General features: G+C 38.3%; 1 protein-coding gene across 1 annotated transcript; it reads right to left on the bottom strand.

The window, feature by feature from the left end:
• Positions 1-54,152: 54,152 nt before the first annotated feature.
• On the bottom strand, positions 54,153-123,595 carry LOC129025942 (deleted in azoospermia protein 1-like). Its single transcript, XM_054473486.2, has 29 exons — positions 123,364-123,595; positions 116,918-117,064; positions 116,552-116,643; positions 115,942-115,993; positions 115,443-115,506; positions 115,214-115,353; positions 99,136-99,282; positions 98,771-98,862; positions 98,160-98,211; positions 97,666-97,729; positions 97,437-97,576; positions 95,073-95,123; positions 88,546-88,692; positions 88,180-88,271; positions 87,568-87,619; positions 87,069-87,132; positions 86,840-86,979; positions 85,358-85,447; positions 82,942-83,013; positions 80,493-80,582; positions 78,075-78,146; positions 75,628-75,717; positions 73,209-73,280; positions 70,741-70,830; positions 68,343-68,414; positions 65,916-65,987; positions 65,126-65,160; positions 60,312-60,410; positions 54,153-56,108 (listed from the first exon to the last, which is right to left on the bottom strand). Exons 1-28 carry the CDS (start codon positions 123,364-123,366, stop codon positions 60,347-60,349), a joined length of 2,358 nt encoding a protein of 785 aa, XP_054329461.1. The 5' UTR covers positions 123,367-123,595; the 3' UTR covers positions 54,153-56,108; positions 60,312-60,346.
• Between the last annotated feature and the right edge of the window lie 20,584 nt (positions 123,596-144,179).

The raw sequence follows: 144,179 nt of genomic DNA, 5'->3' as shown, positions 1-144,179 counted from the left end.
TGAGCTAGATAGAGCGCTGACTGGTACCTTCACAATCCCTTAGCTAGACATAAAGATTCTCCAATTCCCCACCAGATTAGCTAGACACAGAGCTCTGATTGGTGAATTTACAAATCTTGAGCTAGACACAGAGTGTCGATTGGTGCATTCACAATCCCTTAGCTAGATAAAAAATTCTCCAAATCCCCACCAGATTAGCTAGATACAGAGTGCCAACTGGTGCATCCACAAACAAACCCTGAGCTAGACACAGGGTGCTGATTGGTGAGTTTACAAACCTTGAGCTAGGTACAGATTGCTGATTTGTGTATTCACGATCCCTTAGCTAGACATAAACATTATCCAAATCCCCACCAGATTAGCTAGATACACAGTGCCAGTTGGTGCATCCACAAACCCTGAGCTAGACACAGGGTGCTGATTGGTGTGTTCGCAAGCCTTGAGCTAGACACAGAGTGCTGATTGGTGCACTTACAATCCCTTAGCTAGACACAAAGGTTCTGTAAGTCCCAACTAGACTTAGAAGCCCAGCTGGCCTCACCCAGTGGATCTTACACTGGGGCCAGAGGTGGAGCTGCCCACCAGTCGCTCACTATGCACCCACACTACTCAGCCCTTGGGTGGTTGATGGGACCTGGCTCCATGGAGTAGGGGCGGTGCTCGTTGGGGGGGCTCAGGCCATGCAGGAGCCCATGGCGGTGGGGGGAGACTCAGGCATGGTGGGCTGCAGTCCCAAGCCCTGCCCCATGGGGAGACAGCTAAGGCCCAGTGAGAAATCGAGCACAGCGCCGGTGGGTCAGCACTGTTGGGGGACCTGGCACATCCTCCATAGCTGCTGGCCTGGGTACTAAGTCCCTCATTGCCCAGGGCCGGCAGGGCTGGCCAACTACTCCAAATGCGGGGAACACCAAGCCCACACCCACACAGAACTCTAGCTAGCCCACAAGCACTGCACGCAGCCCTGGCTCCTGCCAATGCCTCTCCCTCCACACCTCCACGCAAGCCAAGTGAGCCGGCTCCAGCCTTGGCCAGCCCAGAGAAGGGCACCCATGGTGCAGTGGCAGGCTGAAGAGCTCCTCAAGCATGGCCAGAATGGGCACCAAGGCCGAGGAGGCACCAAGAGTGAGTGAGGGCTGCGAGGGCTGCCAGCATGCTGTCACCTCTCAATCCACCCTCTAAACAGAACACCCCAACTGCTGTTGGGAATTTGGCTGATGACCGCTCTAGGTACTTCCTGCTGCATAAGGGCAATGAAGGGGCCCTGCAGTTGTAATGTCCTCTAGGGAGGAGCTCTCTAGGTCAGCAAAAGTGCCAGCGGGTCCGTCCAGGGGTCCTCAGTAGAAGTTGTTAGTTGAACTCATTTGAGGTTCCATTTCCTCTAGCTCAATTCTAGAGGAAACAAATTTGACAAGGTTAAAAATACAGGTCCCAAAGTTGAGTAACAGCAAAATGGCTGCCACGGGACCTAGAAAGGGGAGAAGCCATGTTGCCCAACTCCAGAGATTGGTATAAGAGTTTCAAAGGCATTGTCTGATTTCAGAAGCCTTTTCCTGTAAATGCCAGGCAGCATCTCATACTATCCCTGACTGGTTCGTGTAAAAACAACACTCTTCCCCTGATAAGGTGCAGAGTCTTCCTTTCTCAGCAGTGAGGAGGTCTAGGCCTCAGCAGTTTTGGAGAGTTGCTGTTGCCAAAGGGTGTATTTGGGATTGTAAAGTAAGAATAGATTTCATATAAGGTGTAAGGAAGGTATCCGGTTTCAGCTTTCTACATATGGCTAGCCAGTTTTCCCAGCACCATTTATTAAATAGGGAATCCTTTCCCCATTGCTTGCTTTTCTCAGGTTTGTCAAAGATCAGATAGCTGCAGATATGTGGCATTATTTCTGAGGGCTCTGTTCTGTTCCATTGATCTATATCTGTGATTTGGTACCAGTACCATGCTGTTTTGGTTACTGTAGCCTTGTAGTATACTATGAAGTCAGGTAGCGTGATGCCTCCAGCTTCATTCTTTTGGCTTAGGATTGATTTGGCGATGTGGGCTCTTTTAAGGTTCCATATGAACTTTAAAGTAGTTTTTTCCAATTCTGTGAAGAAAGTCATTGGTAGCTTGATGGGGATGGCATTGAATCTGTAAATTACCTTGGGCAATATGGCCATTTTCATCATATTGGTTTTTTCTACCCATGAGCATGGAATGTTCTTCCATTTGTTTCTATCCTCTTATTTCATTGAGCAGTGGTTTATAGTTCTCCTTGAAGAGGTCCTTCACATCCCTTGTAAGTTGGATTCCTAAATATTTTATTCTCTTTGAAGCAATTGAGAATGGGAGTTCATTCATGATGTGGCTCTCTGTTTGTCTGTTGTTGGTGTATAAGAATGCTTGTGATTTTTGTACATTGATTTTGTATCCCGAGACTTTGCTGAGCTTAAGGAGATTTTGGGCTGAGACAGTGGGGATTTCTAGATATACAATCATGTCATCTGCAAACAGGGATAATTTGATTTCCTCTTTTCCTAATTGAATACCCTTTATTTCCTTCTCCTGCCTAATTGCCCTGGCCAGAACTCCCAACATTATGTTGAATAGGAGTGGTGAGAGAGGGCATCCCTGTCTTGTGCCAGTTTTCAAAGGGAATGATTCCAGTTTTTCCCCAGTCAGTATGACACTGGCTTTGGGTTTGTCATAGATAGCTCTTATTATTTTGAGATACATCCCATCAATACCTAATTTATTGAGAGTTTTTAACATGAAGGGTTTTTCAATTTTGTCAAATGTCCTTTTTACATATATTGAGATAATCATGCGCTTTTTGTCTTTGGTTCTGTTTATATGCTGGATTAAAAATTAATTCAAGATGGATTAAAGACTTAAATGTTAAACCTAAAACCATAGAAACCTTAGAAGAAAACCTAGGCATTACCATTCAGGACATAGGCATGGGCAAGGACTTCATGTCTAAAACACCAAAAGCAATGGCAACAAAGGCCAAAATTGACAAATGGGATCTAATTAAACTCAAGAGCTTCTGCACAGCAAAAGAAACTACCATCAGAGTGAACAGGCAACCTACAAAATGGGAGAAAATTTTCACAGCCTACTTATCTGACAAAGGGCTAACATCCAGAACCTACAATGAACTCGAACAAATTTACAAGAAAAAAGCAAACAACCCCATCAAAAAGGGGGCAAAGGACATGAACAGACACTTCTCAAAAGAAGACATTTATGCAGCCAAAAGACACATTAAAAAATGTTCATCATCCCTGGCCATCAGAGAACTGCAAATCAAAACTACAATGAGATACCATCTCACACCAGTTAGAATGGCAATCACTAAAAAGTCAGGAAACAACAGGTGCTGGAGAGGATGTGGAGAAATAGGAACACTTTGACACTGTTGGTGGGACTGTAGACTAGTTCAACCATTGTGGAAGTCAGTGTGGCGATTCCTCAGGGATCTAGAACTAGAAATACCATTTGACCCAGCCATCCCATTACTGGGTATATACCCAAAGGACTATAAATCATGCTGCTATAAAGACACATGCACACGTATGTTTATTGTGGCACTATTCACAACAGCAAAGACTTGGAACCAACCCAAATGTCCAACAATGATAGACTGCATTAAGAAAATGTGGCACATATACACCATGGAATACTGTCCAGCCATAAAAAATGATGAGTTTGTGTCCTTTGTAGGGACATGGATGAAATTGGACATCATCATTCTCAGTAAACTATCACAAGGACAAAAAACCAAACACCACATATTCTCACTCATAGATGGGAAGTGAACAATGAGAACACACGGACACAGGAAGGGCAACATCACACTCTGGGGACTGTTGTGGGGTCAGGGGATGGGGGAGGGGAGAGGGATTGTATTAGGAGATATACCTAATGCTAAATGATGAGTTAATGGGTGCAGCACACCAGCATGGCACATGTATACATATGTAACTAACCTGCACATTGTGCACGTGTACCCTAATACTTACAGTATAATAATAATAAAAAAATTTTAAAGAAATTGAAAAAGAAAATACGGGAAATAATATGTTTTTCTGCTTCAAAAAAAACAAGAATAGATTTCATTATTTCTTGCAAACTGTCTGAGAAATCCTTTGAGAGTGTGTGGTAGTAGGATAATGAGGTAGATAAACTGGATATTCCAGTTCCTGTAGCAGTAGCCATTCTTAACCCTATAAGTAGGGGTATCAGTGGTATGGCTCTGCACTGACAGACCTGAGCTTTGAGGGGTACTGATAAGGTCTGATTTCCTGGGGCAATGTTAATGTTGGGACTTAGAAAGACTAAGGTGCAGGTGCCTGTCAAGTTAGTGGGGAGGCAGATATAGGTCATTGTTCCACATAAGAAGAATATGCCTTGTCTGGGTAGACAGAACTTTGCTCTGGCTTTTAAAGGAATAGGGTACACTGCTTTTTCTTTACTATTTCTTTCTCTCTCTTTCTCTCTTTGACTCCTTCTTTGTCTCTTCCCCTCTTTTTAAGTCCCTCTTTGACTTTCTGTGTCTGTCCTTCTTTCTCTCTAACTCCTTCTCTTTGTCTCTCTGCTTCTTCCTCTCTCTCTTTCTCTGACTTTCTTTTTCTCTCCTTCTTGCTGGTCTTTCCCTACCTCTGCCAGTTGCTTATGCTGCTGTTCTCCCCTCTTCTTCCCATTTTGATGACTGTGGCCGTGTAAGAGTGCCACCTCCTTGTGTTTTTGCATTGTATGTAATAACTCCACGATTTCCTTGTGGTATTTAATGGGGGTTCCCCCAGAGGTTAGGAACTCCCTCTCTTTCCATATTGCAGCATGGGCATGCAGGATTAGATAAGCATATTTGCTATCTGTATACACATTTATTCTTTTTCCCTTTCCCAGTTCTAAGTCTTGGTTAAGTGCCACTAGTTCTGCTAACTGGGCACTGGTCCCCAGGGAAAGAGGCTTACTTTCAAGTATGGATACATCACTAACTATGGCATAACCAGCCCTTCGTATCCCATTCTCCACAAATGAACTTCCATTGGTACATAGGTTAAGGTCAGGATTAGTTAAGGGGACTTCTAAGAGATCATCTCAGGTGGCATAAGTCTGGACTACAATTTGTTGGCAGTCATGCTCGGTTGGTTCCCCATCCTCTGGGAGAAAAGTTTCAGGGTTGAGCGCCATGCACATGTGTATTTGAAGCACCAGTCCCTCAAGGAGTAGTGCCTGGTATCTAAGTAGGTTGTTGTCTGATAGCCACAGACTTCCTTTGGCACTTAGTATACCATTTACATCATGAGTAGTCCAGACACTGAGATCCTTTCCTTGTATTATTTTGATAGCCTCTGACACTAAGATAGCCACTGCTGCAACTACCCTTAAGCAGTGAGGGCAGCCTTTTGCTACTACATCAATTTCCTTACTTAGGTATTCCACTGGTTGTGGGGTGGTCCCACGAGTCTGAGTAAGGACTCCAAGAGCTATCCCAGCTCTCTCTGTGAAGTATAAAGAGAAGTTTTGTCCTGAATGCTTAAAGCTGGAGCTTGTACAAGGGCCTGCTTTAAGGTTTTGAAGGCTGTTTCTGCCTCTGGTTCCCATTCTACTAGATGAGCATTTGCCTTCTGGGTTTCCTTGATTAGAGTATAGAGGGGCCTGGCTATCTTATTGCATCTGGGGATCCATAGTCAACAAAAGCTGGTAATTCCAAGGAACCCTGGCAAATGTTTTAACGTTTTAGGGTGAGGATAAGCCAGTATAGGCTGTATCCATTCCTTGCTGAGGGCCCTGGTCCCTCTGGCTAAGATTAGGTCTGGATATTTGACCTGCTGTAGGCAAAGCTGGGCCTTCAACTTAGACACCTTGTACCCTTGATTAGCTAGAAAGTTCAAGAGATCTAGCGTAGCCTGCTGGCATGAGGCTTCCAAACCCATAGCCAAAATAAGTCATCCACATACCAAAGGACCAGAGTGCCTGGACTTGAGAAGTGGCCTAGATCTTGGGCCAGTGCCTGATCAAACAGGTGAGGGCTATCCCTAAACCCTTCAGGTAAGACCATCCATGTTAAGTTGGGACATGTGGTCTGTGGGATCCTCAAAGGCAAAGAGGAACTGGGAGTCAGAGCGCAGGAGAATACAGAAGAAGGCATCCTTGAGGTCCAGAACCATGAAACATTCTGCTCCCCCTGGTATTTGAGAGCTGGGTATAGGAGCTGGGTACAACTGGATATAGAGGAATTACTGCCTCATTGATGAGTCTAAGATCTTACACTAGTCTCCACTGACTGTTCGGTTTTTGTACTCCTAGAATTGGGGTGTTGCAGGGATGGCTGCATTTCCTTACTGAGCCTTGAGCTTTCAAATGTTTAACAATATTCTGTAATCCTTTATTAGCTTCAGGCCCTAAGGGATGTTGTCTTTGATAAGGAAAAGTGGTGGGATCTTTCAACCTGATTTGGACTGTGTGGGCATTTTTTGCCCTTCCAAATTGTCCTTCCACTGCCCAGACTTCAGGGTTGATTCCCTCCTCAAGTAGGGGACAACAAATGGGTAACTTGTTCCCCATATTCATGTAGATAATAGCTCCAGCCTTGGCTAATATATCCCTCCCTAATAAGGGTGTGGGACTTTCAGGCATAACAAAAAAGGCATGTGAAAAGAGCAAAGTCTCCCAATTCCAACTCAGGAGATGGGAGAAATACCTGTTAACAGGCTGTCCCAGGATTTCTTGGATGGTAATGGACCTTGAGGACAGTCGTCCAGGACAGGAGATTAACACTGAGAAGGTCTTGCCAGTGTCCAGGAGTAAGTCAATTTCCGGGACCTCAATAGTTAAACATACCCGGGGCTCAGTGAGGGTGATGACGAGCTGGCGCTTGCCCCAGGCACCCTCAGTCCTGTTGTTGGATCATCTGGTTGGGGGCTTCTGACCCGGGAAACTTTTGTCCTCTGGGGAAGTGCACCTTCCAGTGATTGCCTCAGCATAGGGGACATGGATGAGGGGGCAGCTTGTTTCTCACTGGACAATCTTTTTTAAAGTGTCCTAGCAAGCCACACTGATAACAAGCCCTACTGGTGACTGACCTGCTCCATTTTCTGTCCTCTCTGAACCACCAAGGTTTGTTTATCTCAGGGCCAGGACTAAGGCTGCAGCCCCTCTCTGATCTCGCTTTTCCTTTTGGGCCTGTTCCTCTTGGTCCCTATTATAGAACAACGAGGTTGCCAGGTTTCATAGTGCCTCTAGATTTTGTTCAGGGCCCAGGGCTTGCTTTTGGAGCTTTCTCCTGATATCTGTGGCTGATTGGGTAATACATTTATCTTTTAGAATCAATTGACCCTTGAGGGATTCAGGTGAGAGGGGAGTATATATTCTTAAGGCCTCCCGTAGCTGCTAGAGGAAGGCAGAAGTATTTTCTTCCCTTCCCTGAGTTATGGTGGACACCATTGAATAATTCATGGGTTTTTTTCTAATTCTCCTTAGTCCCTCTAGAACACAGGTCAGCAGATGTTTACGACTCCAGTCCCCATGATCTGAGTCAAGGTCCCAGTGGGGATCCATACTGGGGATGGCTTGCTGACCGGTAGGGAATTTGTTCCTTTCTTTGGCTGTCATTCTATCATTTACTGACTAAGATACCAGGTATCTCCAAACTCTCAGGCTGCAGCTAAAGCCACATTATTTTCATTAAAGGCCAGGGTTTGATCTAAGGGTAGCATGACATCTCTTCAAGCAAGGTCAAAGGTTTGCCCTAGACCCTGTAGGACATCTATGTACCTATCAGGATCATCTGAAAACTTCCCCAGGTCTGCCCTGGTCTGCTTTAAATCAGAGAGGGAGAAGGGGACATGAACCCAGGTTTGGCCAAATTTCCCTCCCCCTACAGCTTGAAGGGGACATAACCGATAGCCTGGAGGGGTGTGTGGTCCTTTGGAGATTTCTTTGCTTTTTTCCTTCTGGTCAGGGGAGATTAGAGGAGGATTATCACTAATAGGAAGGGGAGCTATAGGGAGGCTAGGATATAGGGGTAAGCTGAGAGGTCCTCCTGTGGGATGTAAATTGTAAGCTTTGCATAGTTGTGTATTCTCCCTCAATGAAAAGAAAGCTTGGACATAAGGTACTTCACTCCATTTGCCTTCTGACTTACAGAAAAGGTCAAGCTGCAGGATAGTACTGTAATTTCTATTTCCCCCAGGTGGCCGTTTTTCCCCATCAGAGACAGAATATTGGGGCCAAGCCGTAGTGCAGAAAAACATGAGCCACCTCTTTTTCAGGGTTTATGGGTTAAATTGGTCCCAATGACTTAGGATGCATTTCAAGGGTGAGCCTGTTAATGCCTGAGTGTTTCCCACCTGAAAGACAAAACTGCCTGTGGTTTTGGCTTGTTTTGTTTCTCCCCCTGCCCTAGAACCCACAATGGTCCCTGGACCCTGCTGATCAGAATACTTGCATTCACCAATGCAGCAGCAGAAACCACCCCTGCCCAAGAACACACAATGCTCCCTGGACCCTGCTGGTCCGAATAGTTGTGCTCACTGATGCAGCAGCAGAAACACTAGTTTTCCTCCCAGACCACATGGAGGACCGAGGAAGGTCGGTCCTTACCGACTCCTTCTCGAAAACCTGCACCCTTGCCTGTCCTCCTAGACCACAAAGAGGTCTGACCAAGAAAAATTGGATTTAGTGGCCCCTACTGACACATTCTCAAAAACCTGTTAGAGTCCTAAGCATTCACCTGTTGGTATTGGGACTTTACCCCTGTCCTATAAAGATGTTATGCCCCAAAAATGAAGTGGAGGGCCATACCCTGAGGGAGGGAAGGGATCTCCAGGGTTGGAAGAGTGATACCTTTTGTCCTCACTTACATGAATAGGAAGGATACAACTTCTGAGGCTCCCCATATCCTAGCTTCAGGAATAGCTTTGGTTAGGCCTATTAGTCTGAGAAGGGATCCTAAAATTCCAGGTAGTCCCCACTATGATGGGGCTTTGGGCAAAAATTATGTCTTTCTGATTGGTGAGGCTGGGTGCCTAAAGAAATTAACAGAGTCCTGGAGTTTATACTAGAAGTCATTCTTATAGGAGAAACTAGAAAAGCACCAGAGACAGGTAACAATTTTTAGAAGCAGGACTAACCTCAGAGAAGAGAGGCAAGAGGAAGTTTGTGTGGCAAGCATTTGGACCCAGGGGGCAAGGGTCAGGATAGATAAGATAGATGGGTGAGTCTCGCTTGGGTAACATGCCTTTGAGAGTTCCGCTTATGGCTGCGGGTCAACCAACGTGTTGTCGGGACCCCAGAGCTGCATGGCTTTCCTCTCTGTTGACCCTCGGCTCAGCCCAGAAGTGCAGAAACAGCAGAAGCTTGTTCTAGGCAGACCAACACTCCCAACTCCAAAGAGTTGGGGGTTGCTGGAGAGCCCTTTTCCAGAAAGCCTGACACCCGTGTCTTTAGTCTGGTGGCCGCACTAGTCGCTTTTAGCTGGCTGACAGGTGCCTGGTATTTAGCCCTTGAATTCTAAGGAAAATAGGACAGAATAGCAAGCACAAGAGGTCTGATGGTAGTCACTGCTTGGTGACAGGCGATAGTCCCTTGGTGGTCGCCAAAATGTGTCTGGAATTGGTGGGTTCTTGGTCTCACTGACTTCAAGAATGAAGTCGTGGACACTGGTGGTGAGTGTTACAGCTCATAAAGGCAGCGTGTCCAGAGTTTGTTCCTTCTGATGTTCAGATGTATTCGGAGTTTCTTCCTTCTGGTGTGTTCTTGGTCTCACTGGCTGAGGAGTGAAGCTGCAGACTTTTGTGGTGAGTGTTATAGCTCTTAAGGCAGCATGTCTGGAGTTGTTCTTTCCTCCTGGTGGGTTCATTCTCTCACTGGCTTCAGGAGTGAAGCTGCAGACCTTTGCAGTGAGTGTTACAGCTCATAAAGGCAGTGTGGACCCAAAGAGAGAGCAGTAGCAAGATTTATTACAAAGAGCGAAAGAACAAAGCTTCCACAGTGTGGAAGGGGACCCGAGCAGGTTGCCACTGCAGGCTCAGGCAGCCTACTTTTATTCTCTTATCTGGCCCCACCCACATCCTGCTGATTGGTCCATTTTAGAGAAAGCTGATTGGTCTGTTTTACAGAGGGCTGATTGGTCTCTTTTGACAGGTAATTGGTGCATTTACAATCCCTGATTGGTGCGTTTACAATCCCTGAGCTAGACACAAACCTTCTCCACCTACCCACTAGGTTAGCTAGATACGGAGTGTCAATTGGTGTATTTGAAAACCCTGAGTTAGACACAGAGTGCTGATTGGTGTATTTACAAACCTTCAGCTAGATACAGAGTGCCTACCGGTGCATTCACAATCTCTTAGCTAGACATAAGCATTCTCCAAGTCCCCACCAGATTAGCTAGACACAGAGCTCTGATTGGTGCATTTACAAACCTTGAGCTAGACACGGAGTGCCCACTGGTGCATTCACAATCCCTTAGCTCCACATAAAGATTCTCCAAGTCCCCACCAGATTAGCTAGATACAGAGGGCCTGTTGGTGCATCCACAAACCCTGAGCTAGACACAGGGTGCTGATTGGTGTGTTCATAAACCTTGAGCTAGACACAGACTGCTGATTGGTGCACTCACAATCCCTTGGCTAGACACAAAGATTCTCCAAGTCCCCACTAGACTCAGGAGCCCAGCTGGCCTCACCCAGTGGATTTCACACCAGGAGGCAGGTGGAGTGCCCGAGAGTCCCTCAACATGTGCCCGCACTCCTCAGCCCTTGGGCTGTCAATGGGACCGGGTGCCATGGAACAGGGGGTGGGGCACATCTGGAAGATTCAGGCCCTGCAGTAACCCATGGTGGGGAGGTGGGGGATGCAGGGGCGGGAGCCATTGCAGGGGGATGGGTCTGTGGGGACAGCAGCTTGGAGGGCGGGCTGGGGGCAAACTGGGGTGGCGGATGGGGTAGGGACCCCCGGGCGGATGGGGGTAGGGGTTGGGAGACTCAGTCATGGCAGGCTGCAGGTCTGGAGCCCTGCCCCACAGGGAGGCAGATAAGGCTGGACAAGAAATCCAGGGCAGTGCCGGTGGGCCAGCACTGCTGGGGGACCCGACGCACCCTCACAGCTGCTGGCCTGGGTGCTAAGCCCCTCACTGCCTGGGGCCGGCAGGGCCGGCCAGAGGTTCCGAATGCAGGCCCGCCAAGCCCATGCCCACCTGGAACTCTAGCTGGTCAGCAAGCACCCTGCGCAGCCCCGGTTCCCCCCCGTCCCCCCTTCCCCCTCCCCTCCCCGTGCCTCCTTCTCCATACTTCCCCACAAGCGGAGGGAGCCAGCTCCAGCCTCGGCCAGCCCAGAGAAGGGCTTCCATGGTGCAGCGGCTGACTGAAGGGCTCCTCAAGCGTGGCCAGAATGAGCGCTGGGGCTGGGGAGGCACCGAGAGCGAGCGAGGGCTGCGAGGACTGCCAGCACGCTGTCACGTCTCACTAAGACAGAGATTCCCAAGATTTTCCAGATCACAGCTCCCCTAGTAGCTCTGTAATTTTTTCGTGGCACATACAGGTCAAAAGAAATACCCCAAAATTTGTTTATGAATTGGGTCCAAATAATTTACCAATTATTTATGTCCTGAAAACACCTTGGCCACTTCAGGAAAAAATAACACAGACGGACTAAAATAAAAATACATTTACTTTATTTTCAAATGATTACAATTTTTTTTTTTTTTTTTTTTTTTATTGAGATGGAGTCTGGCTCTGTTGCCCAGGATGCAGTACAGTTGTGTAATCTCGGCTCAGTGCAAGCTCCACCTCCCAGGTTCACACCATTCTCCTGCCTCAGCCTCCCGAGTAGCTGGGACCACAGGTACCCGCCACCATGCATGGCTTTTTTTTTTTTTTTTCTATATTTTTAGTGCAGACGGGGTTTCACCGTGTTGGCCAGGATGGTCTCGATCTCCTGACCTCATGATCCACCCACCTCGGCCTCCCAAAGTGCTGGGATTACAGGCATGAGCCACCACACCCGGCCACAATTTCTTAGTAATGTGAGGTGTGTGCCTGTTGGGCACTGAACAATTACTCAGACCTTGGACTCAGATTGGATACTGCCATTGTCATTTTCTATTTCACACTGATTTTTTTCACAGTGCATCTTTTTTATCATAGCAACTATCTGAAACTCAGATAGTGTGCAAAACCATCGAAACCAGTGCTTTTGCACAGTATCTGACAGATGTTAATGAGTTTCCTTCAAAAGGCTAAACTATCTTGCAGTGTTCCGATGTGTTCACTGAGGCACCTCAGAGAACCTTAGCACACAATTTGAGAACCATGGTGTACAAGTCACCATGCTATGCCTAGATATGGCTGTTGTGGAGGAGTAATGCCTTCTAACCTCCCTGGCAGCCACTTCCTCTGTCCTTCCCAGGCTCCTGTGTTATGCCAGGAGGACAAAGGGCTGATGATTTGACCAGCAATTTCCCGGCTACCATTCCCCACTCAGGAGGAACTGAGCTTCCCAACATGAAGCAAAACCCCACCCATTTAAAAAGTAAAGTTGATGATGGTAGGCTCCTGCATGTTTTCTGAAATTACCTATATTCCTCTCATCCTGTGCTCACAGGCATATGACATAGATAAGACTGAAAACTGGATTGAATTGTGAGGAAAGAACAAGTTTCCCCAGCTCCCAAGCATGTTCCATCAGAATACCAAAAACTATATGTAAATCTTAAACAGCAGGGTGTGGAGGAGAATCCATTCAAATTAGAGTCAAATGTTATGAAGACATCCCAGGATCCTCCTGGGAAGGAGATCTGAACCATCAGGCATCTGCAGAACTGCTTGGTGGCGAGGTAGTGTTGAGGCATTTCAGTGTGGTTAGTGCTACACATAGCCTCCATGCAGATGGGTGAGAAGCCTGATTGTCTTTGACTAAGACTGAATTTGGTTCCACTTCAAACTCTTATGCTACTGCATGGTAGAAATGAAATAGCAGGCAGTTCAGGCTTTCCCATGATGTTACACAAAACAATGTGAAATTGCTGCTATTTGATCATTTCTAAACTATAAAAATCACAACTACATATGGCCCAGCTGATAATTTATCTCCATCACTCCCAGGGTTTGTGACAGTCATAATCACAGGGGCCACCTGGTTTCCATCACCACCCACTCTGTTGTGCCTCTGAGATTCCCTTGCTCTCCTATGCTCTCCATCATTGGTCCACAAAGACCTCATCTGCCTTAGCCCCATCAGCCAGGGCTTCCTGAGGCTGGAGTGAATCATCTCAGCATTTCCCACATCTCCCTTGGGTGCTGCTATGAAAGGTCTGTGGCAGGAATGAGGCACAGTCCCCTTTCTCAGTGACATTTACCAACAGCCAAACTCTCGAGGCCCCTAGTCTCTCTTCTCTCCCGCTCTCTGGAGTGAGAAGAACCAGCTCCTCCAACTTTATTTACATCTTCCAAGTCAAATGCCTCTGGCATCAACTTAGTACCTGAACTGTAAGGGTCAGGGTTTTAAGCTCCTGCATCTCAAACCTTTGGTGTGGGAACAGGAAACATGAGTGTCCCTTTATATTCCCCAGCATCCCTCCTTTTAGACAGCACATATCTCCCAGTGTAGCTCCAATGGGAGAAAGCCCTTGGGGTGAAAATAGTGAGGAAATCAGGACCCGCACATCACCTTGGTGTGCAGTGGGTGTCTGGCTCCTCTCATGCCTGGGTCCTGTCCAGGTGTGTGGGATGCACCTGACAGGGAAAGTCCTGACCTCAAATTTCCAAGCTGTGTAACCCTGGGCAAGCCACTGACCTCTCTCCAAACATCAGTTTCCTCGGGCCCTCAGAGTTAGAAAGCATATTGCCAGCAGGCCCAAGGCTCATCCTGTATGGTCAAATACAGTCAAGCAGAGAGAGAAAAGTCTTCCAGATTCAACAAAAATGCAATAACTTCCTGTTGCATTAGGAGTAGCAAGACTGGATGGCTTTATAAAAGCTTAGAGATATTATTTTTGAAGCTATCTGTGTATACTTTATTCCCTTTCATATATCCCCTTCTGGCTGACCCAAATGAAAAAAGATATGAAACTCATTTCTGGCCCATCTCTTGCCTGATCAGGTGGAATGTGTGGTGATACACACATTTTTCCGCTCAGTTGTATTCCTGTTTATTCCTGTGAACACACGGTCTCTGTAATTGACAATAATTTTTTTCTTTGGGATATTTACCTTTGTTTTATGGGCCAGCCCAGACTCTTGGGTGGATCCCTTTCCCACTGAATTACCAGAAAAGGGCATAATGTGATTGGGAGAACTACGTGGAAGAAAGCTCAGTTCCCAGGCCCTCACACAAGGGTCTCTGTGCTCCCATCTATGTCAGAGCCTGGGGGCTGTGAGGAGATTGAAACAGAACATCCTGTCCCCTCCACCAACATTCTTTCCCCACCAAGCAGTGGCATTTTCTTTTCTGTTCTCACACAATTCAGACTAGGTGGAGTAGCCTGTACGGCATGACTGGAATGACCCTACTGAGCAGAAGTGTTCCCCTTCTCCCTTGCCAAAACTGTGGGCTGAGAGAGAGCCTGCCTGATAGCCCCCTGCTTTGGAGGTGTTTCTGTGGTGGTCCTTTTAAAAAGGTGTATTTGGGGCATGGGTTGAAACACCAAGGGGGCATGGGTTGAAACACCAAGCAAGTATAAATTACAGGCTTCACACACTTGGCTTTTGGGAGGCAGGTCAGCTCCAAGCTGCAGCAGCTGAGAAAGAATACATAGGGGTCCTTGAGGACAGAGAGCTTTGTCGATGACCAGCCTTAGGGCATAGGAGAAAGAGAAAGGCTGGAGCAGCCACAACCACTTCTCTGTGCCCAGCAGTGTAGCCACCCACCTAGCAATGCTCCAGCCATGCAGAATGGGCCTGCCTCCTCTCTGCCCTGTCCTGAGGATGGAGATAACTCTGACCTGGAGTTCCTACGACCTTGCTTCCTAAATGTGTGACCCTAGATAAGTTGCTTAACCTCTACCAGAACCTCAATTTCATCATCTGTAAAACAAAAATAATCAACCCACATACCTCATAGGGTTGTTTTGATATTTCAATGAGACAAAGCCCATGTCTAAGAGTTTTCTGATTCATAAAACATCACAGGCATATAAGGATTGTTCTCCTGACTTCTCCTAGGATCTTTTGAAATAGACCTTCAATAAGAGACCTTCAGTAAGTTCTCTAAGTTCAACCTGTGCTATGCAGAATCCTGGACAAAAGGCCATCTACCCTCTGCTTGAAACCTTTCTATTATGGGAAACTTACTACCTTTCTTTGAAGAAAATCTCACTACCACAAAGCCCTATGACTTGAGCCCTATGACACAGCCATCTCACATGAGCTCCAGAGTAAACGGGAAGGCAGAACTTGACTCATCCAGCAATAGCAGAAAGATCATCATGTAGATTGGGTTGTTCAGCTATTTACAGATATTTGTGAAAAACCTGAAGTCAAAGTCATTCCTCTTCTCTTTTGAAGGTTAAGCGTGTTTGTTTTTGTTTTCATGACTGGAAATACATTAAAATTGGATTAGGAGCAATGTTCAGAAAAATTCACAGATGCTCAGTGCAGTGTATTCATTGTATAAACATGGAGTGAAATATTTGTCCCAAGACTATTTCACTTTGTCCCCTTAGAAAGATTTCCTGTGACTTGCATAAATGTGGAAGAAAGCTTCTTCATTTCTTTTTAGCCAGGATAGTTTGATGACATTTTCAAATGTCAGGGAGACTTCTAACTTAAATCTGACCTACAAAGGGCAACTGAGAAGTGTGATGTGTGCCCCCAAAGCCAAAAACTTTGTATAGTTTTAATTTCAGTACAGAGGTAGATCGGCTTTTGCTTTTGGATTTAAGATTTGGCAAGCACGTGAAATTAAATATCACTTAGGGGGACATTTTACAGTGGGAAGCTAGGAAATTACGAGTGTTAGTGCTTACATTTTTAACCTGCAATTAGTATAAACATGCAAAGGTCACCCTAAAGAGATGCTTGCCCCTGTGATCTGTAGGGGTAGCTGTCAGAAGTAGAAAGAAATGGCGCACAGAGTTTTGCAAACAAATGTGTGGTGGGAATTCAGATTTTCTTGTACATGTTGCATCTGTGGCCTAGAAGATATCAGACACATGGCCTAGCAGAAATCAAGGATGAGAAATCACCAGCCCACAGAGAAGATATCACTAACCTTGAGGCTAACAGAAGTAAATGACAATTGTGGCAGCAGCTGTTGGTCACCAACTCGACAGTGATTACCTCCTTCCTCTTTGTTAACAGAAAATGATTTCTGTTCAGGAACTGAGCAGCAGGTACTTTTTAGAATCTGGACTCCATTGAAGTTTCAAGGTATAAACCTTGATTAGTCTGTGTCCAAAATTGTAGTTCTGTGCCCCTTGTTAGTGATTGGTTTAGGATGAGGCATGTGGCACAATTCTGGTCAATGAGAAGTCTGCTAGAGGTACTTCTAGAAGAGTTTTCCTTACTCTTAAAAAAGAAGAAACCAAAGAGACTTTCTGTTTCTGTCATTTGGATGTTGCTGGGAGATAATATGATGCTTGGAGCTGTTGTAGCCATTTTGCAACCATGAGGGGAGGACCCTGAGGCAAAGGCAACGTGCTTAGGGTAACAGAATAGGAACATTGACAAATCTAGACTCCTGTATTAGGTTGAGCTGCTAAACCAATCAATGCCAGTACTGCCTCTCTGTAGACTTATTACCTGGTCACTCAGAGATGAGACTACAGAGTCAGACTTTCTAGGTTCAAATTCCAACTTTACCACTTACCAGCTGTGTGACTTTGGACTTCTCTGTGCCTGATATTTATGATTTGTATACCTACCCTGTAGTATTCTTGTTATAATTAAATGAATTAATATGTGGAGAATGCTAGAACCATACCTGATCACTCAAACATTTAACATTTTTCATCATTTAAGTCATTTTGGGTTGCATCTTCTAGTTGTTGCTTTTGAAAGTATCCTATGAAACACAGCAACTTTCAGTTAATTTTTTTCCTGTCAAAAAGTTAGGAAACTAACAACAAAAAGACAAACCGTCCCTTAAACAATGGAAAAAGGACTTGAGTGGATATTTTTCCAAAGAAGATAGACCATGGCCCACAAACACACGAAAACATGCTCAGCATCATTCATCATTAGGGAAATGCAAATAAAAATGAGGCACCACTCCATACCCATTAGGATGGCAATAATTTTTTAAAAAGAAAACAGAAAACAGCAAGTATTGGGGAGGATGTGGAGAAAATGGAATTTGTCTATTGCTGGTGGGAATGTAATATGGTTCAGCTACTGCAGGAAACAGTTGGTGGTTCCTCAGATGACTCAACACAGAATTATCACAGGACCCTGCAATTCCACTCCCAGGCGTCTGTACCCAAAAGAATTGAAAACAGGGATGCAAGTACATGCATACACATGTTGATAGCAGCACACTAGCCAAAAGGTGGAAGCAAACCACATGTCCATTGATGGATGAGTGGATAAATAAATTATGATATATACATACAGTGGAATAACATTCAGCCATAATAAATTAGAAAAAAAGATGAGAAATGAGAAAAATATCCCATTTACAAAAGCAACCAAAATCATAGAATACTCAGAATCAAACACAGAAGAAATACAAAATGGCCTAAGGACACGGAAGAAGACATGAAATGAAGGGAAACCTCACACATGTGAATGAGAAGTCTCAGGCCTGACAAGATATCAATTATTTCCCAGTCACCCTGTGAATTTAGTCAATCTTTGATTTTTTAACTTAGAAACTGATTTTTAAATTCTACTCAAAGAATACATTTGTAAAAGTAACTAAATTAATTTTTTTAAAGGAGTCAGGTGTGGTGGTGTGAGCCTATAGTCCCAGCTACTCTGGAGCCTGAGCTGAGATAGAAGGGTTGCTTGAGCCCAGAAGTTTAAGACCAGCCTGGACAACAGAGTGAGACCCCATTTAAAACATTAAAGGCGATAGCTCTTACTAGATAGTAAGACATATTTTTAAATTACTCTAATTTAGGAATTTGATACCAACATAGGAATGAGAAAATTGATTACTGAACCATAAATCAGAATTTATCATATACTGATTGGTATTTGCAATCGGCAGGAAAAGGAAAGATTAATTAAATAGTCTGGGAACAACTGCCTTGAAACTAATATACTAAAAGAAACTCCATGTGGATTAAATACAAAAATAAAACCACAATAGAACTCAAAGAAAATATAAGAAAATATTTTCCCGTTTACCAGAACTCATCCACATGGTTCAATTCAACTGCAGGGGAGGTTTGAAAACGTGTGTGGTTTTTTGGGAGGCACTCACTGTTATTGTCATAGATACATAACCTATTTCTAGGGATGAGGGAAAGGACAAAACAAAGGATTGAAACTGAAGGGCTGTCTGCCTATCCTTATGTTTATCAAAAAATTCCAATACCCAAAATACACCATCCCACAGTTATAATTGGTTGCATAGGCAAAGCTTCTCTTTCTTGTTTGATGATCCTAATATATCTCTATAAGGACCACATCTTAGCTGATACTCCAGCTGCATATTGGAATTACATCTGTTCTCATTCTCATATTCATAATGAAGCTTGATTAATAAATTGCAAGGGCTAACTCTGGAGCTATTGGTTCAAAATTCCTTGCTAGTGAGGAAAACAAAAGAACAAATGTATTTTAAGAATAGATCCACCATAATAACATGCTGATGGTCAAAACTGATCAGGTGGTCTGGATGAAGCCTCACACCTTCCTACACTTTGCAAAAGAAGTAGCAGGTAAGGAAGGACTAGCCTGAGCTCCTGTTCAGCCCTGGGGAGGAAGCAGGTATGGTGGAGCTGGCAATGTGGTCATTCCTGCTGTGCTCAGCCATTTTGCTTGAACTTGAAACAGAAGTGCTAAACTCATGGTGTGCAAGTTCATCCATCCTCTGCTTTTGTCCTCCTTGGAGGCTTTCAGTGGCACACATTGGGGGAAAAGAAAGGCGCTTGTTCTCTTCTCAGTTGTACAGGGCAGCTGATCAGTGTCTGCAAGACTTCTTGAACAAAGAATATATTTCAGACCTTCTTATTGCTTGCTTACTTAATTTAACAGATGTCAGTTGTGACACACACATACGACTTTCCCCCTAGGCAATGGATTATGGCAAATTTCATTTTATGCCTGGCATGAAAGCCATGCAATATTGGGTATTGAAAGGGCTTTTTTTTGAGAGAGAGACAGAAAGAGGGGAAAAACCGTTCTGCCTTAAAATCCCTAATAACGCAAGAAAACCAATTTCCACAAAAGCATTGTCCTGGAAAGCTTTGTTGGTTTATGTTGCTACCTAATGGGAATGTGTCAGAGTACACAAGGGCTGTTGTGTCAGGTCACACACCCTGTCACAATGAACACACTGGTGGTGTGTGGGTGGGAATGCAATTTATGGGGATGCCTGTGCCGGATGAGATGTTATCTTCACATTCTGTGTCTACTTCTAGTTATTTAACCTTGGGCAAGTCTCTCAACACCTCTTAATTCAAGGATCCTCACCTAAAGGAGGGTTCTGGATGCCAGCTTTGTGAGATTGTTGACAGAACTAGGAAAAGGTGTAATTAACTGGGCTAGGTGGCTCATGCCTGCAATCCCAATGCTTTAGGAGGCTGAAGCAGGAGGATCACTTGGGGCCAGGAGTTAGAGACCAGCCTGGGCAAGATGGCAATATCTCATTTCTTCAAAATAAAAATTAAAAAATTAGCTGGGTGTGGTGGTGTGAGCATGTATTATATGCCATACCTGGATAACAGAGGGACTCTGTCAGGAAAGAAAAGAAAAGAAAAAAGAGAAGAGAGGAGGAGGAAGGAAGGAGAGAAAGGAAGGAAGGAAGGAAGGGAGGGAGGGAGGGAGGGAAGGGAAGGGAAGGGAAGAAGGAAGGAAAGAAGAAAGGAAGGAAGGAATATATTTTAAACTGAGGCATAGCCCAGGGCTTGTCAACTCAGGGTCCTGTGAGTCGATGTAATAAAATCATGAAGCTCTACATATTTTGTTGTTCTTCTTTTGGTATAAGCTTCGGTTTCAGAGGTATGTTTTTTGACACAAGTAAAACTTCCAGCATGGAAATAAACTGCAGTCAATGGCTCCCCGGAAAGTCGGAGAGGTGATAGGAAACTGCATTGAACTGGACTGCATTGAACTGGTTTGACTGGCTGCATTGATAGGCTGCATTGAACTGGACAACACTTATCTGATCTCAGGTGGATGACTGCTGTCAGCCCAGAATGGCCAGGATGTGTGGCAAGATTTTTCTGTTTATCAAAATCGACCAACCACCTGGGATATACTGCTTGTAAATGGTTTTTATCCTGCTTGTAAATTTTTTAAACAGTACAGGGGCTAAACAAATCATCCCTGGGGACCAAGTTCAGCTTGTGGATCTCAGCTTGCACTCTGCTGTTCATTGCTATAGTCTTGCAAGTAGGTGGGTGCTAGGTGTGGAGCCTACTCTATCTGGGGTACTCTATATGTGGGGAAGGGGGGCTCAATGATCCATGTCTGTGGGGAGGTTAGTGGGAATCTAGAGACAGAATCAGGATTGGGGACCTGAATTACTATGTTACTGGCCTGATGCCAGAGGCTCAGCCTGGTAGAGGTCTATGTAAGGCCTTCCCTGGTCATCAATCCTCCTTCCTCGCCACCATGTCTTTCTCTCCTCTTCCTTGGGACAGCTCTCCCTGAAGCCTCCAGGCGTCCCTTGTGAGATCCCCCCAAGAGCTAAACAGTTCCTGGAGACCACTGAGAAGACTGCCAGAATGAGAGTCAGACTTGTGGATACACACTTGCTGTTTGGCCTTAAGCAGGAACCTCCATCCCTCTGAGTCTTTGTTTCCTCATTTGTAAAGTGAGGAGGAAGAGAAAAGCCTTTCCCAGCTTTGTCAGGATGGCACCTGGGTAGAGATCATAGAGATGATGCATGAGGCATGCTTTGTGAACTTGAAAGTGCTGAGCAGTACTTGGTCATTTTAAAACAATGACGTCTTTGAATAATTCTTAAATCCTGGTACAGAATTAAGAAAGGATCATCTATTCAATTAGTCAACTATTTGTTCCAGAAATATGTACTGAGCCTTCATTATGTGCCAGGTACTTCTAAGCAATGACTAAGACAGACATGGATTGCCTGTCGTGAAATGTCAATTCTAGAGTAGGAGGCAGAGAATACGGAAGAAAGGAGGGAAGGAGGAAGAAAGGAAAGGGGGATGTGAGAAGGAAAGGAAGAAAAGGAGGGAAGGACAGAAGAAATGAGGGAGGGTGAAGGAAACGCAGGAAGGAGGGCAGAAGGGGAGGAGGGAGGGATGGAGTGAAGGAAAGAAGGCAGCATAAAATTGGCCATGATGAGTATTTATACTACTAACATTGAAAAACCCAGTTTCTTCAGGGCTGATGATAGGTTGTGTCATTCAACCCATTCTGCACTGACCACCATTTGACTTTGCTACTAATAAATAAGCAAAATATATTTCCCCACCCCTTGATGTGGGGTTTGGCCATATCAGTTGCTTTGGCTGAAAGACTGAGATGAATGGGAGTGACAGGGAACTCGTTATGAGATTTCTGTTTTAAAGGCTTTCCACATTTGCCATTGTCATCTGCCATTGTTTGCCACCAGAGGAGAATGAGAGACACACACTCCAGAGCCAGCCTAGCTAAGCCATGCCTAGGTCAGCCAAAAAGCAGCTGACCTGCAGACATGTGAGCAATTATAAATGATCATTGCTTTATCCTGCGGAGTCTTGAGGAGGTGTTTGCACAGCAACAGCTGAATGATGCAGGGCCTTACTGTGTGTCCCACAGTGTAGTTTGGCTTTTCCTCATTTGGTGTAAGTAGGGACTTCAATTACTTCTAAATGCTTTCCAAATGGTTGATTACTATTTATTTTTGTAGTACTGAAAGTGCCTTTGCAAAAATTGTATCCGTGAGAAAAATTATAACAGTAAGCTGAGCTAACTAGTTACACGTAGTTAGAAAGGCATGACTGGGGCAAGAGAGAGATCTTCCCCCTCCTACTAGGAATGTTAGGTGATGGTTTGAGAGCTATCACACTGTTTCTGAAAAAAAGATACTTTGGGGGTCTAGGCACGGTGGTTCACACCTATAATCCCAACACTTTGGGAGGTGGAGACCAACAGAGAGCTTGACCCCAGGAATTCAAGGCCAGCCTAAGCAACAAGGCAAATCCTGTCTCTACAAAAAATACAGAAATTAGCCAGGTGTGGCAGCACACACCTGTAGTCCTGGCTACTCAGGAGGCTAAGGTGGGAGGATCAATTGAGCCCTAGAGGTTGAGGTTGCAGTGAACCATGATTGCCCCACTGCACGACATCTGGGGTGACTGAGTAAGACCTTGACTCAAAAGAAAAAAAAAAAAAAAAGCTTTTGTTACCATAGGTAGTTAGGCAGACATGAGCAGGGAAGGAGATGGCCCTCTTCAGCAGGAATGTCAGGCGACCATAAGGTGATAGTGAGGTGATTGTTAAACTGTCTCTAAAATAATAATTAGTTGCAGCTGGCACCAGGGAAAGTCAGTCTCCCAATAGATAGAAAACACCTGAAACTGATGATCAGCAGCTTCCTGATTAGAGCTCAGGAGTTGGGTGAGTGAACTCAAGCACGCACACTAAGAGGCAAAATGGTGGAATGAACTGGTATATGACCTTCCTTAGGGAATACTCAACCGGTAAGGGAAAAATGTTTCAAGGCAGCCTGCATACAACTTTAGTGAACACACTGCACATGTGGCCCCTACTAAGTGCTGGCAGGCCACTCAAAGGGAAGTATCAGGGGAGAAGGGCACAATCACCCCAGAAGCATAAAAACCCAAGTCAAAGGTCAAACCTTGCACTTGATCTCTCAAGTCACCCGCTTTCCCCTCTTCCAAGTCTACTTCACTTCCTTTCATTCTTGCTCTAAAACTTCTTAATAAACTTTCACTCCTTCCCTTAAACTTGCCTCAGTTTCTCCCTATGCCTTATTCCCTTTGGTTGAATTATTTCTTCTGAAGGAGGTAAGAATTGAGGTTGCTGCAGTCTTGTATGGATTCACCACTGCTAACAGTTAAAATGGTAATTTTTATGTTGTGTATATTTTATCACAGTAAAAATTACCAAATAAGAGATAATTGGCTATTTAAACATAAATAATAACCATGTATTATTGTGGTTATGACTTATATAAATTGGAAAACAAACACAATAACATAAAGGCTGGTGGGGGAGAAATAGAAGTATACTCATCTAAGGATGTCATACCACATATGAAGAGGTATAATATCACTCAAAAGTATATTGTGATAAGAAAAGATGTATGCTACCACTAAAATAACAAAACAAAGAGTTATAGCTAATAACTCTATAAAGGAGATAAAATAGATCATAAAAATACTCAACTAATTCAAATCAATCTAGTTAATCTAAATTAATCCAATTAATCTAAAATAAGACAGAGAGGGAGGAAAAAAGGAACAAAGAACAGGTGGAACAAATAAGAAACAAATGCCAATGTGATCGAGTGAAAGTTAGCCATTACAGATGAAAAGTTTAAATAAAAATAGTCCAAATAGCCCCATTAAAAGGCAGACTGTCAGACTGGATAAAAATGCAAGACAACTTTGTGCTGCCTGCAAGAGATGCACTTTAAAATATAAAGACACAAATGGGTTAAAAGTGAAAAAAAACATTTTTTTTCTTGAGGCCAGTCTGTTCTCAAACTCCTGCACTCAGGATCCACCTGACTCAGCCTCCCAAAGTACTGGGATTACAGGCATGAGCCACGGGACCTGGCCAAATAGTCTTATGTTTTGACAAGGGTATGCTATTGCTGACACTGGTCAAGAGGAAGCTGGAGTGGCTGAGCAGTTTTCTGAGAGACAAAACCCAACGCTGTGTGTGAGTTTTCAGCCATTACAAAGGCCTTATCACAGGGTTTGTTCCATGGGTGCTCCCCACCCAGCCTCAGTGCACAGAGCACACAGTATCCTAAGGGAGTTGTATCCAAGACTCAGTTCCCCCCGCACTTATGTTCTTACACATACCTGCATTCCCAGCCCAGATACTTCCTTGCAGAGGTCCCTGGATCAGGGGGGTCCTGGCAGAGGTCTTTCTTGGCTGCCTCTACTGGAGACCAACTTTTTGAGGGTAACCTGAACAACATGCTTTTCTCTGTTCTTCTTGTTGTTGTTGTTCTTCTTGTTGTTGTTGTTCTTCTTCTTCTTCGTCTTCCTCTTCTCTTCTTCCCTCCCCCATGCCTCCCCCTCCCCCACCCCCCACTCCCCTCCCCTCCCCCTCCCATTCTTCCTCTTCCTCTTCTTCTTCTGGAGACTGAGTCTCATGCTGTCGCTTAGGATGGAGTGAAGTGGCGCGATCTCGGCTCACTGCAACAACCTCCACCTCCGTGGTTCTCAGTGTTAATTATCTTCCACTGCTAGCCGTCCCCAAACTCCCACCCTTCACCACAGGGTGCATAAATTCCCAGCAAGAACAAAATAGCAGGAGGCTCATGTTTGGCAGCCCCTCTCCCTAAGCCAGGAGATGATCACCCCCATACCCCAAACTCCCCTCCTCTGAGCTGCTCCATGGGGGAAAACATGGAACATTCTGGGAGCTGCCACTTATTCCTTTTTTGCTTCTTGCTTATACTACTGCACAAGTGAATAAAGTCTTGATGGTCTCTTTTTTTTTTTCTTTTTATTTTAAGTTTGGCCGTTTTCTTAACTGACCACGTTAAAACCTGGCAGCTCAGCTCTCTCTCCAGATTAGCCCTTGACAGAGGCTATATTAATATAGTAAAAGAAGTAAATCTTAGAGTGAAAAATGTTACTGTAGTCATTTCATCATGACAAATTGGTCAGTTAATGAAAATGTGACAATTCTAAGTGTTTATGTACTTCATAACAATGCTTCAAAATTCATGAGGCAAAAACTAATAGACTGCAAGGAGAAATAAACACATCCATAATTGTAGTTGGGAATTTCAATAATCCTTTCTCGATAATTAATAGAACAAGTAGACAGAAAATCAGCAAGGGTATAATAGATTTGAACAATACTATCAAACAAATCCTAATTGACATTTTTACAACACTCCATCCAATGGAGGCAGAATACATATTATTTTCAAGTACACATGGGCCATTTACAAAGACCAACTACATTCTGAGCCATAAAACCATTCTCAATATACGTAAAAAGATTCAAGTCATACAAATATGTTCTTTGACTACAGTGAAATTAAATTAGAAATCAATAGAAGAGGGATAACTGAAAAATACCCAAATATCTGGAAACTAAATAACATGCTTCTAAATAACTCATAGTTCAAAGAAGAAATCAAAAGGGAAATTACACAATATTCTGAAGTGAATGAAAATGACAATACAGTATATCAGAATTCATAGGATGCCACTAATATTTGGCACCTAATACTAATACTAATACTAATGGAACTGTATAACACCAAATACCTATTTTACCAAAAAAAAAAAAAAATGATTCCAGACAATGACCTCAGGATCCATATCAAGAAATAAATAATAAAAACAAGAGTTCACATTAAACTCAAAGGAAGCAGACAGTAGGAAATAATAAAGATCAAAAGAGAAATCAATAAAATAGAAGACAAAAATAGAGAAAATCAACAAAAACAAAGTTGGTTTCTTGACAAGAAAAATAAAATGGAGCTGGGCACAGTGGCTCATGCCTGAAATCCCAACGCTTTGGAAGGCCAGGGCAGGTGGATCACCTGAGGTCAGGAGATCTAGATGAGCCTTACCAATATGGTGAAACACCATCTCTACTGAAAAATGCAAAAATTAGCTGGGCTTGGTGGTGCACACCTGTAATCCCAGCTACTCAGGATGTTGACGCAGGAGAATCGCCTGAACCCAGGAGGCAGAGGTTGCCCCATTGAGCCGAGATCGACCCATTGTACTGCAGCCTGGGCAACAAGACTGAATCTCCATCTCAGAAAGGAAAAACAAAAACAAAGCAAAAGAAAATGGATAAGTCTCAAGACAGACTGATTAGGGAAAAGGAAGATCAAAATTTTTCATATTAGGAATGAGAGAATAGGTATCACTAATTTCTAAGATATTAAAAAGTATAAAAAGGGAATATCACTTTTAAAATTTTATGCCCATAAATTTTACAATGGAAATGAAATTAACAAATTTCCTAAAACACATAAAATATCAAAGCTCAGTCACAAAGAAACAGATAATAGCCTTACATTAAAAAAAAATCAATATAGGGTGTGCACAGTGGCTCATGCCTGTAATCCCAACACACTGGGAGGCTGAGACAGGCGGATCATCTGAGGTCAGAAGTTCGAGACCAGCCTGAGTAACATGGCAAAACCCTGTCTCTACTAAAAATTCAAAAACAATTAGCTGGGCATGGTGGCACACACCTATAATCCCAGCTGCAAGGGAGACTGAGGCAGGATAATTGCTTGAACCCAGGAGACAGAGGTTGCAGTGAGCTGAGATCGCACCACTGGGCTCCAGCCTAGGTGACAGAGAGAGATTACACCTCAGAAAATAAATAAATGTATAAATAAAAATAAATTTAAAAATTTTCAATTTGTAGTTAGAAATCTTCCCACAAAGGAAATTCGAGACCCAGATAGCTTTGCCAGCGAATTCTCCCAAATATTTAACGAAGAAATAATATCAATTCTATACAAACTATCTCAGAGAATTTATGAGATGGGGAATACTTGTAAGAGACCAGAATTACCATGACACAAAAACCTTACTAAGATGTAACAAAAAAGCAAACTATAGGCCAAGATCCTTCATGAATATAGAAGAAAAAAATGAAAATTTTAGCAACCTGAATTCAAAATATGTAAAAAGGATACAATATCATGATAAATTGGGATTTTACTTCCCAGGAATTCAGAATGATTTTACACTGAAAATAAATCAATACAATTCTCCATGTTAGCAAAGAGATAAATCACATGATCATCTCAAAAGACACAGAAAAAGCAGGTGACGAAAATCTAACATGTATTATTAAATAAAAACTTTCAGCCAACTAAGCATAGAAAAGCACTTCCTCAAACTGATAAAGGGCATCTGTGATGGTTAATACTGAGTGTTAACTTGACTAGCTTGAAGGATGCAAAGTATTGTTCCTGGGTGTGTCTGTGAGAGTGTTGCCAAAGGAGGTTAACATTGGAGTCAGTAGACTGGGAGAGGCAGACCCACCCTCATTCTGGGTGGGCACAATCTAATCAGCGGCCAGCACAGCTAGTATAAAGCAGGCAGAAGAACATGGAAGAACTAGACTTGCTGAGCCTTCCGGCTTTCATCTTTCTCCTGTGCTGGATGCTTCCTGCCCTCAAGCATCGGAGTGCATGTTTTTCAGCTTTGGGGGTCTCAGGCTTAATGCCAGTGGTTTGCTAAGGGCTCTGAGGCCTTCGGCCACAGACTGAAGGTGGCACTGTTGGCTTCCCTACTTTTGAGGTTTTGGGGCTTGAACTGGCTTTCTTGCTCGTCAGCTTGTAGACGGCCTATCATGGGACTTCACCTTGTGATCAGGTGAGTCAGTACTCCTTAATAAACTCCCTTTCATACACACATCTCTCCTATTAGTTCTGCCCCTCTGGAGACTCTTGAATAATACAGCATCTATGAAAAATCTATAGCTAAAAACATACTTCATGATAAAAGACTGAATGCATTTCGTCTGTGATCAGGACTAAGACATGGGTGTCTGCTCTCACCACTTGTATTCAACCTTGTGCTGGAGATACTGGAACATATAATCAGACATGAAAAAAATGCATCCAGAATGGAAGAAATAAAACTGTCTTTATATATAGCCAACATGACCATCTATGTAGAAAATCTAACAGAAACACAAAAAAAAGTTAGAAGTAACAATTGGTTTTAGCTAAGGTTTTAGGATAAAATATCAATAAAAAATCAATTGTATTTCTACAGACTAGCAAAGAACAATCACTTAAAAATACTTTGAATAACATAAAAATGTGAAATACATAGGGATAAATCTGACATAAAATGTGAAAGACCTGTACACTATAAATTATAATACATTGCCAAGAGAAATTAAAGACCTATATAAATGGATAGATAGACCATGTTTATGTATTAAAAGACTCATTATTATGAATATGCCAATTATCTCCAAATTATGGTTTCGATGGACTCACAATCAAAACCCTAGCAGACATTTTATAGAAATTGACAAGCTGACTCTATGATTTATGTGGAAACGAAAAGGACCTATACTAGACAAAAGAATAAACAATTTGGGAAAAGAAGAACTAAGCAGATTAACACTATCTCACTTCAAGACTTATTACTAAGCTATGGTAACCAAAATAGTGGGTATTGACATCACAATAGACAAGGGATATCATTAAAAAATATAGAGAGCCCAGAAAGAGACCTACATATATATGGAGTGTGTGTGTGTCTGTGTGTGCATGTGTGTGTGTGTGTTTACAAAGTGCAAATGTAATTAAGTGGAGAAAGGACAGTCTTTTCAACAAATGGTGCTAGAATAATTGGTTACCATATGCAAAGTCCATACTTCACACTATACCTAGAAATGAACTGAAAAATGGGTCACAGGCCTAAGTTAGAAACCAAAAACGATAACATTTCTAAAAGAAAATCTTTGTGACTTTGCATTGGGCAAAGATTTCTTAGCTATAACACCAAAAGCATGATCCATAAAAGAAGAAACTGATAAATTGGATTTCATCAAAATTTAAAACTTCTGTTCTTCAGATGATGCTATTAAGAGAACGAGAAAACAAGCCAAACTGGGAGAAAATATTTGCACAGACTATGTCTGATAACAGCCTTCATCCAGAATGTTTAAGTACTCTCAAAACTGAGTTAGAAAAACAGTAAAACAATGGGCAAAATACTTGAACAGACACTTCCACAAAGAAGATACAGGGATGCGAAATAAGCATATGAAAAGATGTTCAAAATCATTAGTAGTTAGGAAAATACAAATTAAAAGCACTATGTGCCTACTAGAATAGCTAAATTTAAAAAGATTGACAATACCAAATGTTGTCAAGGAGGTGGAGGAATTGGAACTGATATACTGTTGGAAACAAAAAATGGAAAACTGTTTGGCAGTTTCTTAAAAAGTCAGACGTATTCCTGCTACATGATCCAGCACTTGTACATCCAAGAGAACTAAAAGCGTATCATAAAATGACTCATATATAAATGTTTATAGCAGCTTTATTTGTAAAAGTCCCACACTGAAAACAACCCAAATGTCCATAACAGGTAACTAAGTAAAGAAACGTTGGTGTATTCATACAAACGTTGGTGTATTCATACAAAAAAAAGAAGGGTCTATGGATACATATAACAACATGAATGAATGTTAAAGTAATTATGCTGAATAAAAGAAGCCACACCAAAACAAACTACTTACTGTATTATTACATTTCCATATGCCTCTAGAAAATTAAAACCAATCTGTGTGACAGAAAGGAGATCAGTGGTTGCCTGAGAAGAGGGTACATAGAGAGAGACAGGAAGGAGAGATTACAAAGGAGCACAAAGATACCTTTTGGGGTGATGTTTATGTTCACTGTATTGATCGGCTTCATGGGTATATACATACGTCAAAATTTATCCAATTGTACACTAGATATATATGCTGCTTATTTTATGTCACTTATACTTCAAAATGCTGTTAAAACCGTCACCAAATTAGGTATGGAAGGAATGTTCCTCAACAGAAAAAACAGAATATTTGACAAGCCCACAGCCAACATCATACCCAATGGTAAAAAGCAGAAAGCTTTCCTTCTGTGATCAGGAACAAGGGTGCCCACACTCACCACTTCTATTGTGCATAGTACTACAAGTGCTACCTAGAGCAGTTAGGCAAGAAAAAGAAATAAAAAATGTCCAAATCAGAAAGGAAGAAGCAAAATTGTCTCTGTAGATGACATGACCTTGTATATAGAAACTCCACCAAAAAACTGTTAGACCTAAAAAAATAATTCAGTAAAGTTTCAGAATACCAAAATCAACATTAAAAATGAATTGCACTTCTTTTATTATTATTATTATTATTATTATTATTATTATACTTGAAGTTTTAGGGTACATGTGCACAACGTGCAGGTTTGTTACATATGTATGCATGTGCCATGTTGGTGTGCTGCACCCATTAACTCCAACAATGATAGACTGGATTAAGAAAATGTGGCACATATACACCATGGAATAGTATGCAGCCATAAAAAATGATGAGTTCATGTCCTTTGTAGAGACATGGATGAAGCTGGAAACCATCATTCTCAGCAAACTATCGCAAGGACAAAAACCAAAACACCACATCTGAAAAAGAAAGAAAGAAAACAATCCTACTTACAATAGCATCAAGCACAATAAAAATACTTAGGAATACATTTAATCAAGAAGTTTAAATATCAGTATATAAAACACTGAGAAAATAAAGTGAAGATGACACAAATAAAAAGAAAGATATCACATGTTCATGTATCAGAATTAATATTTTAAAATGTCCATACTACCCAAGGTGATCTATAGGTTCACTGCAAACACTATCAAAATTCCAATGGCAGCATTCTTTGCAGATAGAGAAAAAATAATTCTAAGATTCATACGGAACCACAAAAAAACCTGAACACAGCAATCTTGACAAAGAAGAGCAAAGCTGGAGGCATCACATTTCCTGATTTCAAACTACGTTACAAAGCTATATTAATCTAAAGATTATGGTACTGGCATAAAAACAAACACATAGACTATTAGAACATCATGTGTTTGAATGGTATAGGTCTACTTTATGTGAATTTTCTTCTGTTTCTGCCACATCTGAGACAGCAAGGCCAATCCTCCTCTTCCTTTTCTTCCTCAGTTCTGCCCAATAGGAAGACAAGGATCATGAAGACCTCTCTGCTTTGACTTAAGGAATAGTAAATATATTTTCTTTTCCTTATGATTTTCTTAATAAAACTGTCTTTTCTATAGTTTACTTTAGCATAAGAATACAGTATATAATACATATACAACATACATGTTAATCAACTGTTTATGTTATTGGTAAGGCTACCGGTCAATAGTAGACTATTAGTAGTTAAGTTTTTGGAGAATCAAGTTTTATGCAAGAACTGGTCAAAGTGGAACACGCCTGTAGTCCTAGCTACTCAGGAGCCTCAGGCAGAAGGATCCCTAAAACCCAGTAATTCAAGGCCAATCTGGGCAACATAGTGAGACCCCATGTCTTAAGAAAAAGTTACATGCTGATTTGTGACTATGCAGGGGTTAGTGCTCAAACTCCATGCTGTTCAAGGGTCAACAGTATATTATATGCAGAATATATGAGAGTTGAACTCATCAAAACATACAGTGCAATGGCAGTTGCCAGGGAATGGGGGTGGGGGAAATGGGTAGATTTTGACCAAAGGGCACAAACTTTCAGTTATAAGATGGGCAATTTCTGAGAATCTGATGTATAGCATGGGTGATAATGTATGTATTAATTAATTTGATTGTAGTAATTATACAATGTATTAGGTTGGTGCAACCTAATTGCATGTGCACAACTAATTGCACCAACCTAATTTAGGTATATCAAATAATTACACTGTACACCTTGAGTATATACAATCTTCATCCATTAAATAAATAAAAATAAAAATGGTCAGATGAGTTTAATAATTAAGGATCTGAAAGAGGAAAAAGTCAGTTAAAATTTTGCTTGTAGTTACAGAATAGAGCCAAATATGTGAAATTTCCTTGTTCAATTAAAAATCACTGAAAAACTAACACTAATATGAATGTATGCTAATTGTGCAATGGTTTTGTACAGTATGGTAATCTGCAAGTTCAAATGCTACACAAGTATTCAAAAAATTATTGTGAAAATGTTTATAGTCTAATGCTAAGTGAGTAAAGGAGACTGAAAAATTATGCCTGAACCTATGGGTGACAACTTTCCTTCTCACTATTAAAACTTGTTTCCAGCAATAATTTGTAATAAAATAGGAATGGAAACATTTTAAGGCTGTTAATTTTTAATCAATGACTTAAAGACAGTCACTTTTTTTTTCTAAATGATTCAAAACCTAAACAGGTGGTATGGAGGAAAGCCCTGCACTTTTTGAGGAGTTTGAATAATCAGGCAATTGACCACATCAAACAAATTAATCTCTAGGGAGAGGTTGAAAATCCCTTCTCCAAAATGCTTGAAACCAGAAGTGTTTTGGATTTGGCGGGTTTTTTTTGTTTGTTTGTTTTTGATTTTGATTTTGGTTTTGGAATATTTGCATATATATATAATGAGATATCTGGGAGTGAGACCCAAATCTAAACATGGAATTCATTTATGTTTCATATATACATTAGGCACACAGTCTGAAAGTAATTTTATACAGCACTTTAAATAATTTTGTGTATGAAACAATGTTTTTGTACACTGAACCATCTGAAAGCAAAGGTTTCACTATCTCATGTTAGCACTGAAAAACTTTCAGATTCAGGGGCATTTTTGGATTTGGGATTTTTGTATTAGGATGCACATCATGTACTGATTTTAAAAGAAGGATTTCCTGGGAATGATGCAGCCCAATAGAAAAGGCAACTGCCATTAAAATCAAAAAGCTAGATTGAAATATTATCAGAATAAGTTGCCACATCACTGATTATTCACTAAAACACTTCTATTCAAAAGGCCCAATTTTTGTAGATTCCTGAAGTAGGACTTGACACCAGGTATCACAAATTTACAAACTTACCACTTCAGCATTTTAAAACTTTCTTACCAGGATCCCTGGTCTTCCGGGTGCCATGGCAACTCCAACTAGAAAAAAAAAAAAAAAAAAAAAGAAATTCCCCTCAGCTGGAAACTCTGTTCATGTCATTCCTGAGCCCCCCTAGGTGTCTAATGTAGATTATATAAGCTACAGTTGACAAATGCACTTTGCATTTGTTCCACAAACCCTGCTGAACACCTGTTTTGTAGGAGGTTCCACATGCTGGGCAAAGAAGAATGAATATAACACAGTCTCTGCCCTGGAAGAATTTACAAAGAAATAGTGGTACTACAGGTGCTGTGGAACAGCAAAGAGTATGTAAGTGTTAGCTTAATGGTATCTTTCTAACATCAAACTTTTTTATGTCTTCTGTTTTCACACTCTCATTGCAAAAAACTCAAATAATTCAGAAAAGAATAAAGAAGAAAATTTAAGACTCTTTGAAATCCTACCATCAAGTAATAAACATTGCTAACATTTGATGAGTATCTTTCTTAAGCAGTCATGTATTAAAAAAATGAGAATTATACTCTAAATGCTATTTTTATAAACTCAGTGCTATTTTTCAACATTCCTTTTCCTAATCAGGAGCATGCAGTAGATCTCATGAGATGTTGCATCTTTTTTTTAACGTGATGTCAGCTATTATCATTTATATGCATTGGCCTGACATAAAATTCTGCAGAATCTAACTCAGGCCACCTATGTTCATTCACCTCTACCTTATCTTGTAGGTGCTGCCTCTTGTCCCAGTGTGGAAGGAACCGTGACCTTGCAATTGAAAGGCCTTTCTTCTGGTGCTGACCATGTTCTGACCCTCGGCCATCCCTTAAACCTCCCTAAGTTCCAATGTTCTCTTCCGTAAAATGAAGGTTGTAAATATTTGCCCTGCCTGCCTTCTTCCTACCGGCTATTCCCTCTACCAAAAACTGGGCTACTTGACCTCCAGGAATCTACAGGCCAGTGGGGGATACAGGTAAGAAAAAACAAAATTGCAAAACACTGTCAAGGGCTACCTCTACCCTAATACCCTAACAGTTTGTTCTCAACTCAGTATCTAGAGTGACTCCTTAAATACATAAATCAAATCTTGCCACTTGTATTAGTGTGTTCTCATGCTGCTAATAAAGACTGGATGATTTATAAAGAAACAGAGGTTTAATGGACTCACAGTTCCACCTGGCTGGGGAGGCCTCACAATCATGGTGGAAGGCAAAGGAGGAGCAAAGGCATTTCTTACATGGTGGCAGGCAAGACATTGTGTGCCGGGGAACTTCCCTTTATAAAACCATCATATCCCATGAGACTCATTCACTATCACGAGAACAGCATGGCAACCACCACCCAGCCCCGCCATGATTCAATTACCTCCCACCAGATCCCTCTCATGACATGTGGGGATTACAGAAGCTACATTTCAAGATGAGATTTAGGTGGAGACACAGCCAAACAATATCAATACTGCTCTATTCAAAAATATTTCAGTGGCTAAGAACTCATTCGGAGTTAAAAACAATGTCCTCACTATGTTCTCTGAGGGCCTTTGTGATCTGGCCACCCATTACCAATCTGTCCTCACTCCTGCCACTGTGTTCTTCCCTCACTCCACTTCAGCTACACCAAAAAATCAACAGACTTGCTGTTCCTTAAGATCACTAGGCATGCTTTTCCCTCAGACCCTATGCACTAGCTGTCCCCACTGTCTGCAATGCTCTTCCCCAAGATATCAGTATGATTTCCTACTTGACCTCTTTCAAGTATTTGCTCATTTGTAACTTTCTGAGTAAGGCCTGCTGCCACCATTCTATTTAAAATGGAAATCTCACTCTGCTGAAGCCATGTGGATCTCCCTTGCCACCTTGCTCTATTGCTACTTGTTAACCTTGCATATGTGTCACTGCTTATTCTCCTTATCATCTTTCTCCTTCACTAGAACATACGCGCTACAAGGGCAAACATTTTTATATGCTTTGTTTCCTGATATTTCTGTCTAGAACAATGTCTAGTGTAGTAGATGCCAAACAAACGCTTGTTGAATTAACTGGATAGAGCTGAACAGAGAATGGGAGGTGGGAAGACTGCCTCATCACACAACTCTGGGGGCATCCTTCACATTGTAGTCCATGTGATGGCATCTCCTTGAATTGTGCAACTACACGGGCTTCACAGCTGTGCGGCAACCCCAACAACAACCATGGAAGTACTTTGTCAAAGAGTATGAATTATTAAATAAAAATATTTTTTCTAGTAATGAAAAAATGTGAAAACAAAAAAAGGAAAAAAAATCATCTCAAATTCTTCAACCTAGTGATAATATCTTCATTAATATTTGCTGAACATCCTTTTGACACTTCTGTACTGATATATATACGTACCAATCTTCATTTTGGCATAAGTGACATCGTACCATAAATGCTATACTGATATCTGCTTTTGTTTTTACCCAATAGTATGTTACAATCAGCTCTCTTTGTCAGTAAATACAAATCCATATCATATCATCTCTATAAACCAGGGGTCTGCAAATTAAGGCTCACAAGCCAATTCCACCTGTTTGTTTTTTTTTTTCGTAAATAAACAAAGTTTTATCAGAACATGAATGTGCTGATTCCTTTATGTACTATCTATGGCCATTTCTGCTACAATAGCAGAATTGATTATTTCTGACAGAAACCACATGGCCCACAAATCTACAATACTTACTATCTATTCTTTTCCAGAAAAGTTTGCCAGCCCTGCTTCGTAGCTGAGTATTAAATGGTATGAAAATACTCTATTTGAATTATTCCTCTATTAGAACATATTTAGCTTCTTCCAATTTTTGTTAATGAATACGTCGTATACACATCTTTCAACTCATGTCTGGTATATCACCTTAAGATAACTTCCCAGAAGTGGATTGGCTGGGCCAGACATGAACTCTATAAAGGTTCTTGATACACATGATTAAAATGTCCATGGCATGGAACCCTCATCTATTTCTGTGCTTTTGTATTTTCTGTGCGTATTTCAGTTTTGTTTAGTTGGCTCAACTAAAATTAGTTCCTTTTGGAAACGTTCAGCTTGTATGAACTCAACTAAGGGTACCAGGAATTTCCATCCACAACCCAACCAGGAGTTTGCCAGAGGCCAGGAGAGCTCCTGTCCAGGCAGCTCCAAAGAGGCCCGGGGTCCAGTGAGGAATGGAGAAGAGCAAGACTGAAAACTTAGAAGACAGCAGCCAGGGACTGATGCCAGATCCTTTGACCCTGTCAAAAGATCTGAACTCTGGCCCACATTTGTCCTTTTGACCCCATCAAGTTAACCAAGAGTTTAGCCATCCATGCTCCACACAACTGTAGCTTTTCTTCTTCTTCTGAGCACCTATAACTCTGTCTCATTAGATTGCTCTGAATTTTGTTACTGATTATCTAGGAAATAAATACAAACAACTTTTTGCCTATTTCCCAATTGTTGCAGCTGGTAGAAATAATCAGCATAAAATAAAACTGACAACAGGTGATACCATACATGGCAACAGTGCTATTGATTAAAAATGGAAAGAAGGCTCGCATCCTTTTAATAAAATTCATTCAAATTTTATTTTTTGTTTTGTTTTTACTTTTTATTTTGATAGCTTTAGGGGTACACGTGGTTTTTTGTTACATGGATGAATTGTGTAGTGGCGAAATGTGAAATTTTAGTGCACCCATCACCTGAGTAGTGTATATCGTACCCAAAATGTAGTTTTTAGCCCTCATGCCTCACCACCTTCTCCCCCTTTTTGAGTCTCTGATGTCCATTGTAGAACTCTGAATGTCTTTGTGTCTTTATAGCTTAGCTCTCACTTGTAACTGAGAACACATGGTTTCTGGATCTCCATTCTTAAGTTACTTCATTTAGAATAATGGCCTCCAGTTACATCCAAGTTGCTGCAAAAGACATTTTCTTTACATTTAGACTTGCAACATTTGATGTCAGGGAGATTTGGATTTGGAAAACAAAAGCAAAAATTGCAGTGGTTGAAACTAAATAAGGAAAAATTAATGTGATACAGAAAACTGATCAATGAATCTAATTTGTGTAAAAACAATGGAAATAAGGAAAGAATTGCAGTGAAAAGAAAGTTCAACGAAATAAAAATAAACACAGCAAACATGGAAACTGGCTTTGCTGCACGGTACAGAATACAATCAAGGGATTAAATTGGCTTGAGATTGTGCTGGAAAATATTTTCTTGATGAAAAGCCACCTATGTTGGGGATGAAATTTCTTTAAACCAACAGCTAGACAAATAACTTTCTACTCATTATTGGACTTCTTTAGTCAATTTTTCACAAGAATGTTGGGGTCTCTGAAATCACTAAAGCCCCAGTAAAAAGGAAAATGGAATCTCCTATCAGTTGCTGTATGTAGAACCTCTTTTGTAAGCAAGTGGCAGCCAATGTTAACACTTCTCACACTGACCTTAACAGTTCTTAGAATATTAAAAAAATTCTGCACAGAAATTAAGTATTATGTACTTATTTCTAATAATTCCAAGGAGGTAAACATTATTGTACAATTTCAAAGTCTTAAAAGTGCACATTTAATAGCAAATAAGAGAATATTTTACAGTTTGATTACATAATTTTACATGTGAGTTTTGTAGGGTTTATAGGCCATATTATTTTTTACCCATCTACTATACTTATTTAATAGGCTTCTGGAGAGGATTTTATAATGTTACACTAATTTGTCTTATTTTTATTAGAATACGCTTTTTATTGAAGATTTCCTATATCAAAGAAACAAATGAGAAAAATAAAATACAAAAATTAGAAATCAGCCATAGCCTCTATGGAGTGCAGTCACCAATATGCCAATTCCAGAGGCAAAGTATTTTTGTTTTATTTATATTGTTATGGCTCATGTGGTGACTTCATTTAAAGACACTGTTCCCAAAGCTGAATTATGTATGAAAGCAAATACGGGAGACAGGAAGCAGGGAAGGAAAAGAGTAAAATCAAGAAAGCAACGTCTCAAATACCATGAATGATCCCGTTACTTTTTCACCCTCATCAGGACTGACTCAAGGCCAGGGCTGCAAAATACTGAGAAAGACCAATTAAAAACTAAACTGTCTGAAATGACTGTGGTCACACAGGTGAAATTTTGTTTTCTTAAGAGAAAAAAGAAATTTGTCAGCTTCTTGAGGGCAGAAATATTGTTGTAGATCTCTATGTTGCCGACACTTAGTAAAGAGCTAGTATAGTTCTTTTTGAATAAATGAATGGGTAAGAAAAAAATGATGCACAAATGAAAATATGTCATTATTTAAATACCTGGGACTTGTCTGTCTAGTCTTGCTCAGTGGTTCTCGGTGGTTCTCAACATTGACTGCACATTACAATCATTTAGAGAGTTATTTTTTCTTCACTTTGTACTATGTATTATATACAGAGAAGTACACATTTCTAGGGGAGCTTTTAGAAACCGCTAATGACCCCTATAATGGTTTAAATTTAAAATACTGACAATATTGGTGTTGTGGCAAAAATGTAGGACAACTGAACACTCACACATCACTGGTGGATGTGCGAAACAGTACAACTACTTTGAAAAATGGTTTGGAGGTTAGGCACAGTGGCTCGTGGCTGTAATCCCAGCACTGTGGTAGGCCGGAGAGGGTAGATTATGAGGTTAGGAGTTGGAGACCAGCCTGGCCAACATGGTGAAACCAACGCCTCTACTAAAAACACAAACATTACCCGGGCATGGTGGCATGTGCCTGTAATCCCAGCTATTCAGAAGACTGAGGCAGGAGAATTGCTTGAACCTGGGAGGCCGAGGTTGCAGTGAACCGAGATCACGCCATTGCACTCTAGTCTGGGAGACAGAGCAAGACTCTGTCTTGGAAAAAAAGAAAAATGATTTGTAAGTTTCTTATAAAGTTAAACAGACACTTACCATAAGACCCAGCAATTCTACTCCTACACATTTACCCAAGAGAAATGAAAACATATCTCCACACAAAGACTTATATGAACGTACACAGAAGCTCTATTCATGACAGTCAACACGTGGAAACAGCCCAGATATCCATCAACGGGTGAATGGATAAACAAAATGTGGTACCTCCATACAATGAAATACAAATCAGTAGTGAAAAAGAATAAACTATGGACATATGTAACTATGTGATGACTCTGAGCCAGACTGTTAGATTCTGTGTATACAAAATTCTCAAATAATCACCATTAATCTATAGTAACAAGCCAGATCAGGGGTTGCCTGAGGTGAAATGTGGGGTATTTGAAGATGATGGAAATATTGTATACTTGATTAGAGTGGTGTTTATACGGAGGATATATACTTGTCAAAACTCATTGAACTGTACACTTAAATGCATTTTGTTGTATGTAAATCACTACCTTTGAAAGACTGATTTAAAAAAAAAAAAAAAAAACTATTGACACCCAGACTCCACCTCAGACCAATTAAATTAGAATCTCTAATGGAATCCAGACATTAGACCTTATTTAAAAGAGCTTCCTGAGTAGTCTGATGTGTAGGAAGAGTTGAGAACTAGTGGCCTTAACTTTAAGAGAATACTGGAGAGAAAAAAAACAACAAAATAATTTTTTAAAGAGTGACATGAAGGATCATGGATGATTTTTATTTTCTTCTTTAAGCTACTCTTTATTTTTGGATTTGTTTCCATCATGAATTACGTGCATAATTTTCAAAGACAGTGTTATTTTATTTATTTACCTATTCTACTCCTTTCATCCTCTCCAATTTTGCCCTCTCATTCATTTTGGTTCAGATAAGCCATTATCTGACATTCGTTCATCCAAAGCTGATTAGCCATCCTTTTATGCAAAGGACTGTTTTAGGAATTGAAGGTGCAAAAAAGAACAAATAAATCTACTCCAGGCAATCAAACGCATGGGCAACAAAGATGTACACATTTATTTTTAAAAGAACCTCCAAATATTACAGTAGCACAAAGATGACAAGAGATAAGATTATGTTAATTTATTCTTGTGTGTTTCCAGAAAACAGTGTGGAAATTTCTTTAAAAACTTAAAATGCACCTAACATAGAACCTTGCTGTTCAATTCCTGGGTGTTTGCCCAGAAGAAATAAAAGCATACCTCTACACAAAGACTTACACACTAATGTTAGCAGCAATTTTATTTGCAATAGCCCCAAACTTGAAATAGCCCAAATGCCCATCAGCATAAGAATGGAAGCACAAGTTGTGTAAAATCCTTATTATGAAATACTACTCAGCAATAAAAATGAAGAAACTATTGATACATGCAACAACACAGACAAATCTAAAAATCATTACGAGAAATGAAAGAAGTCACAGATCAAAGGGTATATACTGTATGATTCCATTTATATAAACCTCTAGAAAGCTTGAAGTAATTCACAGTGACAGAAAACAGATTATTAGTTGAGGGTGGGTTGGAGAATGAATTACAATGAGATGATGGGAATGTTTCTTATCTTCACTGTTGTGATGGTTTCACAGTTGTATACATATGTCAAAACTCAGCAACGTGTACAATTTTAATATGTGCAGTTTATGTACTGCACATATTAAATAACAGCAATGAAGCTGTTAAAATTAAAAGGAGGAAGGAAGAAAAAGTGAAACCAACAAGGCTGTGAATGGGCCTGAATGAGACCCATGGCATCCAATTTGTATCCTTGCTAACAACAAAGAACCATTTTGTGGGTCTGGACTAGGGAGAAGAATCTGGTGACTTCCTAAACTTTAGAGTCTGTTACTAATAGGAGAAGCAGCCAGTGGAGAGGAGGACACTTGGGATGGGCCTTCTTTGAACCTTGAGAAGAACCTGCATGGATGACAGACATATCAAGAAAACATGCGGCAGAGTCCCAGCCCTTCCTTGTCTCATTGATTCTTTGGATTAAGCTAAAGTGATTTCAATCACTATTCAACAAACAAAAAGGTACCAAGACCTTTTAGTGGGGGAAAGAATTGTTTTTAATGATGCTGGGACCACTGAATATCCAAATGCAAAAGAAGAAAGACAAGACCCTACTTCATACTATATAAAACGTTAACTCAAGATGAATCAATAACCTAAATATAAAAGCTAAAACTATACCCCTTAGAAGAAACCATAGGTGTAAATCTTCTTGAAAGTGGATTTAGCAATAGATTATTACATATGACACCAAAAGCATGAAAAACAAAAAAAGATAAATTATATTTTGTCAAAATTTTAAAATTTTATGCATCAAAGCAAGGACATTACCAAGAAAGTAAAAATCCAGCCTACAAAATGGGTGAAAATAATTGCGAATCACATTTTTGATAAAGATCTGGTATTGAGAACATACATATAAACAACTTTTAACAACTCAACTACAAAAATACCTAACAATCCAATTTAAAAATGAGCAAAGGACTGAATAGGTATTTCTATAAAGAATATATACAAATGGCAAACAAACATGATTTACAAATGTTGAATATCGTTAGTCATTAGGGAAATGCAAATAAAAGCCACAACAAAGTATCATTTCACAGCCTCTAGGATAGCCATACGTTTTTTAAACAGAAAATTAACAAGTGCTGGTGAGAAATTAGAACTTGTACATTGCTGGTTATAATGCAATATGGTTCGGCTGCTGTGGAAAACAGTTTGGCAATCTCTCAAAGGATTAAACACAGAATTACCATGTGACCCCCAAGTTCATTTCTGTGTATACACCCAGGAGAATTAAAAATCGGAACTCAACAAAAAATAATAGATGCTAGTGAGGTTGCAGAGAAAAGGGAACCCTTATACACCATTGGTGGAGCGTAAATTCATTCAACCCTTATGAAAAGCGGTATGGCAATTCCTCAAACAGCTAAAAGCAGAACTACCATTCCACCCAACAATCCTATTACTGGGTATATACCCAGAGGAATACAAATCATTCTGCCTTAAAGACAAATGCACACAAATGTTCATTGCAGCACTATTCACAATAGCAAAAACAAAGAATCCACCTAAATGCCCATCAATGACAAATTGGATAAAGCAAATGTGGTACACATACACTATCAAATACTATGTAGCCATACAAAAAGAACAAGATCATGTCTTTTGCAGGAACGTGGATGGAGCTGGAAGCCATTATGCTCAGCAAACTAGTGCAGGAACAGAAAACCAAATACTGCATGTTCTCACTTATAAGTGGGAGCTAAATGATGAGGACTTATGAATACAGAGAAGGAAACAACAGGCACTGAGGGGCACTTGAGGCAGGAGGGTGGGAGGAGAGAGAGGAGCAGAAAAGGTAACTGTTGGCTACTGGGTTTAACTCCTGGATGACGAAATAATCTGTACAACAAACACTCCCATGACACGAGTTTATCTATGTAACACACCTTCACATGTGCCCCCAAGCCTAAAATAAAAGTATTAAAAAAGAAGAAAATAGGGACTCATAAATAAGTACATGTGCACACATGTCTATAGCAGCACTATTTACAATAATCAAAAAGTAGAAACAGCCCAAAAGTCCAGCAGGGGGAATGGATAAACATAATGTGGTATATTCATGGAACGGAATATTATTCAACCATGAAAAGGAATGAAGTATTTGATACCTGCTACAATGTATGCTAAGTGAACAAAACATACTAAGTGAAAGCAGATAAAAGGTCACATACTGCATGATTCAATTTATACAACATATCCAGAAAAGGTAAGAGTGCACATTGGTGGTTTCCAATGATTGCAGTTGTAGTGGGATGGGGAAAAATTGCTTAAAGGTATTTTTACTTTGGCATGATGAAAACATTTTAGAACTAAGATAGAGGTGCTGTTTGTATGACATTAAGAATCTACTTAGTGCTACTTTAAAATGGTTAATTTCATTATTTTAATTTCACCTCAACAAATTAATTTTTAAAAAGATTCTCCATATTCTAAACAAATCAGATCTGTTCTATGTAAACCACTGCCTTCTAAGAAAAGGGCATGGAGTGAGAAAGGATTGAAGTTTAAGTGACAGAGGAATTTAGGGTGGTAAACTGGGGGGCTCTGCAGTCAGACCCCTGACTCTGTAGCTAACTAACTCTGTGACATCAGCTAAGATATTTTATAGTATAAGTATTTGTGTTCTCACATACAAAAAATAAGAATAATATCTAACTTCACTAGGGTGTTGTAAGGATTAAATGAGGGGAGTTACTGAACGCAATTTTGTACAGAGCCTGCTGACACATGGTAAATTTTAGCTCAACCTATTCCAAGTAAATTTTTTTCTCCCTCAAATTTTAAGTTGTCCATTTCACATTATAGTCCTGGTTATAGCTTTTATAAAGCCCAGTCAAAAATATTTCTGTCTCTTGGATTAATTAAGAGCAAGGCTGACTAGAAGCCCCTAGAGCTTGTCTCCATCACAGATGCCAGAAAGACTAAAAAAAACGACATTTTAATGAGAGTAACTGAAGGAGAGTTCCAGAGAAACTCAGAGGAATAGCAGGAACCCTGATGAGCACAGAAACAGAACAGCTACAAAGAGAATGGAAGGAAATGCCAGGCCTTCACCACTCCATCCCCAAATTGAGGTAAGCTAGGAACAAAGAGGAACTTCTTCATACAGTGAGGAGGTAAGCAAGAGAACACCAGCAACCCCGATCAACATCTTGGACATCCACAGACCTCACCATGGCAGAGGTGCCCTACGGTCCTCACAGGCACTACCTAAGCCCACCTGAAGGAGCTGTCTAGAGTTCACAAAGCTGTGCTCCCTTCAGAGAAGTAGCTAAAACTATGTTCTCCTCTGTGGCCCACATGTCTACTGTGCTATATACCATCTTGCAGCTAGACCTACGGCTGGAGTGTGTTGTGCTCAGGGTTCAAGTAGGCACAGGGCCCCTTCACCCCTGAGGCTAAACTGCCACCACAACACCCCCAGCCTAGTGACTGAACATCCCCAAGGTGAGCTATAAGCAGCTGTTACACACTTCTCCTGGGGCCAAGTGGAGGTGGAGCTGATCCACCTACTCTTCCCCTGACTCCTCAGGCCAGATCTGAAACAGTACCCTGTCTCCAAGAAAACAATACCTTAGTCACTTTGAGCAGTCATGTCTCCCTGTGCCTAAGTTTTAGCAGTGCCCTGTGTCCCAGAAAATGGTGTCTGGGCCACCTGGGGAATCAGTGCCCTGGCCAAGCTGAACTAAACTGCTGCAGTACCTTGCATCCCAGAGAAGCAAAACCGTGGCTGAACTGAGACAGTCAGCCCTACAGGCCAGACAACTCTAGTATCCTAACTCCCTGGAGAGCTGGACTAGCCACCTAGAGCTGGAGCTGCTGAGACACCCCTCTCCCTGGAAAGTAAAATCATCACGGTGCTGTTTCCTGCCTAACACGGCCCAAAGGACAGCTGTTCTCCACTTGCTACTTGCCACTGCTACATCTGGCCTCAGGGTACTTGCTACTGCTACACCTGGCCTCAGAGAATCTGGAATACTGCTGACTCCACCATCACAATGTCTAGAGTCACTACTACTGCCACTACAACAACTACTACTACTACTACAACTACAACAACTACAACTACAACTACTACTACAACTACTTCTACGACAGCTACAACTACTACCACTACTACTACTACTACTACTACTACTACAATGGGACCCACATTGCCACTGATACCTATTGGCTTAGGTTCCCGAATTGCAGCACTACCCTGCCATCCCTAGGTCCAAACATCCAGAGCACCCCTTCTTCACCAGAGTTCGTCCAGTGCTGCTCCCTGGCCACTAGGGATAGAATCACAGCTGCAACCCAAATCCCTGTAAACAAGCTGCTAGGGGGTACCTCAGAGTCACACATCTTTGGGCAACCTGCATTCAACCTCACCACAGAGAATAAACAAGCACCCCAAGATCCAAGTGCCACAAACAGTTCATGAGACCTTGAGCCTAGGAACCTAGCACCATAGCCATTTGGAACACCTAAACCTGGAACCCAGCACTGCTATAGCTACTTATAGGCCATGTCAGACTTGAATCCAGAAAGGATACTCTAGTCTAAATCTACCCAGTGTGTGGAAAATGAGAATGAAGAAAACCCCCAAAGCCTTTGATACGGAGGATATTAACAACTTATGCCACCATGACTACCACAAATTTTTATGGTCTAGGCAACTGAGGTACCCACAGCTACTGCTGATATTGAATGAAGCCAAAGAAGCTGCATGAGGCCATACCATTTCACCTATCTTGAAAAAGAGTCACTACACCCTTCTCAACTGGCACACTAAAACTCAGATGCACATGAAAGTCTTTCTCTACAAAGGCAAGAGAAAAGCATCAAGTCACATTTAAGGGAATCTCCATTAGACTAGCAGTGGATTTCTCTGCAGAAATCTTACAGGCCAGGAGAAAATGAGATGATATAATTCAAAGTGCTAAAAAAAAAAAAAAATCAGTCAAGAATGCTATTCCCAGCAAAGCAATCCTTCATAAATGAGGGAGAAATAAAGTCTGCCTAAGGCAAGCAAAAACTGAGGGAGTCCATCACTGCTAGATTGGCCTTACAAGAAATGGTTAAGGAAGTCCTACATCTGGAAGTAAAAAGATGTGTCACTATTTTTTTTTCTGTTTTTTTTTTGTTTGTTTTGTTTATTATTATTATTATTATTATTATAGAGACATAGACAAGTGTAAAGATCATTGGTAAAGCAGATATACAAAAAAAGGAATAATAATCAAATCTTATCACTATGGAAATGACCAAACTGCAATGATAAACAATGAGACAGAAATAAATGAACAAAGGATATACAAAACAACCAGAAAATAATTAACAAAATGACAGGAGTAAGTCCTCACCTGTCAGTAATACCTTGAATGTAAGCAGATTAAATTCCTCACATAAAAGACTTAGGCTAGCAGAATGGACTGAGAAAAAAAAAAAATGACCCAACCGGATGCTGCCTACAAGTAACTGACTTCATCTGTAAAGACACTTGTGTGATTACATAGACTGAAAGTGAAGGAACAGAAAAAGATATTCCATGTGAACAAAAACCAAAAGTGAATTAGAGTAGCTATGCATATCAGATGAAACAGACTTAAAGTCAAAAACTGTAAAAAGAGACCAAAAAGGTCATTATGTAATGATAAAGGGTCCAATTGAACCAGAAGATATAACAATTGTGAATATATATTCACCCAACATCAGAGCACCCAGATATATAAAAACCAAATATTATTAAATCTAAAGGGTGAGACAGACTTCAATATAGTAATTGTTGGGGACTTCAACACTCACTCTCTGCATTAGACAGATATATATATATATATACAGAAACCAACAAAGAAACGTTGAACAGGAAATGAATCTCAGACCAGACAGACCTAACAGACATTTCTAGAACATTTCATCCTATAGTTGCAGAATACACATTCTTTTCATCAGTAAATTCTGAACATGGAATGTTCTTGAGGAAAGACCACATGTTCATCCACAAAATGAAGTTTCAACAAATTTAAATAAACTGAAAACATGGTAAGTATCTTCTCTTACCACAATGGAATAAAACTAGAAATCGATAACAAGAGTAACTTTTGAAATTATACAAATACATGGAAATTAAACAGCATGCTCCTGAATGAGAAGTAAGTCAATGAAAAAATTAAAAAGATAATTTAAAAATTTCTGGAAACAGATGAAAATAGCAACATCTGAAAACCTATGCAATACAACAAAGCCATTTTAGGAGGGAAACTTACAGCAATAAATACCTATATCTGAAAAGTGGAAATAAAATTAAAAACCTAACAATGTATATCAAGGAACTGGAAAAGTAAGAGCAAACCATGACCAAAATTAGTAGAAGAAAAAAATAATGAAGATCAGAGCAGAAATAAAATGGGAGCTACAAAAATACAAAAGATCAACAAAAGAAAAAGTTGGTTTTGTGAAAAGATAAAATCTGCAAATGGTTAGCTACACAAACCAAGAATAAAAGAGACAAAGACCCAAATAAATAAAATCAGAAATGAAATAGGAGACTACCAGAGAAATATAAAGGATCATTAGAGACTATTCTGAACAACTATACACCAAAAAATTAGAAAACCTAGCAGAAAGAAATAGACAAATTCCTGGACACATAAAACCTACCAAGATTGAACCAGTAAGAAATAGAAAACCTGGGCCGGGCGCGGTGGCTCATGGCTGTAATCCCAGCACTTTGAGAGGCCGAGGTGGGCGGATAATGAGGTCACGAAATCGAGACCATCCTGGCTAACATGGTGAAACCGCATCTCTACTAAAAATACATAAAATTAGCTGGGCATCGTGACAGGTGCCTGTAGTCCCAGCTGCTCAGGAGGCTGAGGCAGGAGAATGGCATGAACCTGGGAGGAGGAGTTTGCAGTGAGCCAAGATCGCACCACTGCACTCCAGCCTGGGTGACAGAGAGAGACTCCGTCTCAAAGAAAGAAATAGAAAACCTGAACAGACCAATTATGAGTAACAAGATTGAATCTGTAATAAACAGCCTCTCATCAAATAACTGAGGAGCTGAGGGCTTCAATGCTGAATTACACCACAAATTTAAATAAATAATAGCAATTCTTCTCAAACCCTTCCAGAAAGTTGAAGAGGAGAGAATTCTTCAAAGTTCATTATTTCAGGTCAGCATTACTCTAATACCAAATCCAGAGAAGGACACAACAAAAAAAAACAAAACTATAGACCAGTATCTCTGATTAACATAAACGCAAAAAACCTCAACCAAATACTAAGAAACTGAAACCAAATACTAAGCACATTAAAAAGATCATTCCCCATGACCTCAAGTGGGATTTATCCCAGAGATGCAAGGGATTCATCCCAATAGAGCAGACATACAAGGGAGAAAGGAAAAAGAATCAAACTTTGTCACCACAGGAAAATACTAAACTGCAATGATAAACAATAAGAAAGAAATCAACAAACGTTATACAAAACAACCAGAAAATAATTAACAAAATGACAGGATATTTCAACATATGCAAGCCACCTTAAATATGATACATCACATTGACAGAGTGAAGAACAAAAACCATTTGATCATCTCAATAGATGCAGAAAATGCATTTGATAAAATTCAACAGGACTTCATGATAAAAACTCTCCACAGGTCAGAGGTAAAAGGAATATATCTGAACACAATAAAGGCCATATATAACAAACCCACAACCAACATCACACTGAACAGGGAAAAATTCAAAGGTTTTCCTCTAACATATGGAACAGACAAAAATATCCACTTTCACAACTTTTATTCAGCATAGTACCAGAAGTTCTAGCCACAGCAATTAGGCAAGGGAAAAAAAAAAAAAAAGAGCATCCAAATTGGAAAGGAAGAAGTCAAATTGTCCCTGTTTGCAGATGACATTATCTTATACACACAAAACCCTTAAAACTCTACCAAAACACTTTCAGAGGTGATAAATGAATTCTGTAAATTTGCAGTACACAAAATTAATATACAAAACCAGTAGAATTTCTGTGTACCAACAACAAGCCAGCAGGAAAAAATAATCAAGGAAGCGATCCCATTTACAATAGGTACAAAAAATAAAATAAAGTATCTGGGAATAAATTTAACCAATGAGATAAAAACCTCTACAAGGAAAACTATTTAAAAAACTTATGAAATAAATTAAAGATTACACAAAAAAGTAGAAAGACACCCCAACCTCATGTTCACAGGTTGGAAGAATTAATATTGTTAAAATAACCAATTCTGCCAAAAGTGATCTACAGATTTCATGCAATCCCCGTGAAAATACCAAATACTTCTTCATAGAAATTAGAACAAAAAAAACTCATAAAATTCTATGGAACCACAAAAGACTCCAAGCAGTGAAAGCGATCCTGAGTCAAAAGAATAAAGCTGAAGGCATCACACTAGCAAATTTCAAAATGTACTGCAAAACTGTAGGAGTAACCAAAACAGCATGGCGTGTTGAAGGGATCTCTGCACTCTCATGTTCATTGCAGTACTATTCACAATATCCAAGATTTGGAACCAACCTAAGTATCCATCAACAGATGAATGGATAAAGAAAATGTGGTACATCTACACAATGGAGTACTACTGAGCCATTAAAAAGGATGAGATCCTGTCATTTGCAGCAACATGGATGGAACCGAGGACATTATTTTAAGAGAAATAAACCAGGCACAGAAAGACAAATGTCGTTATTCTCACACATATGTGGGAGCCAAAATAATTGATCTCATGGAGGTAAAGTGTAGAACAGTAGTTAACAGAGCCTATAGAGAGGGAGTGTTGGGGTTGGGGGAGGGGAATTAAGAGAGGTTGTTTACTGGATACAAAAATACAGTTAGAAGGAATAAGTTCTAGTGTTTGACAGCACAGGAGGGTGACTATAGTTAACAATAATTTATTGTGTAGTTCCAAATAGGTAGAAAATGCTCCCCACACAAAGAAATGATAAATGTTTGAGGTGATGGATATCCCAATTACCCTGTTTTGATCACCACACATTGTATGGAAGTATGAAATTGTCAGAGATATCCCATAAATGTGTATAATTATTATGTATTAGTGAAAATATTTCTGTATTTTGATTTGGAGAGTCTGCTATCTATGAGATAGTATAAAAAGCAATGGCCCAGATGTAAAGTCTCAGTTTCTTATTTATCTGAATCCCAGGGTGTGTAAATTTAAGAAAATCACACCTAAAACCTAGACATGTCAAGCACTTCAAAGGAGTTGACGAAGACTGAACAAAATCATATATACGAAGCAGCTCTGAAAACCCTAAAATCCTATACAAATATCAGGGAGTATGCATGTGATAAGAAGAATGGGATATGAAATCCTGCCTGCCACCTCCAGCATTCCATGAAGGAAAAACAGAAATTGTGCTTAGGGAATGCTGGCCTATGTACCATTATTTCACTCATTTGTTAGTGTTCTACTCATTCAAGGCCCTCTCAGAAAAAGGGAACTATTCTAGAAAATATCCTGAAGAGCCTAGCATAATGAGCTCCTTCCTACCACCAAAGAAGATACACAAAAGACTACATTTCAGGACACAGTCATTCACCAAACCATGGCTGCTCTGTACATAGACCACTTGTGAAGTTCTAGTTACTGAAATGTAAAGGCTACAGAAAACTTAGGTGGGTTTGAGTGGGAGGCAGGTGGGTAGATTTGTGGATGGCAAGCTAACCACATTGATGCGTTGCCCAATATAATCTCATCGTAACACTATGAAGTAGATATTAGTATCGTTGTTTTAAAAAGGAGGAAACCAAGACTCAGCGAGAAGCTCATCCAAGCTTACTCAGGAAGTATTTGGGGCTGGGATTTAAAGTTCACTCTTTATTGTGACATTCAAGTACCTAAGTGATCAGAGGCATTTAACAATGTTCGTAGGAGCATAGTTTGTAACAGCAATCAACGAATCAACACAATTTACATTTAAAATTTTAAAATGAAGAATAAAATTCAATTGTCCCCCAGCAAGGGAAATAATAAGCCATAAAATATTCAACTGATACAACTAAAAAGCAGTGAAAATAAATACAACCTCCAAGTCAACACGGATGAGTCTAACAATGTGCCAAAAAAAAAAAAAAATTCAGTATATGTTCTCTTAAATTTCAAAATCTTGTGAAAAGAAACATTTTATTCAGTTGATGATTAAACCAAAATTCAATTTAGTGGTTTCTTCTTCTTGGGGAGGAAGAGGGTGTGATCAGGGAGGGCACTTTTTTTAATTAATGAAATTTTCTATTTCTCAAGCCAACTTGGGTATTTATTATTCTTTAAATAAATATTTTTATACTTTTGAGTGAATTAAATGTGAAATTTTAAAACACAAAGACACATACAAAAAGAATATGGGTATCAAATGCCTAAGGCTGTCTCTGGAACTTGATCTCAACATATTTTTTGATATTGATTTGTTATTATCATTCTTGCTTAAAGATGTAAAAGGTAGTAGTTAATTCCACAGCAGGAAAAGGAGCAATGTCAGGCCATACTTTTCTAAGAACCATGGGTAATACTATTTGTAAAGTTTGTCAAGTGAGTCAAAGGCATAGTTCTTCACTCCAGGAGGCAAACACAGTGTTTCTGTCCTCACGATATCCACTCTGCCCCCTCCCACTGGAGCCTAGTCCCTCACCCTTGGCTTGCCTGCTCTTGGCCTTGGAACCCAGCTTTGCCTCTGTAGTCACTCCCTCCTGTCACTGATTTCTGGCCACAAGTCTTGATTTTCAAACTTTTTGTTCCATCTATTTCAGCCCACTCATGAATTACTCTTGCCTGTGGACAGACGGCATTCCCAGGCACGGGCTTGGCAGGGAAAGATGAATTCGGTGAATTAAGCCAACGGAATCCTTTCTGAAAGTCATAATTGACCTGACAGGGCCGTTTCTATCCTAAATCCAGGGGTAGCTTGAGATGATATGATGAGAGCTCCACAACTGAGGCCATATTTCTCAAAGTATGTTACACTGGTCAGAATCACCTGGGGCACATGTTAAAAATGCAGATTACTGGGCCCATCCAGAGCATTAGCACAGGAGCATCTGAGAATGGGGCCCAGGACTTGGCCTCTGAAAAACACCCCTTATGATAGCTCTGATGCTCTTTGACTTCCCTGTAAAATTGGTATCTTGAGGAAACCTGCCCTATCAAATATTGAACTGATCTAAACATGGACACAACTTTGGATGGTGAGCATATGGGTTTGTGAAAAACACATCACCAACCAAAATGATGAGCAACAACCAAGTCATGTTCAGGGAAAAAAAAATAAAAAGTGCAGGTCACACTTTTCTCAATATAGCCATTTTACTGCTTAAACACTGTTCAGATTTTACTCACAATGAAGCTGCTCCAACACTAGGTAGGGGATCAGCATAGGTAAAAACGAAGAGAAAATGTCTTCTGCCTTTTAAATTACCTCTCTCCATTCTTATTGGCCTAGTCAGATTTATGGAGGGTGTGAAGGAGGCGGGAAGAGTCATATCAAAATTTTTAAACAAATGTAGAAGGGCAGAGGGGACATGTCCACTTAAACAGCTGGCCTGGTTGTATCATTATCAACTGCCTTTCTTCTGAAGTTTCATCTAAGATTGAGCCAGAACGGAGTGTGTCTCTATCCATTTTATTTTGGGCAAAGATAATAGATGTGATTAGAACCTTAGTGTATTTTTGCTAGATTTTTCTATAAAAAGATCTGATTGAGGATTATGAAACCTCCAGTTTTCCAAAGTGCTTAAAATGTTATACTATTGCTTCAAATTTATAAGGAGTGTTCATGACCTGAATATCCCAGTCATGCAAGTATTTCTTCTATTGTTAAAGACCTAGTGAACTGGTTGGTATCTTGAAGTTTCATGTGGAAAAAGGCACATTCCTGGCATGCAGCATTAATGAAGGTGCACATAAGATACAAAGCCTTGTCTTGGGAAAACGAACTAGAGACTTTAACTAGAAAACTGTTTCAGATCAGTTAAAAATGTAAAATATAGCGACCATAGAGTTTAATTGTACAGTGGTAGTTTCAACTTCTGTACCAAGAGACAATTTTTTTTTTTGCATTTTCTTGGGATTGGCCCACAGCTACAGCCATATTGGACAGATGTTTTTAACTCTAAATGCAATGTTGAATTACCTATTATTTATTTGCTATGCAGACTGAATATTTTGCATGAGCATTCAAAAACATCTGTTCATAGTTTGAACTTATGTCTATTGTTTTCTACTACAAAATGTACTGTCTAAAGATGGAAAGTCCTGTCTTTGATGAGTGGTAAGGAATTGCTCACAACCACCAGTTACATACACAGACATACTACCCATGTTGGGAAGGGATAGATTACAGTTATCAAAATATGTACAGGAGCAATCCTTATCTAGGGACTCCAAATGATCATACTCAATAGCTGGCCCATTCGCAAGACGTGGTCAAGGGAAAATAATGCTACTTTTCTCTCCCTTATGTTTCCCCACTTTCTCTATTGGCATCTTTGTGAAAGCAAGGTGGCATGCTGCCTTATCGTTGCTGCTCCTTATTACCCTCAACTGACAGCAAGGGAAGTAGGCAAGGCGATTAAGCAATGTGGCAGCCCATTTTTATCAGTTTACCTTTTAAAAAAGCCAAGAAAAATTTCGTGAAGAAGGGCTAGAGGTGCTTTATAACGAGGGAAGTGCTGTGGAGTATTTATTTTTAAGAGTCAATGACTTCCCTGCAAGACAGGTACTATCAATTTTGAAGTTATTTTCCATTAAAGGTAATCTGATTTTACATGAAGAAAAAACCAACATGCAGAATACACTCTTGGAGGTGACCAACCTTTTTAGAGCTGATTTCGCCATAACTTGAACTTTTTACAAAAAAGTGCTCAACTGTTGTTTTTCAATTCCAAAGATTTTTGTGTTAATAATTTAATATGAAACTAGAAACAAGCTGGTGTAAAGCAACTATCTTAACGCATATGTAATCTAGTTTTGGGGTTTGAAAATACTGAAAACTTACTAGCTTCATCAGCTAGAACCAAATATTCTGGATAATCGGTAGTATGTATGTAACCACAGATACATGCAATCATAGATACATGCATATATAGACACATGTATACATATATACACATATGCACATAAAAGAATTACCAATTTTTAGCCTATTATTGGACACTAAACATCACAATTTAATCTTTGGTGACACACAAAGCACTGTTTGCTATCCTGCAGATCCTTGGAGTCAACTTTATGGTTATGAATCAGCAAGCTTACTAAGTAATGAAATACAAGAGTGTCTGAGGAGAGTTTCCTCTCCATTGGACTCAGCTTATAGAACTGAGTACCAACACTAGAGCTAGAAGAAGTGGTACTGATTTTTTTGATTGTATCCACATGAAGTACATGCAATATAAAAAATTTAAGCTCCATTAGGCAACTGCAATACCCCAAAATAAATGATCTAGAGACTAGGCCCAAAGTGTACAGTACACAAAATGCTTCATAGCATCCAAAATGTGAGGGACCTTAGCCGTGAGATAGCAGAGTTGGATGCGTTCATCAGCATTCCTATTCCGCACTGCTGTGGATGCACCTCTTAAATTTATCTTTGTACCTACATTTGATTTTATGGGCTAACTCAGACAGATTAGTAAATTGAACTTTATACTTCTGCATTTTGAGAATCTAAAGCTTGTTATACGAATTTACACCTTGTTACACAGTTCCCACACAACTCCCCACCATTTTAGATTATTACATCAGAAAGCCAGAAACACTTTTGAAGAAAAAAAGTTTATTTTTATTCATTTATGCAAAGACAGTATCAGCAACAGGTAGCAGAAACATTTTTCTAAGTTCAGAATTAATTTTCCATTTTGAAAGGTTTAGGACTTAATATCTCTTTTACCTTACGCTTTTAAATACTTCACTCCAACAAAGACAAAAATTTATTCCCTTACTTTTCCTTAAGGTCATATCGGAATAATCCAAATTAGCTCTTTAGAATATAGGTATCATTTATAGAAATCTGGAGATTTAATCACAGAATGATGTACATCAGAATGTTAAAGCACTAAAAAAACTATGGGTGATTTTTAATGGACAAATTCATGGTGCTTTTGATTTCTGAGGTGTAATAAAGCCCTCTTGAGAATTCTAAAGTTAAAATACTCTCTCCTTCAGATTCAGAATGAAAATGTTGAGAAATCATAGACCCCAGTGGGCATTACTAATATGGCCCATAGTAACTACATTAACTTAAGAGTCTCCATGTTTTAGGGAAGAAGCCATTGAAAGAAGGGCCAGAAAGCCACTTTAAACTCATGTCCATGGCAGATCAAATGATACTGATACAAATGTTTCCCTCAGAAAGGTATTATATCCCATTGCTACCATTCCACGGCTTGGCCCTTGAACTGCTCATACAGCTACTTCCATTCTTTACATCACCAGTCCTAAGAGCAAACCTCCTGAAAGACTAGTAAAAGAGGCTGGGAAAAAAAGACTGTGAGTATAGCAAAAGGGCTCCGGTGCTCTAGCTGTGTGGTCACAATATAAAATGAGGACACTACCTAATCTAGAAACAACGTTAACTTTAACTCTAGCAGATTCTTAAGATATACTTACTAAACAACTTTTGTGATTTAGAAATATCAAAACTACCTATTTTGTCTCCTCTGGACATATTTTATTTTACAAAATGAAATATAACAGGCTAAACAACAAAAATAAAAATCTATTTATAGCAAGTAACTAATACTTCAATGTTTTTATAAAAGCAATTCCTGATTAATCTTTGAGTGACATAAAAAAGTTGCAGCGTTCTTTAATACCAGTTATTTTGCAAATTTCACATACAGCCATTAAGTTTAGCATTTCAAGGAACAATTTTTTTTTAATAAAAACGAAGAATGGTAACTCATTGAGAAGGTTATATACCTAGTAAAGTTTAGTTTGCCTTGGATTCTTTAAAAAATTAGGCCCAGAATTTTAGTTACCTAATTACTATCCCAATCGAATTGGATATATATATATATATATATATATGTGTGGATTCTAGATAAAAGATAACATACTTTGAACAAACATTATGATTCACTGACTGGACTGTTTGCTTAGAATCTGTTTTACTGGGTTTGGATAAGAAGACTTCAATAAAGCTAATTATACATTGAGTTCCACTGATTAAAAATGCAGTTTTAAAAATTCTGCTTTTCAGGTAAATTTCTAGATAAATCATAAATGCAAAGCTCAATACTGAAATACTGTACTGTTCACAGGTACTTCTTGGAGAAGTGAAATGCTTGTGTTCGGACTATCAAAATTCTTAGCTTTCAAATCAGGTTTTAAAAACTTGTTTTTGAAAATCAGTATTTGCTTTTAAACACTTAAAATGCAAATTTCATTTTTTTAAAAATCCTTGCAGATAAATCTTAACATTCTTTCAGTCTCAATTATTTTTTACTTTAAACTATATATTAAACACAGAACCAGGTTCTAAATAAACATCTAAGGAAGAACAGTTTCAATGTAAGATAAAACTAGAGAGTCTAATAATACAACTTATACAGAAAGTTTCAGTGTGATTTACCAAAATTCAGAATTTCTGGAACAGTGGAAAACTTTTAGCTTAATATTCAAAACCACCAACTTCCCACAGAACTAGACAGCTGAGAGGATCAAACAGATTTAAATACTGTCAAACTTCTTCTGAAGCGATGCACTCTTTTATCCTGGAAAAGACAGAAATAGTCCTTTTATTTTACCGAAAATTTCTGATGACTACTATGGGTCTGAAAGTCGTCAAAACTTAAACCGTTTGTTTTGAGTTTAAACATTACAAATAATAAGAAAAAAAGATGATTCTTTTCAGGAAGCATATTTGAACACTGGGATGATAAATGTACCAAGATGGCTAGTTTTATTAAACAGTTAAAAAAGAAATCAATAATTAAAGAAAACAAATTCCAGTAAACTCAGAAATAACAGGACTTAAACTCAGTATCATTTTATGTACTTCTTAGTTAATAATTTTGCAGTGATGTCCCAAAGACAGCTGGTAGAAAATGTAATTGTAAAAAATCCTTTTTTTCACTAATTGAACTGCATTTAATAGCAACTACAGCTTGCGAACAGCTCTCCAATCTGAAAGTTCATGTTTTTAGATTAAAATATGTAAGTTTTGGCATTTAAAGACGTATCATTAACCTGTGAAGACATGCCATTCTTTAGAAAGGAAGATAAAACTTTAAAATACATGCAAAACTTTATTTTCACTCTATGTTGCCTACAGACATGCAAAGAGAAGTGAGAGGCCTTACAAGGAGGAATGGGAATGAGTAAATGAGTAATAACATTTCCTTTTCTACAAAGCTGTGCCCTTTTTTTAAGACTTCAGTTTCATTTTCAGCCTTCATTTTTAAGGCTTCAGTTTCATTTCAAGCCATAAAAGTGGCTTCTGGAAGTTACCTCATCTGTCAAAAGAGTGATAATCTATTTAGGTTAAAATCTAGAAAACTGGACACCAACATGTATCTTCAGAGGTCATGTAGGAAGCAAGATTGTGAAAGGGCTGGATAATTAAGACAATGAAGAGTGAAATCAGCTATGGAAATTGTAAATACATTCAAAAATATCTCAGGCATTCTAATTCAATATAACAACATGCAGTCAATCAAAATAGGTCTAGATGTTAGACAACTGCAGGATGCCAACTTCTGATTCCTCTCCCAAATAAGCAGAAAACTCTGCAAGTTTCAAAGGGAGTCTTTTGTCTAACACCAGACTTGAGTTCTCAAGTTTTAAACTTGAGAACTCAAGTTTAAAAAAATATTTTCTGGGCCGGACATGGTGGCACACGCCTGTAATCCCAGCACTTCGGGAGGCTGAGGCAGGAGGATCACTTGAGCCCAGGAGTTGGGCACGGTGGCTCACGCCTGTAATCCCAGCACTTTGGGAGGCCAAGGCAGGCATGTCACAAGGTCAGAAGATCGAGACCATCCTGGCTAACAGGATGGAACCCCATCTTTACTAAAAACACAAAAAATTAGTTGGGCGTGGTGGCAGGTCCTTGTAGTCCCAGCTACTCACGAGGCTGAGGCAGGAGAACGGCGTGAACCTGGGAGGGAGCAGAGCTTGCAGTGAGCGAAGATCGCACCACTGCACTCCAGCCTGGGTGACAGAGTGGGACTCTATCTCAAAAACAAAAACAAACAAACAAAAAAAACTTTTTAACTAGCTAAGTGTGGTGGTGCATGTCTGTAGTCCTAACTATTCGGGACGCTGAGGCAGAAGGATCCCTTGAGTGCAGGAGTTTGAGGTTGTAGTAAGCTGTGATTGCGACACTGCACTCCAGCCTGGATGACCAAATGAGGTCACCTCAAAAAAAAAAAAAAAAAAAAGAAAACAATCTTTTTAACCAGCTAAGTGTGGTGGTGCAAGTCTGCAGTCCTAACTATTTGGGACGCTGAGGCAGAAGGATCCCTTGAGTGCAGGAGTTTGAGGTTGTAGTAAGCTGTGATTGCGACACTGCACTCCAGCCTGGATGACCAAATGAGGTCAACTCAAAAAACAAAACAAAACAAAACAAAAAAACAAAAACAAAACAAAACAAAACAAAAACACACGAAAGACTGTCTTCTGCTTTGAACATCATTTAAGTACTACTGCAGACACCAATGTAATCAGAACTTTGGGCAAGGTAAGCTGATGTACAATTCCAGTTCTTTCTTTTCTAAATTATACTATCTATGTAGAATGAAGCAACAAGAGAACAAATGTCAAATTTAAATATGTTTACTCCCTGTTGCAAAGATGTTAAGAACTTAATTCTGCTATGTGCCTCTACTCTTCTACATTATACAGATGATCCATAATACAACCTTTTAAAAAGTCTTAAGCTTCATCCCATATCCATTCACAGATGAAAAAAAGCTGGTTGTGTTTTAAGACACAAAGCGATGGTTAAACATTTTCTTTCTAATGTAAAGTGTGTAGCCAGTTTTGACAAATCTGGCAGTTCCACTAAAGGTTGAATATGACTTAGCAATTCCATTCCCAAGTATATACGCAAGAGAAGCAAGCACGTATGTCCACACAATAACTTGTACGTGAATGTTCACAGCATTATTTATAACAGCTAAAAAATGGAAATAATCCAAATGTCTTTAACAGATGAACGCATAAACAGAATAAAGTAATATCTACAAATGAAAAGAAATGATGAAGTTCTGATAAGTGCTAGAATACTGACGAACCTTACAAACATTAAGCTGAGTGAAAACATCCAGTCACAAAATGCCACATCATTATGTGTGATTCCATATACAAGAAATGTCCGCCACAGGAAAATCCTTAGAGGAAGAAAGTAAATTAGTGGTTGCCTGGGGATACACAAGTTCTGGGAAAATAGCAGGTGACTGCTAAGGTAGTGGGGCGATTTTTGGGGTGATTTAAATATTCTAAAATTGATTGTGGACATGGTTGCACAACCTTGAATATACGAAAAAACAGTGAAGTGCACACTTTAAATACATAAATTGTATTACTGCTATTATTTCAATAAAATTGTTACTTAAAAAACACCTTCCCTTTATTAACCATAGTATTTTTCTCCCACTGGGCTGACCAGGTTAGTTCTTTTTCATATTTATAGACTTAAAACCACAAGAACCCAGAAACCTTTAGTCCTGTACCTTCTCATTCTAGACTTGTAAAAACTAGAACCTTAATAAAAGATTTATCTATCCAACATGGATAGAAAGTGGGAGCAGAAATCAGATCTTTCTGGAATTCAACTAGCCACATTCTCTTCCACTTCACCAACTCTGAATCAACCTTTCTTTCTTTCTACTGAACTTTTTACTGCTTCATTTTACCCCTTTTCTCCCTTCACACTGTTCAGGTGTATCATCTGAATAAACCATTTCTTTTCTTCTCTTTAGTCCAATACGCACGTGTTAAGTTCTACTTTTCTTTTCTTTTTTTTATTTTTTTTGAGAGAAAGGTCTCTCACTCTGTTGCCCAGGCTGGACTACAATGGCACGATCACGGCTCGGTGCAGCCTCAACTTTCCAGGCTCAAGCAATCCTCCTGCCTCAGACTCCTCTGGAGTAGTTGGGACTACAGGCATGTACTATCACAACTGGATGATTTTTGTATTTTTTTGTAGAGATGGTGTTTTGCCATGTTACCCAGGGTGGTCTCAAACTCCTGAGCTCAAGCAATCCACCCACCTCAGCCCCCAAGTGTTGGGATTACAGGCGTGAGCCACTGTACCCGGCCAAGATCTGCTTTCTGTATCTAAAATTTTCTTTTACTATTTGGTCATGGTAGTCAACTAACTCTCTTCTCTAGTAAACCCTTTCAATTACAGATTTCTGCCGCAGGGTTCTTCCCTAAATTCGACTACATATATATATCAAGGTTTGGCAGCAGAAAATATACTGCCAAGTAAAACCCACACTGGTTTACTGGGTTACAGTCAAATGCCAACAGTTCAATTAAATGCTCTAGGCCGAGCGCGGTGGCTCACGCCTGTAATCCCAGCACTTTGGGAGGCTGAGGCGGGCAGATCACGAGGTCAGGAGATAGAGAACATCCTGGCTAACACGGTGAAACCCCGTCTCTACTAAAAATAGAAAAAAATTAGCTGGGCGTGGTGGTGGGCGCCTGTAGCCCCAGCTACTTGGAAGGCTGAGGCAGGAGAATGGCATTAAGTAAACCCAGGAGGTTGAGCTTGCAGCTTGCAGTGAGCCTAGATGGTGCCACCGCACTCCAGCCTGGGTGACAGAACGAGACTCCGTCTCAAAAAAAAAAAAAAAAAAAAAAAAAAAAATTCCTCTAAGAAATCTCAAAATACATGTACCACAAGGAAAACAGCTAACTTGAGAGGGAACAAGTGGGCTTTTTAATTATGCATACCATTCCTTTCATACCTTGAAGTAGTCATCTTGAGTAACAACAGAATTTATCAGTCTGCTCTCTGGATTAAACAGACAAGATACCACCATCTGTATGCTTCGGTCCACAGATTTCTGAAACACACAAGTTTTCAGTAATGTAAAGACAACTCGTTCTTTCACTCGCTCTTAATAAGGGTGTGTGTTTCTTTTATTTTGATGGTTTACTGAACATATTAGTTTATTTCTAAAGAAACGCAAAAAATGCTAAAAGAGGCTGGCAACAGTGGCTCACACCTGTAATGCCAGCATTTTGGGAGGCCGAGGCAGACAGATCACCTGAGGTCAGGAGTTCAAGACCATCCTGGCCAACACGGCGAAACCCCTTCTCCACTAAAAAATACAAAAATTAGCTGGGTGGCGGGCGCCTGTAATTCCACCTATTCAGGAGGCTGAGGTAGGGAGAATTACTGGAACCTAGGAGACGGAAGTTGCAGTGAGCCGAGATCACACCACTGCACTCCCAGCCTGGGTGACACCGGAAGACCCTGTCTCAAAAAAAAAAAAAAAAAAAAAAAAAATTCATAAAAATGTGACTTGTAATTCCTACCACATATCCTCAGTATGTAAGTTTTCTGACAAATCAAAGAATTATTTTAGAACCTTAGCGATACAATACTGGTTTAAAAAGCTCAGTTTGTTAAATCCCTAAGTGAACTCCAATGTTTCAAGAAAAAAAAAAAAAAAAAACTCAGGACAAAACCTGCCAATTACACTGTAAGAGTATGTTTTAATATTTATTCACTATTTAAAATCCAATATCAAATCAAGGAATTTACACTCCAATGGGATTTCTTGGGTATTATACCTATTACCAGTACATCAACTACTTCCACACTCCCACCTATTTAACAGAACATATGTGATGCAAGAGTGACAGTATTGTTATTACAGAAATTTGCAGTAATGATAAAAAACAGAAACAACGCTGTCTACTTCAGTATTTGAATAATTACTCCTGACTTCACCACTGTTGGAAACTTCTGCCACATATAATGTTATGGATAGAATGCTTATTTAAATAATATTTTTCACTGCTTAAGATCAAAACTGTGGTAAAAGAAAAGGGACATGTAATTCATACGAATTCTTCTTTTGAGTAGAATTCTAGAGGAAACCCTCCCATAGCATTCTTCCAAATCATATTAATACAGTATTTATTAAAGAATGGCTTTTTAAAATTAGTGGAACTGAAATACAGGAAACGACTGCTGAATCAGAAACTTTATGTACATACTGAATATTTGGGGTATCTGAAATTTCAACAACCTTCACATTAACTTCTGAGTATCGGTCCATTATTTAAGCTCCGTGATTTATGGCTAACATCTTAAAATTTGGGCAAAACTGTTTGCTTCTCAAAAAAAGTTATTAAAACTAGAAAAAAACACAAAATACATATTTTAAAAAAATTCAAAGTTAGATGTTTGCCTTCCTTCTGTGGGCCATTTCCAGAGGGTGTGGTAGCTTCATGAATTGAGCATTCATTTGGCACAACATCACCTCCTGTTATCAACTTCTCCACAGTGATAGTTAAGAGCTGAATAAGGCCTATATTTAAAATAATGAAAGTGTAATTAAACAGATACACAGATACGTTTAAAAGCTACTTATTTATTCCTCAAAAAGGTGAGCTGGTATCAAAAGTTTCAACGTAGGTTGTGTTGAAATTCAATTGTGCTACTTCAGAAACCTTGTTTTAAACGAAAAGTCGAAATACATTAAGGCAGCCTTTGGTTTTAAAATCTCTTCCAGGCATCAACATAATCAGAGGTAGAAGGATTCTAAGAAACAAAGGTAGTACGGGAGTGTTTGAGAATTTTAACACTTATTATATCCTTCAAATATCCAGTCGTGATGTAAGACAGCAGCTCTGGTGTATTCGAGGTAATACTCTAATTCCTCTTTAAGAGGAATTAATAGCAAAACATTTTATTCCGATTCCTCTTTAAGAGAAATTAATAGCAAAACATTTCGGTTTCTCTTCAACAAATTTTTTATGGCTAGTAAAGCCAGAGGCATATTCTAGGCAGATACATGCTAATTCTAAAGCCAAGTTAATACTACCATTCCTGGATTATATGGTCTATCAACAAGTAACTGAACACTTATCATTATGTGGACCAGCTACTCTTTCAGCACACAAAAACCTGAGAGACAAAAAGGCACTGTTGCTCCCATGGGAGTTTACAATTGGGTTAAAGTAACAAAACATAAAACATTAATATAAAGAACCATTTAAAAATATCTATAGGCATATATGGCATAGAAAAAAAAGTCAAGAAAGATGAGGAAGTCTATGTTTCATTAATTTCACTTTACTCCATAACCCCTTTTGCTCCCCAACAGGCCACTATGGTGGCATCTTTAAAAAAAAAAAAAAAAAAAAAAAGGAAGGAAACCAAAACTATTAAAATATTCTTACACATTTTAAAACACTCATGAGATACACAATATTGAAGCACTTATCATGCTGGCTCCTTTGTTACTAAAATGAAAGAAACAGAGTAGAAAAAAGAAGTACTTATGTTTCTAACCCCTGACGTTCTTGTTACTTTTATATGTAAAACCTCGCCATTCTCCCAATTTTCTGGAGTTGGCATTGTGGAAATCTCAAGGATACGAGTTCTTTCAATTTATTACTTATCACCATAGATATGATTATGGGTCACAGATATAGTCACATCTATGAAAAGAGGCCCAGAGAACTACTATCATGAAGCAGCAAACTAAAATAGAAATATAATTGGAATTCTGTGCTCTAAGAATGGGATGATAATTTTATTTCACTCTATCTCCCTGAACAATTGATGAAAGTCAGTCTGGATGTTTCAGCTATTTGACAGTGAAGATGAAAAACTACATGCTGAAATACAGATGGGGACAATGAATCTCAGAAAACTGTTTTACAGAGAATCTCAGAAAACTGTTTTACAGAAAAGTTATCGCTAACTATATTCCTGTCACAATGTTAATCCATTACTTCTAAATAGTACAGAGGGCTTCATTCTAGACCAATTGCAAGTGTTTTCCTAAATTTTAGGTACACTTCACTAGTTTAAAATGACACACTATTCAGGAAATTTGTATAAACAACTTAAAGGGCTCAACAGTATCTGAAAATAAATCATTTTACTCCCTCTTCAGTTACCTGATAATTATATACAGGCAACTGATACCCAGTGGTGACCTGACCTGGTGAATCTGGGTAAGATATGTCTGAAAGTAAGTTTACAGAAAGAATGAATACGGTAAAACATCTTTTTAAATTAGAAAGAAATATTATTCCCAAAATTTAAAAAAAAAAATGAAAAACTTTAAAATATTTGTTACTTTTCTAAATACAACAATGCGGAATTCTAAATGAATGAATCACTTTAGGAAGAAAGAAATATTCTCTATCAAGTGCTAAGCCCCTTTGGGTGGGGCAGGGGAACACACAAATGACAAAAGTAGTGACTATTTCACCAAGCAAAGTTTACCTAACTTACACTGTCTACTTACGCCCACCCAGAAGTTATTTCTTACGCTGCTGATAAGGCTCCATTAAGACAGATGTCAATGTAAGTTAAGTTAATACATTTGCTATTTCTTTGTCAATATACTTCCAGATAGTTTTGTGTTTGACAATACTACACGGTAATATGTAGTTCTCCTACAGATGTTATGTTTTTTTCTGTACTTCATTTCGAAAAACTAAGGGCAGTATACAATCCAAAACTGGAGAAGGACAGTACAATGTCTTATATGTTTCAATAAATACTTATTGTTTGAAAACATATAGGAAGCAGCATACATGAATACACCCAGATTCAGTAACGGCTCACTGTAAATGTTAGAAACAAGTAGGGCTTTTTCTCTAGCCATTGTTCAGAGAAGAAAAAAGAAGAAGAGGTATAATCCTACACATTTCAAGTACATGCAGAATGTCAATAAATGAGAGACACTGAAGAACTATTTCACTACTATTTTGTTACTTTATTTTCCATCAAAGAAAATGTCTTTTCAACTAACACATAAAGAGAATGGACTAAGAAGAAAATAAACGTTATTTATCACCAATAAGTGATAGAGTATGTCAAATCCTACTTTAAATATCAAAGTAATCAGGATCAGAGAAATTACATGCCAGAAATTCACAGGATTTATAGGTATAGTAAATGACATCAGAAATCTATACATTCCAGAACCAGAATATACCCAGAAGTCAGCAGTTTATATGAGGTGGCATCTGGAAATCATTGCAAGTAAATAAGAGCTAGATTAATCGCTATCCTTAAAGAATAAACTAGGCAGAAACATCAGAACAGCTGCTTTCTAATATTTTCGGAACTAGGTATAAGGGGGGAAAGAAGCTCAGGTGTTTTAGAGGTAATACTCTTTTTTATTCCTACTCTTATTTAAGAGTAATTAACAGCAAAACATTTCTGTTTCTCTTCAACAAGTTTTTTGTGGCTGGTAAAGCCAGAGGCAGACCCTAGGCAGATACATGCTAATTCTAAAGTAACATTAATACTATCTTTCTTAGATTACACAGTCTATCAACAAGTAACTGAACACTTATTATGTGGACCAGCCACTGCTTAAGCACACAAAAACCTGAGACAGAAAAAGGCACTGTTGTGCCCATGGGAGACTGCAACTGGGTTAAAAAGAAAGTAACAAAATGTAACACATTAATATAAAGAACCATTTAAAAATACTTATAGGCATATATGATATGGAAAATAATCCAGAAAGAACAGGAAGTGCATGGTAGGCTAATTCACTTTACCCGAGGTACAACCTACCTCCTTTGCTCCGCAACAGGCCACTGCAGTGGCATCTTAAAAAAAAAAAAAAAAAAAAAAAAACAGGAAATCAAAATTACTCAAATATTCCTAAACATTTTCAAAAACACATGATATATATAATATTGAAGTACTTATACTGGCTCCTTTGTTATTATAATAAAAGAAACGGAATGGAAAAAAATAAGTGCTTTATGGTTCTAATCCCTGATATTCTTGTTACTTCCACATATAAATATAAAACCTCACCTTTCCCCCAATTTTTTGGATTTGGCATTGTGGAAATCTCAAAGATGTTACTACTTTCAATTTATTATGACAGATATGATTATTGGACATAGATAGAGTCCTATCTACTATGAAAAGAGAACCAGACAACAACTGTGGTGAAGCAGCCTGCTAAAATGAAACTATAATTTGAATTACGTGCTCTAAGAATTGGGTAATAATTTTATTCACTCTATATCCCTAAAAAATTCATGAAAGTCATTCTGGATGTTCCATTCAGCTATTTGACAGCAAAGATGAAAACTATATCCTGAAATATAGAAGGGCCAAATCTCAGAAAACTCTTCTACAGAAAAGTTATTGCCAAGTATAGTCCTGTCAAAATATTATTCCATTACTTCTAAGTAATACATAGGTCTTCGTTCTAGACTTATTCTAAGTGTTTTCTTAAATTTTACCTATACTTCACTAGTTTAAAATGACAAACTATTCAGGAAATTTGTATCAACAACTTTAAGGCCTCGATAATATCTGAAAGCAAACATTTTACTCCTTACATTACCTGATAATTATATACAGGCAACTGATATCCAGTGGTGACCTGAATTGGTGAATTTGGATAAGCAGGAAATGCCTGAAAATAAAGGTTACAGAAAAAAATGAATACGGTAAACCGTGTTTTAAAATTAGAAAGAAATACAATTACCAATATAACAAAAATATGAACAACTTTGAAACAGTAATTGTTTTTCTACGTACAGCAATGCAGATTTCTAAATGACTGACTTTATAAAGAAATAAAAATTCTCTTGTCAAGTGCTACCCTTTGGGTGGGGAGGGGGAAGAGACAAATGACAAAAGAAGTGACTATTTCACCAGCCGAAGTTTACCTTATATATATCGGGTACTTATGTTCACCCAGAAGTTATTTCTTACACTGGTGATAAGGCTCCATTAAGACAGATTGCAATGTAAGTTAAATTAACACATTTGCTATCTCCCTGTAAAAATATTTCTAGACTGTTTTGTATTAGACAATATTATAGGGTAACATGTAGTTCTATAGATGTTATGGCTTTTTCTGTACTTCATTCCGAAAAACTAAGTGCAGTCTATAATCCAATAGTGCAGAAGAGAAAGTATGTCTCGTATGTTTCAATAAATTCTTATTGTTTGAAAACATACAGGCAGCAGCATACATGAATACACCCAGATTCAGTAATGGCTCACAGTCAATGACACAAACAAGTAGGGCTTTTTTTCTAGCCACTGTTCAGAGAAGGAAAAAGAAGAGGTATACCATACATGTTTCAAGCACGTGGAAAATGTCAACAAATTAGAGACACTGCACAACTGGTTCACTATTATTTTGTTACTTTATTTTCCATCAAAGAATATGTCTTTTAAACTAACACATAAATAAAATAGACTAAGAAGAATACAAACGTTATTTATCAACAGTAAGTGATAGAGTATGTCAAATCCTACTTTAAATATCAATGTAAGCAGGATCAGAGAAATCAGATGCCAGAAGCTCACGCGATTTACATATATATATATCAAACCACATCGGAAATCTACCCATTCCAGAACCAGAATATATCCAGAAGTCAGCAATTTACATGAGGAGGCATCTGGAAATCATTTCAAATGAAGAGTATCTAGATGAACTGCTAAACTTACAGAAGAATAAAGTGGGCAGACACGTAAGGAGAGCTGCTTTCATGCACTTTAGGAACTGGCGATAAGGGGGGAAAGCAGCTCAGGTGGTTTAGAGGTAATACTCTTGTTTATTCCTATTCTTATTTAAGAGTAATTAACAGCAAAGCATTTCTGTTTCTCTTCTACAAATGTTCTATTGCTGGTAATGCCAGAGGCAGATGCTACACAGATACATACTAATTCTAAAGCCATGTGAATACTACCTTTGATTATATAGTCTATCATTATGTGGACCTGCCATTGCTTAAGCACATAAAAACCTGAGAGCAAAAAAGGCACTGTTGCTCCCATTGGAGTTTATAATCGGGTTAACAAGAAAGTAAAAAAACAAATAAATAAAACATTAATATAAAGAATCATTTAAACATATTTATAGGCACATATGACATGGAAAAAAATCAAGAATGAACAGGAAGTGTACGTTTGGCTAATTCACTTAATGTCAAGTACAACACAATCCCTTTGCTCTCCAACAGGCCACTATGGTGGCATCTTTAAAAAAAAAAACAAACAAACAAAAAAAACCAAAAAAAAAACGGACACCAAAACTATTAAAATATTCCTACACATTTTCAAAAACACATGAGAAACACAATATTGAAGTACTTATCCTGCTGTCTCCTTTTTCACTATAATAAAAGTAACAGAATGGAAAACTTAAGTACTTTATGTTTTTAGTCCATGACATTCTTGTTACTTTTATATATGAAACTTCACCTTTCTCCAAATTTTCTGGAGTTGGCAATGTGGAAATCTCAAAGATAGTAGCTCTTTCAGTTTATCACCATAGATATAATTATGGGTCACAGACATAGTCCTATCTACGAAAAGAGATCCAGAGAATTACTACCGTGAAACAGCCAGCTAAAATGAAAATATAATTGGAATTCTGTGCTCTAAAAAGTGGATCATAATTTTACTTCACTCTATCTCCCTAACAAAATTCAGCAAAGTCAACTTTGGATGTTTCATTCAGTTATTTGACAGCAAAGATGAAAACTACAATCCAGAAATGAAGAAGGGGACACCAAATCTCAGAAATCTGTTCTACAGAAAAGTTACTGCCAAGTATATTACTGTCAAAATATTACTTCATTACTTCTAAATAAGACAGAGGTCTTCATTCTACACTAATTCTAAGTGTTGCCTTAAATTTTAGGTACACTTCACTAGTTTAAAATGACAAACTATTCAGGAAATTTGTATAAACAAGTTAAAGGCCTCTATAATATCGGAAAGCAAATCATTTTACTTCCTCTTACATTACCTGATAATTATATACAGGCGACTGATATCTAGTGATGACCTGAACTGGTGCATTTGGATAAGTACGATATGCCTGAAAATAAATTATACAGAAAGAATGAATTAATAAGGTAAAACTTTTTTTTTAATTAGAAAGAAATATTCCCAGTAGAACAAAAATATGAAAAACATTGAAATACTAATTATTTTTCTATACACAACAATGCAGAATTGTAAATGACTGACTGATTTATGAAGAATGTATTATTCTCGGTCAAGTCCTACGGTTGGGCGTGGAGGGGGAACAGACAAATGACAAAATAATTGGCTATTTCACCAGGCAAAGTTAACCTTACTTATATTGTGTACTTATGCCCACCCAGAAGTTATTTCTTTCACTGGTGATAAGGCTGCATGAAGACAGAGTTCAATGTAAGTTAAATTAATACATTTGCCATTTCGCTGTAAAAATGCTTCCGGACTGATTTGTGTTTGACAATACTATAAGGTAATATGTAGTTCTACAGAATTTACGGCGTTTTCCGTACTTTAAGTTGAAAAACTAAGTGCAGTATATAATCCAATACTGGAAAAGAGAAAGTATAAAGTCTCATATGTTTCAATAAATACTAATTGTTTGAACACATATAGGTACGCAGCAGGCATGAATACACCCAGATTCGGTAATGGCTCACAGTAAATGTTAGAAGTAGGGCTTTTATTCTACCCATTGATGAGGTATACCGTACATGTTTCAAGCACAGGGAAAACGTCAACAAATGAGAAACACTGAATAACTATTTCACTACTATTCTGTTACTTTATTTTCCATCAAAGAAAATGTCTTTTCAACTAAGATATAAATAAAATGAACTAAGAAGGAAATAAACGTTATTTATCACCAATAAGTGACAGAATATGTCAAATCTACTTTAAATAGCAAAGCAACAAGGATCAGAGACACTACACGCTAGAAACTGATGGGATTTACAGATATCTAAAACTATCAGAACTCTACCCATTCCAGAATCAGAATATATCCAGAAGTCAGCAATTTATATGCAGAGGCATCTGGAAATCATTTCAAAGAAAGAATAGCTGGATTAATTGCTAAACTTAGAGAAGAATAAAGTAGGCAGACACATGAGAAGAACTGCTTTCAAATATTTTAGTTACATGGGGGAAAGCAGCTCAGGTGTTATAGAGGTAATGCTCTTTTTAATCGTATTCTTCTTTAAGAGTAATTAACAGAAAAACATTTCTGTTTCTCTTTATCAAATTTTTTATGCTTGGTAAATCCAGACGCAGATTCTAATCAGATACATGCTCTTCTAAAGCCAAATTAATACTACCGTTCTTAGGTAAAGCCACATTAGGACTACCTTTCTTACATTAAATAATCTACCAACAAGTAACTGAACACTTGTCATTACGTGGATAAGCCATTGCTTAAGCATACAAAACCTGAGAGAGAAAAAGGCACTGTTGCTGCCATGGGACGTTAAAAAGAAAGTAACAAAACGTAACACATTAATATAAAGCATGATTCAAAATATTTATAGGCACATATGACACACAAAAAATCAAGAAAGAAGAGGAAGTATATGTTTCACTAATTCGCTTTACCAGAGGAACAACATAACTCCTTTGCGCCCCAACAGGCCAGTGCAGTGGAATCTTTTTTAAAAAAAAAAAAAAAGTAACCAAAATTATGTAAATACTCCTACACATTTTCAAAAACCCGTGAGTTACATAATATTGAAGTATTTATCATGATGGCTCCTTTGTTATAATGAAAGAAACAGAATAGAAAAAAAGAAGTACTTTAGGTTTCTAATCCCTGAAGTTCTTGTTGTTACTTCTACATGGAAAACCTCAATCTTCCCAATTTTCTGGAAATAGAATTGTAGCATCCTCAAAGATATTAATTCTTTGAATTTGTTACCACACATATGATTACGGGTCATAGATAAGAGTTGTTATCGTTGAAAACAGACCCAGAGAACTACTACCATGAAGCAGCAAGCTAAAATAAAAATACAATTGGAATTCTGTGCTCTAAGAATTGGGTAAAGCTTTTATTTCACTTTATATCTCTGCAAGATTCATGGAAGTCAGCCTGGATGTTTCAGCTCTTTGACAGCAAAGATAACAAAATACATGCTGAAACAAAGACGGAAACACAAATCTCAGAAATTGTTCTACACAAAAGTTATTGCTGAGTACACTCCTGTCAAAATCTGATTTCATCACTTCTAAGTAACACAGAGGTCCTCATTACACGAATTCTAAGTGATTTCTTAAATTTTAGGTACATTTCACTACTTTAAAATGACAAACTATTCAAGCAATTTGTATAAACAAGTTGGAAGGCCTCAATAGTAGCTGAAAGTAAACCATTTTACTCCCTCTTCAATTACCTGATAATTATATACAGGCAACTGATATCCAGGGATGACGGAATTTATAGATGTAAATTGACCTGGTGAATCTGGATAAGTAGAATAAGCCTGAAAATAAAGTTGACAGAAAGAATGAATTAATACGGTAAAACGTTTTTTTAAATAGAAAGAAATACAATTCCCAATATAACAAAAATATGAAAAACCTTGAAACAGTAATTGTTTTTCTACGTACAGCAATGCAGATTTCTAAATGACTGACTTTATGAAGAAATAAAAATTCTCTTGTCAAGTGCTACCCTTTGGGTGGGGAGGGGGAAGAGACAAATGACAAAAGAAGTGACTATTTCACCAGCCAAAGCTTACCTTATATATACCGGGTACTTATGCCCACCCAGAAGTTATTTCTTACACTGGTGATAAGGCTCCACTTAGACAGATTGCAATGTAAGTTAAATTAACACATTTGCTATCTCTCTGTAAAAATATTTCTAGACTGTTTTGTATTAGACAATATTATAGGGTAACATGTAGTTCTATAGATGTTATGGCTTTTTCTGTACTTCATTCCGAAAAACTAAGTGCAGTCTATAATCCAATAGTGCAGAAGAGAAAGTATGTCTCGTATGTTTCAATAAATTCTTATTGTTTGAAAACATACAGGCAACAGCATACATGAATACACCCAGATTCAGTAATGGCTCACAGTCAATGACACAAACAAGTAGGGCTTTTTTTCTAGCCACTGTTCAGAGAAGGAAAAAGAAGAGGTATACCATACATGTTTCAAGCACGTGGAAAATGTCAACAAATTAGAGACACTGCACAACTGGTTCACTATTATTTTGTTACTTTATTTTCCATCAAAGAATATGTCTTTTAAACTCACACATAAATAAAATAGACTAAGAAGAATACAAACGTTATTTATCAACAGTAAGTGATAGAGTATGTCAAATCCTACTTTAAATATCAATGTAAGCAGGATCAGAGAAATCAGATGCCAGAAGCTCACGCGATTTACATATATATATATCAAACCACATCGGAAATCTACCCATTCCAGAACCAGAATATATCCAGAAGTCAGCAATTTACATGAGGAGGCATCTGGAAATCATTTCAAATGAAGAGTAGCTAGATGAACTGCTAAACTTACAGAAGAATAAAGTGGGCAGACACGTAAGGAGAGCTGCTTTCATGCACTTTAGGAACTGGCGATAAGGGGGGAAAGCAGCTCAGGTGGTTTAGAGGTAATACTCTTGTTTATTCCTATTCTTATTTAAGAGTAATTAACAGCAAAGCATTTCTGTTTCTCTTCTACAAATGTTCTATTGCTGGTAATGCCAGAGGCAGATGCTACGCAGATACATACTAATTCTAAAGCCATGTGAATACTACCTTTGATTATATAGTCCATCATTATGTGGACCTGCCATTGCTTAAGCACATAAAATCCTGAGAGCAAAAAAGGCACTGTTGCTCCCATTGGAGTTTATAATCGGGTTAACAAGAAAGTAAAAAAACAAATAAATAAAACATTAATATAAAGAATCATTTAAACATATTTATAGGCACATATGACATGGAAAAAAATCAAGAATGAACAGGAAGTGTATGTTTGGCTAATTCACTTAATGTCAAGTACAACACAATCCCTTTGCTCTCCAACAGGCCACTATGGTGGCATCTTTAAAAAAAAAAAAAAACAAACAAAAAAAAACAAAAAAAAAACAGACACCAAAACTATTAAAATATTCCTACACATTTTCAAAAACACATGAGAAACACAATATTGAAGTACTTATCCTGCTGTCTCCTTTTTCATTATAATAAAAGTAACAGAATGGAAAACTTAAGTACTTTATGTTTTTAGTCCATGACATTCTTGTTACTTTTATATATGAAACTTCACCTTTCTCCAAATTTTCTGGAGTTGGCAATGTGGAAACCTCAAAGATAGTAGCTCTTTCAGTTTATCACCATAGATACAATTATGGGTCACAGACATAGTCCTATCTATGAAAAGAGATCCAGAGAATTACTACCGTGAAACAGCCAGCTAAAATGAAAATATAATTGGAATTCTGTGCTCTAAAAAGTGGATCATAATTTTACTTCACTCTATCTCCCTAACAAAATTCAGCAAAGTCAACTTTGGATGTTTCATTCAGTTATTTGACAGCAAAGATGAAAACTACAATCCAGAAATGAAGAAGGGGACACCAAATCTCAGAAATCTGTTCTACAGAAAAGTTACTGCCAAGTACAGAAAAGTTACTGCCAAGTATATTCCTGTCAAAATATTACTTCATTACTTCTTAATAAGACAGAGGTCTTCATTCTACACTAATTCTAAGTGTTGCCTTAAATTTTAGGTACACTTCACTAGTTTAAAATGACAAACTATTCAGGAAATTTGTATAAACAAGTTAAAGGCCTCTATAATATCGGAAAGCAAATCATTTTACTTCCTCTTACATTACCTGATAATTATATACAGGCGACTGATATCTAGTGATGACCTGAACTGGTGCATTTGGATAAGTACGATATGCCTGAAAATAAATTATACAGAAAGAATGAATTAATAAGGTAAAACTTTTTTTTTAATTAGAAAGAAATATTCCCAGTAGAACAAAAATATGAAAAACATTGAAATACTAATTATTTTTCTATATACAACAATGCAGAATTGTGTATGACTGACTGATTTATGAAGAATGTATTATTCTCGGTCAAGTCCTACGGTTGGGCGTGGAGGGGGAACAGACAAATGACAAAAGAACTGGCTATTTCACCAGGCAAACTTAACCTTACTTATATTGTGTACTTATGCCCACCCAGAAGTTATTTCTTACACTGGTGATAAGGCTACATTAAGACAGAGTTCAATGTAAGTTAAATTAATACATTTGCTATTTCGCTGTAAAAATGCTTCCGGACTGATTTGTGTTTGACAATATTATAAGGTAATATGTAGTTCTACAGAATTTATGGCGTTTTCTGTACTTTATGTTGAAAAACTAAGTGCAGTATATAATCCAATACTGGAACAGAGACAGTATAAAGTCTCATATGTTTCAATAAATACTAATTGTTTGAATACATATAGGTACGCAGCAGGCATGAATACACCCAGACTCGGTAATGGCTCACAGTAAATGTTAAAAGTAGGGCTTTTATTCTAGCCATTGGTCAGAGAAGGAAAAAGAAGATGAGGTATACCGTACGTGTTTCAAGCACAGGGAAAACGTCAACAAATGAGAAACACTGAATAACTATTTCACTACGATTCTGTTACTTTATTTTCCATCAAAGAAAATGTCTTTTCAACTAAGATATAAATAAAATGAACTAAGAAGGAAATAAGCGTTATTTATCACCAATAAGTGACAGAATATGTCAAATCTACTTTAAATAGCAAAGTAACAAGGATCAGAGACACTACATGCTAGAAACTGATGGGATTTACAGATATCTAAAACTATCAGAACTCTACCCATTCCAGAATCAGAATATATCCAGAAGTCAGCAATTTATATGCAGAGGCATCTGGAAATCATTTCAAATAAAGAATAGCTGGATTAATTGCTAAACTTAGAGAAGAATAAAGTAGGCAGACACATGAGAAGAACTGCTTTCAAATATTTTAGTTACATGGGGGAAAGCAGCTCAGGTGTTATAGAGGTAATGCTCTTTTTAATCCTACTCTTCTTTAAGAGTAATTAACAGAAAAACATTTCTGTTTCTCTTTATCAAATTTTTTATGCTTGGTAAATCCAGACGCAGATTCTAATCAGATACATGCTCTTCTAAAGCCAAATTAATACTACCGTTCTTAGGTAAAGCCACATTAGGACTACCTTTCTTACATTAAATAATCTACCAACAAGTAACTGAACACTTGTCATTACGTGGATACGCCATTGCTTAAGTATACAAAACCTGAGAGAGAAAAAGGCACTGTTGCTGCCACGGGAGGTTAAAAAGAAAGTAACAAAACGTAACACATTAATATAAAGGATGATTTAAAATATTTATAGGCACATACGACACACAAAAAATCAAGAAAGAAGAGGAAGTATATGTTTCACCAATTCGCTTTACCAGAGGAACAACATAACTCCTTTGCGCCCCAACAGGCCAGTGCAGTGGAATCTTTTTTAAAAAAAAAAAAAAAAGTAACCAAAATTATGTAAATACTCCTACACATTTTCAAAAACCCGTGAGTTACATAATATTGAAGTACTTATCATGATGGCTCCTTCGTTATAATGAAAGAAACAGAATAGAAAAAAAGAAGTACTTTAGGTTTCTAATCCCTGAAGTTCTTGTTGTTACTTCTACATGGAAAACCTCAATCTTCCCAATTTTCTGGAAATAGAATTGTAGCATCCTCAAAGATATTAATTCTTTGAATTTGTTACCAGACATATGATTACGGGTCATAGATAAGAGTTGTTATCGTTGAAAACAGACCCAGAGAACTACTACCATGAAGCAGCAAGCTAAAATAAAAATACAATTGGAATTCTGTGCTCTAAGAATTGGGTAAAGCTTTTATTTCACTTTATATCTCTGCAAGATTCATGGAAGTCAGCCTGGATGTTTCAGCTCTTTGACAGCAAAGATAACAAAATACATGCTGAAACAAAGACGGAAACACAAATCTCAGAAATTGTTCTACACAAAAGTTATTGCTGAGTACACTCCTGTCAAAATCTGATTTCATCACTTCTAAGTAACACAGAGGTCCTCATTACACGAATTCTAAGTGATTTCTTAAATTTTAGGTACATTTCACTACTTTAAAATGACAAACTATTCAAGCAATTTGTATAAACAAGTTGGAAGGCCTCAATAGTAGCTGAAAGTAAACCATTTTACTCCCTCTTCAATTACCTGATAATTATATACAGGCAACTGATATCCAGGGATGACGGAATTTATAGATGTAAATTGACCTGGTGAATCTGGATAAGTAGAATAAGCCTGAAAATAAAGTTGACAGAAAGAATGAATTAATACGGTAAAACGTTTTTTTAAATAGAAAGAAATACAATTCCCAATATAACAAAAATATGAAAAACCTTGAAACAGTAATTGTTTTTCTACGTACAGCAATGCAGATTTCTAAATGACTGACTTTATGAAGAAATAAAAATTCTCTTGTCAAGTGCTACCCTTTGGGTGGGGAGGGGGAAGAGACAAATGACAAAAGAAGTGACTATTTCACCAGCCAAAGCTTACCTTATATATACCGGGTACTTATGCCCACCCAGAAGTTATTTCTTACACTGGTGATAAGGCTCCACTTAGACAGATTGCAATGTAAGTTAAATTAACACATTTGCTATCTCTCTGTAAAAATATTTCTAGACTGTTTTGTATTAGACAATATTATAGGGTAACATGTAGTTCTATAGATGTTATGGCTTTTTCTGTACTTCATTCCGAAAAACTAAGTGCAGTCTATAATCCAATAGTGCAGAAGAGAAAGTATGTCTTGTATGTTTCTATAAATTCTTATTGTTTGAAAACATACAGGCAGCAGCATACATGAATACACCCAGATTCAGTAATGGCTCACAGTCAATGACACAAACAAGTAGGGCTTTTTTTCTAGCCACTGTTCAGAGAAGGAAAAAGAAGAGGTATACCATACATGTTTCAAGCACGTGGAAAATGTCAACAAATTAGAGACACTGCACAACTGGTTCACTATTATTTTGTTACTTTATTTTCCATCAAAGAATATGTCTTTTAAACTCACACATAAATAAAATAGACTAAGAAGAATACAAACGTTATTTATCAACAGTAAGTGATAGAGTATGTCAAATCCTACTTTAAATATCAATGTAAGCAGGATCAGAGAAATCAGATGCCAGAAGCTCACGCGATTTATATATATATATCTCAAACCACATCGGAAATCTACCCATTCCAGAACCAGAATATATCCAGAAGTCAGCAATTTACATGAGGAGGCATCTGGAAATCATTTCAAATGAAGAGTAGCTAGATGAACTGCTAAACTTACAGAAGAATAAAGTGGGCAGACACGTAAGGAGAGCTGCTTTCATGCACTTTAGGAACTGGCGATAAGGGGGGAAAGCAGCTCAGGTGGTTTAGAGGTAATACTCTTGTTTATTCCTATTCTTATTTAAGAGTAATTAACAGCAAAGCATTTCTGTTTCTCTTCTACAAATGTTCTATTGCTGGTAATGCCAGAGGCAGATGCTACGCAGATACATACTAATTCTAAAGCCATGTGAATACTACCTTTGATTATATAGTCCATCATTATGTGGACCTGCCATTGCTTAAGCACATAAAAACCTGAGAGCAAAAAAGGCACTGTTGCTCCCATTGGAGTTTATAATCGGGTTAACAAGAAAGTAAAAAAACAAATAAATAAAACATTAATATAAAGAATCATTTAAACATATTTATAGGCACATATGACATGGAAAAAAATCAAGAATGAACAGGAAGTGTACGTTTGGCTAATTCACTTAATGTCAAGTACAACACAATCCCTTTGCTCTCCAACAGGCCACTATGGTGGCATCTTTAAAAAAAAAAAAAAACAAACAAAAAAAAACAAAAAAAAAACGGACACCAAAACTATTAAAATATTCCTACACATTTTCAAAAACACATGAGAAACACAATATTGAAGTACTTATCCTGCTGTCTCCTTTTTCATTATAATAAAAGTAACAGAATGGAAAACTTAAGTACTTTATGTTTTTAGTCCATGACATTCTTGTTACTTTTATATATGAAACTTCACCTTTCTCCAAATTTTCTGGAGTTGGCAATGTGGAAACCTCAAAGATAGTAGCTCTTTCAGTTTATCACCATAGATACAATTATGGGTCACAGACATAGTCCTATCTATGAAAAGAGATCCAGAGAATTACTAACGTGAAACAGCCAGCTAAAATGAAAATATAATTGGAATTCTGTGCTCTAAAAAGTGGATCATAATTTTACTTCACTCTATCTCCCTAACAAAATTCAGCAAAGTCAACTTTGGATGTTTCATTCAGTTATTTGACAGCAAAGATGAAAACTACAATCCAGAAATGAAGAAGGGGACACCAAATCTCAGAAATCTGTTCTACAGAAAAGTTACTGCCAAGTATATTCCTGTCAAAATATTACTTCATTACTTCTTAATAAGACAGAGGTCTTCATTCTACACTAATTCTAAGTGTTGCCTTAAATTTTAGGTACACTTCACTAGTTTAAAATGACAAACTATTCAGGAAATTTGTATAAACAAGTTAAAGGCCTCTATAATATCGGAAAGCAAATCATTTTACTTCCTCTTACATTACCTGATAATTATATACAGGCGACTGATATCTAGTGATGACCTGAACTGGTGCATTTGGATAAGTACGATATGCCTGAAAATAAATTATACAGAAAGAATGAATTAATAAGGTAAAACTTTTTTTTTAATTAGAAAGAAATATTCCCAGTAGAACAAAAATATGAAAAACATTGAAATACTAATTATTTTTCTATATACAACAATGCAGAATTGTGTATGACTGACTGATTTATGAAGAATGTATTATTCTCGGTCAAGTCCTACGGTTGGGCGTGGAGGGGGAACAGACAAATGACAAAAGAACTGGCTATTTCACCAGGCAAACTTAACCTTACTTATATTGTGTACTTATGCCCACCCAGAAGTTATTTCTTACACTGGTGATAAGGCTACATTAAGACAGAGTTCAATGTAAGTTAAATTAATACATTTGCTATTTCGCTGTAAAAATGCTTCCGGACTGATTTGTGTTTGACAATAGTATAAGGTAATATGTAGTTCTACAGAATTTATGGCGTTTTCTGTACTTTATGTTGAAAAACTAAGTGCAGTATATAATCCAATACTGGAACAGAGACAGTATAAAGTCTCATATGTTTCAATAAATACTAATTGTTTGAATACATATAGGTACGCAGCAGGCATGAATACACCCAGACTCGGTAATGGCTCACAGTAAATGTTAAAAGTAGGGCTTTTATTCTAGCCATTGGTCAGAGAAGGAAAAAGAAGATGAGGTATACCGTACGTGTTTCAAGCACAGGGAAAACGTCAACAAATGAGAAACACTGAATAACTATTTCACTACGATTCTGTTACTTTATTTTCCATCAAAGAAAATGTCTTTTCAACTAAGATATAAATAAAATGAACTAAGAAGGAAATAAGCGTTATTTATCACCAATAAGTGACAGAATATGTCAAATCTACTTTAAATAGCAAAGTAACAAGGGTCAGAGACACTACATGCTAGAAACTGATGGGATTTACAGATATCTAAAACTATCAGAACTCTACCCATTCCAGAATCAGAATATATCCAGAAGTCAGCAATTTATATGCAGAGGCATCTGGAAATCATTTCAAATAAAGAATAGCTGGATTAATTGCTAAACTTAGAGAAGAATAAAGTAGACAGACACATGAGAAGAACTGCTTTCAAATATTTTAGTTACATGGGGGAAAGCAGCTCAGGTGTTATAGAGGTAATGCTCTTTTTAATCCTACTCTTCTTTAAGAGTAATTAACAGAAAAACATTTCTGTTTCTCTTTATCAAATTTTTTATGCTTGGTAAATCCAGACGCAGATTCTAATCAGATACATGCTCTTCTAAAGCCAAATTAATACTACCGTTCTTAGGTAAAGCCACATTAGGACTACCTTTCTTACATTAAATAATCTACCAACAAGTAACTGAACACTTGTCATTACGTGGATACGCCATTGCTTAAGTATACAAAACCTGAGAGAGAAAAAGGCACTGTTGCTGCCATGGGAGGTTAAAAAGAAAGTAACAAAACGTAACACATTAATATAAAGGATGATTTAAAATATTTATAGGCACATACGACACACAAAAAATCAAGAAAGAAGAGGAAGTATATGTTTCACTAATTCGCTTTACCAGAGGAACAACATAACTCCTTTGCGCCCCAACAGGCCAGTGCAGTGGAATCTTTTTTTAAAAAAAAAAAAAAAGTAACCAAAATTATGTAAATACTCCTACACATTTTCAAAAACCCGTGAGTTACATAATATTGAAGTATTTATCATGATGGCTCCTTTGTTATAATGAAAGAAACAGAATAGAAAAAAAGAAGTACTTTAGGTTTCTAATCCCTGAAGTTCTTGTTGTTACTTCTACATGGAAAACCTCAATCTTCCCAATTTTCTGGAAATAGAATTGTAGCATCCTCAAAGATATTAATTCTTTGAATTTGTTACCAGACATATGATTACGGGTCATAGATAAGAGTTGTTATCGTTGAAAACAGACCCAGAGAACTACTACCATGAAGCAGGAAGCTAAAATAAAAATACAATTGGAATTCTGTGCTCTAAGAATTGGGTAAAGCTTTTATTTCACTTTATATCTCTGCAAGATTCATGAAAGTCAGCCTGGATGTTTCAGCTCTTTGACAGCAAAGATAACAAAATACATGCTGAAACAAAGACGGAAACACAAATCTCAGAAATTGTTCTACACAAAAGTTATTGCTGAGTACACTCCTGTCAAAATCTGATTTCATCACTTCTAAGTAACACAGAGGTCCTCATTACACGAATTCTAAGTGATTTCTTAAATTTTAGGTACATTTCCCTACTTTAAAATGACAAACTATTCAAGCAATTTGTATAAACAAGTTGAAGGCCTCAATAGTAGCTGAAAGTAAACCATTTTACTCCCTCTTCAATTACCTGATAATTATATACAGGCAACTGATATCCAGGGATGACGGAATTTATAGATGTAAATTGACCTGGTGAATCTGGATAAGTAGAATAAGCCTGAAAATAAAGTTGACAGAAAGAATGAATTAATACGGTAAAACGTTTTTTTAAATAGAAAGAAATACAATTCCCAATATAACAAAAATATGAAAAACCTTGAAACAGTAATTGTTTTTCTACGTACAGCAATGCAGATTTCTAAATGACTGACTTTATGAAGAAATAAAAATTCTCTTGTCAAGTGCTACCCTTTGGGTGGGGAGGGGGAAGAGACAAATGACAAAAGAAGTGACTATTTCACCAGCCAAAGCTTACCTTATATATACCGGGTACTTATGCCCACCCAGAAGTTATTTCTTACACTGGTGATAAGGCTCCACTTAGACAGATTGCAATGTAAGTTAAATTAACACATTTGCTATCTCTCTGTAAAAATATTTCTAGACTGTTTTGTATTAGACAATATTATAGGGTAACATGTAGTTCTATAGATGTTATGGCTTTTTCTGTACTTCATTCCGAAAAACTAAGTGCAGTCTATAATCCAATAGTGCAGAAGAGAAAGTATGTCTTGTATGTTTCTATAAATTCTTATTGTTTGAAAACATACAGGCAGCAGCATACATGAATACACCCAGATTCAGTAATGGCTCACAGTCAATGACACAAACAAGTAGGGCTTTTTTTCTAGCCACTGTTCAGAGAAGGAAAAAGAAGAGGTATACCATACATGTTTCAAGCACGTGGAAAATGTCAACAAATTAGAGACACTGCACAACTGGTTCACTATTATTTTGTTACTTTATTTTCCATCAAAGAATATGTCTTTTAAACTGACACATAAATAAAATAGACTAAGAAGAATACAAACATTATTTATCAACAGTAAGTGATAGAGTATGTCAAATCCTACTTTAAATATCAATGTAAGCAGGATCAGAGAAATCAGATGCCAGAAGCTCACGCGATTTATATATATATATCAAACCACATCGGAAATCTACCCATTCCAGAACCAGAATATATCCAGAAGTCAGCAATTTACATGAGGAGGCATCTGGAAATCATTTCAAATAAAGAGTAGCTAGATGAACTGCTAAACTTACAGAAGAATAAAGTGGGCAGACACGTAAGGAGAGCTGCTTTCATGCACTTTAGGAACTGGTTATAAGGGGGGAAAGCAGCTCAGGTGGTTTAGAGGTAATACTCTTGTTTATTCCTATTCTTATTTAAGAGTAATTAACAGCAAAGCATTTCTGTTTCTCTTCTACAAATGTTCTATTGCTGGTAAAGCCAGAGGCAGATGCTACGCAGATACATACTAATTCTAAAGCCATGTGAATACTACCTTTCTTTGATTATATAGTCTATCACTATGTGGACCTGCCATTGCTTAAGCACATAAAAACCTGAGAGCAAAAAAGGCACTGTTGCTCCCATTGGAGTTTATAATCGGGTTAACAAGAAAGTAAAAAAACAAATAAATAAAACATTAATATAAAGAATCATTTAAACATATTTATAGGCACATATGACATGGAAAAAAATCAAGAATGAACAGGAAGTGTACGTTTGGCTAATTCACTTAACGTCAAGTACAACACAATCCCTTTGCTCTCCAACAGGCCACTATGGTGGCATCTTTAAAAAAACAAACAAACAAACAAAAAAAACCAAAAAAAAAACGGACACCAAAACTATTAAAATATTCCTACACATTTTCAAAAACACATGAGAAACACAATATTGAAGTACTTATCCTGCTGTCTCCTTTTTCATTATAATAAAAGTAACAGAATGGAAAACTTAAGTACTTTATGTTTTTAGTCCATGACATTCTTGTTACTTTTATATATGAAACTTCACCTTTCTCCAAATTTTCTGGAGTTGGCAATGTGGAAACCTCAAAGATAGTAGCTCTTTCAGTTTATCACCATAGATATAATTAGGGGTCACAGACATAGTCCTATCTATGAAAAGAGATCCAGAGAATTACTACCGTGAAACAGCCAGCTAAAATGAAAATATAATTGGAATTCTGTGCTCTAAAAAGTGGATCATAATTTTACTTCACTCTATCTCCCTAACAAAATTCAGCAAAGTCAACTTTGGATGTTTCATTCAGTTATTTGACAGCAAAGATGAAAACTACAATCCAGAAATGAAGAAGGGGACACCAAATCTCAGAAATCTGTTCTACAGAAAAGTTACTGCCAAGTATATTCCTGTCAAAATATTACTTCATTACTTCTAAATAAGACAGAGGTCTTCATTCTACACTAATTCTAAGTGTTGCCTTAAATTTTAGGTACACTTCACTAGTTTAAAATGACAAACTATTCAGGAAATTTGTATAAACAAGTTAAAGGCCTCTATAATATCGGAAAGCAAATCATTTTACTTCCTCTTACATTACCTGATAATTATATACAGGCGACTGATATCTAGTGATGACCTGAACTGGTGCATTTGGATAAGTACGATATGCCTGAAAATAAATTATACAGAAAGAATGAATTAATAAGGTAAAACTTTTTTTTTAATTAGAAAGAAATATTCCCAGTAGAACAAAAATATGAAAAACATTGAAATACTAATTATTTTTCTATATACAACAATGCAGAATTGTGTATGACTGACTGATTTATGAAGAATGTATTATTCTCGGTCAAGTCCTACGGTTGGGCGTGGAGGGGGAACAGACAAATGACAAAAGAACTGGCTATTTCACCAGGCAAACTTAACCTTACTTATATTGTGTACTTATGCCCACCCAGAAGTTATTTCTTACACTGGTGATAAGGCTACATTAAGACAGAGTTCAATGTAAGTTAAATTAATACATTTGCTATTTCGCTGTAAAAATGCTTCCGGACTGATTTGTGTTTGACAATATTATAAGGTAATATGTAGTTCTACAGAATTTATGGCGTTTTCTGTACTTTATGTTGAAAAACTAAGTGCAGTATATAATCCAATACTGGAAAAGAGACAGTATAAAGTCTCATATGTTTCAATAAATACTAATTGTTTGAATACATATAGGTACGCAGCAGGCATGAATACACCCAGGTTCGGTAATGGCTCACAGTAAATGTTAAAAGTAGGGCTTTTATTCTAGCCATTGGTCAGAGAAGGAAAAAGAAGATGAGGTATACCGTACGTGTTTCAAGCACAGGGAAAACGTCAACAAATGAGAAACACTGAATAACTATTTCACTACGATTCTGTTACTTTATTTTCCATCAAAGAAAATGTCTTTTCAACTAAGATATAAATAAAATGAACTAAGAAGGAAATAAACGTTATTTATCACCAATAAGTGACAGAGTATGTCAAATCTACTTTAAATAGCAAAGTAACAAGGATCAGAGACACTACATGCTAAAAACTGATGGGATTTACAGATATCTAAAACTATCAGAACTCTACCCATTCCAGAATCAGAATATATCCAGAAGTCAGCAATTTATATGCAGAGGCATCTGGAAATCATTTCAAATAAAGAATAGCTGGATTAATTGCTAAACTTAGAGAAGAATAAAGTAGGCAGACACATGAGAAGAACTGCTTTCAAATATTTTAGTTACATGGGGGAAAGCAGCTCAGGTGTTATAGAGGTAATGCTCTTTTTAATCCTACTCTTCTTTAAGAGTAATTAACAGAAAAACATTTCTGTTTCTCTTTATCAAATTTTTTATGCTTGGTAAATCCAGACGCAGATTCTAATCAGATACATGCTCTTCTAAAGCCAAATTAATACTACCGTTCTTAGGTAAAGCCACATTAGGACTACCTTTCTTACATTAAATAATCTACCAACAAGTAACTGAACACTTGTCATTACGTGGATACGCCATTGCTTAAGTATACAAAACCTGAGAGAGAAAAAGGCACTGTTGCTGCCACGGGAGGTTAAAAAGAAAGTAACAAAACGTAACACATTAATATAAAGGATGATTTAAAATATTTATAGGCACATACGACACACAAAAAATCAAGAAAGAAGAGGAAGTATATGTTTCACTAATTCGCTTTACCAGAGGAACAACATAACTCCTTTGCGCCCCAACAGGCCAGTGCAGTGGAATCTTTTAAAAAAAAAAAAAAAAAGTAACCAAAATTATGTAAATACTCCTACACATTTTCAAAAACCCGTGAGTTACATAATATTGAAGTATTTATCATGATGGCTCCTTTGTTATAATGAAAGAAACAGAATAGAAAAAAAGAAGTACTTTAGGTTTCTAATCCCTGAAGTTCTTGTTGTTACTTCTACATGGAAAACCTCAATCTTCCCAATTTTCTGGAAATAGAATTGTAGCATCCTCAAAGATATTAATTCTTTGAATTTGTTACCACACATATGATTACGGGTCATAGATAAGAGTTGTATCGTTGAAAACAGACCCAGAGAACTACTACCATGAAGCAGCAAGCTAAAATAAAAATACAATTGGAATTCTGTGCTCTAAGAATTGGGTAAAGCTTTTATTTCACTTTATATCTCTGCAAGATTCATGAAAGTCAGCCTGGATGTTTCAGCTCTTTGACAGCAAAGATAACAAAATACATGCTGAAACAAAGACGGAAACACAAATCTCAGAAATTGTTCTACACAAAAGTTATTGCTGAGTACACTCCTGTCAAAATCTGATTTCATCACTTCTAAGTAACACAGAGGTCCTCATTACACGAATTCTAAGTGATTTCTTAAATTTTAGGTACATTTCACTACTTTAAAATGACAAACTATTCAAGCAATTTGTATAAACAAGTTGAAGGCCTCAATAGTAGCTGAAGGTAAAACATTTTACTCCCTCTTCAATTACCTGATAATTATATACAGGCAACTGATATCCAGGGATGACGGAATTTATAGATATAAATTGATCTGGTGAATCTGGATAAGTAGAATAAGCCTGAAAATAAAGTTGACAGAAAGAATGGATTAATACGGTAAAACATTTTTTTTAAATAGAAAGAAATATCATACCCAATATAACAAAAATATGAAAAACTTTGAAACAGTAATTGTTTTTCTACGTACAGCAATCCAGATTTCTAAATGACTGACTTTATGAAGAAATAAAAATTGTCTGTCAAGTGCTACCCTTTGGGTGGGGAGGGGGAAGAGACAAATGACAAAAGAAGTGACTATTTCACCAGCCAAAGTTTACCTCATATATACCGGGTACTTATGCCCACCCAGAAGTTATTTCTTACACTGGTGATAAGGCTCCATTAGGATAGATTTCAACGTAAATTAAATTCATACATTTGCTATTTCTTTGGCAAAATACTTCTAGATTGTTTGGTATTTGACAACATTATAGGGTAATACTGTAGTTCTTCGACAGATGTTACGGCTTTCTCTATACTTCATTTCCACAAATTAAGGGCAGTATATAGCCATAACTGGAAAAGAGACAGTATAACGTCTTCTACGTTTCAATAAATTCTTACTGATTAAAAACATACAGGTAGCAGCATTCATGAATATACCCAGATTCAGTAATGGCTCACCGTAAATGCTAGAAACACGTAGGGCTTTTCTTCTAGTCATTGCTCAGAGAAGGAAAAAAGAAGAAGAGGTGTACCCTACACGTTTCAAGTACATGGAAAATGTCAACATATGAGAGACACTGAAGAACTATTTCACTACTATTTTGTTACTTTATTTTCCATCAAAGAAAAGGTGTTTTAAACACACACTGAAATAAGAGGAACGAAGAACAAAATAAATGTTATTTATCACCAGTAAGTGACAAACGATGTCAAATCTCACTTTAAACATCAAAGCAACCAGCATCAGAGAAATGACATGCCAGAAACTCACGGGATTTACATAGAGTAAAAGAGATCAGAAATCTACCCATCCCAGAACCAGAATATATCCAGAAGTCAGCAATTTATATGACGAGGCATCTGGAAAGCACTGCAAGTAAAGAATAGCTAGGTTAACCGCTAACCTTGGAGAACAATAAACTAGGCAGACACATAAGGAGAGCTGCTTCCAAATACTTTAGCAACTAGTTACATAGGGTGAAAAAGGAAGAGACAGGAAGAGATTTGTTCATGTGTCTAAAGAGGTCATTTCTGAGAGAAAGCCTTGCAAAGTACATAGAAGATTTTTAGCTCAAATAACCAACACTAAGAGTAAGAAATTTCTAACAAAAGTAACAAATTTCCCATTACTCACACTGTTTAAACAGGGATTCCATTGCCACTTACTACGGAAAGTGTAGATACAATTCCACAGACGCAAGGATGACTACAATAAACAAGAGAACAGGACCATAAGCACTTCTTACCTGAACGTACTGAGTTATAGGATTCAGCGTGATTAGGGGCTGCAGGCAAGTTTCAGTGTTTGCATTCCTCCAGATGTTCTGAAACTGTGGTGGAGGAGGAGGATTTAATACCAAAGGACGTGGCTGCACAAGACGAGCGCCTTTTTGAAAAGCAAGAAGAAAAAAGCCTATTTTTAGTTATTTGAAAAGCTACCCGGGTCAAAAAAGAACAATTTCTTTTCCTACTCACAGAACTTTTGTTTCCTGATTGCAGGGCCCAGCTTCAGCTTTTTACCCTGGAGATGTATCTGTGACTGAAAAGAGAACAGTAACAAAACTAGAATCCATTTTCAAGTCTTAGCTTCCAAGACTTGGGTAAACACCTAAAGCTTTCTAAGGTTCCTATCATCATAGACGATCAGTGACAACTACGCACCAAATTAAATGTTGTCATCATGAAGCCACCTTATTTACCCTTGCCACTCTAATCAGTGTCAAGAGGCATCAAGTGAAAGTTGATCAAAAACTTTTCATCACCCTGTCTCCAACCTTTCCTGTCTGTAGTTCATGAACCTAGGTGTCCACTCAAAAATAAACATGATCTATCAAGTTATGGGAGGTTACTCTGAGTTTGGATTTTGAACAGGAAGTCTAACTTTCTCCAAATTTTACACAAGTCTGAGTATATCACTAACACTAAACGTCGTATCAGTAAGATAAATAAGGGACTTTTCCATTGAATTACTTACCTCTACTATCTTCTGGACATCCACGTCATCAACAAATGAAACAAATCCATAGCTATGAAGGCAGACAAATGAAGCATAAAATCACCATCATACAGTACATGGTTCAGAACTTCTACTATTCTATATACAGAAGTGATCATGACCAAAGATGAATAATATACCATGATAAGTATTTGCTAACATGCACATGACAGATCCTCTACAAATACTACTTTTTCTTAAGTAGAACTATGTCAAAATGTGCTAGGATTAGGGTACTGTGAAAACTTCATTGATTAACAAAGAATTCACATCTGTGAACCTGAATTTAACTTACTATCTAAGACAAGGTGGTTAAAATTAAAGATGCTGTGCAGTGTATGAAGAAAACAACAATTTGAGAAAACTGATTAACTCACCTGTATGAAATAAAAATTGTAGACATTTCAAAACAAACATTAGAAAAATGATTAAATAAAAGAACTGGTAATAACCTTTTATCCCCTACGTGAAAGAAATTAACACCGCAAACAGTTTCATTTATACAAGGGTCAGAATATCAGTTTTGAAGTCTTGTCTCATACCTATAGAACAGGGGACTAGAGTTCAGATATTTTTGATAAAATTACTCACCCTTTGGACACACCACTTCGATTTGTGATTATCTTCACTTCTTTCACTGAACCGTATCTACCTAAGCAGCTTCTGATCTCAGTTTCATCCGTCTATGGAACAGAATGGAACGTCAGAGTAAAAATTCAGCATTCAAAAATTTCAACTTTACTACAATTTTACTACCATGAGGGGGAAATTTCTTCCCCATTTATCCCCAAAATGACCAGTAGCTCTTTGTCAAAGATATTTTTAGTACCTATGGGTCAAACCTGAAAGCAATTCTAAACCTCCATGAAGTACAAAAACACATTAAGTTTGTAACAGGGCCCAAATCCCACTGTTCATGATGTACTTTAAGGTAACAATGAGGTATGAATACAATACCCTATCATCAATTCCACCAACGAAAACAGTGTTTGGCATGATTTTGCCTTCTGGTAAAACCCAGCCTTGGCTAGCGGCAGCTGATGAAGACTGGGTGCTGGCCTCTCTGCAGGTGGTTGAGTTGGGAGTCTCAGGATTTGCAGCAGACTGTAATTTGGAAAGTAGACATCATAATTACGTATGCAGGCAAAACCCATACACAATGTGAAATATCATTTTTGTATTTTAAGTATAATATATTTTACATAAGTTATTTTCATTGGAAATTAGTCACCAGTGCAGCTCAGTGCAGGCTCAGGATTTAAACTAATCAGAGGACATCAGCATGGAATTTTAACCAAAGGATATACTACTTTCTTAAACCTAGTGTCGCTCATCACCGTGTCTTGTATAATGCTGTGGAAGAATACTCATTCAGTATTTGTGAAAATACTCTGTGAAGTAGTTAAAAAAGACACCCAAAACTAGAAAGTTTAGATTTGTAAAAATTAAAGTTTTAAAATCATCCTGTTCTACATTCGTGAGCAACTTTTCACTTTACTGAGTAGACTAAAGATAAACCTTAAAAAAAAAAAAAAGAAGCCGCACCAAAAACAAAATAAACCTCAATGTTTTAAACCAATTTCTTATAATCTTCTTCCCTAACGCTAGGGTGTTCAAAGCATCTTCTGAAATAACATTTTTCTTCCTGAGTAACGCGAAATCAGTCCAAGTGATAATTCTAATTTTCACAGTGGCCTGATAGATATAAATGAGTGAATTCATTTTGTACGTATAAAGTGGTAAAAGTGGAAAAGTGGTATGCCAATGTAAGTTAGTGTCCTGTTATTTGAATTTATTTTCAGCAGATTTGTTTTCGAGTTTCTTTTTTGGCTCCACTATTTAGCTGACTTATTTTGAAAAAAGTTTAATTAAGAACTAATCGAAACATCAGGAAACTATGACACATCATTAATTTAAAAATCACTGGTGAAGTGCTGTTGACTCTGAAAGCACAAAAAGCTGCCTAAGAGAAAGCTATTACACATACAGCTGTCTGAAAGAAAACAAAAGACGAAAGAAACTGTGTATCTTTTTGAACAACACAATAATGTTATAGTAGTAAGAAAGGAGTTCCTACTTTGTTAATTAGATGCTAGAAGTTACTGATTCTACACAGCTTTACTATACATGAAATCTAAATTGTGAAATCAACTGAAGCCGAGGTTACTGCACTTCTCTTTTCTTTCCTGCCTGTACTTGCTATTTTGGGTTTGTAACTAATGCCTAATGCTTTCCTTTAACAGCTTTATTTCATGACAGTGTTGTGGAAGAAAAATTTACAACACTATTTTTAAGTTTTTCCTTTCTAAAAATGTCTTCCATTATTGTTTTTTCCAAATGACATTAAGCTGCATTATCTTGAACTATTAGGAACCTGATTAGATTTCCCTTCCCTATACACAATTCACCAATTCCTTCTCAGTTCATTCAGAAATCCCAAACAGAATAAAACAAAAGAAATTCTGAAATTCTTGTAGTTCTTCTCTTTTTCAATTCCCCCTTGATTTGCGGATGAACTTTGGCTATGTTTTTCTTTGATAAACAAGCTACATTACAGTATTGTCTCTGCACCATAGTGTTTGGATGTATTTTAATTTAGAAATCTAACATCTGGCAGAAACCTGTATCAGATTATGAGAGGTTATGGAAATGCACTGATTCTCAACTGGGCAAGATTTTTGAGCCCCAGGGGCATTTAGCGACGTTTAGAGATTGGCTGTCACAGCTAAGATGTATTCCTGCAATCTGATGGGCTGAAGCCCAGCCATGCTACTGCACATCCTACAATGCAAAGACAGCCTCCTACAATAAAGAATTATTTGGTGCCAAATTTGCAAAGGGTCTGGTTAAGAAACCTTGTGACAGTGCCACAAGAATTGAAGAGGAAAATTCTTGTTTGGGAAGAACCTGATTTCCATTGCTCACGAAAGTGAATCTTTTCATGACCTCAGTTTCAGTTTCCTTGCTTCAAAACAAATGGCTGGAAAAGATCTCTGGTGCCTCTTCTGATTCTCATACTCATTTGGATACCCGAAACAACCGTAGTTTGGTAAAGAAGAAAAAAAAGGCATTTGGTTTTATAAGAAGTTTGACTTTAGCTTGGATCTTATAAACTGGCTGCCTGCTCAACTGGAATCGTACATATAAAATTCACCGAATCTCTTTAATAGAGTCATCATATTTTAAATTAAGGAAGTAATGATCATGTCCTAGTCCTCGGCCAGCAGGTGGCGATCAAAGCAAACAAAGTAAGCAACGTACTTCATTTTTTGCAATGTACTTCATTTTTGCCATGGCTCGATTAGCAGGGATTGTTCAATTCCCACTGTGTGTGTATTTATACATAATTATATAATGTATATATAAAAATCCACAATCAACAGACAACCTTTGGTTACTTCTAAACTATGGCCAAAAATATAAATCAATGCTTAGGATAAGAAAAGTTTAAGTTTAAAGAAAGTACCAACGTAACCGTCAATGGCATCCTGAAAACAAACTGCATTAAAGAAGTAATTTTCTTAATCATATCTTCAAGTGAGTTGTTGAATTTTGAAATGAGAAATGTTGGAATAGTAAACAGGAGTGAGCTTCAAGACCATCATATACACAACTCTCATTGCCACATAGAGCAAATACATTCCTTGTTACATGTGGACAACCAAGTGACGACGACAGCTAAAAGCTGCAAAAAAATTATCGTTATTTAAACTCCTGGGAGGTCAGCTCCTTTGCCAGTATTATCTAATTCAATTACTGTGTCAACATGTAAGCAAATTGGTATTTATATAAACTGACCAGGAAAAAGCCTATCATTTGTAGTCAGCAAAGTTACATTGGCAGCAAAAGAGGAGGAGCAAATAAAGAGAGTGATAAAATTTAGAAAATACGACGTGAAAATCAGAATGAAAACTTTAGTAAATCAAAGCGCAGATTCTCGGGGAGTGGTGCGTGGGGAGGATGAAATTCAAGCAATAAACAATCCTGGCAAAACAAAGCAAGAAAACACAAGAAAACAAAAGTATATATGAGACCTGAAAAATGGGTTGTGGCCATAGATAATAAAAGAATGCTATGCCGAAACTCTGTTTTCAAAGAGGAAGAAAGTATTTCTCAACGCATTTTACAAAGCTAAAAGCATATAAGCAACAAAGCCTCACCCAGATGATCCATCCCTGCCCTCAACACAAATGGGAAATTCCAGCAGTATATAAAGAGTCTAAGTTTATATTGGGAATGCAAGAATACTCAATTTGCAGGACACATTACTTTAATTCATCACTGAAAATCATTTGACAAAATACAGCACTCATTTTTAAATTTTTTTAAAACCCAAGTAAAATAGAGATAGAGGAATCTTCTTTTCGATCAATCTCATTCTACCCTATCATCAAGCTTACAAGTGAACTAGTTGAGTCAACTGAACTGAAAATAGGAATAAGGTAAGGGCACCAGGGCACCTCCTTATTACTCCTATATATTTTTTCCACTATGTATGACAAAAGTGAATACCAATACAAAGTCTTCTATGAATCAGTAAGAAAAATAAAATTAAAAACCTAATTTAAAAAGCTAAAGATCAATGATCAACTTCAATGATGATTTTAAAAAGTGGGCATCAACACAATGTAATATTTTCCAGCTATTAGGCTGACAATTTAAAAAATACTAGTAACTTTCACTGGAATGGGTGTGGAAAAGAGAGCGCTCTACACACCGTCAATGAGAAAATACCAATACGTGATTTACCAAGAGTACTGTGGAAAAGGTGCATCATGATTTGATAAGCGGGGATACTCACCAGTATACTAAAAAGGAGAAGTAGTTATAAAATTGTTATAAAAGGGGCAAAGTGCTTTCACCTAGCTATTTCACTGATAGCAATTCATCTCAAGAAATTAATAGCAGAAGCGTGCCAAGATATTTACACAAAGATATTCATGGCATCGCTTTTTTTCAGACTGAGTCTCTCTTTGCTGCCTAGGCTGGAGTGCAGTGGCACAATCTCAGCTCACAGCAACCTGCGTCCCAGGATCAAGTGATTCTGCTGCCTCAGCCTCCTGAGTAGTTGGGATTACAAGTGTGCGCCACCACGCCTGGCTAATTTTTTTGTGTTTTTAGTAGAGACAGGAAACAAAAATCATTCAAATATTCCTTCACATTTTCAAAAATACATGAGGTAACACAATATTGAAGTACATACGCTGGCTCCTTTAATTTGTTATTATAATAAAAGAAACGGAACAGAAAAAAGAATTACTTTAGGTTTCTAATCTCTGACGTTCTTGTTGTTAACTCTATTATGTAAAACCTCAACTTTTTCCCAATTTTCTGGGGTTGGTATTGTGGAAATCTCAAGGATATTAGTTCTTGGAATTTATTACCACAGATATGATTATGGGCCACATACACAGTCATATCTATGAAAAGAGACGCAGAGGACTATTATTGTGAAGCAGCCAGCTAAAATACAAATATAATTCAAATTCTGTGCTCTAAAAGGTGGGTAGTAATTTTATTTCACTCTGTCTTTCTAAAAAATTGATAAAAGTCAGTCTGGATGTTTCAGCTATTTGACGGCAAAGATGAAAAAAAACCATGCTACAATATAGAAGGGGACACCAAGTCTCAAAAAACTGTTCTACAGTGAAGTTTTTGCTAAGTACATTCCTGTCAAAATATTATGCAATTACTTCTAAATAATACGGAGGCCTTCATTCTAGACTAATTCTAAGTGTTGTCTTAAATTTTAGGTACATTTCACTACTTTAAAATGGCAAACTGTTCAAGCAATTTGTATAACAAAGGGCTCAATAATATCTGAAAGTAAATCATTTTAGTCCCTCTTAAATTACCTGACAATTATATACAAGCAAACGACATCCAGTGATGACGTGAACTGCTGAATTTGGATAAGTAGGATATGCCTATAAATAAAGTTTACAGCAAGAATGTATGAATACGGTAAAACATTTTGTTAATTAGAAATACTATTCCCAATATAAAAAACTATGAAAAAGTTTTAAAACATTACTTTTCTATATACAGCACCGCAGATTCTAAATGAGTGACTGATTTTATGAAGAAAGAAAGATTCTGTCAAGTGAGGCCCTTTGGCTGGGGAGGAGGAACAGACTAATGAAAAAAGAAGTGACTATTTCACCAGACAAGTTGACCTTATTTATACTGTGTACTTATGCCCACCCAGAAGTTATTTCTTATTCTGGTGATAAGGCTCTATTAAGACAGACTTCAATGTAAGTTAAATTAATGCATTTGCTTTCTTTCTTTCTTAAAATACTTCCAAAGGGTTTTGTATTTGACAAGACCACAGGGTAATATGAAGTTCTCCTATAAATGTTACGGCTTTTTCTGTACTTCATTTCAAAAAACTAAGGGCGGTATATAATCCGCAACTGGAAAAGAGACAGTATAATGTCTTCTACGATTCAATAAATACTTAGTGATTGAAAACATATACATAGCATCACACATGAATACACCCAGATTACGTAATGGCTCACAGTAAATGTGAGGAACAGGGCTTTTTTTCTAGCCATCGTTCACAGGACGAAAAAGAAGCAGAGGTATACCCTACCCGTTTCAAGTACATGGAAAATGTCAACAAACGAGAGACACTGAAGAACTATTTCACCACTATTTTCTTACTTTATTTTCCATCAAAGAAAATGTCTTTTAAACTAAGACATAAATAAAACAAACTAAAAAGAAAATAAACGTTAGTTATCACCAGTAAGTGACAGAGTATGTCAAATCCTACTTTAAATATCAAGGTAACCAGGATCAGAGAAATTACATGCCAGACACTCACGGGATTTATAAATATAGTAAAACACATCAGAAATCTCCCCATTCCAGAACCAGAATATACCCAGAAGTCAGCAATCTATATGAGGAGGCATCTGGAAAACACTGCAAGTAAAGAATAGCTGGATGAATTGCTAACCTTAGAGAAGAATAAACTAGGCAGACACACGAAGACAGCTGCTTTCAAATATTTTTGGAACTAGTTATTTGGCGGGAAAGCAGTTCGGGTGTTTTAGAGGTAGTATTCTTTTTTCTTCCTATTCTTATTTAAGAGTAATTAATAGCAAAACATTTCTGTTTCTCTTGAACACTTTTTTTTTTTTTTTTTTTTACGAACGGAAAGGCCAGAGGCAGATTCCAGGCAGATACACGCTCATTCTAAGGCCACATTAATATTACCTTTCATGGACTGTATAGTCAATCTAAAAGTAACTGAATTCTTATCATTATGTGGACCAGCCATTGCTTAAGCATGCAAAAACCTGGGAGAGAAAAAGGCACTGTTGCTCCCATAAGAGTTTAAAATTGGGTTAAAAAGAAAGTAACAAAATGTGCCACATTAATACAAAGAACGATTTAAAAAAACTACAGGCACGTATGAAATAGAAAAAAATCAAGAAAGAACAGGGAGTGTACGTTTGGCACATTCACTTTACCTGAGGTACAGCATAACTCCTTTGCTCCCCAACAGGCCGCTGTGGTGGCATCTTGGGGGAAAAAAAAAAAAAAAAAAGGAAACCAAAATTATTCAAATATTACTACACATTTTCAAAAACACGTGAGACAGACAACATCGAAGTACTTCTCATGCTGGCTCCTTGGTTAATAGAATAAAAGAAACAGAATAGAAAAAATAAGTACTTTAGGTTTCTAATCCCTCAACTTCTTGTTCTTCCTTCTACATAGAAAATCTCACCTTTTTCCCAATTTTCTGCAAATCGCATTGTGAAACTCTCAAAGATACTAATTCTTTGAATTTGGTACCACACATATGATTATCGGTCATAGATATAGTTGTATCATTGAAAAGAGACCCAGAGAACTACTATCATGAAGCAGCAAGCTAAAATAAGAACACAATTGGAATTCTGTGCTCTAAGAATTGGGTAAAGCTTTTACTTCACTCTGTATCTCTAAATTCATGAAAGACAGTCTGCATGTTTCAGCTCTTTGACGGCAAACATAACAAAATACATGCTAAAACAAAGATGGGAACACCAAATCTCAGAAATTGTTCTACAGAAAAGTTATTGCCAAGTACCCTCCTGTCAAAATATTATTTCATCACTTCTAAATACTACAGAGGCCTTCATTACGCTAATTCTAAGCGTTTTCTAAAATTTCAGGTACACTTCACTAGTTTAAAATGACAACCTATTCAGGCAATTTGTATAAACAAGCAGAAGGCCTCAATGGTAGCTGAAAGTAAATCATTTTACTCCCTGTTCAATTAACTGATTATTATATAAAGGCAACTGATATCGAGTGATGACCTGACCTGGTGAATTTGGGTAAGTAGAATAAGCCTGAAAATAAAGTTTACAGAAAGAATGGATTAATACGGTAAAACACTGTTATTTTAATTAGAAGGAAGTATCATTCCCAACGTGACAAAAATAGGAAGAACATTGAAATAGTAATTGTTTCTCTACCTACAGCAATGCAGATTTCTAAATGAATGACAGACATTATGAAGAAACAAATATTCCCTGTCAAGTGCTACCCTTTGGGTGGGGAAGGGGAAGAGACAAATGACAAAAGAAGTGCCTATTGCACCAGCCAAAGTTTACCTTATTTACACTGTCTACCTATGCCCACCCAGAAGTAATTTCTGACACTGGTGATAAGGCTCTATTAAGACAGATTTCAACGTAAGTTAAATTAATATATTTGCTATTTCTTTGGCAAAATACTTCCAGACTGTTTTGTATTTGACAATATTATAGGGTAATACTGTAGTTCTTCGACAGATGTTACGGCTTTCTCGGTACTTCATTTCCACAAATTAAGGGCAGTATATAAGCCACAAATGGAAAAGAGACAGTATAATGTCTTCGACGTTTCAATGAATACTTACTAATTAAAAACATACAGGTAGCAGCATTCATGAATACACCCATATTCAGTAATGGCTCACCGTAAATGCCAGAAACAAGCAGGGCTTTTATTCTAGCCATTGCTCAGAGAAGGAAAAAGAAGAGGAGGTGTACCCTACACATTTCAAGGACATGGAAAATGTCAACAAATGAGAGACACTGAAGAACTATTTCACTACTATTTTGTTACTTTATATTCCATCAAAGAAAAGGTCTTTTAAACACACACAGAAATGAAAGGAACGAAGAACAAAATAAACGTTATTTATCACCAGTAAGTGACAGAGGATGTCAAATCCTACTTTAAATATCAAAGCAACCAGCATCAGAGAAATGACATGCCAGAAACTCACGGGATTTATAGACAGAGTAAAAGAGATCAGAAATCTACCCATCTCAGAACCAGAATATATCCAGAAGTCAGCAATTTATATGAGGAGGCATCTGGAAAGCATTGCAAGTAAAGAAGAGCTACAGAAATCTACCCATCCAAGAACCAGAATATATCCAGAAGTCAGCAATTTATACGAGGAGGCATCTGGAAATCATTGCAAGCAAAGAATAGCTAGGTTAACTGCTAACCTTAGAGAACAATAAGCTAGGCAGACACATAAGGAGAGCGGCTTCCAAATGCTTTAGGAACTAGTTATATGGGGTGAAAAAGGAAGAGATAGGAAGAGATTTGTTCGTATGTCTACAGAGATCATTTCTCAGAGAAAGTCTCACAAAGTATATAGAAGATTTTTAGCTCAAATAACCAACACTAAGAGTAAGAAATTTCTAACAAAAGTAACAAATTTCCCATTACTCACACTGTTCAAACAGGGATTCCATTGCCACTTACTATGGAAAGTGTAGATACAATTCCACAGACGCAAGGATGACTACAATAAACAAGAGAACAGGAACATAAGCAGTTCTTACCTGAACGTACTGAGTTACAGGATTCAGCGTGATTAGGGGCTGCAGGCAAGTTTCAGTGTTTGGATTCCTCCAGACGTTCTGAAACTGTGGTGGAGGAGGAGGATTAAATACCAAAGGACATGGCTGCACATGACGAGCACCTTTTTGAAAAGCAAGAAGAAAAAAGCCTACTTTTAGTTATTTGAAAAGCTACCCGGGTCAAAAAAGAACAATTTCTTTTCCTACTCACAGAACTTTTGTTTCCTGATTGCAGGGCCCAGCTTCAGCTTTTTACCCTGGAGATGTATCTGTGACTGAAAAGAGAACAGTAACAAAACTAAAATCCATTTTCAAGTCTTAGCTTCCAAGACTTGGGTAAACACCTAAAGTCTTCTAAAGTGCCTATCATCATAGACGATCAGTGACAACTACGCACCAAATTAAAATTTGTCATCATGAAGCTACCTTACTTACCCTTGCCACTCTAATCAGTGTCAAGAGGCATCAAGTGAAAGTTGATCAAAAGCTTTTCATCACCCTGTCTCCAACCTTTCCTGTCTGTAGTTCGTGAACCTAGGTGTCCACTCAGAAATAAACAGGATCTATCAAGTTATGGGAGGTGACTCTGAGTTTGGATTTTGAACAGGAAGTCTAGCTTCCTCCAAATTTTACACAAGTCTGAGTATATCTCTAACACTAAACGTCGTAGCAGTAAGATAAGAAAGAGATTTTTCTATTACTTACCTCTACTATCTTCTGGACATCCACATCATCAACAAATGAAACAAATCCATAGCTATAAAGGCAGACAAATGAAGCATAAAATCACCATCATACAGTACATGGTTCAGAACTTCTACTATTCTATATACAGAAGTGATCATGACCAAAGATGAATAATATACCATGATAAGTATTTGCTAACTTGCACATGACAGATCCTCTACAAATACTACTTTTTCTTAAGCAGAACTATGTCAAAATGTGCTAGGATTAGGGCAGTGTGAAAACTTCATTGATTAACAAAGAATTCACATCTGTGAACCTGAATTTAACTTACTATCTAAGACAAGGTGGTTAAAATTTAAGATGCGGTGCAGTGTATGAAGAAAACAATTATTTGAGAAAACTGATTAACTCATCTGTATGAAATAAAAATTGCAGACATTTCAAAGCAAACATTAGAAAAATGATTAAATAAAAGAACTGGTAATAACCTTTTATCCCCTACGTGAAAGAAATTAACACCGCAACAATTTCATTTATACAAGGGTCAGAATATCAGTTTTGAAGTCTTGTCTCATACCTATAGAACAGGGGACTAGAGTTCAGATATTTTTGATAAAATTACTCACCCTTTGGACACACCACTTCGATTCGTGATTATCTTCACTTCTTTCACTGAACCGTATCTACCAAAGCAGCTTCTGATCTCAGTTTCATCCGTCTATGGAACAGAATGGAACGTCAGAGTAAAAATTCAGCATTCAAAAATTTCAACTTTACTACAATTTTACTACCATGAGAGGGAAATTTCTTCCCCATTTATCCCCAAATGACCAGTAGCTCTTCGTCAAAGATATTTTTAGTACCTATGGGTCAAACCTAAAAGCAATTCTAAACCTCCATGAAGTACAAAAACACATTAAGTTTGTAACAGGGCCCAAATCCCATTGTTCATAATGTATTTTAAGGTAAAAATGAGGTATGAATACAATACCCTATCATCAATTCCACCAACAAAAACAGTGTTTGGCATGATTTTGCCTTCTGGTAAAACCCAGCCTTGGCTAGCCGCAGCTGATGAAGACTGGGTGCTGGCCTCTCTGCAGGTGGTTGAGTTGGGAGTCTCAGGATTTGCAGCAGACTGTAATTTGGAAAGTAGACATCATAATTACGTATGCAGGCAAAACCCATACACAATGTGAAATATCATTTTGTATTTTACGTATATTTTATATAAATTACTTTCATTGTAAATTAGTCACCAGTGCAGCTCAGTTCAGGCTCAGGATTTAAACTAATCAGAGGACATCAGCATGGAATTTTAACCAAAGGATATAGTACTTTCTTAAACCTACTGCCGCTCATCACCGAGTCTTGTATAATGCTGTGGAAGAATACTCATTTAGTATTTGTGAAAATACTCTGTGAAGTAGTTAAAAAAGACACCCAAAACTAGAAAGTTTAGACTGGTAAAAATTAAAGTTATTAAAATCATCCTGAGTTGAAAATTTAGGGGAGGAGCCAAGATGGCCGAATAGGAACAGCTCCGGTCTACAGCTCCCAGCGTGAGCGATGCAGAAGACGGGTGATTTCTGCATTTCCACCTGAGGTACTGGGTTCATCTCACTAGGGAGTGCCAGACAGTGGGCGCAGGTCAGTGGGTGCGCGCGCTGTGTGCGAGCTGAAGAAGGGCGAGGCACTGCCTCACTCGGGAAGCGCAACGGGTCATGGAGTTCCCTTTCGTAGTCAAAGAAAGGGGTGACAGACGGCACCTGGAAAATTGGGTCACTCCCACCCGAATACTGCGCTTTTCCGGCGGGCTTAAAAAACGGCGCACCAGGAGATTATATCCCGCACCTGGCTCAGAGGGTCCTACGCCCACGGAGTCTCGCTGATTGCTAGCACAGCAGTCTGAGATCAAACTGCAAGGCGGCAGCGAGGCTGGGGGAGGGGCGCCCACCATTGCCCAGGCTTGCTTAGGTAAACACAGCAGCTGGGAAGCTCGAACTGGGTGGAGCCCACCACAGCTCAAGGAGGCCTGCCTGCCTCTGTAGGCTCCACCTCTGGGGGCAGGGCACAGACAAACAAAAAGACAGCAGTAACTTCTGCAGACCTAAATGTCCCTGTCTGACAGCTTTGAAGAGAGCAGTGGTTCTCCCAGCATGCAGCTGGAGATCTGAGAACGGGCAGACTGCCTCCTCAAGTGGGTCCCTGACCCTGACCCCCGGTCAGCCTAACTGGGAGGCACCCCCCAGCAGGGGCAGACTGACACCTCACACGGCCGGGTACTCCAACAGACCTGCAGCTGAGGGTCCTGTCTGTTAGAAGGAAAACTAACAAACAGAAAGGACATCCACACCAAAAACCCATCTGTACATCACCATCATCAAAGAGCAAAAGTAGACAAAACCATACAGATGGGGAAAAAACAGAGCAGAAAAACTGGAAACTCTAAAAAGCAGAGGGCCTCTCCTGCTCCTCCAAAGGAACGCAGTTGCTCACCAGCAACGCAACAAAGCTGGACGGAGAATGACTTTGACGAGCTGAGAGAAGGCGGCTTCAGACGATCAAATTACTCTTGAGCTACGGGAGGATATTCAAACCAAAGGCAAAGAAGTTGAAGCCTTTGAAAAAAATTTAGAAGAATGTATAACTAGAATAACCAATACAGAGAAGTGCTTAAAGGAGCTGATGGAGCTGAAAACCAAGGCTCGAGAACTACGTGAAGAATGCAGAAGCCTCAGGAGCCGATGCGATCAAATGGAAGAAAGGGTATCAGCGATGGAAGATGAAATGAATGAGATGAAGCGAGAAGGGAAGTTTAGAGAAAAAAGAATAAACAGAAACGAGCAAAGCCTCCGAGAAATATGGGACTATGTGAAAAGACCAAATCTACGTCTGATTGGTGTACCTGAAAGTGACGGGGAGAATGGAACCAAGTTGGAAAACACTCTGCAGGATATTATCCAGGAGAACTTCCCCAATCTAGCAAGGCAGGCCAACATTCAGATTCAGGAAATACAGAGAACGCCACAAAGATACTCCTCGAGAAGAGCAACTAACTCCAAGACACATAATTGTCAGATTCACCAAAGTTGAAATGAAGGAAAAAATGTTAAGGGCAGCCAGAGAGAAAGGTTGGGTTACTCTCAAAGGGAGGCCCATGAGACTAACAGCGGATCTCTCGGCAGAAACTCTACAAGCCAGAAGAGAGTGGGGGCCAATATTCAACATTCTTAAAGAAAAGAATTTTCAGCCCCGAATTTCATATCCAGCCAAACTAAGCTTCCTAAGTGAAGGAGAAATAAAATACTTTACAGACAAGCAACTGCTGAGAGATTTTGTCACCACCAGGCCTGCCCTAAAAGAGCTCCTGAAGGAAGTGCGAAACGTGGAAAGAACAACCGGTACCAGCCGCTGCAAAATCATGCCAAAATGTAAAGACCATCGAGACTAAGAAGAGACTGCATCAACTAACGAGCAAAATAAACCAGCTAACATCATAATGACAGGATCAAATTCACACATAACAATATTAACTTTAAATGTAAATGGACGAAATGCTCCAATTAAAAGACACAAGACTGGCAAACTGGATAAAGGGTCAAGACCCATCAGTGTGCTGTATTCAGGAAACCCATCTCACGTGCAGAGACACACATAGGCTCAAAATAAAAGGATGGAGGAAGATCTACCAAGCAAATGGAAAACAAAAAAAGGCAGGGGTTGCAATCCTAGTCTCTGATAAAACAGACTTTAAACCGACAAAGATCAAAACAGACAACGAAGGCTATTACATAATGGTAAAGGGATCAATTCAACAAGAAGAGCTAACTATCCTAAATATACATGCACCCAATACAGGAGCACCCAGATTCATAAAGCAAGTCCTGAGTGACCTACAAAGAGACTTAGACTCCCACACATTAATAATGGGAGACTTTAACACCCCACTGTCAACATTAGACACATCAACGAGACAGAAAGTCAACAAGGATACCCAGGAATTGAACTCAGCTCTGCACCAAGCGGACCTAATAGACATCTACAGAACTCTCCACCCCAAATCAACAGAATATACCTTTTTTTCAGCACCACACCACACCTATTCCAAAACTGGCCACATACTTGGAAGTAAAGCTCTCCTCAGTAAATGTAAAAGAACAGAAATTATAACAAACTATCTCTCAGATCACAGTGCAATCAAGCTAGAACTCAGGATTAAGAATCTCACTCAAAACCGCTCAACTACATGGAAACTGAACAACCTGCTCCTGAATGACTACTGGGTACATAACGAAATGAAGGCAGAAATAAAGATGTTCTTTGAAACCAACGAGAACCAAGACACAACATACCAGAATCTCTGGGATGCATTCAAAGCAGTGTGTAGAGGCAAATTTATAGCACTAAATGCCCCCAAAAGAAAGCAGGAAAGATCCAAAATTGACACCCTAACATCACAATTAAAAGAACTAGAAAAGCAAGAGCAAACACATTCAAAAGCTAGCAGAAGGCAAGAAATAACTAAAATCAGAGCAGAACTGAAGGAAATAGAGACACAAAAAAACCCTTCAAAAAATTAATGAATCCAGGAGCTGGTTTTTTGAAAGGATCAACAAAATTGACAGAGAAGAATCAGATAGATGCAATAAAAAAATGATAAAGGGGATATCACCACCGATCCCACAGAAATACAAAAGGAATTTGTATTTCAATTCCTAGAAATTTCAAAAGAAATTTGAAAGGATCAACAAAATCGACAGAGAAGAATCAAATAGATGCAATAAAAAATGATAAAGGGGGTATCACCACCGATCCCACAGAAATACAAACTACCATCAGAGAATACTACAAACAGCTCTACACAAATAAACTAGAAAATCTAGAAGAAATGGATAAATTCCTCGACACATACACTGTCCCAAGACTAAACCAGGAAGAAGTTGAATCTCTGAATAGACCAATAACAGGATCTGAAATTGTGGCAATAATCAATACCTTACCAACCAAAAAGAGTCCAGGACCAGATGGATTCACAGCCAAATTCTACCGGAGGTACAAGGAAGAACTGGTACCATTCCTTCTGAAACTATTCCAACCAATAGAAAAAGAGGGATTCCTCCCTAACTCATTTTATGAGGCCAGCATCATCCTGATACCAAAGCCGGGCAGAGACACAACCAAAAAAGAGAATTTTAGAACAATATCCTTGATGAACACTGATGCAAAAATCCTCAATAAAATACTGGCACACCGAATCCAGCAGCACATCAAAAAGCTTATCCACCATGATCAAGTGGGCTTCACCCCTGGGATGCAAGGCTGGTTCAATATACGCAAATCAATAAATGTAATCCAGCATATAAACAGAACCAAAGACAAAAACCACATGATTATCTCAATAGATGCAGAAAAGGCCTTTGACAAAATTCAACAACCCTTCATGCTAAAAACTCTCAATAAATTAGGTATTGATGGGACGTATCTCAAAATCATAAGAGCTATCTATGACAATATTGACCCACAGCCAATATCATACTGAATGGGCAAAAACTGGAAGCATTCCCTTTGAAAACTGGCACAAGACAGGGATGCCCTCTCTCACCACTCCTATTCAACATAGTGTTGGAAGTTCTGGCCAGGGCAATGAGGCAGGAGAAGGAAATAAAGGATATTCAATTAGGAAAAGAGGAAGTCAAATTGTCCCTGTTTGCAGACGACATGATTGTATATCTAGAAAACCCCACTGTCTCAGCCCAAAATCTCCTTAAGCTGATAATCAACCTCAGCAAAGTCTCAGGATACAAAATCAATGTACAAAAATCACAAGCATTCTTATACACCAACAACAGACAAACAGAGAACCAAATCATGAGGGAACTCCCATTCACAACTGCTTCAAAGAGAATAAAATACCTAGGAATCCAACTTACAAGGGACGTGAAGGACCTCTTCAAGGAGAACTACAAACCACTGCTCAAGGAAATAAAAGAGGATACAAACAAATGGAAGAACATTCCATGCTCATGGGTAGGAAGAATCAATATCATGAAAATGGCCATACTGCCCAAGGTAATTTACAGATTCAATGCCATCCCCATCAAGCTACCAATGACTTTCCTCACAGAACTGGAAAAAACTACTTTAAAGTTCATATGGAACCAGAAAAGAGCCCGCACCACCAAGTCAAAAGAACAAAGCTGGAGGCATCACACTACCTGACTTCAAACTATACTACAAGGCTACAGTAACCAAAACAGCATGGTACTGGTACCAAAACAGAGATATAGATCAATGGAATAGAACAGAGCCCTCAGAAATAACGCTGCATATCTACAACTATCTGATCTTTGACAAACCTGAGAAAAACAAGCAATGGGGAAAGGATTCCCCATTTAATAAATGGTGCTGGGAAAACTGGCTAGCCATATGTAGAAAGCTGAAACTGGATCCCTTCCTTACACCTTACACAAAAATCAATTCAAGATGGATTAAAGACTTAAACATTAGACCTAAAACCATCAAAACCCTAGAAGAAAACCTAGGCATTACCATTCAGGACATAGGCATGGGCAAGGACTTCATGTCTAAAACACCAAAAGCAATGGCAACAAAAGCCAAAATTGACAAACGGGATCTAATTAAACTAAAGAGCTTCTGCACAGCAAGAGAAACTACCATCAGAGTGAACAGACAACCTACAAAATGGGAGAAAATTTTCGCAACCTACTCATCTGACAAAGGGCTAATATCCAGAATCTACAATGAACCCAAACAAATTTACAAGAAAAAAACAAACAACCCCATCAAAAAGCGCGCGAAGGACATGAACAGACACTTCTCAAAAGAAGACATATATGCAGCCAAAAAACACATGAAACAATGCTCACCATCACTGGCCATCAGAGAAATGCAAATCAAAACCACAATGAGATACCATCTCACACCAGTTAGAATGGCAATCATTAAGAAGTCAGGAAACAACAGGAGCTGGAGACGATGTGGAGAAATAGGAAAACTTTTCCACTGTTGGTGGGACTGTAAACTAGTTCAACCCTTGTGGAAGTCAGTGTGGTGATTCCTCAGGGATCTAGAACTAGAAATTCCATTTGACCCAGCCATCCCATTACTGGGTATACACCCAAAGGACTATAAATCATGCTGCTATAAAGACACAAGCACGTGTCTGTTTATGGTGGCATTATTCACAATAGCAAAGACTTGGAACCAACCCAAATGTCCAACAAGGATAGACTGGATTAAGAAAATGTGGCACACATACACCATGGAATACTATGCAGCCATAAAAAATGATGAGTTCATGTCCTTTGTAGGGACATGGACGAAATTGGAAATCATCATTCTCAGTAAACTATCGCCAAGAACAAAAAACCAAAATCCGCATATTCTCACTCATAGGTGGGAATTGAACAATGAGAACACATGGAAACAGGAAGGGGAACATCAGACTCTGGGGACTGTTGTGGGGTGGGGGGAGGGGAGAGGCATAGCATTGGGAGATATACCTAATGCTAGATGACGAGTTAGTGGGTGCAGCGCACCAGCATGGCACAAGTATACATATGTAACTAACCTGCACATTGCGCACATGTACCCTAAAACCTAAAGTATAATAATAATAAATAAATGAATGAACAAATTTTTTAAAAAATCATCCTGTTCTACATTCATAAACAACTTTTCACTTTACTGAGTATACTGAAGATAAACCTTAAAAAAAAAAAAAAGACCCCGCACCAAAAAGAAAATAAGCCTCAATGTGTTAAATCAATTTCTTATAATCCTCTTCGCTAACGCTAGGGTGTTCAAAGCATCTTTTGAAATAACACTTTTCTTCCTGAGTAACACGAAATCAGTCCGACTGATAATTCTAGTTTTCAAAGTGGGCTGATAGATATAAATCATACCATCTTTATTTTCAGATTAAAAAAACACATACATATAACTCATTCATTTTCTAGATTCTGATCAGAACTGTCTTTATTCTTTCCACTGTTGACTCTAAGGTTAATGTAAAATTTTCTGAAGTAATATTCATAACTAATATATATGTTGGACAAACAATATAGCACAGTGAAACAAAAATTAATTTAGTCAGGAGATCTAGGTTTATGTCCCTTACAGGTAAGTGGTTATAAGCCACCTACTTACTTACCAGCTATGTATCTGTGGGCAAACTGCTTTGAGAATGAAATGAGATAACCTCTGTGAATTCATTTTGTATGTATAAAGTGGTAACAGTGGTAATGCCAATGTAAGTTAGTGTCCTGTTATTTGAATTTATTTTCAGCTGATTTGTTTTCAAGTTTCTTTTTTGGCTTCACTATTTAGCTGACTTATTTTGAAAAAAATTTTAATTAAGAACTAATTGAAACAACATCAGGAAACTATGACACATCATTAACTTAAAAATCATTGATGAAGTGCTGCTGACTTTAAAAGGTAAGTACAAAAAGCTGCAAAAGACAAAACTATTACACATACACCAGTCTGAAAGAAAACAAAAGACGAAAGAAACTGTGTATCTTTTTGAACAACACAATAATGTTATCAAAGTTAATAAGAAAAGTGGGTTCCTGCTTTGGTAATTAGATGCTAGAAGTTACTGAGTCTAATTAGATGCTAGAAGTTACTGATTCTACGCAGCTTTACTACACACGAAATCTAAATTGTCACATCAACTAAAGCCGAGGTTACTGCATTTCTCTATTCTTTCGTGCTTGTACCTGCTATTTTGGGTTTGCAACTCATTCCTAATTCTTTCCTTTAACAGCGTTATTTCATGACAGTGATGTGGAAGAAAAATTTACAACACTATTTTTAAAGTTTTTCCTTTCTAAAAATGTCTTCCATTATTGTTTTTTCCAAATGACATTAAGCTGCATTATCTTGAACTACTGGGAACCTGCTTAGATTGCCCTTCCCTATAGACAATTTACCGATTCCTTCTCACTTCATTCAGAAATCCCAAACAGAATAAAATAAAACAAAACAAAAGAAATTCTGAAACTCTTGTAGTTTCTCTCCTTTTCAACTCCCCCTTGATTTGTGGATGAACTTTGGATATGTTTTTCTTTGATAAGCAAGCTATATTACGGTATTGTCTCTGCACCACAGTGTTTGGATGTATTTTAATTTAGAAATGTAACATCTGGCAGAAACCTGCGTCAGATCATGACAGGTTATGGAAATGCACTGATTCTCAACTGGGCAAGATTTTTGATCCCCAGGGGCATTCAGCGACGTTTAGAGATTGGCTGTCACAACTGAGATGTATTCCTGGAATCTGATGGGCTGAAGGCCAGGCATACTACTGCACATCCTACAATGCAAAGACAGCCTCCTACAATAAAGAATTATTTGGTGCCAAATTTGCAAAGGGTCTGGTTAAGAAACCTTGTGACAGTGACACAAGAACTGAAGAGGAAAATTCTTGTTTGGGAAGAACCTGATTTCCATTGCTCACGAAAGTGAATCTTTTCATGACCTCAGTTTCAGTTTCCTTGCTTGAAAACGAAATGGCCGGAAAAGGCCTCGGGTGTCTCTTCTGATTCTCATACTCTATTCACAAATAGTAAAATGGATACTTAGTTTGGTAAAGAGGAAAAAAGGCATTTGGTTTTATAAGAAGTTTGACTTTAGCTTGGATCTTACAAACTGGCTGCCTGCTTAACTGGAATCGTACATATAAAATTCACTGAATCTCTTTAACAGCGTGCTAACATTTTAAATTAAGCAAGTCACCATCACGTCCTAGTCCTCAGCGAGCAGGTGGCGCTCAAAGCTAACAAAGTAAGCCACGTACTTCATTTTTTGCAATGTACCTCATTTTTACCATGGCTTGACTAGCAGGGATTGTTCAATTCCGACTCTGTGTGTATTTATACATAATTATGTAAGGTATATATATCTATATAAATATTATATATCTATACAAATATTATGTGTATATAAATATTATATATATATCTATAATTATATATTATATAAATGTTATATATATAAATATTATATAAATGTTATATATATTTTACATAAATGTTATATATAAATATTTTCTACATCTATTTTTATATATAATATATTTATTTATATATAAATATTTTATATGTGTATATATATATGTATATATATAAATCCACAATCAATAGATAGCCTTTGGTTTTTTCTAAACTATGGCCAAAAATATAAAGGAATGCTTAGGATAAGCTAAAGTTTAATTTTAAAGAAAGTACCATCGTAACTGTCAATAGCATCCCGCAAACCAACTGCATTAAAGAAGTAATTTTCTTAATCATACCTTCAAGTGAGTTGGTGAATTCTGAAGTGAGAAATGTTGGAATAGTAAACGGGTGAGCTTCAAAACCATCATATACACAACTCTCACTGTGATTTCTAGCAAGCGTATTCCTTGTTATATGCAGACAATCAAGTGACAAAGACAGCTAAAAGCTGGAGAAAATTATCATTAAACTCCAGCGATGTCAGCTCCTTTGCCAGTATTATCTAATGCAATTACTAAGTGAACATGTAAGCAAATTGATATTTACATAAGCTGGCCAGGAAAAAGGCTAGAATTTGTAGTCATCAAAGTTACATTCACAGCAACAGGAAGAGGAGCAAATAAAGACAATGCTAAAATTAAGAAAATATGACGGGAAAATCAGAAGTTAATGCAGCAGCAGATTCTTGGGGAGTGCTGCGTGGGAAGGATGAAATTCAAGCAATACGCAATCCTTGCAAAACTATGCAAGAAAAAGCAAAAATATATACGAGACCTGAAAAATGAGTCGTGGCCAGCGGTTACAAAAGAATGCTACGTGCAATCTCTATAGGAATAAATTTATATTATATATATTATTTTTCTATAGGAATAAATATTTACATAAACTGATCAGGAAAAAGCCTATCATCTGTAGTCAGCAAAGTTACATTCACAGCAATAGGAAGAGGAGCAAATAAAGAGAGTGATAAAATTAAGAAAATATGACGTGAAAATCAGAATGAAAACCTTAAGTAAATCCAAGAGCAGATTCTCGGGGAGTGGTGCGTGGGGAGGATGAAATTCGAGCAACAAACAATCCTGGCAAAACAAAGCGAGAAAACACAAGAAAGCAAAAGTATATATGAGACCTGAAAAATGGGTTGTGGCCACAGATAATAAAAGAGTGCTATGCAGAAACTGTTTTCAAAGAGGAAGAAAGTATTTCTCAACGCATTTTACAAAGCTAAAAGCATATAAGTAACAAAGCCTCATCCAGATGATCCATCCCTGCCCTCAACACAAATGGGAAATTCCAGCCGTATATAAAGAGTCTAAGTTTATATTGGGAATGCAAGAATACTCCATTTGCAGGATACATTACTTTAATTCACCACTGAAAATCAATTGATAAAATACAGCACTCATTTTTAAATTTTTTAAAACCCCAAGTCAAATTTCAGAGAAAGAGGAATCTTCTTTTCGATCAATCTCATTCTACCCTATCATCAAGCTTACAAGTGAACTAGTTGAGTCAACTCAATTGAAATTAGGGATAAGGTAAGGGCACCAGGTCACCTCCTTATCACTCCTATATGTTTTTTCCACTATGTATAACTAATAGTGAATACTATTAGTATTAGAATAGTGAATACTAACAAAAAGCTTTTTATGAATCAGTAAGAAAAATAAAATTAAGAAGGTAATTTAAAAAGCTAAACATCAATGATCAACTTCAACGATGATTTTAAAAAGTGCCCATCAACATAATGTAGTATTTTCCGGCTATTAGGCTGACAATTTAAAAAATACTAATAACTTTCACTGGAATGGGTGTGGAAAAGACAGCATTCTACACACCATCAGTGAGAAAACACTAATACGTGATTTACCAAGAGTACTATGGAAAAGGTGTATCATAATTTGATAAGCGGGGATACTCACCAGTATACTAAAAAGGAGAATTAGTTATAAAATTGTTATAAAAGGGGCAAAGTGCTTTCACCTAGCAATTCCACTGATAGCAATTCATCTCAAGAAATTAATAGTACAAGCGTGCCAAGATATTTACACAAAGATATTCATAGCAATTCATCTCAAGAAATTAATAGTACAAGCGTGCCAAGATATTTACACAAAGATATTCATAGCATCTTTTTTTTTTTTTGAGACTGAGTCTCTCTTTGCAGCCTAGGCTGGAGTGCAGTGGCACAATCCCACCTCACAGCAATCTGCATCCCAAGATCAAGTGATTCTGCTGCCTCAGCCTCCCGAGTAGCTGGGATTACAAGTGTGCGCCACCACGCCTGGCAAAATTTTTTGTACTTTTAGTAGAGACAGGAAACAAAAATCATTCAAATATTCCTTCACATTTTCAAAAACACTTAAGATACACAATATTGAAGAACATATGCTGGCTCCTTTAATTTGTTCTTCTAATAAAAGAAACAGAACGGAAAAAAGAATTACTTTAGGTTTCTAATCCCTGACGTTTTTGATGTTACCTCTGTATGTAAAACCTCAACTTTTTCCCAATTTTCTGGGGTTGGTATTGTGGAAATCTCAAGGATATTAGTTCTTGGAATTGATTACCATAGATATGATTATGGGTCATATATACAGTCACGGCTATGAAAAGAGACCCAGAGGACGACTAATGTGAAGCAGCCAGCTAAAATACAAATATAATTCAAATTCTGTGCTCTAAAAGGTGGGTAGTAATTTTATTTCACTCTGTCTTTCTAAAAAATTGATAAAAGTCAGTCTGGATGTTTCAGCTATTTGACAGCAAGGTGAAAATAAACATGCTACAATATAGAAAGGGACACCACATCTCAAAAACCTGTTCTACAGTAAAGTTTTTGCTAAGTACATTCGTGTCAAAATGTAACGCAATTACTTCTAAATAATACAGAGGCCTTCATTCTAGACTAATTCTAAGTGTTGTCGTAAATTTTAGGTACATTTCACTACTTTAAAATGGCAAACTATTCAAGCAATTTGTACAAAAAAAGGGCTCAATAGTATCTGAAAGTAAATCATTTTACTCCCTCTTAAATTAGCTGATAATTATACACAGGCAAATGATATCCAGTGATGACGTGAACTGCTGAATTTGGGTAAGTAGGATGTGCCTAAAAATAAAGTTTACAGTAAGAATGAACGAATATGATAAAACATTTTGTTAATTAGAAATACTATTCCCAATATAAAAAACTATGAAATAGTTTTAAAACATTATTTTTCTACATACAGCGTTGCAGAATTCTAAATGAGTGACTGATTTTATGAAGAAAGAAAGAGTCTGTCAAGTGCTGCCCTTTGGGTGGGGAGGGGGAACAGACAAATGACAAAAGAAGTGACTATTTCGCCAGACAGGTTTACCTTATTTATACTGTGTACTTATGCCCACCCAGAAGTTATTTTTTACGCTGGTGATAAGGCTCTATTAAGACAGACTTCAATGTAAGTTAAATTAATGCATTTGCTGTTTCTTTGTTAAAATACTTCTAAAGGGTTTCGTATCTGACAATATTATAGGGAATCATGAAGTTCTCCTACAAACGTTATGGCTTTTTCTGTACTTCATTTCAAAAAACTAAGGGCAGTATATAATCCGCAACTGGAAAAGAGACAGTATAATGTCTTCTACGTTTCAATAAATACTTACTGACTGAAAACACATACGCAGCATGACACATGAATACACCCAGATTACAGAATGGCTCACAGTAAATGTGAGAAACAGGGCTTTTTTTCTAGCCATGGCTCAGAGGACGAAAAAGAGGCAGAGGTATACCCTACCTGTTTCAAGTACATGGAAAATGTCAACAAACGAGAGACACTGAAGAACTATTTCACCACTATTTTCTTACTTTATTTTCCATCAAAGAAAATGTCTTTTAAACTAAGACATGAATAAAACAAACTAAAAAGAAAATAAACGTTACTTATCGCCAGTAAGTGACAGAGTATGTCAAATCCTACTTTACATATCAAGGTAACCAGGATCAGAGAAATTACATGCCAGACACTCACGGGATTTATAAATATAGTAAAACACATTAGAAATCTACCCATTCCAGAACCAGAATATATCCAGAAGTCAGCAATCTCCATGAGGAGGCATCTGGATATCATTGCAAGTAAAGAATAGCTGGATGAACTGCTAACCTTAGAGAAGAATAAACTAGGCAGACACATGAAGACAGCTGCTTTCAAATATTTTCGGAACTAGTTATATGGGGGGAAAGCAGTTCGGCTGATTTAGAGGTAATACTCTTTTTTCTTCCTATTCTTATTTAAGAGTAATTAATAGCAAAACATTTCTGTTTCTCTTTAACAGATTTTTCTTACGGAGGGTAAAGCCAGAGGCAGATTCCAGGCAGATACATGCTCATTCTAAAGCCACATTAATACTACCTTTCATGGATTGTATAGTCTATCAAAAAGTAACTGAATTCTTATCATTATGTGGACCAGCCACTGCTTAAGCATGCAAAAACCTGGGAGAGAAAAAGGCACTGTTGCTCCCATAGGAGTTTATAATTGGGTTAAAAGAAAGTAACAAAACGTGCCACTTTAATACAAAGAATGATTTAAAAAATTTACAGGCATATATGACATAGAAAAAAATCAAGGAAGAACAGGGAGTATACGTTTGGCGCATTCACTTCACCTGATGTACAGCATAACTCCTTTACTCCCCAAAAGGCCACTGTGGTGGCATCTTGGGAAAAAAAAAAAAAAAAAAAAAAAAGCAAGCAAAAAAAAAGGAAACCAAAATTATTCAAATATTCCTGTACATTTTCAAAAACACATGAGATACACAATATTGAAGTACTTCTCATGCTGGCTCCTTGGATAACAGAACAAAAGAAACAGAATACAAAAAAGAAGTACTTTAGGTTTCTAATCCCTGAAGTTTCTTGTGGTTACTTCTACATACAAAACCTCACCTTTTCCCCAATTTTCTGGAAATGGCATTGTGGAACTCTCAAAGATATTAATTCTTTGAATTTGTTACCACACATATGATTATGGGTCACAGATATAGTCGTATCGTTGAAACGACACCCAGAGAACTACTAACATGAAGCAGCAAGCTAAAATAAAAATACAACTGGAATTCCGTGCTCTAAGAATTGGGTAAAGCTTTTATTTCACTCTGTATCTCTATAAAATTCAGCAAAGTCAGTCTGTATGTTTCAGCTCTTAGACAGCAAACAGAACAAAATACATGCTGAAACAAAGACGGAAACACAAATCTCAGAAATTGTTCTACAGAAAAGTTATCGCTAGGTACCCTCAACAGCAAACATAACAAAATACATGCTGAAACAAAGACGGAAACACAAATCTCAGAAATTGTTCTACAGAAAAGTTATTGCTAAGTACCCTCCTGTCACAATACTCTCTCATCACTTCTAAACGATACAGAGGGCTTCATTACGCTAATTCTAAGTGTTTTCTTAAATTTTAGGTACATTTCACTAGTTTAAAATGACAAACTATTCAGGCAATTTGTATAAACAAGTGGGAGGCCTCAATAGTAGCTGAAAGTAAATCGTTTTACTCCCTCTTCAATTACCTGATAATTATATACAAGCAACTGATATCCAGTGATGACCTGACCTGCTGAATTTGGGTAAGCAGGATAAGCCTGAAAATAAAGTTTACAGAAAGAATGGATTAATACGGTAAAACATTTTTTTTTTAATTAGAAAGAATTACCATTCCCAATATAACAAAAATACGAAAAACTTTGAAATAGTAATTACTTTTCTATACACAGCAATGTAGAATTCTAAAAGAATGACTGACTTCATGAAGAAACAAACATTCTCTGTCAAGCGCTACCCTTTGGGTGGGGAGGAGGAAGAGACAAATGACAAAAGAAGTGACTATTGCACCAGCCAAAGTTTACTTTATTTATACTGCGTACTTATGCCCACCCAGAAGTTATTTCTTACACTGGTGATAAGGCTCTATTAAGACAGATTTCAACCTAAGTTAAGTTAATACATTCGCTCCTTCTTTGGCAAAATACTTCCAGACTGTTTTGTATTTGACAATACTATAGGGTAATACTGTAGTTCTTCGACAGATGTTACGGCTTTCTCTGTACTTCATTTCCTAAAAGTAAGGGCAGTATATACACCACAAATGGAAAAGAGACAGTATAATGTCCTCGACGTTTCAATAAATACTTACTAATTAAAAACACACAGGTAGCAGCATTCATGAATACACCCACATTCAGTAATGGCTCACCGTAAATGCTAGAAACAAGTAGGGCTTTTCTTCTAGCCACTGCTCCGAGAAGGAAAAAGAAGACGACGTGTACCCTACACGTTTCAAGTACACGGAAAATATCAACAAATGAGAGACACTGAAGAACTATTTCACTACTATTTTGTTACTTTATTTTCCGTCAAAGAAAAGGTCTTTTAAACACACACAGAAATGAAAGGAACGAAGAACAAAATAAACCTTATTTATCACCACTAAGTGACAGAGGATGTCAAATCCCACTTTAAATATCAAAGCAACCAGCATCAGAGAAATGACATGCCAGAAACTCACGGGATTTATAAATAGAGTAAAAGAGATCAGAAATCTACCCATCCCAGAACCAGAATATATCCAGAAGTCAGCAATTTATATGACGAGGCATCTGGAAAGCATTGCAAGCAAAGAATAGCTGGGTTAACTCCTAACCTTAGAGAACAATAAATTAGGCAGACACATAAGGAGAGCGGCTTCCAAATACTTTAGGAACTAGTTATATGGGGTGAAAAAGGAAGAGATAGGAAGAGATTTGTTCATGTGTCTAAAGAGGTCATTTCTGAGAGAAAGCCTTGCCAATATATACTTGGCAAGATTTTTAGCTCAAATAACCAACACTAAGAATAAGAAATTTCTAACAAAAGTAACAAATTTCCCATTACTCACACTGTTCAAACAGGGATTCCATTGCCACTTACTATGGAAAGTGTAGATACAATTCCACAGACGCAAGGATGACTACAATAAACAAGAGAACAGGAACATAAGCAGTTCTTACCTGAACGTACTGAGTTACAGGATTCAGCGTGATTAGGGGCTGCAGGCAAGTTTCAGTGTTTGGATTCCTCCAGACGTTCTGAAACTGTGGTGGAGGAGGAGGATTAAATACCAAAGGACATGGCTGCACATGACGAGCACCTTTTTGAAAAGCAAGAAGAAAAAAGCCTACTTTTAGTTATTTGAAAAGCTACCCGGGTCAAAAAAGAACAATTTCTTTTCCTACTCACAGAACTTTTGTTTCCTGATTGCAGGGCCCAGCTTCAGCTTTTTACCCTGGAGATGTATCTGTGACTGAAAAGAGAACAGTAACAAAACTAGAATCCATTTTCAAGTCTTAGCTTCCAAGACTTGGGTAAACACCTAACGTCTTCTAAAGTGCCTATCATCATAGACGATCAGTGACAACTACGCACCAAATTAAATTTTGTCATCATGAAGCTACCTTACTTACCCTTGCCACTCTAATCAGTGTCAAGAGGCATCAAGTGAAAGTTGATCAAAAACTTTTCATCACCCTGACTCCAACCCTTCCTGTCTGTAGTTCGTGAACCTAGGTGTCCAGTCAAAAATAAACAGCATCTATCAAGTTATGGGAGGTTACTCTGAGTTTGGATTTTGAACAGGAAGTCTAGCTTTCTCCAAATTTTACACAAGTCTGAGTATATCACTAACACTCAACGTCGTATCAGTAAGATAAATAAGAGATTTTTCTATTAGACTACTTACTTCTACTATCTTCTGGACATCCACGTCATCAACAAATGAAACAAATCCATAGCTATAAAGGCAGATAAATGAAGCATAAAATCACCATCATACAGTACATGGTTCAGAACGTCTACTATTCTATATACAGAAGTGATCATGACCAAAGTTGAATAATATACCATGATAAGTATTTGCTAACATGCACATGACAGATCCTCTACAAATACTACTTTTTCTTAAGCAGAACTATGTCAAAATGTGCTAGATTAGGGCAGTGTGAAAACTTCATTGATTAACAAAGAGTTCACATCTGTGAACCTGAATTTAACTTACTATCTAAGACAAGGTGGTTAAAATTTAAGATGCGGTGCAGCGTATGAAAAAAACAATTATGTGAGAAAACTGATTAACTCATCTGTATGAAATAAAAATTGCAGACATTTCAAATCAAACATTAGAAAAATGATTAAATAAAAGAACTGGTAATAACCTTTTATCCCCTACGTGAAAGAAATTAACACCGCAACAATTTCATTTATACAAGGGTCAGAATATCAGTTTTGAAGTCTTGTCTCATACCTATAGAACAGGGGACTAGAGTTCAGATATTTTTGATAAAATTACTCACCCTTTGGACACACCACTTCGATTCGTGATCATCTTCACTTCTTTCACTGAACCGTGTCTACCAAAGCAGCTTCTGATCTCAGCTTCATCCGTCTATGGAACAGAATTGAACGTCAGAGTAAAAATTCAGCATTCAAAAATTTCAACTTTACTACAATTTTACTACCATGAGGGGGAAATTTCTTCCCCATTTATCCCCAAAATGACCAGTAGCTCTTTGTCAAAGGTATTTTTAGTACCTATGGGTCAAACCTAAAAGCAATTCTAAACCTCCATGAAGTACAAAAACACATTAAGTTTGTAACAGGGCCCAAATCCCATTGTTCATAATGTATTTTAAGGTAAAAATGAGGTATGAATACAATACCCTATCATCAATTCCACCAACAAAAACAGTGTTTGGCATGATTTTGCCTTCTGGTAAGACCCAGCCTTGGCTAGCGGCAGCTGATGAAGACTGGGTGCTGGCCTCTCTGCAGATGGTTGAGTTGGGAGTCTCAGGATTTGCAGCAGACTGTAATTTGGAAAGTAGACATCATAATTACATATGCAGGCAAAACCCATACACAATGTGAAATATCATTTTTGTATTTTAAGTATATTTTATATAAATTACTTTCATTGTCAATTAGTCACCAGTGCAGCTCAGTGCAGGCTCAGGATTTAAACTAATCAGAGGACATCAGCATGGAATTTTAACCAAAGGATATAGTACTTTCTTAAACCTACTGCCGCTCATCACCGAGTCTTGTATAATGCTGTGGAAGAATACTCAGTCAGTATTTGTGAAAATACTCTGTGAAGTAGTTAAAAAAGACACCCCAAACTAGAAAGTTTAGATTTGTAAAAGTTAAAGTTATTAAAATCATCCTGTTCTATATTCATGAACAACTTTTCACTTTACTGAGTAGACTAAAGATAAACCTTACAAAAACAAAACAAACAAACAAACAAAAAAGCCGCACCAGAAAGAAAATAAGCCTCAATGTTTTAAACCAATTTCTTATAATCCTCTTCCCTAACGCTAGGGTGTTCAAAGCGTCTTTTGAAATAACATTTTTCTTCCTGAGTAACACGAAATCAGTCCATCTGATAATTCTAATTTTCACAGTGGGCTGATAGATATAAATCATGCCATCTTTATTTTCAGATAAAAAAACACATACATATAACTCATTAATTTTCTAGATTCTGATCAGAACTGTCTTTATTCTTTCCACTGTTGACTCTAAGGTTAAGGTAAAATTTTCTGAAGTAGTATTCGTAACTAATATATATGTTGGACAAACAATATAGCACAGTGAAACAAAAATTAATTTAGTCAGGAGATCTAGGTTTATGTCACTTACAGGTAAGTGGTTAAAAGCCACCTATTTGCCAACTGCGTATGTGTGGGCAAACTGCTTTGAGAATGAAATGAGATAACATCTGTGAATTCATTTTGTACGTATAAAGTGGTAAAAGTGGTAATGCCAATGTAAGTTAGTGTCCTGTTATTTGAATTTCTTTTCAGCCGATTTGTTTTCAAGTTTCTTTTTTGGCTTCACTATTTAGCTGACTTATTTTGAAAAAAATTTTAATTAAGAACTAATTGAAACATCAGGAAACTATGACACATCAATAACTTAAAAATCATTGATGAAGTGCTGTTGACTTTAAAAGGTAAGTACAAACAGCTGCAAAAGACAAAACTATTACACATACACCTGTCTGAAAGAAAACAAAAGACGAAAGAAACTGTACATCTTTTTGAACAACACAGTAATGTTACAGAAGTTAAGAAGAAAGGTGGGTTCCTGCTTCGCTAATTAGATGCTAGAAGTTACTGAGTCTACACAGCTTTACTACACACGAAATCTAAATTGTCACATCAACTAAAGCCGAGGTTACTGCATTTCTCTATTCTTTCGTGCTTGTACCTGCTATTTTGGGTTTGCAACTCATTCCTAATTCTTTCCTTTAACAGCGTTATTTCATGACAATGATGTGGAAGAAAAATTTACAACACTATTTTTAAAGTTTTTCCTTTCTAAAAATGTCTTCCATTATTGTTTTTTCCAAATGACATTAAGCTGCATTATCTTGAACTACTGGGAACCTGCTTAGATTGCCCTTCCCTGTAGACAATTTACCGATTCCTTCTCACTTCATTCAGAAATCCCAAACAGAATAAAACAAAACAAAACAAAAGAAATTCTGAAACTCTTGTAGTTTCTTTCTCTCCTTTTCAACTCCCCCTTGATTTGTGGATGAACTTTGGATATGTTTTTCTTTGATAAGCAAGCTATATTACGGTATTGTCTCTGCACCACAGTGTTTGGATGTATTTTAATTTAGAAATGTAACATCTGGCAGAAACCTGCGTCAGATCATGACAGGTTATGGAAATGCACTGATTCTCAACTGGGCAAGATTTTTGAGCCCCAGGGGCATTCAGCGACGTTTAGAGATTGGCTGTCACAACTGAGAGGTATTCCTGGAATCTGATGGGCTGAAGGCCAGGCATACTACTGCACATCCTACAATGCAAAGACAGCCTCCTACAATAAAGAATTATTTGGTGCCAAATTTGCAAAGGGTCTGGTTAAGAAACCTTGTGACAGTGCCACAAGAATTGAAGAGGAAAATTCTTGTTTGGGAAGAACCTGATTTCCATTGCTCACGAAAGTGAATCTTTTCATGACCTCAGTTTCAGTTTCCTTGCTTGAAAACAAAATGGCCGGAAAAGGCCTCGGGTGTCTCTTCTGATTCTCATACTCTATACATAATTAGTAAAATGGATACTCAGTTTGGGAAAGAGGAAAAAAGGCATTTGACTTTATAAGAAGTTTGACTTTAGCTTGGATCTTACAAACTGGCTGCCTGCTTAACTGGAATCGTACATATAAAATTCACTGAATCTCTTTAACAGCGTGGCAACATTTTAAATTAAGCAAGTCACCATCACGTCCTAGTCCTCAGCGAGCAGGTGGCGCTCAAAGCTAACAAAGTAAGCCATGTACTTCATTTTTGGCAATGTACCTCATTTTTACCACGGCTTGACTAGCAGGGATTGTTCAATTCCGACTCTGTGTGTATTTATACATAATTATATAATGTACATATATATATATAAAAAAAAAACACAATCAATAGATAGCCTTTGCTTATTTCTAAACTATGGTCAAAAATATAAAGGAATGCTTAGGATAAGCTGAAGTTTAATTTTAAAGAAAGTACCATCATAACCGTCAATAGCATCCTGCCAACAAACTGCTTTAAAGAAGTAATTTTCTTAATCATACCTTCAAGTGAGTTGGTGAATTTTGAAATGAGAAATGTTGGAATAGTAAACAGGGGTAAGCTTCAAGACCATCATATACACAACTCTCATTGCAAATTTCTAGCAAGCACATTTCTTGTTATATGCGGACGGACAATCAAGTGACAAAGACAGCTAAAAGCTGGAAAAAATTATCATTAAACTCCTGCGACGTCAGCTCCTTTGCCAGTATTATCTAATGCAATTACTATGTGAACATGTAAGCAAACTGATATTTACATAAACCGGCCAGGAAAAAGCCCATCATTTGCAGTCATCAAAGTTACATTCACAACAATAGGAAGAGGAACAAACAAAGAGAATGCTAAAATTAAGAAAATACGACGTGAAAATCAGAAGTTAATCCAAGAGCAGATTCTCAGGGAGTGCTGGGCGGGAAGGATGAAATTCAAGCAATAAACAATCCTTGCAAAACTAAGCAAGAAAAAGCAAAAATATATATTGAGACCTGAAAAATGGGTTGTGGCCCGTGGTCACAAAAGAATGTTATGCACAAACTCTATAGGGATAAATTTTGAAATCAACGACATGGTCAACTTGTACAGAAATTTTAATTTTTCCCAAACAATCTTGAAAAAGAACACCCAATGGTATTTGGCTTAGTTTCCCTGGGAGTTTTTTCAACTTGTGAAGAAACAGGCAACTTGGGTGTATGTGGTGTTTCAGAGAGAGGTGCACACAGATACCAGAAACCTGAAGTAAAGATAGAAGACACAGAAGAAGAGATTAAGAAATTTAAACTCTTTTCTTCAATTTTCAAAGAGGAAAAAAGTACTTCTCAATGCATTTTACAAAGGTCAACAGCATATAAGCAACAAAGCCTCATCAAGATGGTCCAACCCTCTCCTCAACACAAATGCAAAACTCCAGTAGTAAAGAATATAGTTTATATTGGCAATGCAAGAATACTCCATTCGCAGGATACGCTACTTTAATTCATCATTGAAAAAGTATTTAATAAAATACAGCATTCATTTTTCAATCTTTTAAAAACCCAAGTAAAATAGAAATAGAGGATTCTTATTTTCTATCAATCTAATTCTACCCTATCGTTAAGCTTACAGTGAAATACTACAGCCATCTCCACTGAAAATAGGAATAAGGTAAGGGCACCACGGCTCCTCATCGTTACTACTATATGTATTTTCCCACTATGTATGACAACTGCGAGTATTAATACAGAGTTTTTATGAGTCAATAAGGGAAATAAAATTAAAAAGGAAATTTAAAAAGCTAATGATCAATGATCAACTTCATTGATGATTTAAAAAAGTGCACATCAACATAGTGTAATATTATCCAGCTATTAGGTTGACAATGTAAAAAATCCTAATACCGTTCATTAGAAAGGGTGTGGAACAGAGATCACTCTACCCACCATCAGTGGGAAAATACTGACACATGCTTTACCAAGAGTACCTTGGAAAAGGTCTATCATAATTTGATAGGGGGATACTCACCACTATACTAATGAGGAGCATAATTTAAAATTGTTATGAAATGGCAAAGCACTTCCACCCAGCAATGCCACTTACAGCAATTCATCTCAAGGAATTAATAGTACAAGTGTGCCAAGATTAATTTACACAACGACATTCACAGCATTTTTTTTTTTTTTTTTTTTTTTTTGAGACTGAGTCTCCCTTTCTTGCCTAGGCTGGAATGCAGTGGCACCATCTCAGCTCACTGCAACCTGCTTCCCAGGTTCAAATGATTCTCCTGCCTCAGCCTCCCGAGTAGCTGGGATTACAAGTGCACGCCACCATGCCTGGCTAATTTTTCGTATTTTTAGTACCGATGGGGTTTCACCATGTTAATCAGGCTGTTCTCGAAATCCTGACCTCCAGTGATCTGCCCACCTCAGTCTCCCAAAGTGTTGGGAATACAGGCGTGAACCACGGCGCCCAGCCCATGATAGTTTCAATACTGAAAAAGTATTCATCATAAGGGAATTCAGTAAAACAACAGCATAATTTTTAACATGATATACTGAAAGTTATCTTCAGAATAATGCCCACATTAACTGAAAGCTGCAAGTTGTAAAATAGTATTAAGCAGTACTATGTGACTTTTGTAAAAGTTGGCCTATCTATATGCAATCGCAATACACGCACAAAAATAAGCTGGAAGGGCATTCATGCATCAAAATTTAACTGTGGTTTTATGTGTTGGTATTAAGATGGACTTCTATTTTCTTACTGTGATTGTTTTCAAATGAGTAAATATACTACTTTTATAATCAGGAAAAAAACCTAATGAAACTGTAAGCATTTCTTCCCTTTACCTCTAAAAATGAAAAGTATTATTGTAAATAATTGTAACTTATAAATCAAGGTGACTTTTTATTAGCATGGATAACATGTTGCACACTTATGACACATAATAGTTGCTTATATATATTTAATGTTTATACATGGTAATATAAACCGTGTGTAAAACTCCTTTTATCTCTAAAAATGAAAAGACAGAATTATCAATGCAGACACACACACACAGAGCATGTAACACGTGTGTTTGACTCAGTGTTTGGTCAGCGTATTCAGAGCCACATCTGTGACGGCGCTCAACGAACGCTGGGCATTTACCAAACTCGCAGGAATGCACACCCAACATTATCTACCAATTGGACATTTTGTCAAAGATTCCTGGTTTATCTAGAAGGGAAAAATTGTGCCTGGAGTTTAAAAATTCTAAAATTCTCAACGGTAACTACTGAAGCCAACCTCTTGCCACAAAGATAGCGTCGAGTGAGCTTTTGTGCCTGTCGCCGCCGCAGGAGGGAGCCGCCATCAGCAAGTCCCCAGCAGCCGCTAGCCGCGAAAGGACCAGAGGCACTTCCCACCCAGCCCCCTCAGCTAGTGGGCCATGCCTTCAGGCCCCCACAAACCCCACCAACCCACCCCACCCAGTACAAGCACACTCAGGCCCCCACAAACCCCACCAACCCACCCCACCCAGTACAAGCACCAGGAGGGAACCACTTCCTGAAGAAGTTCCGGCCCTCCCAATTGAAGGGAGCCAAGTCCCTCAGCAGGCCCGCGGCCATCTTGCAGAGCCACCGGGAGAGCGTCAGAAATGAAGTTGGCGGGGTGGGGGCGCATGGGAGTGGGGGAGGGGGAAAGGGCGCCTAGGAGTGGAGGTGGGGACGCGTGGGGGTGGGGAACCCACACCCCAAATCGCTACCAGGAGAGAACCTGGGGCAGGAAATGGGTTCTGCACGAAGGCTGTGGCCCTTGCAAGCGAACTGTGAGGCAGCGCGTCCTGGGGACCCACGCCATGCTCGCTGTCCCGCCACTTCTGTGCCTGCCTCTCTCTGTGTGTGTGGGCCGCACTGCTGCCAGGCCGCCTCGCCCCACCCTGCGGGTCACGGCTCCTAATGCGTCCAGGCGGGTGGCCCCGAAACAGGAAAACCGAGGATAAGGCGCAGCCTGGTTTCACCCACCGGTGAAAACCCCACAGGCCTCGCCCCTCAGGTCTTTCCTTCAACTCACCATGATGGCGGCAGGCAGCAGCTCCCCACAGGCTCAAGGAGGAACAGAGGCTGTGTTTCACCCACCACTTCTGGGTCCGCTGGTGAAGTCCGCTGGAACCCGCTGTGGGGCTTCGAGTGGTCAAAGGAGCCAAAGGCGAAGGTGTAAGGAAAACCAAGGGCGGGTGAACCCTCGGAGGTAGAACCGCCAGGCTGAGGCGCGCAGGCCGACTGAGGCGTGGACCGGGGGCCTCTGGGAGGTGGCTCCTGTGCCGGGTATCGGGGCGCGTGGTATCGGCCTCAGCCAATGGGTGGCAGCGCTCACGCCCCCTGGAGGGTGGAGGCCTGCGGGGGATGACGGCGTCCCCCACGCTGTGGGTGGGTAGAGGACGCAGGGTACGCAGTGCGTGTGTGCTGGTCCCAGGCAGGCACCGCCCTCACGTAGACCGACAGGCACACGCATCGCCTCCAAAACACCCTTGAAATAAGTATGCATACTGAAATATATGGTGTAGTTTTAAAAAACGAGAATGTGTCTGGGCTGTAGTTTCAAAATGGCTTCTGGAATGCACAGGTTTAGCACAATCACTGTTAGCGTCACACCCACCCCAAAATCTTTTAAAGTACCTACAGAAATAAATAGTAGCAAGTCTGTGGAAAAGGGAGGGAGACATCAACAGGCCAGAAACTTGGACTCCTTTCTGTCAAGTTTGAGATACAAGGGATTGGATGGGAGGAAATGCCAGTTTTGACATTCAGGGTGTTCGTTCTTTCAAGAAGTAGTTACTGAGTGCTTGTGATTACCAGCTACTGCAGATGCAGGAGTGAACAGAATAAAATAGTATCTCTTTGCTCAGGGATTTTACATTTTAATGGGAGAATTCACCTTCTAGGACTTACAGGAAGACGCTAGGCCTGCCTAGAGACTTATAGAACATTCTCAAGATCAGAGCAAGGGCCTAGAGCGGGAGCAAGCTGTGGGGCAGGTGGTGGAGCCAATCACATAACTTTGGGGACCACTCCAGCACCCTGTTATACACACAGGGCTAAGTGGCTATGACCTTTATCCTCAAACTTCACTTCTGTACTGACGGAAAGAATTAAAATGTGACGTTTTGAACTGGCAAAATGCTGGACTTCTATAACGTGGGAAGTGTCTCACTACTGACATCTAGTAATGCGGGATAAAAAACAAAAAATAATAACGTTTTGTTTCCAATAGGCAGATAAACCCATAAAAAAAAAAGGAGGGAAATTCCAAGTACCAAAAATAAACTGAAAACCAGAGCAATGAATTGTTCAACTGATTCTTCTCTTGCCCTGGATATGGGGGCTGGGTTGTACGGCAGCCAGTCATACTGGTTTGCCCAGGACTTACTGGTTTTAGCACTGAGAAATTCCTGTGTCCCTAAGGAAACCAGAAGGATTGGTCCTCCTAGGTGTGGGCAAAATGTTACTCTCTCTAACTTGAGTTCTGGATGTTTAGGGGCAGGAGGTTAAGGGCTGAAGGTGGGAGCTGGAGCTGAGTACTCTGCGAAAAGCCGTTGTCCCTAAAATCCTTAGGAAAAGGATAGAGTGGGGAAAATGTAAATCATCACCCATGAACGAGCAGATGAGGAAGCCTGCCCCATCTCTGGATGAAGAAAATACGTATTTAACTCTCATTAAATTTTGAAACCCTAGACCTGCATTTCATCAAAGTTTGGGGTTTAAATCTATAACGTGTTATTGGAATCTGCAAGCCAAGAAATGGGTCCTCCTACACCATCACCCTCTCTCCTGCCTAAAGAGGTCCTAGACATGGGGCATCTAGAATGCCTGGCAGAAGCAAACGTAAAGCCGACTTGGATGAATCCTTCTACAACCTAGGCTGAAAGAAAGTGATCCTTTAAGGACACGCTCACAGTAAAAATTTGTAGAACACTACTTACCTTGAATAAGAATGGCATACAAACAAGAAAGTTAAAACTTACAGAAGAAGCTTCTCAGTAGCAATAGAAACTAGAAGATAACAGTAATATGCTCACGTGTGTACGCGTTTTTTTTGTGTGTTTTTTTGTTTTCTTTTTCTCACGTTGTTTTTTTCCTCAACTTATTTGGAGTAATGCAGTCTATATTTTTAAGTGACTGTTGTACTATTTTAAAATGTAAATTTAAAATATAAAGCTAATACATAGCTTTACTCTCCTCTTGAATAATACAAAGGCCTTCAGGATGTTTTAGCTCTAGACACCCTCCCCTCTCTCAGTTTATACGTTATTCACTATTTTAGCTCTATCCTGGTTTCGTCATATAAATTAGACATCGTTTTTTAGACCCATCTACATATGTAATAACATTTTGCTTACCATTCCTTTGCATATCTCAGATCTGCCTTCTGAGTCATTTTCCTTATGCCTGTAGCAAATTCCTTATAATTTCCTTGTGTGACAGTGTGATGTGGTAAACCCTTGGGTTTTTTTCTACCTAAAATATTTTGATTTTTCCCTGTTGTTTCATAATTCTACTGAATATATAATTCTAGGTCTAAAAGTATTTTCCCTCTCAGAATATTGAGCATATTACTCTGTTATCTTCTAGTTTCTATTGCAACTGAGAAATCTGCTGCCAGTCTTTTTGCTGTGTAAGATCAGTTTTTCTTTGGTGTTCTGAACTTTCACAATGATGTAAGTAGGTGTGGAGTTTTAAAAAATGTCTCCTGCTTAGGAGTTTTAACGTTTTCTGGATTTGTGTGTTAGTTCTTAACAGTTCTGAACAGTTTCACCCATTTTCTTGTTAAAGGTTAGCTGGTCAAGGGATCAAACATTATTTGTATTTTATATTTCATAAGTGATTCTTAGAATTTACTTTTCTTTAGATCATGAATTTTTCAAAGGCTGGTGCTGTTTTCTTGAAATCTTATGAAATCTCTTAAAAAATTTTTAGGATCAAAACTGATTGTATCCATTTCAATGTGTTAAGTAAGATTAGTGGCGTAATTTGTATCAGCTCAGAAATAAATCTCTATATTTCTTTCTTATACGTTGGGGGAGAAGATGTATACATGCTGGTGTCTTTGAACACCTCTGCCAGTTCTTCTGTGCTCCTAAAGCACAGTTGGGAAACACTGGATTGGCAGAACTCTATAGAGCTTTAGGTATGCAAAGTTAGGCCCAAGGGACTAAAGAGTAGAGTTTCAAATTGTTCTGCCTAATAAATGAGAATAATCAAATTACAAGGGGAGAAACCAAGCAAGGGGGTGGGGGGAGAAGTGGAAGTCCTGGAAGCTGGAGAAAAGAAGTAACCTTGCAGGTGGGCTTATTTGCTCACACTTGTAATTCTCACACTTTGGGAGGCTGAGCCCGATGGATTGCCTAAGTTCAGGAGTTTGAGACCAGTCTGGGGAACATGGGAAAACCCTGTCTCTACCAAAAATACCAAAAATTAGCTGGGTGTGGCAGTGTGCACCTGTGGTCCCTGCTCCTCAGGAGGCTGAGGTGGGAGGATCATTTGAGTCTGGGAGGTGGCGGTTGCAGTGAGCCAAGATTGCCCCCACTGCATTCCAGCCTGGGTGACACAGTGAGACTCCTTCTCAGAAAAATGAAATTAAAATAACCTTGCAAAGAGACAAGAAGTTGGATCCTGCAGTGAAAGCTATCTGAGTATATTAGAAACTTAAAAAATTTGTGTGTCCATGCCTCACCCCAAACCAATTAAATCAGCTGAGGGCAGGGCTCAGAAGTCAATATTTTTTTTTTAAGGAAATGTTTCTCTTGTTACTCCAATATGGAGCCAAATTTGAAAATTGGTGCTATTGGTGCTATGGAGGCTTGCTACTCAGTGTATGATCCTCAGGTCAGCAACTTCACATCACGTGGGTGCTGTAGAATCTCAGGTCCCATGCCAAACCTACCGAATCAGAATCTGCGTTTTAACAAGATCTCCAAATGGCCCATGTGCACACTGACGGTCGAGAAACATTGCCATAGAGAGCGCTTGTCATAAACAAGTTGCACCCCTCTGGATTTGAGAATGCTTCACCTTATGAATAAATAGTCTTATTTTCTCAGCCTGTCTTGCAGCTACATCTTGGGCAGGTAACCTACAAACATCAGTGAGATGCACCCATCCCAAATTTTTAACAGGGGACTACTGATGCTGTAAAGAAGGGAATGCAGAGAATACTTTCTGGAGAAGAGTATCAACAGCAGCAGCAGCAGCCGTGGTATCGGTTAGAGCGGCAATGGCCACTACTGTCAGTTGTGCAAGCCATGATGTAACTCAGTGCCCAGTGGTGACAGCTGAGGTGTCTTCACTGGACAAGTTCTGCGGCATGGTTTTGTGTGTCATTCCTGGAGACAGCCTGGCTCTTTGGTTCATTTTGAGATTCTGTGAGCTAGTTATCCAATACATTTTAATAAGTTGTTTTCCTGTTTAAACCAGCCAAAACTTCTGTGACTATTGCTTGCAACAAGGCATCTTGACTACATTAGGTGATGAGTGAGGTTAGCCAAACTGCTTTTAAAAAGAAGGTTAACAGCTTTGAGATTTATGACTCTTTACTGTGATTATGTAGCATACTGTCCTGCCATTGTGTCCAACCTTTACCAAGCTTCCAGTACACACACAAATGCCTTATGTCAGTGGTATTTTGTGAGGAGTGTCGAGGACACTGTCCATTGCAACATGGGTCAGGGACGGCATGCTGATTCACAGCAAGATGATACGTAGATGAAATAATTCGGCAGAAACAGTAGCTTACAGCCAAAAGTGACCTGGAAAAGCAAAAATCGTAAGCTCAGTATGCCCAGCAAGATAGAAAGAACTATGTGCTATTCCCATTGCATGTTAGCAGATGTTTAAACCAATTCCATTTAAATCTCAGGGTATGGTGCCTCATCTTCTATTGGGCCTGTATTCATGGGGTCCAGCATGGCAACACACATCTCATGTACACTTGTGCATACTTACAGATATGTCTATCAACTGAGCAACATTGGCTTAAGCCCTGCTTATTCACCTTTAACCCTACTACCTGCAATAATAGTTTATTCAGTCAAAACTTAAATCTCCTAAGCAGATTGTCTGCATTTTGGGATTGGTCTGAAGCAAACTTACATAATCTTCGTGATGGCCTCTTGATACTAAATATTAAATATTTAACTGAAAAATTATTGATTTGTTAAAAGTAATAATATTGACACAAGGCACTGATACTGATATGGTACATACTATGTACCAGGCATTATTGTAATCATTTTACTTCTAGTTCATCTAATCCTCATAACAATACTAGGTGCTATTATTATCTCAATTTTACGGAGAAGGACGTAGAGGTACACAGAGGTTGGATAACTTGCCTGAGATCATAGTTGGTAGGCATCAGAGCTGTGATTTAAACCCAGTCAGACATTAAAATCTGAGTTCTCAACCATTATGCTATATTAGCAAACTGCATGGAGGAAGAAAGCGGTAATATAGTGGGACAAATTTATGTATTAAATCTCTTGTTCCCGTGAGAGTAGCTAAACAAAGAAGCAGAACCACAAATCTAAGCCCTAAACAACACTATGGTGTGAATGTTTGCCCCCACTCAACCCTTCACCTGTACATACGTTGAAACTCTAGTCCCTGAGGTGATGGTATTAGGAAGTGGAGCCTTTGGGAGATGAATTAGGTCATAAGGGCAGAGCTTTCGTGAATGAGCGATGGTATTAGGAAGTGAAGCCTTTGGGAGATGAATTAGGTCATGAGGGCAGAGCTTTGGTGAATGGGATTGATGCCCTTATAAAAGAGGACTCAGGGAGCTTAGTTACTCCTTCTACCATGAAAGAATACAGCAAGAAGTTGGCAGTCTGCACCCCAGAAAAGTGTCCTCACCAGAACCTCACCATGCTGACACCCTGGTCTTGGACTTGCCAGTCTCCGAAACTGTGAGATACAAATTTCTGTTGTTTATTAGCCACCCAGGTTCAGATATTTTTATTGTAACAGCCTGAATAGATTAAGAAAGGTAGTACTGGGAGAGGGGTGCTGCTATAATAAATGCCTAAAACTATGGAATCAGTTTTGGAAATGGGTAAAGGGTAGAGGCTGGAAGAGTTTTGACACGTATCCTGGAAAAATCCTACACTGCTGTGAACAGACCAGGCCATAAAGGGCGATTCTGATGAGGGCTCAGAAGGAGAAAAGGAGAGCTGTAGAGAAAGCTTGACTCTTCTTAGCGAGTACCTAAGTAGTTGTGAACAGACTTCGTAGAAATACAGACAGTAAAGACCATTCTGACATGAGGAACATGTTACTGGAAACTAGAGGAAAGACAATCCTTGTTACAAAGTAGCAACAAACTTGGATAAATCATGTTCACGTACTATTGTTTTGTGGAGTATTGCTTTTATTATAGCAGCCTGAACAGATAATACATCTATCTACACTAATGAATTGCTCCAAAACAATTGGCCCTTGAGGAGACTATCTGCTTAACAAAAGTGAAATTTCCACATTTCCTTCTGAATTTTGCCTGTTAACAAATCTTTCAGTACTTTTTTCAAATGTTGGAATCAATCTTATCTCTACAGGACTGACTCCCTACTCACACACATACTTCTCCCAGTTGCTTTGAAACTGCTTTTTCTGCATCAGGAGGCATCACCACTGAGCAAACTCTTGAAGATCACAAGTTGAACACTTGTGGAGGAAGCGGAGAGAAAAAGCTGGTATAACTCACTCTTCTTCCTTTCCTCATCCCTAATCATGCTAACCTTCATTTCCATAGTTTTATTCTTTCTATGTTAATCTTTTGTTTCTTATCCATTTTTGACAATACGAGTAATAGACAATATATGTCCCTTTCTTTAAAATACTAAAAACATTAAGGTAGGCTTAAGTTACCTTTTGACCACCAGCTCTACATCCCAGATCCATTCCCAGAGATTGGTAGTTTGGTGTAAATCCTTTCAGATATTTTTCTATATGTTTCCTTTTATACACTTACACACAACATTTGATATTTGAACGTACAGAACATATTTACTAACATAAAATATGTGGTATTTTTATTATACTTGTAATAGAGAAATTATATTCATATAATAAGTAATATGTATATATATATACACATAGTGTAGAAAATATATGCTTACACTATATATTTATACTTAAAGGGTATATAGAGGGAATATATATTATTTTGGGGTATATGTTCTCGAACAAAAATGCTATTAAAATGTATGTAACTTGATTTTTTTTCCTCCAGGAACATGACTCAGAAATATCTACATTAATAGGTAGATTTTTTTTCTTTTTTAGAAATGGGGTCTTGCTATGTTGCCCAGGCTGGCCTGGAACTCCTGGGTTCAAGTGATCCTCCCACCTCAGCCTATGAGTAGCTGGGACTAGGGGGGCACACCATCACACCCAGTTACTCAGAAATTTGTAATGTCAGCATATATATCTACTTAATTCCTTTTAACTTTGGCATAATTTTACATAATATGGATATGCCACCGTTATTAGCCATTCCCTGGTCAATGGACATTTAGGTCATTTGTACTTTGTCATGGTTATTAATAATATACAATGAACCTCTCTCATTGGAGCCAAATGAGTATTTGTTTTTTCTGGGGTGAACACCAAGAGATATATCTGTCGGTTCATGGATATGCACATTTCAGATTTTAATAGATATCAGAAAATTGCCCTTTAAAGTGCTGTGCCAGTATGTACGAATTTACACTCCCACCATTTGTTAGTTAGAGTCTTCATTTGTCTATTCGCTTTCCAATATTGATATCACTACTCTTTAATTTGCCAACCTGATGGTCAAGAAGTGGCATCTCATTTTCATTTTACTTTGGTTTTCCCTGATTGCTCATGGAGTTAAACTTTTTTCTACTGTTTGTTGACTGTTTGGATTCCTCATCGTTGAAAGACCTGTTCATAGCCTCTGGTCATTTTTCATTTGAGTTGCTTGTCTTTATCATATTGTTTTGTGGTAATCTGGCTTCCTTCGTTTTTTTTGTTTTTTTGTTTTGTTTTGTTTTTCTTTATTCAGACAGAGTCTGGCTCTCTTGCCCAGACTGGAGTGCAGTGGCGTGATCTTGGCTCACTGCAACCTCTGCCTCCCAGGTTAAACCAATTCTCCTGCCTCAGCGTCCAGCATAGCTGGGACTATAGGCACACAACACATGCCTGGCTAATTTTTTTAATTTTAGTGGCGATGAGGTTTCACCATATTGGTCAGGCTGGTCTCGAACTCCTGACCTCAGGTGATCCACCCTCCTCAGCCTCCCAAAGTGCTGGGATTACCGGCATGAGCCACCACACCCAGCCACCTTCCTTCTTTATCTTCCTTCTCAGTCCTTCAGGCAAAGGTGCAGTGGTATTGGTGCCTCTTTGAAGTTCCACTTCAGTGTAATGAACTACAGTTACATTTATTTCCAAGAATTTCTTTTCCTAAACTGGAGAAATTTAAGCCATGAATCAGAGAGAAAGGGAAATCTCTGGTGTAAACATTAACCACTAACCTTTCAATGTCTTTGAACCCGTCAACTCTGCTGGACCTCTTTCTAAAAAACAGATGAGAGTTGTTACTCGAGTCAGTTAGCCCTTTAGTACTTTCAAACTTTTTTTTCAGGAGCTCAAGGAATTGCCAAAGAGAAGGAGAACTGTTAGCTGTGATTTCTAAAGTGCTTTCCTAAATATTGATTGCATTTTTTAGGCAATGCGACAATCTCAAAGCACTTTGCTAAGGGCAACATTGTGTTGTGGTCTAACAACTGTTAAATTTCTCATCTTGCCCCGATTCCCTTAATTTACAATGAGACTATCTGTAGAGAAATGAGGTGAGACATCAGGTGAGTAAATACACATTAACAGGGGCAGCATTCACAGATTCTCAGGAACGGTTCTGACAACAACTTGATTAATGCAAAACTAAATTAATCTCTGATCACCATAAAAAACGAGAAGCTGAAATGTTTCTTTTTTTCTCATGAAGGATTTATTTTTTTCTGTGACTTATGTGGAATTGACTGAAAAAAAAAAAAAACTCCACAATTTCAAAACCTTTTGGCAAAAACTCTGTGTACCTATAGCTAGCATTTCAGCCAGCATGAGCAAGTACGAGGAACTGAAAAGACTCGTACTTGAGAATATAGTCAAAGGAAAACCATGGAATAAAGAAAAACCAGACACAGAGATAATATACATACTTTTTATAAAAAGGAAGGAAGTTGAGGGAAACCTTTTCTGTTATTTCCAATACCTAGTCAGTCAACAAGTTTTATTTTGTTTTGTTTTGTTTTTAAGAGACAGATCTTGTTCTGTCACCTAGGCTGGAGTACAGTGGTGTTGTCATAGCTCACTGCAGTCTCAAATTCCTGGGCTCAAGGGATCCTCCCACCTCAGCCTCCCAAGTACTATGTACTTGGGAGTACTAGTACTATGGGTACTAGTAGCTAGTACTATGGGTGCATGCCACCGTGTCCAGTTAATTTTGTTTTCATTTTTGTATTTTTTGTAGAGATGGGGTCTGATATGGTAAGGCTCTGTGTCCTCACCCAAATCTCATCTTGAATCGTAATCCCCATAATCCCCACATGTCAAGGGAGAGACCAGGTGGCGGTAATTGAATCACAGGGGACAGTTTCCCCCATACTGTTCTAATGATAATGAGTTATCATGAGATCTGATGGTTTTATAAGGGTTTCTTCCCCCTTCCCTTGGCACTTTTTCCTGCTACCTTGTGAGTAAGGTGCCTTGCCTCCCCTTCACCTTCCACCATGATTGTAAGTTTCCTGAGGCCTCTCCGGGCATGCTGAACTGTGAGTCAATTAGAGCATTTTTCCTTTATGAGTTACACAGTCTTGGGCAGTTATTTATAGCCGTATGAAAATGGCCTAATACAGTAAGTTGGTACGACCGAGAGTGAGGTGCTGCTATAAAGATATCCAAAAATGTGGAAGCAACTTTGGAACTGGGTAACAGGTGGATGTTGGAACAGTTTGGAGGGCTCAGAAGAAGACAAGAAAATGAGGGAAAGTTTGGAACTTCCTAGAGACTTCTTGAATGTCTTTCACCAAAATGCTGATAGTGATATAGGCAATGAAGTCCAGGCTGATGTGGTCTCAGATGGAGATGAGGAACTTGTTGGGAAGCAGAGTAAAGGTGACTATTGCTATAATTTAGCAAAGAGACTGGGAGCATTTTGCACCTACCCTAGAGATCTGTGGAACTTTGAACTTGAAGGAGAAGATTTAGGGTATCTGGTGGAAGAAATTTCTCCGCAGCAATGTGTTCAAGAATTGACTTGGATGCTCCTAAAAGCATTCAGTTTTATGCATTCATAAAGAGATGGTTTGGAATTGGAACTTAGGTTTAAAAGTGAAATGGAGTGTAAAAGTTTGGAAAATTTGTAACCTCATGATGTGATAGAAAAGAAAGAAAAACCCATTTTCTGTTGAGAAATTTGAGCTGGCTTCAGAAAGTTGCATAAGTAACGAGGAGCCAAATGATAGTCACCAAGACAGTGGGGAAGATGTCTCCAGGGCATGTCAGAGAACTTCATAGCAGCCCCTCTTGTTACAGGCCTGGAGGCCTAGCAGGAAAACATGGTTTCATGGGCTGGGCACAGGGCCTTGCTGCTTTGTGCAGTCTTGGGACTTGGTGCCCTGCATCCCAGCCATGGGTAAAAGGGGATAACATAGAGCTCAGGCTATTGCTTCAGAGGCTGCAAACCCCAGGCCTTGGCATCTTCCACGTGCTGTTGAGCCTGTGGGTGCACAGAAGCCAAGAAGTTAGGTTTAGGAACCTCTGCCTAGATTTCAGAGGATGCATGAAAATGCCTGCATGTCCAGGAAGAAGTTTGCTTCAGGGGTGGAGCCCTCATGGAGAACCTCTGCCAGGGCAGTGCAGAAGAGAAATGTGGGGTTGAAGCCCCTCCATGGTCCCCATTGGGGCACTGCCTAGTAGAGGTGTGAGAAGAGAGCCGCTATCCTTCAGACCCCAGAATGGCAGATCCACTGACATCTTGCACTGTGCTCCTGGAAAATACAAAATACACTCAATGCCAGCCTGTGAAAGCAGCCAGGAAGGGGGTTGTACCCTGCAAAGCCACAGGGGTGGAGCTGCCTACGGCCATGGGAACCCATCTCTTGTATCAGCATGATCTAGATATGAGACAGGGAGTCAAAGGAGATCGCTTCAGAGCTTAAGATTTGACTGCCCTGAAGATTTCAGACTTTGCATGGGGTCTGCTGCACCTTCATTTTGGCCAATTTCTCCCATTTGGAATGGGTGTATTTACTCTGTGCCTGTACCCCCATTGTATCTAGGAAGTGACTAACTTGCTTTCGATTTTACAGGCTCATAGGCGAGACTTGCCTTGTCTCAGGTGAGACTTTGAACTTGGACTTTTGGGTTAAATGTTGGAATGAATTAAGACTTTGGGAGACTGTTGGGAAGGCATGATTGGTTTTGAAATGTGAAAAGGACATGTGATTTTGGAGGAGCCAGGGACAGAGTGACATGGTTAGGCTTTGGGTCTCCACCCAAATCTCATCTTGAATTGTAATCCCCATAATCCCCACGTGTTGAGGTAGAGACCAGGTGGAGGTGATTGAAACATGGGGGTCACTTTCCCCCATGCTGTTCTCATAATAGTGAGTGGGTTCTCATGAGATCTGATAGTTTTCTAAGGAACTCTTCCCTCTTCACTTGGCGCTTCTCCTGACTGCTGCCTTGTGAAGGAGGGGCCTTGCTTCCCCTTTGCCTTCTGCCATGGTTGTAAGTTTCCTGAGGCCTCTCCAGCCATGCTGATCCATGGGTAAATTAGACATCCTTCTTTATGAATTACCCAGTCTTGGGCAGTTCCTTATATCGGTATGAAAATTGACTAGCATGGGATCTCAGGTTGGTCTTGAACTCCTGGTCTCAAGCAGTCCTCAACCTTTGCATATCAAAGTGTTAGAACTGTATCCCATCATATCAGGCCAACAAGTTTCTTTAAGTGGATTATCTAACAAATCTTCCTTTCCACTTCACCACTTCCTTTTGGACCATAAGACCTATCCTTGGTTAAAGGAAAGCCAGTGTCATTAAGTGCAATGCTAGGGACAATGCAAACCCAATGCAAATCCAAACATTTTCCCCATTTTCACAGGTATTGCCATCCAAAATGGCACATTACATACTGTGGGTACTGAAATGGCCATAAGAGGGGAAGATAAAGTGGAGACGACAGAAAATTTCACAAAGAAGGGAAAACTTGATTGGACTGTCTGTAAGAGGTAGAATTCAGAGAATAAAAGAAAAGCTGGAAGAGCATTTTAAATGGAAGGAACATGGAACGCTGTATGAGAAGACAATGCTGAGCTAGAAAGGATGGGGTCATATATTGAAGGGTTGTAGGAGCCAGCTTAAATTTAAAGCTTATATTCAATATAATAAAATTGGTACTAGGGTACCCTGGAAGGTTTCTGAGTAGAGCTGAAAAGTGATATATTGACAGTAGTGTTTGATAGAGTTTTAAAGTGGTATTAATACCATTAATGTAGGTACTGGAATATTCCAAAATAACGAGAACATGATCTGGTTTTCCTTTAACCAAGGATATGTCTTATGGTCCAAAAGGAAGTGGTGAAGTGGAAAGGAAGATTTGTTAGATAATCCACTTAAAGAAACTTGTTGGCCTGATATGATGGGATACAGTTCTAACACTTTGATATGCAAAGGTTGAGGACTGCTTGAGACCAGGAGTTCAAGACCAACCTGAGATCCCATGCTAGTCAATTTTCATACCGATATAAGGAACTGCCCAAGACTGGGTAATTCATAAAGAAGGATGTCTAATTTACCCATGGATCAGCATGGCTGGAGAGGCCTCAGGAAACTTACAACCATGGCAGAAGGCAAAGGGGAAGCAAGGCCCCTCCTTCACAAGGCAGCAGTCAGGAGAAGCGCCAAGTGAAGAGGGAAGAGTTCCTTAGAAAACTATCAGATCTCATGAGAACCCACTCACTATTATGAGAACAGCATGGGGGAAAGTGACCCCCATGTTTCAATCACCTCCACCTGGTCTCTACCTCAACACGTGGGGATTATGGGGATTACAATTCAAGATGAGATTTGGGTGGAGACCCAAAGCCTAACCATGTCACTCTGTCCCTGGCTCCTCCAAAATCACATGTCCTTTTCACATTTCAAAACCAATCATGCCTTCCCAACAGTCTCCCAAAGTCTTAATTCATTCCAACATTTAACCCAAAAGTCCAAGTTCAAAGTCTCACCTGAGACAAGGCAAGTCTCGCCTATGAGCCTGTAAAATCGAAAGCAAGTTAGTCACTTCCTAGATACAATGGGGGTACAGGCACAGAGTAAATACACCCATTCCAAATGGGAGAAATTGGCCAAAATGAAGGTGCAGCAGACCCCATGCAAAGTCTGAAATCTTCAGGGCAGTCAAATCTTAAGCTCTGAAGCGATCTCCTTTGACTCCCTGTCTCATATCTAGATCATGCTGATACAAGAGATGGGTTCCCATGGCCGTAGGCAGCTCCACCCCTGTGGCTTTGCAGGGTACAACCCCCTTCCTGGCTGCTTTCACAGGCTGGCATTGAGTGTATTTTGTATTTTCCAGGAGCACAGTGCAAGATGTCAGTGGATCTGCCATTCTGGGGTCTGAAGGATAGCGGCTCTCTTCTCACACCTCTACTAGGCAGTGCCCCAATGGGGACCATGGAGGGGCTTCAACCCCACATTTCTCTTCTGCACTGCCCTGGCAGAGGTTCTCCATGAGGGCTCCACCCCTGAAGCAAACTTCTTCCTGGACATGCAGGCATTTTCATGCATCCTCTGAAATCTAGGCAGAGGTTCCTAAACCTAACTTCTTGGCTTCTGTGCACCCACAGGCTCAACAGCACGTGGAAGATGCCAAGGCCTGGGGTTTGCAGCCTCTGAAGCAATAGCCTGAGCTCTATGTTATCCCCTTTTACCCATGGCTGGGATGCAGGGCACCAAGTCCCAAGACTGCACAAAGCAGCAAGGCCCTGTGCCCAGCCCATGAAACCATGTTTTCCTGCTAGGCCTCCAGGCCTGTAACAAGAGGGGCTGCTATGAAGTTCTCTGACATGCCCTGGAGACATCTTCCCCACTGTCTTGGTGACTATCATTTGGCTCCTCGTTACTTATGCAACTTTCTGAAGCCAGCTCAAATTTCTCAACAGAAAATGGGTTTTTCTTTCTTTTCTATCACATCATGAGGTTACAAATTTTCCAAACTTTTACACTCCATTTCACTTTTAAACCTAAGTTCCAATTCCAAACCATCTCTTTATGAATGCATAAAACTGAATGCTTTTAGGAGCATCCAAGTCAATTCTTGAACACATTGCTGCGGAGAAATTTCTTCCACCAGATACCCTAAATCTTCTCCTTCAAGTTCAAAGTTCCACAGATCTCTAGGGTAGGTGCAAAATGCTCCCAGTCTCTTTGCTAAATTATAGCAATAGTCACCTTTACTCTGCTTCCCAACAAGTTCCTCATCTCCATCTGAGACCACATCAGCCTGGACTTCATTGCCTATATCACTATCAGCATTTTGGTGAAAGACATTCAAGAAGTCTCTAGGAAGTTCCAAACTTTCCCTCATTTTCTTGTCTTCTTCTGAGCCCTCCAAACTGTTCCAACATCCACCTGTTACCCAGTTCCAAAGTTGCTTCCACATTTTTGGATATCTTTATAGCAGCACCTCACTCTCGGTCGTACCAACTTACTGTATTAGGCCATTTTCATACGGCTATAAATAACTGCCCAAGACTGTGTAACTCATAAAGGAAAAATGCTCTAATTGACTCACAGTTCAGCATGCCCGGAGAGGCCTCAGGAAACTTACAATCATGGTGGAAGGTGAAGGGGAGGCAAGGCACCTTACTCACAAGGTAGCAGGAAAAAGTGCCAAGGGAAGGGGGAAGAAACCCTTATAAAACCATCAGATCTCATGATAACTCATTATCATTAGAACAGTATGGGGGAAACTGTCCCCTGTGATTCAATTACCGCCACCTGGTCTCTCCCTTGACATGTGGGGATTATGGGGATTACGATTCAAGATGAGATTTGGGTGAGGACACAGAGCCTTACCATATCAGACCCCATCTCTACAAAAAATACAAAAATGAAAACAAAATTAACTGGACACGGTGGCATGCACCCATAGTACTAGCTACTAGTACCCATAGTACTAGTACTCCCAAGTACATAGTACTTGGGAGGCTGAGGTGGGAGGATCCCTTGAGCCCAGGAATTTGAGACTGCAGTGAGCTATGACAACACCACTGTACTCCAGCCTAGGTGACAGAACAAGATCTGTCTCTTAAAAACAAAACAAAACAAAATAAAACTTGTTGACTGACTAGGTATTGGAAATAACAGAAAAGGTTTCCCTCAACTTCCTTCCTTTTTATAAAAAGTATGTATATTATCTCTGTGTCTGGTTTTTCTTTATTCCATGGTTTTCCTTTGACTATATTCTCAAGTACGAGTCTTTTCAGTTCCTCGTACTTGCTCATGCTGGCTGAAATGCTAGCTATAGGTACACAGAGTTTTTGCCAAAAGGTTTTGAAATTGTGGAGTTTTTTTTTTTTTTCAGTCAATTCCACATAAGTCACAGAAAAAAATAAATCCTTCATGAGAAAAAAAGAAACATTTCAGCTTCTCGTTTTTTATGGTGATCAGAGATTAATTTAGTTTTGCATTAATCAAGTTGTTGTCAGAACCGTTCCTGAGAATCTGTGAATGCTGCCCCTGTTAATGTGTATTTACTCACCTGATGTCTCACCTCATTTCTCTACAGATAGTCTCATTGTAAATTAAGGGAATCGGGGCAAGATGAGAAATTTAACAGTTGTTAGACCACAACACAATGTTGCCCTTAGCAAAGTGCTTTGAGATTGTCGCATTGCCTAAAAAATGCAATCAATATTTAGGAAAGCACTTTAGAAATCACAGCTAACAGTTCTCCTTCTCTTTGGCAATTCCTTGAGCTCCTGAAAAAAAAGTTTGAAAGTACTAAAGGGCTAACTGACTCGAGTAACAACTCTCATCTGTTTTTTAGAAAGAGGTCCAGCAGAGTTGACGGGTTCAAAGACATTGAAAGGTTAGTGGTTAATGTTTACACCAGAGATTTCCCTTTCTCTCTGATTCATGGCTTAAATTTCTCCAGTTTAGGAAAAGAAATTCTTGGAAATAAATGTAACTGTAGTTCATTACACTGAAGTGGAACTTCAAAGAGGCACCAATACCACTGCACCTTTGCCTGAAGGACTGAGAAGGAAGATAAAGAAGGAAGGTGGCTGGGTGTGGTGGCTCATGCCGGTAATCCCAGCACTTTGGGAGGCTGAGGAGGGTGGATCACCTGAGGTCAGGAGTTCGAGACCAGCCTGACCAATATGGTGAAACCTCATCGCCACTAAAATTAAAAAAATTAGCCAGGCATGTGTTGTGTGCCTATAGTCCCAGCTATGCTGGACGCTGAGGCAGGAGAATTGGTTTAACCTGGGAGGCAGAGGTTGCAGTGAGCCAAGATCACGCCACTGCACTCCAGTCTGGGCAAGAGAGCCAGACTCTGTCTGAATAAAGAAAAACAAAACAAAACAAAAAAACAAAAAAAACGAAGGAAGCCAGATTACCACAAAACAATATGATAAAGACAAGCAACTCAAATGAAAAATGACCAGAGGCTATGAACAGGTCTTTCAACGATGAGGAATCCAAACAGTCAACAAACAGTAGAAAAAAGTTTAACTCCATGAGCAATCAGGGAAAACCAAAGTAAAATGAAAATGAGATGCCACTTCTTGACCATCAGGTTGGCAAATTAAAGAGTAGTGATATCAATATTGGAAAGCGAATAGACAAATGAAGACTCTAACTAACAAATGGTGGGAGTGTAAATTCGTACATACTGGCACAGCACTTTAAAGGGCAATTTTCTGATATCTATTAAAATCTGAAATGTGCATATCCATGAACCGACAGATATATCTCTTGGTGTTCACCCCAGAAAAAACAAATACTCATTTGGCTCCAATGAGAGAGGTTCATTGTATATTATTAATAACCATGACAAAGTACAAATGACCTAAATGTCCATTGACCAGGGAATGGCTAATAACGGTGGCATATCCATATTATGTAAAATTATGCCAAAGTTAAAAGGAATTAAGTAGATATATATGCTGACATTACAAATTTCTGAGTAACTGGGTGTGATGGTGTGCCCCCCTAGTCCCAGCTACTCATAGGCTGAGGTGGGAGGATCACTTGAACCCAGGAGTTCCAGGCCAGCCTGGGCAACATAGCAAGACCCCATTTCTAAAAAAGAAAAAAAATCTACCTATTAATGTAGATATTTCTGAGTCATGTTCCTGGAGGAAAAAAAATCAAGTTACATACATTTTAATAGCATTTTTGTTCGAGAACATATACCCCAAAATAATATATATTCCCTCTATATACCCTTTAAGTATAAATATATAGTGTAAGCATATATTTTCTACACTATGTGTATATATATATACATATTACTTATTATATGAATATAATTTCTCTATTACAAGTATAATAAAAATACCACATATTTTATGTTAGTAAATATGTTCTGTACGTTCAAATATCAAATGTTGTGTGTAAGTGTATAAAAGGAAACATATAGAAAAATATCTGAAAGGATTTACACCAAACTACCAATCTCTGGGAATGGATCTGGGATGTAGAGCTGGTGGTCAAAAGGTAACTTAAGCCTACCTTAATGTTTTTAGTATTTTAAAGAAAGGGACATATATTGTCTATTACTCGTATTGTCAAAAATGGATAAGAAACAAAAGATTAACATAGAAAGAATAAAACTATGGAAATGAAGGTTAGCATGATTAGGGATGAGGAAAGGAAGAAGAGTGAGTTATACCAGCTTTTTCTCTCCGCTTCCTCCACAAGTGTTCAACTTGTGATCTTCAAGAGTTTGCTCAGTGGTGATGCCTCCTGATGCAGAAAAAGCAGTTTCAAAGCAACTGGGAGAAGTATGTGTGTGAGTAGGGAGTCAGTCCTGTAGAGATAAGATTGATTCCAACATTTGAAAAAAGTACTGAAAGATTTGTTAACAGGCAAAATTCAGAAGGAAATGTGGAAATTTCACTTTTGTTAAGCAGATAGTCTCCTCAAGGGCCAATTGTTTTGGAGCAATTCATTAGTGTAGATAGATGTATTATCTGTTCAGGCTGCTATAATAAAAGCAATACTCCACAAAACAATAGTACGTGAACATGATTTATCCAAGTTTGTTGCTACTTTGTAACAAGGATTGTCTTTCCTCTAGTTTCCAGTAACATGTTCCTCATGTCAGAATGGTCTTTACTGTCTGTATTTCTACGAAGTCTGTTCACAACTACTTAGGTACTCGCTAAGAAGAGTCAAGCTTTCTCTACAGCTCTCCTTTTCTCCTTCTGAGCCCTCATCAGAATCGCCCTTTATGGCCTGGTCTGTTCACAGCAGTGTAGGATTTTTCCAGGATACGTGTCAAAACTCTTCCAGCCTCTACCCTTTACCCATTTCCAAAACTGATTCCATAGTTTTAGGCATTTATTATAGCAGCACCCCTCTCCCAGTACTACCTTTCTTAATCTATTCAGGCTGTTACAATAAAAATATCTGAACCTGGGTGGCTAATAAACAACAGAAATTTGTATCTCACAGTTTCGGAGACTGGCAAGTCCAAGACCAGGGTGTCAGCATGGTGAGGTTCTGGTGAGGACACTTTTCTGGGGTGCAGACTGCCAACTTCTTGCTGTATTCTTTCATGGTAGAAGGAGTAACTAAGCTCCCTGAGTCCTCTTTTATAAGGGCATCAATCCCATTCACCAAAGCTCTGCCCTCATGACCTAATTCATCTCCCAAAGGCTTCACTTCCTAATACCATCGCTCATTCACGAAAGCTCTGCCCTTATGACCTAATTCATCTCCCAAAGGCTCCACTTCCTAATACCATCACCTCAGGGACTAGAGTTTCAACGTATGTACAGGTGAAGGGTTGAGTGGGGGCAAACATTCACACCATAGTGTTGTTTAGGGCTTAGATTTGTGGTTCTGCTTCTTTGTTTAGCTACTCTCACGGGAACAAGAGATTTAATACATAAATTTGTCCCACTATATTACCGCTTTCTTCCTCCATGCAGTTTGCTAATATAGCATAATGGTTGAGAACTCAGATTTTAATGTCTGACTGGGTTTAAATCACAGCTCTGATGCCTACCAACTATGATCTCAGGCAAGTTATCCAACCTCTGTGTACCTCTACGTCCTTCTCCGTAAAATTGAGATAATAATAGCACCTAGTATTGTTATGAGGATTAGATGAACTAGAAGTAAAATGATTACAATAATGCCTGGTACATAGTATGTACCATATCAGTATCAGTGCCTTGTGTCAATATTATTACTTTTAACAAATCAATAATTTTTCAGTTAAATATTTAATATTTAGTATCAAGAGGCCATCACGAAGATTATGTAAGTTTGCTTCAGACCAATCCCAAAATGCAGACAATCTGCTTAGGAGATTTAAGTTTTGACTGAATAAACTATTATTGCAGGTAGTAGGGTTAAAGGTGAATAAGCAGGGCTTAAGCCAATGTTGCTCAGTTGATAGACATATCTGTAAGTATGCACAAGTGTACATGAGATGTGTGTTGCCATGCTGGACCCCATGAATACAGGCCCAATAGAAGATGAGGCACCATACCCTGAGATTTAAATGGAATTGGTTTAAACATCTGCTAACATGCAATGGGAATAGCACATAGTTCTTTCTATCTTGCTGGGCATACTGAGCTTACGATTTTTGCTTTTCCAGGTCACTTTTGGCTGTAAGCTACTGTTTCTGCCGAATTATTTCATCTACGTATCATCTTGCTGTGAATCAGCATGCCGTCCCTGACCCATGTTGCAATGGACAGTGTCCTCGACACTCCTCACAAAATACCACTGACATAAGGCATTTGTGTGTGTACTGGAAGCTTGGTAAAGGTTGGACACAATGGCAGGACAGTATGCTACATAATCACAGTAAAGAGTCATAAATCTCAAAGCTGTTAACCTTCTTTTTAAAAGCAGTTTGGCTAACCTCACTCATCACCTAATGTAGTCAAGATGCCTTGTTGCAAGCAATAGTCACAGAAGTTTTGGCTGGTTTAAACAGGAAAACAACTTATTAAAATGTATTGGATAACTAGCTCACAGAATCTCAAAATGAACCAAAGAGCCAGGCTGTCTCCAGGAATGACACACAAAACCATGCCGCAGAACTTGTCCAGTGAAGACACCTCAGCTGTCACCACTGGGCACTGAGTTACATCATGGCTTGCACAACTGACAGTAGTGGCCATTGCCGCTCTAACCGATACCACGGCTGCTGCTGCTGCTGTTGATACTCTTCTCCAGAAAGTATTCTCTGCATTCCCTTCTTTACAGCATCAGTAGTCCCCTGTTAAAAATTTGGGATGGGTGCATCTCACTGATGTTTGTAGGTTACCTGCCCAAGATGTAGCTGCAAGACAGGCTGAGAAAATAAGACTATTTATTCATAAGGTGAAGCATTCTCAAATCCAGAGGGGTGCAACTTGTTTATGACAAGCGCTCTCTATGGCAATGTTTCTCGACCGTCAGTGTGCACATGGGCCATTTGGAGATCTTGTTAAAACGCAGATTCTGATTCGGTAGGTTTGGCATGGGACCTGAGATTCTACAGCACCCACGTGATGTGAAGTTGCTGACCTGAGGATCATACACTGAGTAGCAAGCCTCCATAGC

The sequence above is a fragment of the Pongo pygmaeus genome, chromosome Y (assembly GCF_028885625.2).
Source record: "Pongo pygmaeus isolate AG05252 chromosome Y, NHGRI_mPonPyg2-v2.0_pri, whole genome shotgun sequence".
Classification (NCBI taxonomy): domain Eukaryota; kingdom Metazoa; phylum Chordata; class Mammalia; order Primates; family Hominidae; genus Pongo; species Pongo pygmaeus.
Note: the sequence above shows the minus strand (reverse complement) of the source record. Positions and strands in the feature narration are given on the sequence as shown.

What these genes read in the sequence shown, in the direction of transcription:
- LOC129025942 (XM_054473486.2), bottom strand. An exon ending in AATCAGGAAACAAAAGTTCT is followed by an intron (nt 86,980 to 87,068) that starts GTGAGTAGGAAA and finishes CTTTTCAAAAAG; the next exon opens with GCGCTCGTCTTGTGCAGCCA. An exon ending in CGCCTGTATATAATTATCAG is followed by an intron (nt 70,831 to 73,208) that starts GTAATGTAAGAG and finishes CTTTATTTTCAG; the next exon opens with GCTTATTCTACTTATCCAGA.